Here is a 144,179-nt window from a genome sequence, read left to right on the forward strand (position 1 = left end):
CGTACATAAATAGAAAAAGAGAGAAGAAAAAAAAAGACGAGAAAGTGAGAAAGAAGAGGAGGAAAAACTGTGAAAGTGAAGAATTTTTTTTAAAAAATACAGAGAGTGACACAGAAGAAGTCAGTGAACTTTTTAAAGTATTGTGTTGTGAAATGGATTGTAAAATTGGTACCAGAAAAGACCAGGTATAAAACGTAAGAGTCTCTTGGTTTTGATTTTTAAAATTATGGACCTACACTCACGCACTCACTCACATACATTATGGGTAAAAGAAGGGCTTTTGAGCTTTAATTGATTTTGGTAATTGAAATACTATCTCTTTTCGATAGAAGTGGGTGGCCCTGAAAATGACCGTTGGGTATTTGTTTAAAAAATAAACTCATGCCATGGCCAAGAACCTACTTCTGGACTGGCACCTGTCAATGATTTGGTAGAAATGACATGGGGTGGTACCGTAAGCGTAGTAACAGGGCGGGGTTGTTTGGCTCGAGAAGGTATTTTTCTCTGGAATCGTAATAAAGAAGTCTGATAAATTTGTTTCAGACTCCTTAACTCTGCTAAAATATCTCAGAGTACCATTACCGTTTGGCTTTCAATTTTCTCCTTCTCTCTTAGACCTAGTTTCTTCTCTGCTGCTTCTTCCTGTCGTTTCCTTCTTGTCCCTTCTTCTTCTCGCTGTTGGTGTTGAAGGAGAAAAGCTTGTTTTGCTTCTTTCTGCTGTTGTAAAAATTTCTTTAATTCTTCTTTCTGTCTCTGTTTAAAATCCCCGAATTGTGGTAAAGAAGGAGAAGGTGGCGAAGGTACTGGTATCGGAACAAATTCTTGCGAAGAAAGAAAATCGACTAAATCCCAATTAAAATCGACCTCTTCTGGAAGTAAGACTGTGTTGACTTTGGCAGCCGCTGATATTCCTTCGCTTCCCGTCTCCACTACCGGTGCACCCCAGTTCAGCGTCTTCTTAGTTTGCTTCGTGTTTAAAAACTCTGTCGCATGGATTGAGTGCGCACAGGCGCTAGCGAATCTATATATGGAATATGACGTCACAGACCGCTCTCTTCTGATTAGAAGACAGACTCCGTGCTTGGATTGGTGAACAAACTCAATCCGTTTCGATCCTTTATTCCATTATAAATAACCCCGTTCAGCTCATTCCCTTCACCTGTTCTCATCACAAGATGTGGAATTATCTACGCTCGTATCGTCAATGCTGTTCCATATAGATTTACCCATGTACGTCAGATTATCATGGACAATTATCCGGATCACCGTTACGAGCATTCGGAAAAGAAGAATTTATGTGGAGAGACAAGGCTGTTTGAAGAGAGTTCTCATCTACGGTCTAGAAGTCAGAAGAAGTTTGAGGAAGAGAAGAAGACATATGCGTTGCCCTCTATGTTAACGGAATGATGTTGGCGAAAAAAAATTAAAGGCCCTTTTCAAGGTCACTCATATGCCTCGAAAAGATTTGCTTTCTTGCCTAATTTGTTTTAGTCGGTTGTATAGTTGTTTGTGTTAATGTTGTCTGTTGTACGTGTTATCTATGTCTCTGTCCCGTCAATCGCGTTCCAGCCAAGTTTTCTATGATTTTTTTCTCCGCTGTTTGGTCGATTGAGGTGAGCTCTTTGCAACATTGTTACCCATCTTCAGTACTGTGACGTCACCTTACATGTTCCATTCATATTGTCCGTATATAACCCCAACCTTTTGTCTCTAAGACCTTTTTGACTGGGATTTTCCTTGAGCAGCAGAGAGGGTGAATAGACCAAATTACCCGAGCAAAACCCTTGTGTTAGACCAAAAAAATCCGTGCTCGTTCATATAGGTCATACCACGTCTACGATTATTGTTTGTCCCAAACAAGATTGTAGACGAACCCTCTCTGCTGCTATTCATGTTGCAAAAGAAATTTTTACCACCATATCAAGTTTGATGAATATTTCTCAACGCGTTCTCCTCATCTGTTTCATCTTTATTTGTTCTATGTTTCAAGTAATATTCAAGTTCTCATGGTGGTTTTGGATTTATGTTCTTTCTTTTTCTGTAATAGTTCATCAAACTTCTGTATCGATCTCCACCGCAATTTTTGCAAATCTGATATAATCCTCTAACGCCATTGTTACATCCAACACAACTTCGTGGACCAGCATGAGGATTTTTCTTTAAAATATAATTATGTTTTTTACAATATTCTCCACGACACCTTTTGTTGCATTTATTTGTTGTTCCTTGAATTAACCACGCACAGTTGTTCATTATATGAATGATATCTGTTTAATTAAATTTATTAATTTATCCAAATATTTTATCAAGACCCACACGATATCTTGTTCTAGGATCATGTAAATTTATTGTTATAAATCCATGCGGAGTAGCTTGCGCTCGTGAAAAGAAATTTCTGAATTTAATTATATCCATGTCACCGCTGCACCAAGTTTGATGAATATTTCGCAGCGTGTGTGTGTCTACGCCATTAAACACAACTAAAATATTACAATTGTCCCTGATTACTTTTGGTATTTGTGTATATCATTGAGTAACATAGATAACATCTGTATTTTTATGTCTGCCGCGAGAAAATATCCTGGCTGGATTTGATTGTTTATCCAGCATCACATCATCATACACAACTAAATTATTAATAAATCCGTCTAAAACATCAACGGACGGTGCTTCATCAATATCTGTTATAAACTCTATAACATCATTATCTTCGTCCAGTAATCTTGCATTTTCGTTAAAATCTTTTAATAGCTTCATAACATCGTTGATCATCAACGGATGGTGCTACTAAATATAATTTATCCCATTTCAACCATCTCATTATCAGATTAAGTAATAACTGCGTCTTACCCGATCCAGATGGTCCTATGATAATCATTCTGATGGAATTCGGTAGCGCAGGATGATGCTTAACAGGTTCTCGCTGCCGAGTTGCTGAGAAATCAATTATATCCATATATATTATAACATGAATTTATATTGTTTACGCTGTAGAGTTAAAACTCCGACTACTGATTTAGCTACAGTTATAACAAAAAATAAAAAAATAGCGTATGGTGGAAAATGTTCTGTATGCGGTAGAAAGAAATTTTCGTTTTTACCTAATAAGCGCGGTGGTGATGTTGCTAATTTGATGTCAAAGTTTCCGGGTACTCCATGGGCTAAATACCCAGGAGAAAAACATCTACCAGGATATAGTCATTGCGGTCCTGGTACTCGACTCGATATCAGGCTCGATAATCAGGATCAACCAAAACCAGGCGAGGAACCAGTAAACGCTATTGATCGAGCTTGTCATGGGCATGATGTAGCTTATAAAAGTAAAAATCTACAGGATAGGCATATTGCAGATGTGAAATTAATTCAGGCGTTAAATTCCATAAAAAATAAAAATATCAGTGAATCATTAGCTAGTTGGTTAGTAAGATCTGCGATGAAAAGTAAATTAGCGTTTGGGGCTGGTAATTAATAATGGAATTAATTTATTATTCACCAAAAGGATATTGGAGAGGCAAAGCAGCAATTGGTAAACTCGCTGATGCAGCAGCGGTTAAACATTCTACTGCTAGCGCGTGGTTATCCAAACAGGCAATATGGCAAATTTATCTACCACCACCGAAACAAATTCAGTACGCGTATTTCGATGTTAGTGTTCCTAATGAAGTTCATCAAGCAGATATTCTGTTTTTACCACATGATACTGTGCGTGGAAAAACGTACAAGTACGCGTTAACTTAGTTGATGTTGCAAGTAGATATAAAGAGGCAGAGCCGCTATCAACGAAAACATCATCTGAAGTAGCCGATGCGTTTGAACGAATTTATCAACGAGGTGGTGGACCACAAGGTGGTCTGCGATGGCCACAGCTGCTACAGGTTGATCCTGGTAAGGAATTTCTTGGTCCAGTATCATCGTTGACGAAACGACATAATACCAAAATACGACGAGGTCATACTGCAATTCACCGTGATCAGGCAATTGTTGAGCGATTTAATCGAACACTTGCTGAGCGGTTATTTAGATATCAATATGCTAAGGAATTTATTCAAGATAAAAGATCTCGTGAATGGGTTGCAAGATTACCAAGCGTGATAGCTGCATTAAATAGCGAGATCACACGAACAACCAACATAAAACCCATTAGCGCAGTCACAAAAAAAATATACCAACACAACGAAAAGGTACTGAAAAACAAAAAATATTGGGTGATGTTACAGTTAGATATTTATATGAACCGGGTGAACTTGAATGTGGTAGCGCGAGAGCGACTGATCCTATTTGGAGTGTTACCACACACAAAATATCCACCGTGACAAGATCGCCAGGTAGACCTGCAATCTACAGATTAGATTCGGCTGCTCCTCAACGTGGATTTGTACGTGAGCAACTACAAATAATTCCCACGGATACACAACTACCACCGCGATCACTTAACTAGCACTAGCGCCTCTACGTCGATTACATTCAAGACAGGTCAACATGGTATTTTCTCGTGTATGACCGCGACTATTATCTTTTCTGTCTACGGTAAATTGTCTTGAATCATTACTCGAATACCGCCATAACATTATACAATTGCAACTTGCGCAATGATTATTCTGCTGTTGTTTTAACTCAATAATAAATTCAACATCAAGATCAAAGTCGCGTTTATTTTTTTTATCAGATTGTTTGTATCCGATTAATTTTTTTCTTATTATATCATCATCAATGACGTTGAATTTATTAACGATTTCAGGAATTATAATTCTACGTAATTGAGATACATTTCTGACCCTCGATACCGCTAAATAGACTAAATTTGACCACTCGATGTGATCGTCTACAATCCAGACTCGTGTGTCAGAAATAGTTAATCCCTGAGTCGAGTGGATCGTCATAGCGTATCCCAACACCCATGGAGATTTGTCAGCGTATAATGCATCTTCGACCACACTGATATCAACAGCGACAATATCATTTAATACGAGATTTTGATTCTCAGTCTGTCCTGGAATATCAACATTAATATTCTGTTTTCGTGTATCTGATGGTCTGTAACATAACGGTACGGGTAATTCTGAATATTTTTCTTTATGCAGCTGAAATAACTGCTGTTGTAAATCGTCTCTGACTATTTTTCTGCTTGCTACGATCAAATCGGTGGGTCTCCATAAATTTAAAAAATCACTCATTGAGGTCTCTGAGATTACTCCGCGTATTATTTCACACTGAATTTTGTTTGATTGTAATCTGATTAATTTTTTAAATTCCTTTAAATTTGCATCAAGAGCTCTATGATCATCGTCTATTTCTTCGTAATAATCGACGAAATTTTTTAACCAATCATGTGGAGATGGTCCAACAAAAGGCGGCGGTTGACCATGATCGCCACACACCACCACAGCGGTATTTTTCGTCAGCAACCAATCAAGAAACATTTTTAATGTATCCAATGACACCGTACATATCTCGTCCCAAATAATTATTTTAGGTATATATTTTTCTCCCATTCGTTCAGGAGTCCATGTATCCCCGCGCCACCGAAAGAAACTATGATACGTGCACGATTGTACTTGCCGTTGTTTCATCTCCTGTGCAAGTCTATGTGTGGGTGTCAGTACGATCATATCTGAATTTCTAAAAACATTAATCGCTCGAGTCGTCTTGCCGCATCCACCAGGTCCTTTGAGATATACTGTCTTATATCTAGTTATTGGATCACTCAACGATGGCGCTTTCGACATTTCTGATATTTTATTACACTTACGATAAAAATGTCTCATCGGAACATCTGCTGATTCTGTATAATTGTGTAATATTTCCTTTTTTATTCTCCACGAACTCCATCGTTCATCATTACTTGTAAATTTCATAACAGACTCTAAATATTTACTCGAAATATAAAACGAATCTGTTGCGACTCTGACTGCGGTCTCAGGAAATATATTAATCATCGATAATAAATTTATAGAAACATAAGCCAACATGGAAGATCTTAGATGAGTATACTGTGGGGAGATATCATTTATGTAACTAACGATCGTACCCAATTTTGTTCCGTCGGATAAATAAACACTTTCTCGATTTACAAATATATTTCTCGCTGTTGTATCAGCAATTATAAAATCGTACTCGGCATCATCTAAAATTAATCGTGTGTGATGTCTTTTATGATCATATGCACCACCCTGAGTAAATTTACCTATAATTTTTCTACCGAGATCTTTTGCGGTTTTGAGTTTAATCTCCAGAATTTTAGGAGCTTCTTTGATAATATCATCTTCGGAAACATCAGGACATTTTTCCTTAAACTCGCTAATAACTTCATCAACACTGATATAATCTGGCATGGGCAACCAAACTTCGGTCTGCGCGTGATATGATATAATTGCCTCACTAACCACCAACGATGTCAGTATCGCACAATCTAGCATATATCGTAATAAAACTATAGGCGCCCAACGTTTTTCACAAAAAATGTCTGCCAAACCAAACATAACAAATCTTGTGAAGATTTTCCTTAAGCTCGAATGATTCAACACAAGCGAATCCAGTCAGATCAAAATCAGGTAATGGCCCATTAATTGCCATTCGCGTCATCTCGTTTGTAGGGTGACCGAATCTTTTAAAGTATACAGAACAATCTCCGTATCCTAGAAAACTTCCTGGATAACATGCAACCATATCAACCGAAATAACATCGTTGTAATTATACTTGGTATTCCACAATCCGCCATCTCCTTATTCGACGCAACTTGCGCGTACATCCTCGAGTAAATCAAATCGTGTTGGTTTCCATGAATTTCTTTCTCTAGCGAAATGAGCCGCAACAGATGGAACGGTAAAGCAATTAGTTAGTAATTTGTCAGTATTTTTCGTGGAGTGCAAGCACTCTAAAAACTTATCCGCGAGATTTTTCATCTCGTCATGGAGAGATTCTGTTCGATATATTTCACCGTTTGGTCTAACACACTGATCAAATTCACCTTCCTCATTACTTTTAAATAACCATACCGATACAGGATCGTTTTTACTTATTTCGTTGATAAAATCAAACATACTATCTGGGGGGTAAAATCTAATAGTTCGATCACGTGGAAATATTGTTACTGCGCTGGTCCATGCGTGCGCGTTATGATCAATAATATTTATTGAAGCTCCTTTCGATTTATATTTCGATTCGTACAGTACTTCTCCCGTTATTGTCGCTACGGTTATTGGAAATTTTAATATTTTTCCTAACTCAGCAACATCTTTTATTGTAGCACCGGTATCCTTAACTGAATCAGCCCACGAGTTTATTTTTTTATGTCTTAAATCAGTTAATCCATTTCCACGCATCGCGTTTGTAAAGTGTTCTATTACTCGTTCGGCTACACAATTTGACCTTGAAAATTTCATGGGTGTCAGTTTATCAACGTTGGGTTTTTTATTTATCTCATAGATTCCATAAATAACCGCTGTTACAGGATACGCTCGCTCATAATACGGTTTGTCAATACCCGTCAATAGACCCGGTCTGGAATTTTTACTTAATATGGCAATTTTATTATTGCCAAGGACAGGATCATATTTGTCACGGATAATCCAACTACCTGTTTCTGTTAACACAATAAATTTTACTCTGAAGAAATATTTTTGATTGCCCTCATACTCAGCGATGTAGTTAATGATAGTTGCCGCTCGCTTGTCATTCATTGTGGCGTCCTTGACAGTATTGCGTATAATCTTGAACGTTGACCATGTATGAGATGCACCATCCGTGTAAAATTCTTTCTTGGCGTCGTGAATTTTATTGATCAAACTTTTATTTTTCGGATCAACCAAATCTCGTACTGGTAAATCAGAAGATAGTCTGTCGAGGTTGAATTTATATTTAACAGGCCTAGTTTGGGATAATCTCTCAAACTCATTCATATAATTAAAACAAATATTTAAATAAAGAAAATTATATATATACAATGTCTCAATGCAAATGGATGATGATCGGCTCAGTAAATCGATGTAACAAATCCCGCAGAAAAGAATTTTGTTGGATGCACTTACAAAGTATACGACGAGGAAGTCTAGGACCAATACCGTGTCTGCGATGTGGTATTGGAGTGCGAGGAAAAACAGGATTATGTGGAAAGTGCGGTGGAAAACGGTTCAGAGAATTTAAAAGATATTATGACAAAAAAATTAATAATAGTGAAAACGCTATAAAATCCGTGGAGGATTATATATCAAGATTTCAGACAAACAATGATTTGAACAAATAATATTATTGCATATATGGAGCAAAGTATATTTGTCCCACATCCTGTCATCAAGAATTACGAACCAGATCGTAATGGCATGATCAGACACTGTAGGTTGAGGAGACCAGTTGGTCATGTCATTAATTCTGGTTATCTAGCGTTCACATATGAGGGAGGAAAGAAAAGCTATCTCTGTCATAGATTTGTGTATGAATGTCATAATGGGATGATCAATGACGGTCTTGTTATTGATCATGCTGACGGGGATCCTCAAAACAATAATTTATCCAACCTTCGTGTTGTAACACAAAGCGTGAACTCTGCATGTGGTAATACTGGAAGATGTAAAACAATCGGAAAGAGGGCGGTAAATTCCACAAACACAGAAACTGGCGAAGTAATTATATTTCGTTCGATACATTCTACTGCGAAATACTTTGATATTAATCCGTCTTCAGTACAAAGAGTAGCAGAAAATATAACCAGATCTGCTTTCTCAAAAAAATATAAGCAGAAAATCACCTTTCAGTACTGTTAACTATCATCACCACCTCGAATTATATTTATTTTTTTTGGGGTCAGAAATTGTCATTATTATACTACTTATTTTTTGACTCATGAAAGGGAGGTAATTTATGGTCATAATCATATAAAACATCCAAGGTCTGTGATGCATGGTGGAGCAAGTTGAACAGTATGCATTACAGATTTCTAACTTACAAAAATATACAGTTCGTGTATTTTTCTGCCCTATTAGAACAGCGCAACACATAGTATACATGTATATTTCATCCTAACCTACAGAAAACCGACATGTATATTCCAGCCTACTGAGTGCAGAATCCAGCGTCTAGTCTGTATCGTGTGGCGGGTTAATTTTAGATCCAATGTACAATTTACTGACTCATAGGTCCACTATAGTGTTTGGAATTAAAAATTAGTTGCATTTTCCTTGTTCAGTGCAGAAATATAATGCGAGATTGTGTATGTATTTGTGATTATTTATTTATCGAGTAAACTCCCTTTGACCAGTCTAGCAATTAGATGATCTAGACCGGATGTTCTATCATACATGGCGTGGTATAGTAAATAGGAAATTCCTTAATTTAGCTTTGTTTGGTGAAAATATATCATATAAACGTATTTCTTGAATTCAGAATTGTATTATTCGAAATTAGTTCCTTTTCAATGATTATTAGCTATATATTAACTTCCGAAACATATGTTTGTAACAAGATTTGATAGCTCAATCGGTATCGTATTGGACTGTGACGCTCGCGGTCCAGGATCGAATCCCCATGGCTGACAACATGTCGGTGGTTTGCGCATAATTGCGATTTTTATAATAATTGGGGGCTCCGCCAGATCCCCCCGCTCAGCAAAACTCAACCACGTATCAACCGGTAGTTGATACATATTTTCGTATCACCCACGGGCTTGATTATTGTGGGTGGGTTTTTGCTGAGCGTATATGTTTGTGCCGTCCTTTATTCAATTATTCATTGTATATATTTCATTTCATACTTGATGAACTTGCTAAAAAACTTGTTTCATGATATATGTTTGTAATGTCCTTCATTCATTGTACATACCCATTTCATTGTACATACCCATTTCATTGATACTTAATGAACTTGCTAAAAAAACTCGTTTCATAATATATGTTTGTGCCGTCATTCATTCATTGTATATATCCATTTCATTGTACATTCCTTGTATATATCCATTTCATTGTATATCTTCACCAAACACACCCTCTTGGGCCGTTGTTTAGGGGCCCTCATAGCGTAGTGTTTCGTGTACTTGTACCTTGAACTCGCTAAAGACTCGTTGTTTAGGGGCCCTCATAGCGTAGTGTTTCGTGTACTTGTACCTTGAACTCGCTAAAAACTCGATAGGGGTTCAAGGATAATTATTTTTTAATTTAAAGATTTACATATTATATAATGAACCATGAAAATATCAAAGACATTATTTTTGCTATTAAAAACTAGAAGAAAACGGAATTAATATATCTGATGAACTAAATCCTGAAAAAATAATATCTGATTTTGAAACGTTAAAAGAACTTAAAAATGAAAATAAGTATGTTCTATCATCTCAATATAAGTTCATAAAGCGGATTCAGGCAGCTATGTTTCAGTCACTGGCTATGGTGAACGATGATAAGTAAGTGAATTTATTCCTCTTTCTGTTGCAATAGAAAAGATCAGGTCGGAATTATCCAGCGAATACGAAACAAAAAAACAATCAGTACCCGCATAAGATACTTAAGAAAAATTATGTCAGCGGGTAACGACTGAGTAGTAATATAATTTCCCTCACTGTATATCACATCAGAATTAATTTACATAAAAAAATAAAATATTTCAGAATAATAATAAAATATTTTTTGGAAAACTGATTGATTTGTATACTTTTGAGTAGCAACCACCCCATCAGATTGATTCACAAAAAAATAAAATATTTCAGAATAATAATAAAAATATTTCAGAATAATAATACAATATTTATTTTTTTGGTAGTATTTTTTGGAAAACTGATTAATTGTATAATTTTCAGTACCAATTACCCCATCAGAATTAGCAAACTCATTGATTTGTGTAATTTTCAGTACCAATTACCCCATCAGAATCAGCAAACTGATTGATTTGTGTAATTTTCAGTACCAACCACCCCATCAGATTGTACAAAATTGATTAATTTGTGTAATTTATCCCATCAGTGATTATATTTATTTATTTTTTTAAGTTGATCGAGTTTAATACAGGAGTGTGTATAATTTAGAATCTGATCTCTGCTACAAATGTTCTCGGCGGAGCTCATCTAACTGTTCTCGCTTCCGTATTCATCAATAACTAAATTAACGCTAAATTGCTCTGTGTTTTGAAAACACTGTTCTGATGGCGTTTTTCAAGTGGATAAAAAACAATCACGTGCTGGTATATTATATAACATTTACTGGATTAATTAAGATTTCACATACAGATTTATCACAAGCTCTTCTCCACGCATGTCAATTAAGCGATTAAGGTGGTTTGTGAGATTAAAATTTATTCGTGTTAACATATTATTGTGACACCGCAGATACACAGGATTAGTTGGTTCTTGCACGATTAAACTTCCAGGGGGGACTTGTGGTGTAAATGTATATAGGATGTATCCTTGTTGAGCCTGATTTGATTTTCCGAGGTCTATTTGATAGCTGCCATCGACTACGTCACAAACCAGATTGACCACAATCGTGCTGGTTATATTAACGATTCCCGGAGAAACGTGCCTGCCGCCGCCGTGTGGATCATTATTATGTCTGAGAACAGTTGGAGGTGGTGTTAGTTTTTTCCATGCCTCGAGTATTTTAGGAAAATATTCATCAATGACATCATTGACAGATTTTCTCCGAGCGTCCGGGTCATAATCGGGAAATTTGAACGTCGGTATATCAGATTCCTTGATTTTATATTTATCAATTAAAAACTTTTTTGGAGCAGGAGGTGATTTTAAAATTATGTCTATAATTTTGTTGTGAGTGCGTTCCATAGCTTCTGCGATATAATTCAGAATTTCTATTTGTTTGATAATTTCCCCTCGTGTCTCGTGCGATGTTATATCGAAAAGATACTAAGTGAGACGTTCACGTAGTTTATTTAGTTGATCTTTATGATCAAGATTGGAAACGTCAATAGTTCTTTCAATTTCGTGTTCATGAATATGGCCAGGGGTTTTATTTTCTGGTAAAGCTGAAAATATGTCACCACCATAACCAATTAAATAATCCAAACTATCATCCCAAGTTCGAGGTCCACGCCACCACCACCAAAGATCTCTCATTGTAACTTCGTGACGAGAGCTACTTGTTGACGTAAAATCAGATTTTTTCGGTTCTGGTGGTCCTTCATACACCGGGGGAACATCCGGCCAACCTAGTACGGATCTTATCGTGGACTGATAAATATCAACGGCATAATCAGGAGAATGTATCTCAATCGTCGAGGACAGCGTCGGTTCATGAACGTTAATTGATATTTTTCCTTCTTTTCCGGTTATTGATTTTATTCTACGTTGAAATTCTTCATTGATTTGTTCGATCTCATAACTACCAGTGGGTATTCCGACATCTATCCAGTCAGGAGTACCATCTGGTTTGTTCTTGTTAGCAAATACAAGCAAATTATTTGCTGATGTACTATTAAATGATTTTGATCTGATATTTGGCCAGCTGTAATATACTCGTAATTGAGCTAATGCTATTTCTTTTACTGGAATTGCAGTAGGAAAGTTAATACTAAATTCAGGATTAGTTGAACTTACCGAGATCATCGTTATCTTTGGCGGAGTTGTGTTAGTCACGATCTGCTGGAGTAATTCTGTCATTATTAGTATTTTATGTCTTTAATACCGATACCTTCGTCGTATATTTTAGTCATCATTGAAAACTCGACATCAGATATAATTCCGTCACTGAGACTCGCTGATAACAACGAAGATAACTTCGAGTATGCGACCGTCGCTGTATGCAATCTTATCATGTAATCGGATAATTTTTCATTCATGCAGGTGGATAATTTTTTTTTGTGATGATATTAAGCACACCTGCAATCGTTGTTGCTGCTGAAATACAAATAGTTACAGCTGCTGGTGCCATCATTGTCACCGCTGATATAACACCGGTTCCAGCAACAAAAGCGGATAGTGAATAAACAATCACATCAACGATAACTAATCGTCGTCGATATTTTTGTACTTTTACTGTATATTGTTCGACTTGATCTTTTAGCGCCGCCTGCCATTCACGCGCTTGATTGTATCTGTATTGTGCACCGTCCATATATTTGTATGCAGTAACCAATTGAGGTGTTTCAGCTACAAATTCCAAACGCCACCAGTAAGATGTTGCGGTTAATTTCTTATCATCTGCTTCCAGGATAAATATTTCTTCGGTTCCGCTATTTAATATAACAGGTACAACTCCGGAAAACCTATCTGTTGAATGACGCCATGGATACGTTGTAAATATTTCAAATTTTGCACCACTGAACACAGACAACCTGTACACGCCAGTGACTGTTGCGGTATATTTGATGGTTTTATTTTGCTGAGGCCATGTTGCGAATCCCGATGATACAGTGCATACGATGTTTGTGATATGCCCAGGAGTTATTCCGCCTGGAATTTTAATCAAATTGGTTTTATTAACGATATCAGGAATCCCCGCTACGATGTTTTGCTGTGTTTGTTTGATCGTGTCGATGTTCGTCTTGATATCAGAAAGTTTCATGACAACGGAGTGCGGAATGCCGAAGAATTCTTCTGCGGTTCTTTGATGGTTTCTGCGAAATCTTCCAAAAGCGCCCACGTGAACGTCATAATCGACCCGCAACGTGGATAATTTACTATCTACGTTGTCGACGTATTTTTTTGTTGCTGCATCTTCGTCGGATGTTGGATCTCTTAAAACTACTATTTTATTTTCGTTCATGCTGAGTTCACCCGTCATTGTGTCACCGGTATTTTTCACGCGATTAGCAACGCTTCTTGCAATTTCATCTCTGATGGTTGTAAATGATACACTTGAATCTCTGATTCTACCACCGTCAGTAAACGCAGGAATATTATCTGTAGCTGCACCAAGTACTCGTCGAACTATATCATTCCATCTGATATTGCTCGTTTTTAGTTTACCATATCGATCTTGAAAAATAACGACCTCATCTGGGTCAACTCCAGCCAGGCTCATGATATCAGCGAGTTCATCTTTAGTCGCACACTTCGACAGATCAACATCGCCGGATTTTCTCTTAACGCGGGAAGATCTTCTTCCGTAAATATCAACCATTATATTTTAACATCCAAGATCTATTTAAAACGCTTTACGCGCAACGAATCGGTTGCTTGTATAATCATGCACAACTTTATGTGGCGGTTTGGATGATTTTGATATAGCGTCGAGTACATTAATTACCTCACGGCCGCATATTGGCGGATCTGTCATTGTTTGTGTGGGTAGCGTTGAATACCAAACTTTGGAACCTCTGGTTCTTGCGTGGAGTGGTGCGACATACTTGATAAATTCAGCAGGTGGAGCTAACCCGTATGAATCAAAATAAACGATTCCACGTGGATCAACCGCGTATGATACCCAATGAGTACCGGGTCCGGAACGTTCGTCGAGATTAATAATACCTGTTTCGAGTTTATTCGGTTGTTTTGGTAATTGATCTCGCATAAAAACACCTCTAAAGGCTTTTATTTTTAATCGTTTAGCAGCATCAAGTAAATCAAAATTTGATGCTGGAACATCTAACGTGGGAGCCTCAGACCGCATCCCCAGCGAGATCCCGGTAATCTTAGACCGCGTCCCTTTTTTTTGCTATATCGTCCACCAGTTGCTTTCTTTAGAGCCATTCCAGCAGCTGTTCCAACAGCACCTAACGCGGCTGCTTTTGCTACGGCTGGAGCGGCAGTAGCTATTAACGCTGGAATAGCCGCAAGAAGTGGAAATATACCACCCGTTTTAACCATGTTTTTGATGGCGCTCGGAGAAAGACGTAACTGAACTCCAGTTTTTGATTCTAGGGCTTTATTGAAATGTTTAATCTGATTATTTGTCAACGATAATTTGTTTGGACCACCACCCATCTGATCTCGTTTTAGTATATTTTAGTTCCGCATTTGCTGGTGGTTTTTGATTGAAGCTTTTTGACCTGAAAGGGAGTCAGAGTAACATTAACATGACTATACGACATTTTTATATAAATAACATTTTTCTGAATAATTAGAGATTTTCCACTGGTGCATCAACGACTCTCATTCGACCACTACCACCTTCAAGTAACATGGCTTTATCGCTGAGTATGACCGCGATTGCTCTATAATTAGCACCACCTGTATTCAATGTTGCTTTAAGATGTACATCAACGACAGATTGTTTTGATAGATCAAGATGTTCCAGTGAAAAATAATAAATCGGATACAAAGTTCTGAAATCATATTGTGATATTTGCAAACCGGTATCAACATTTTGATCACGTCCCACGAATGACATTAAACGATGATATGCACGTCCTATACAATTCTGTTCATAATTTAGTTGTATATTTTCTGCTGGTTCTTGTTGTCCGTTTATCCGTAAAGAAATATCTGTGATACCTAGTTTATCAAATATCATATGAGAGTGAGTTTGTGAGCCTAATCGATTAGTTTCCTGAAACGCAACAAAAATATGTCGCGGTGCAGAAACACCCTGTTGTGATGCTATATGCCATGTAAACTGACCGTTAGCGTTAGTTTACATACTATCTGTGCTTGTTGTTAACCATGACAACAAGGATTTACCACCAGTGTCCATGAAAGAAATTAATTTTTGTTCTACTGCGATCGTTGGAGTCATTACCGGCATCCATAGTGAAAGTTTAGACAATATTACTTTACCAGCATCACCAACAGGTCTCCACAGAGCATCGTTATCATCACCTTTTCGCACAAGAACAACCGTGTGTCTAGCTCCAAAAATAACCTTTCTAAAATTTTTACAAAATCCAAAAATATGCGATAGTGGAATTGCACATGAAAGTCTTCTATTGTCTCCTAGTAACATACTTCTACGTGCTGCAAATCCCAAGTTGAAATTTTCGCTAGAACCATGAACCACTGGGGCCACATCAGCATCAGCGTTATTGGCAAAATTTCTTGGTCGTCTTATATTATACGGATCGCTTTCAGGGTTAATGGAGTTATCTTTCACAAACATCATTGTAGGACCTGCTGATCTTGTATAATCATCAGAATATCTTGCTAATCCTATTATTGTTGTAGCAACGTCTACATCTTTCTGAATCGATTCAATATTTGTTCCATCGATCATATAAGTGGCGCTATCAAACAACGCCATAATCCCATTGTTGACAAAACCAACTTTTACTGCACCTCCGTAATTAGTATCATCCGTTTTTATAATTGTACCTTCTACCTCAAGAAAAGCCTCAGCGGGTAAAAAGTATCTACTTGTATCATGAACTTGTAGTTCAATTCTTCCACGTTGATCTGGTATTCGTGCCTCATAAGAATAAAACTGATAATCACGTACCGATTCATCTTTAAGGACAGGTGCCTCCATATCAAATGCTTCATCGGATTCACGTTTAAACATTTTATTATAATTATTTTCGTCTAACACGAAAACCGTGTTTGGACACTCCACTTCCTGATATCATGCTTGAAATATTATTTCCTGATTCACTGAGTCTTTGATCTATCAAATTTGATGTTACATTTCTTTCTGCCTCTTCAGATAATTGTGCTAGTTTTTGATTTGCAGCCCGATTTATTATTTTACTTACGTCTGCGGACATAATTTCAGTACTTGCCAGTTTCACTGGTGGTTGTTGTTTTCGTCGCAATAATCGTGCTAGTCTTTCTTTGATTGCCGAAAACGCCTTACCAGCAACATTGACAATTGCTCCAGGAGCTTTTTCACGAACAATATCGATAACTTTCATCGATATTTGTTTTGCAACGGGTGCTGCTTTTGGAGCTATCCTTGTGAATAATCCCCGCACAACATCACCAAGTCCATCTCCGTAAGTAGCTCTGTAGATTGGTAATCGTGAGTTCACCGCTCTGACCTGTACAGGTTTACGATGATTATTATGTATGATCATCTTTTTTAATTTACCATTTATCTAACAATTAGTCATCAACAAGTTCATCGATAAGTTCTCGGTAAACTCCGATATCCATGATACCACCTTGAAATAATCGCCGACAAATATCAGCTGCTTCATTAATTATTTCTGGTGAATTATTTCCGGCACGTTTTCCTCCTATGAGAACTTCTAACCGTGACACATCATTAATGATATTATCAGGACATAAACCAGATCCTGTTTTAGGTTCATCTTGAGGTGTTTTAGATACTGGTGGTTGCATCACCGGATAAAGTACTTCAGTGGTGACCGGGGATATGCTAGGTGAGTCACTTATTAGAAATCCATGTGGTGAATCTATCGGTGTAAATGTCATTGCCGGCGCAGAAATTTTTTTACGTTGTAAAGGTGGAGGAAGCTGATACTGGGCGAGTTGTTCTTGTTCTTGTTCTAGTCTCTCTCTGCGAAGTATTTCTACTTCTTTATAAAGATCTTTGTATTTCGAATCATCACTTTTAACCTGTCTTTTGTTTGCATGTATGCGATATATCCATTTAATAAGATCATTTTTTACTTTTTCATGACGGGGTTTTAAAATCCCAGATTTGTCAGATATACAATCTAATATTTTTTCGGGTGATTTTTCTATTTCAGTATTCCTAATTTCTTCAACAACCCCTTCCTTAAATTTTGCAATTAATTTTATATTTTCTTTTACTGGCTTGAATTTATGTGCATGTTCTTTTTGCACGTCGGCGACTTCAGTACGAAGTTTTCCAATACTTTCAAGTATTTCCTCACCAACAGGTGGAGGTTGAGCCGCAGCTATTTCCCTGGCTATGCCAGGTGGAAGATCTCGTAAAATCTTCTTTGTCTGTTTAGTTCTTCTTGCTATTTTTTCAGTTTGTTCTGCTGTTTGTTTTGATACCGGAAGAAGATCTTCTTTGATGACAGTTGTAACTTTTTCAGTAGCTGCAGTGACGGGTTTAAACAGTTTTTTAGTTTCTTCTTCGTACTCAACTTGTGCTTCTTGCTGCGCTTGTAGATTTTTTCTAAATGAGTCTCCGACAGGAAGAAATTTTTTAATTGCTTCTAATCATTCTCGTGCTATTCTTGCAGTATGAGATTCTGGATGTAACATTATTTTAAATATAACAATTTTTTAATTGATATCAGCAGAGAGGGTGTAAATTTAATTAAACAAATATCATTAATATAATGAACAACTGTGCGTGGTTAATTCAAGGAACAATAAATAAATGCAACAAAAGGTGTCGTGGAGAATATTGTAAAAAACATAATTATATTTTAAAGAAAAATCCTCATGCTGGTTCACGAAGATGTGTTGGATGTAACAACGGCGTTAGAGGATTATATCAGATTTGCAAAAATTGCGGTGGAGATCGATACAGAAGTTTGATGAACTATTACAGAAAAAGAAAGAACATAAATCCAAAACCACTATCAGAACTTGAATATTACTTGAAAAATAGAACAAATAAAGATGAAACAGATGAGGAGAACGCGTTGAGAAATATTCATCAAACTTGATATGGTGGTAAAAATTTATTTTGCAACATGAATAGCAGCAGAGAGGGTTCGTCTACAATCTTGTTTGGGACAAACAATAATCGTAGACGTGGTATGACCTATATGAACGAGCACGGATTTTTTTGGTCTAACACAAGGGGTTTGCTCGGGTAATTTGGTCTGTTCACCCTCTCTGCTGCTCCTTGTCCATATAAATCCCAGGGGGTTCTGTAATGTATATTTTAGTTGTCCGTATATCGGTGTGTGTGAATTTGATGGAATTTTCCATTACAAATGGCCCACATTGAGGTTATATGTTGCGTCATAGGTCAGGTGACAAGTTGTTTATAAATAAAGGTTGTAAACAAAGTCTTAATAATAATTTACTCTAAAAGACATGAAAATTGGACGCAAGCTCTATATTTTGTTTGCAAGATGCCCGTTATGCAGAAGAATTGGAACTTTATATCGAAAGCGATGGTCGAAAATTTTTTATTTTGTTCTAATTATGGAACAATTACATCTCCTAGACTCCCTGCGGGTTTTAGAAAATAAATGAAGATTTTAAGTTTTGTGAAGTTTGAAAGATTATGATGGAAACAATTTGGAACTGGAATGATAAGTTAAATGTCAACCAATACTGTTATTAATTTAGAAATGAAAATTCCATATACGTTTTCAGCAACATGGAAATTCCTGGAAAGGAGTTTGATAATCCAATAACAGATAATTTTGGTGGTTGTAATTTCCTTTTAAAAAGCAATTTAGAGTTTGCATAACTACTCAGACGTCAGTAATCCCAAAGCAAGAGATATGGATTATAAATGAAGAAATGATTTTATCTTTCTTGTTCATATGAATCTTCCAGCTCAGACTTACAGAGTTTACATGGATTGAAAAAGATACATTTAAAATCACATATTTCCATTTTTCCTTAATAAATGAAGAGTGTTTAGTGTCATAGAATCCAAGGATGCACGTGCATTGTCCATCTGTAGGTCAGAGTATTGTTCAATAATTTTGAGTTCATAATTTACAGATTTCAATAGCAGTCCAGGTTTTGTGAAGTTCGATAATAATGTGTTAATACTTGTTACCTTATAGAGCAAAAGGAACTTTGACATTTTCTTCTAAAAATGTATGTATATATATATATATATATATATATATATATATATATATATATATATATATATATATATATATATATATATATATATATATATTCAAAAGAAGAAAAAACAGAAAGAAAATATTAGATATTAAAAGAAATAGAATAATCGAAACTGCTGATAATATAGTGTGCATGCATTATGAGATATAATTTATTTTAATATATTTTTGAATAGAATCGAGAGAAAAAAACACTTAAAATAAAAGAAGTGAGTGCAAAAATAGGAATGGAAAATTGACACAACTTTCTCCAATAAATGTCCAAATAAAGCATGTCATTTAACAGTTTATTTTGTACTGAGTTAAGAAAATGGTGCTTCATTCACCTTTCAGTGTCCTCCAGAAAGTCATTCCGTAAAAGCGTGTGCAATTTGTAATTAAATCAGTCTTAAACTTTAATGAGACCTCTACAAGAAGCAGTTTAAATATACAATTATTACATACATCCATGCACTCATCTATCCATCCATCAATCCATACACACCCACACACACAAATATATACATACACACACATACATACATACATACATACATACATCCATACATATACATACATACCTACACACATACATACATGCATACATCCATACATACATATATATACATACATTACATACATACATACATCCATACATACATCCATACATACACATACATACATACATACATACATACATACATACATACATACATACATACATACATACATACATATACATACATCATATACATACATTACATGCATGCATACATACATACATACATACATACATACGTACGTACGTACGTACATATATACATACATACATACATCCATTCATACATACATACATATACATACATACATTACATACATACATACATACATACATACATACATACATACATACATAGGTACGTACGTACGTACATACATACATCCATCCATCCATCCATTCATACATACATACATATACATACATACATTACATGCATACATACATACATACATACATACATACATACATACATACATACATACATACATACATACGTACGTATATACATACATACATACATGTGTGTGCTACTGTTTTCGTGTAAAATACTAAGCTTTTAGTTATCTCCGTCAAAAGATCTGAAACATTCTTCTTGAAAATTTGACAGATTTCAAGAACCCTAATATCTAGTATAATTGTTCTAAATGTATAAATAAAATGTATAATGAACATTTATAATTTTGACAATGCGTTTTTATCAGCGATGCCATATAGTGTTGATACCAAAGGTTGCGGATAATTTTTAATGAGAATAGATACGAACAGAAATGAAAGCTAAAGTAAAATGGACGGTAAAATGTTTCCGAATAAAAGCAACATACTCACTTATCTCCCCTGAAAGTGTTCACACAAACCTTGGACCAAATATTATCAATTTGAATGATACAGAATGCATATAAATCCGGAGGAAAAGTAATGATGCATAACTTATGATTTGTCAAGGTCTGAAGTTGCAAATAAACTATTATATGTGCACAACCTAAAGAGTATTCTTGTATGCCATAATAAATTTTAAAAGTATTTTGTTTGAAAAAAAATGCATTTAATGAGTTTTACTGTTTATACTCTTTGATAAGCTCTACTATACACAACTTAACTCCCTTGCTATGCGTATATATAAAGTGTCAGCTAATGGGGGGGGGGGGCATCAAAAGAGAAACAGTTTAAGTTTCAATTTAAGTTTCAATGTGAGCGCGGGGCCCTGATTGGCCCAAATCGGTCCAATCGGCTTAAGGCCGGCCCTGGATATATGTGATCGATTACATATTTCTCATGTTTCGGAACTGCTTTAACGCATACGTTTCTAATATCTTTAAATTACGGTTATTGACTTAAGCTCGTCGCTTCATACAGAAATAAACAACAAGAAAAATTATGTTTTTATCTTTTCCACCTAGCAATAAATCTTTATACACGTATATATTAGCAACTTCTGAAATAGCTTAAACGATTCCTGGTCATTGTTTTATTGTAATCTATTCGCAGTTTGTAGAGAAGTATAATATCGGCAACAACTGAATACCCTGTGACCATTTCTATTATGTCTTCTAGGTTTGGTTTGTTCTTGAGTTTAGAAGTATATTTCGAAAGGATCCTTCTCTTCTAACTTAAACCTTTTGGATGCCCGGAATTGATCAAACTTTAGCACGTCTCTGTAGTGTGGAATCAAACTGGGATCAAGATCAGGTGGAATGTATTCCTCTTCTTCTTCTGGCGGCGGCGGCGGGTTCAATGTCAGGTCAATAGCCCTGACAACATCCAGGCGTTTGATTGCTTTTAGTCCCTGTAGTAAGTCATCTACTCTCGCTCTAGTGTGATGCCGTCGCCAACGGCTTAGAGCCACGGCAACTACATTCTTCTTTGGCCCGCGAGCGCCTTCAATACTAATACACGCGATGTCTTTTTCTATTGTTTCTGCTCCACGTTTAGGAAAGAAAGGCAGACGCCTGTAAAGGTTCATCCAATCAAGGTGAATGTTTTCTATGACAACTTCACATGCTTTGTCCAGCGTGTCTGAAAAACAAAATTACATCTTAGATACGAACAACGAACATATATATATATATATATATATATATATATATATATATATATATATATATATATATATATATATATATATATATATATATATATATATATATATATTCAAAGAACTTTAGAGGACTTGTAGCCACAACAGACTTCTACTACTGACTTCGATTACATGGATACAAATTATAATTTAAAATCGTATACAACTCTCCCTTTATGATTTCATGTACTAGTAAACTATATTCTAGCATTCGCTTTATAACCCTAACGATTCACACAGAATATGAAAATAAGCAAAGCAGTTTTATATTGAATAGTGTGTAAACCATTGTTATTGGTTTAAACGATTCCTGGTCATTGTTTTATTGTAATCCATTCGCAATTTGTAGAGAAGTAAGTTTATGAATAAACGTATAAAATATAACTGGAAAAGGAAGGATAATCAAAGAAATGTTTGAGCATACAGACCATCTTAAAGTCATTAATTTTCACAGAGAGAGAGAGAGAGAGAGAGAAAGGGGTGGGGAGGAGGAGGGTCACCTTCAACCCCGTTTGGAACAATAGTCTGCTTTGCATGCCTGGAAACAAGGGGAAGACCGTAAAATATTCTTTCAAGAATATCAGTACTACATTTGTACAGATAAAGCCTCCGAGCTGTTTCTAACGTTTGCTCAATTGTCTCGTATTCTGCCTCCCTCTTTACTTTATCAGCCTCTGTATCCATCACTTCCGCTCGACATTGTTCTATTTCCTGCAGCATCCTGTCAGCTATAGCCCTCTTTCCCTTGATCCAGTCCAGCTTGTGCTGCACGGCATTCAACTGCCGCGCAATCAAAGGATAACGTTCATTTGTGGACCGTATCTCATCCTCCAAAATATCCAGTGTTATCTGTATTCCATCTTTGTCTTGTTCGTCAAGTTCTTCAGCATCATCTCTCAATTTAGCTTGTAGCATTTCTCGTCTGCCTTCTTTAAACTCCTTGTCGAGCATTAGTTCTTTACTAAGATCTGCTAGGTGGCGCTCTTCAACTTCCATTGCCGCTTTCTTTTCACCTAGATGGTTCATTTCAGATTCCATCCTGCCATGCTCCATATCAACTTGATTTAACTTGTAGATGGCGCTGTGGTATTTCTCCCGTGCTTCTCGCATTAATTTCATTTGTTCGAGACGCTGGCGTTCGTAATCTTTGATATCATTTTCAAGGTAAGATGCATAATTTTCATCAGACTTAATCCAAGACGACATAATAGAAAGTGCAGTTCTAACACTTGTGCAGGCATCTGCGAAAATTAGCAAGAAAGGGACACTCTCGCATTCTTGTCTTTGGCAGTAGGAGGCTACAGGCATGCTAAATATATGGTAATGGATCTCACCTTTTTTAAATTGTTGGCCTAAAGTTTCGATCTTTTCTAGGTTCTCCTTCACATTTTTTGTCCATAACTTTATTTGCTCTTCGTAATGAATGGCCGTTTCTAAGTTTCCATCTCGCTCTGGGTCGTAGAAACTGATACAGTATTTCTCCAGAAACTGTATCATTTTGTAACAGGTTTTCACGATTTCTGTAAATTTGACGGGAACATAATTTTGTACCTTTTGATATACTTCCTTCAGCAAAATAACATCATCTGGATCACCTTTGTATTTCTCTGGATCCATGGCCGATTTCAAGACCCCTTCAATGGATTTTGCAGAAGAAAGCACAGAACACATAACACCTCGCATAGCGCCTTTAATGGGCATCAAATATTTCTCAACCTCGTAGTCTAGATTCTTTCCGACACCGTAGTAGGCTCTTTCTAGGCGTGTTAATTTCTTCTTGACCGTCTTGATTTCTGAGGCCAACAAAAACCTAACCTGACGAAGAGAGGAAGGAGAACGTTTTTCCAATGACTCCAGATGGTTTGTCGTAGGCTTTACGGTCGAAACATCATCCAGGGGCAAAAGAAAGGTAGCCTTGGTGGCTAGAGTCGGCATGCGGTACCCCAGAATCGGACGCATCTGAAAAAATTATGGAGGTTATAGTCATAGGGATTACAGGGATTTTCCACTGAATACAAATTCACAATTATCGTCGATTAGTTTTTAATAAATCTTAAATCAATTCTAGTATGAGGCATTAACAAATGCAGCATCTGACACAGATAACTCAACGCACGAATTCGACAAGATGGCACTTTATACAGCTGCATTATTCAAATCGGGAAATATATAAGTGGTACGCAGAACACGCTTTAGGTCAAAAATCCAAAACATTTTAAGAAAGATATTTATATGTAATAATTATTGTTTCGTTGAAATTGAAATAGATGTTTCCGCTGACCAATAGTTATTATTAATTTGAGGTTTTACACCAAAATCGTTTTAGTCACCCAAAAGTGTCCTTTTGTTTCTGTTGATATGCATTAATTTGGTCACTGGCTATGGAGTGCAGAACCGTAACACAGTTCCCACTTCTAGAACTACGGTAGACTTTTATAACAATGCACTGCTATAGACATCTTATAACCTGCTGGATTAATTTTGTTGATATATCCAAATCTTAAGTAGTTCAAGAGTTTTTTTTTTTATAATCTTTAATTATTAAGAATAAACACCATACACACGCGAGTTGAAATATTAATCTTTAATTATTTTCAACCTTTTGGAGGTAGGTTATCATAATTACATCTATTAATATTACTATGCCCTCTATTGTACATGTTTTTTTTTTCTGTGTCAACAAATGGCCAACCATCATAACAACGTTTGCTTCTGTCTGCCTATTTTTATACAAAGAATAAACCATTTAAAGATTTCAGTGTCTAAATTATAGGGAATTTAGAAAAAGAAGTAAACTGGATTTGTCGAAGTTGGACACCAACATAATAATCACAACACATAAAAGCAATTGAATTCTTAAACATTATGTGTGAACAAAGCATGAAACGAATCTCTCTTGTTCTGTCATTTGGCGATTGTGCTCACATTTGAGACAGAGACAAAGACAGAGAGAGAGAGACATAGAGACAGACAGAGAGACAGAGAGAACCCTATTGAACGACATCGGTGAATAACAGGGTAAATTTATCCACCTTTATCTCAAACTGGCACAATCATTCCCTTTCATCAAAATTCGCAAACTTAAAGTGTGCTACTTCGAGTTGAATACTTCTTAGGGATTTTTGTCACTATTGAACGTTATGCTAGGAGATCAATGTCTTCAAAATGTGTTCGATATCTATTTGTACCTGACTCGAACGTTCACCACATTCTAGTTTGCTAACTCTTCAAGAAGAATAAACAAACCACAAAATATGTAGACATGGAACGGTTGACACGATGTTTCCGCTATTAAACTATAGTTAGTCGGGTTCTTTCATACAAATGGTAAATCTTAAATCAATAAATTAAGTTTCAATCTGAAATAAATGGAGATTACGCAAGTGCGAATTTTTTAAATAACTTTAAACCTTTTTCAGTCATACAGCTGCGATGGCTGCATTGTGACAGATTATAGTGGTGTAGAGCACTGGGGCATCATGCAGCAAAACAAGTAGCCAGGTCCTAACACTAACCTCTGGGCGCCCAGCGCGACAGCTGTTAGTACCATTTTTATAAGTCTTTGGTATGACTCGGCGTAGGTTTGAACCCGCAACCTCCCTCATCAGACGACTTAGGCCAACGGAGCGATCCCCACTATAATTAATAGTGAGTATTATGTAAGTTTACTGTGACACCATAACTAAAAGTGAGTATTATGTAAGTGCACTGTGACACTATAACTATTAGTGAGTATTATGTAAGTGCACTGTGACACTATCACTAATAGTGAGCTATATGTAAGTGCACTGTGACACTATCACTAATAGTGAGCTATATGTAAGTGCACTGTGACACTATCACTAATAGTGAGCTATATGTAAGGCACTGTGACACTATCACTAATAGTGAGCTATATGTAAGTGCACTGTGACACTATCACTAATAGTGCGTTTTATGTAAGTGTACTGTGACACTGTAACTAATTGTGAGTTTTATGTAAGTAAACTGTAACACTATAACTATTAGAGAGTATTATGTAAGTGCACTGAGACACTATAACTAATAAAGAGTAGTATACTGTGACAATATAATAGTGTAGTATGCAAGTACACTGTGATACTATAACGAAGAGTGAGTATTGTGGAAGAGCACTGCAACACTGTAACTAATACTATGTATTTTGTAAGTGCGCTGTTGCACTATATCTAATATGAGAATCAAGAAAGTGTGCTGTGACACTATGATAATGTGTATTTCAGGTGCTCTGTGACGCTATAACTAATACTGAGTATTACATATTGTACAAGTTAAAAATTGTTTTCCGCCTTTGAAATTGAGCAATCGTTAATTTACGATTTAAAACTGAACTTGTACAGACTGGTCTGTCATATGATAGGATATTTTTTATTTAATTTTATGCAATTCTTTTCTAGGTAGATACATTTTACATTACAATCGCGTCATATAACAACATGTAATATTTAATTTGTTGATGCACTTTGAGGTTCGTGAAAATTGTATTTGATAGCGGATAAAGATTGACGCAGGTGCTTTTCGCTTCTTTCCTAAACCAAGAAATTTTATTGTTTAATTTTCATGGGGAAAAAATCTTGTCCAACGCAAGGCTTTAGTTTTAAATAGAAATTGGCTGCTTGCACGTCATTCAGTTCCCCGATCAATCACCCAACCATCTTAGTCATCGTTGTTGACTAATCATGATCATTTTGCTCGTCTTTAATTTGCAAGGAGTATGTGCCCTTTTTGGTTATTAAATCATTCATTTTAGAAACATCGCTTCAAATAAGCATATCTGAGACAATACATCGTAATTAAATCTAATTCATAGAAACATCTAAAGTTTATATTTGTAATTACAAATCTGTAAAAAAAATATTTAATCAATTGCAGCTAGAACCAGCACTTTAACTTTTTTAATGAATGTACAAAACTTCAGCAAAAAAAGAGAAGACAAAATCCAAAATATACTCATTCATTTTTCATTTAGCTTCTTAGACATCATGTGTTTGTAAAAGTGAGGTTTCTGCCCCGTAACATCAGTGACCATTACGGATTGAATTAATGAACAATATGATGTGAACATCTGTGCGTATGCTGCCATGTACATTTTTTATACGGGTTGTTTCAAAATGTCTTTCAAATGTTTTGGACTTTATCATATTTAGCAAATTTTTTTTTTTTTTTAATAGCACACAGATTAAATTTCTTGATCTAGTGGCAGTTGATTAAACGTTTTGGCCAATTTGTAATTATCAGTTGATTAATTTTTGCCAATTTGTAATTACAACATTATAATTCATGATACAACTGTCAGTTTTAATTAATTTCAATGCAAAGCATCTACTGCGCATTTTGAAGCTATATGGTCACCCATATGTCTTAATAACTACAAAGAGCACATAAACCTTACGTGCATTCATGGGAGTATCACAAATTTGACAAATTAGTTCAGTCACGTCAACCAAGAGCTCTAAAGAATTCAAGCGAATCCTTTTTGACACTTTTAATCGAACATGAACGAATATTTTCATATCTTTTACTTATGACAGATTTTCCATACCATCTTTCCATGCCTATTTTTGCAATAATATTGTTGAAGAAATCTGTGTCATCCCTTTGTCTGTTATGAGTGGGGCGCTTCGCTTCAAATCTAGATAGTGTAATTGCATATATGATAAAAAGAGACTGAATTAATTTATCGTATTGTAGAAAACGATCCATAAATAAATAGATTCGACGAAATTGCCAACATTATTATGAAGTTCCATTGACATTAATATTGTTTTTGTGTCTGCATTCTTACTTATATTCTCTCAGAACGCATTAGCAGCATCGCGAATTTTTCCTATCTGTAAATTTTCAGGTCCTCATCATTAAATATACCTCTAAGTACCTAATTCGTTTTAAATAATTTGTGTGAAACGACTAAGATACTTTTAACCACATTTAATGACACTGGCCTGAAAATTTACTGAGTTAGAGATACAATAAAATTCGCGATGACGTGTGGAACGAACTTTATACTGCTGAATTTGGAAGTGGAATCCCTAAATCCATCCATCATATTAACAAACTTCAATCCATGCGCTCTCCAGTTCATGGTAGCTGGAAGATTTGTACGTAACTTAGGATTGTTTATTTCCACGATATTTTTTGGCTTGAAGAATTCCATTAACGCTATAAAAATTAAGATAGGCAAACAAGATTTCATAAAGTGTATAATAGTTTAATCACGATCAAATAACAAAGAGCAAACGTCTGACATAGAGTAAGGTTGTGTGACGCGTGACATTTTGCGGCATTCCTTGGTGACAAATGCTGTATTGATATTCTTCAATCGATGTGCAGAACAAACATTGGATAAAGCTGCCAGACGACCGGCTTGAGAAAAGTCCGCGAATATAGAATCCACATGATAATATTTTTAATTCAAGATATGGTTACTGATTGACGAATTATCAATTGCATGTGTCAATATTTGGTATCGGTTAGACAGATTATTCAGGACGGAAGGGGTGGAGGGGGGGGATAGCATAACAGCTCAGGTATTTGATGCATTATATCCCACACCGCCAATCCCGGTGAATGTCACTATGGGTATCTAATGATTCTGTCAAGTGATGTTGGCCATACTAACATATCTTATATTTCCTTCCGTAGGTTCACTTTTACTTTATTGGAGAACAAAATAACATGAACTTCTTCAGGTAAAGATTTATGAATTGCTCGGGTATATAGTTTATAACCTTTTAACATCTCTACCTCTTTCTAAATTCACTGTATTGTTAACAAAACATATCACAACCTTCCATATAAAAAGGATCTAAATGTTAAGTGTTCAAGATTTAAGTAGGAAGTTTTACGAAACAGAATGAAACTGGGGACAAGTCGATAACTTTTCAGATTTTTTTTTTTTTTTTGCCACAAGCACAGGGATTGGAAATATATAGTGTGAAAGGTATTTCCATTGATCCCGAGCAATTTTCGAAAGAATTGGTAAATATGACTCAGGAAACCTAGGTAAATACGAGTATGCCATGTCTCCTATTCCTAAAGGTGTGCATGTTAATTTGTATAGATTTTCTAATCCTCTGGACTCCATTAAAAATGAGCGCATGTAATTCTTCTATCGCAAACTTTTCACTTCCCACGTTCATTGAAACCAAAGTTTCTTTGAAACGTTTCGTCTTTTTCTACTCTGTGCTATACTTGTATACCATGCTTACACACACACGCACACACACACACACACACACACACACACACACACACATATATATATATATATATATATATATATATATATATATATATATATATATATATATATATATATATATATATATATATATGTGTGTGTGTGTGTGTGTGTGCCATCAGAGATGTTCCTATATTTAAATCAATTTCACGAGGATGTTAGACTTTTATAGGGTTTCTATTCAAATATGCAGTTTTCAGCATACCCCAGAAATTCATTAATTTTTACTGTGAGAAGCTCTCTTGTGATCAAATAGGACGCCAACTGTATCGTATACGGTCTAATAGTATCCTTATTCAAGCTAAGGAACTGAGAAACCGAAAAATCTTCGCACAAGAAATATAGTTTAATTCAAATAATATTGGCAAAAGTTGTATCCTAACTTGCTGGTCACATACAACTGTTCCCATGAAAGTTACCGTAGGCTACTGGAAAAAACAACATACAAAATAGGTACAACTCATAGGTGATGGATAGCAATTTCTCTATCTATACCCATGAAAGGTACCGTAGGCTACTGGACCAAACGACATACAAAATAGGTACAACTCATAGGTGATGGATAGCAATTGCTCTATTCCCATGAAAGGTACCGCAGGCTACTGGACCAAACAACATACAAAATATGTACAACTCATATGTGATGGAGAGCAATTTCTCTATTCCCATGAAAGGTACCGTAGACTACCGGACCAAACAACATACAAAATATGTACAACTCATAGGTGATGGTTAGCAATTTCTCTATTTCCAACCATTTCAAAAAGAAAATAGATGACTGCGGAAGGTAGGCTTACCGTATATACTACCTAAAATAAACTGCAAACAAAAAATATTCTGATATATCGTCTATGGTGTTTGTTCAACTGATTAATCATAACAAACCACATAGATCTAAATTTGGATCATTGCAGTTTGTGGTTGGATCCGACTTATAAGCAAGCATATAAGATATTTTTAAAAAATATTTCAAATATATAGGTAAAGGATAGGAAAATCTCACCCGAGGTACGATCTTTTAGCTTGCTTGTTCCCACCCACCCCCCTTGGTTTTAGCAACATTTTTAAGACATATTATATAAATCAGCTGAAAAAATGGGAGCTAAGTGCCTTTTCTAAGGACACGCCGAGACAAGAGACCGAGGCTGGCCCGGGCAGGAATCGATCCGACTACCCATAGATTATTCTTCAGACTCTCTACCAAATGAGTAGCCGCTACTCAACGAGAAAAGAACGATTCTTTGAGTAGTTCCTCCCAGCTAATTATGACCTTGAGAATGGGATTTCCCGATCCAAATCAAAACAAAGAATTGATTATGTTTTCCACATTACCCCTTCATTTGGTGCCCGGGGTGTCCAAGTGGTCTAAGGCGCTCGACTTTGCAGGTTACTCACACTTCTCACCTCTGTTCGCGTGAGTTCGAGTCTTGTTTCTACCAACGTGAATATGTGAGAAAGCTTGCCAGTGATTCCTTGTAGATCGGTGGTTCTTTCCAGGTCTGCCCGAGATCTTCCTCCACCAAGATATACTAGACGTAAATTAACTATATCATGCTGTATCATAGTATAGTCTATCGTGTACTAATAAATGGAATTAAACCACACAAAACACAAAACCAAACTACCCCACCCCTTCATTTCTTTTAATGTCTCTCATCCTGCAAGCCGACCGTGTGGAGATAACGAAAATCATAGGCGTTAGCCGGGCCGTACTTAGAAATGATCTAAAACACCAACTATAACACGAATCTCCAGAATAAAAAAGAGCACCGGCCAATTATAGTAGCCATCCAAGTTGATCACCATAAATCAACATGTACCACGCAGGCAAAACTAGCTTTCGCCGCTGGACACGTAACCACAGATCGAGCGGACGGGGTCACGACTCGCACCTACGGCCACTACTGGACAACCCAAAAGCAGCGTCGCTGGCTCCAATAGTACCTCAATGGTATCATTCCAAGTTAAAGATGCCAGAGGGGGCAGTCAGTATCCTGCAACCTAACTTGCATATAATAATAATAATGATAATAATAATAATAATAATAATAATGAGGACTTTGTATAGCGCCTAATCTTTAGAAGCTCTAAGCGCTTTACAACATTAGACAACACCTATAAGATAAGAAACATAATAATATTATTACAAAAACAAACAACATGAAATTAGAAAAACATTAAAAAAATTAAAAAAAAACATGCTGAGAATATTTCAGGTAGGAAACATTATTAGGTCTTTAAGTTTGTTCTTGCAGTCGAAATAAGTGAGTTTTTAGAGCCCTTTTGAATGTGATTACTGTGTCTTTGTGTCTAAGTTCAGTGGGCAATTCATTCCACGTTGCTGGGCCCTGGTATGCAAAAGAACGCTGTCCATATGACTTTGTTTTCATAGTGGGAATAATGAGTATACGATTGTCAGAAGAGGAGCTTAAGTATCTTGCTGGTGTGTACACATGCGTGAAGTCAGATAAGCATGTTGGACTAGAGTCCGACAGTAAAATGTAGCACAGAGAACAAATTTTGTGTTTGATTCTGGATCAAATGGATAGCCAGTGCAGGGTACAGAGCAGCGGGGAGGTGTGCTCTGATCGTGGTACTCAAAGTATGATCCGAGAATCTGTGTTTTGAACTTTTTGAAGTTTCTGGAGTAGATATTGAGATGAACCAGACAGAATTGAGTTACAATAGTCCAGTCTTGAAAGTACTAATGAACACACAAGTGTTTTAGTGGCATCAACTGAAAGATATTTGCAAATTGAGCTGATGCGTCTCAGCTCAAGATATGGAGCCTTGCATATGTTCATGACATGTTGGTGCAATGTGAGAGTACTGTCCAGAGTAACACCTAGGTTTCGTACTGATTGTGTGAATTTAATGTTAGCGTTGCTGATATTTATTGTTTGAGGTAAAGGATGTGAATGAGAAAGTCTTTGTGTTGTGATCAGAATGGCCTCAGTTTTATCATCATTCATCTGCAGCTTGTTAAAAGTCATCCATGATTTCACATCAGAAAGGCACCTCTCTACACCTTGGATGGTAGCATCAACTTCAGTTGGGTGGCTAGATTTGTATATTTGGGTGTCATTAGCGTACAATTGGTGAGACACTGGATGATGATCTATGACACTTGAGAGCGAATGAGTGTACAGAATGAAGAGAACAGGTCCAGGAACAGACCCCTATGGAACACCACAACATAGATCAACTGGGCTGGAGTGTATTCCATTTGCAGATACAATTTGTGTCCTGTTGACCAAGTAGGACTTGAACCACAGTAAGGCTGTATCATGAATGCCAAATACATGCTGGAGACGGTGAAGGAATATATCATGGTCTATTGTGTCAAATGCTGCAGACAAATTAAGGAGGGTGAGGACTGTAATCTTTCCGCTACCCAATGCAGAAAGAATGTCATTAACTACTTTTAGAAGAGTAGTTTTAGTACTGTGGCAAGGGCGATATGCAGATTGTACATTGCTAAAAAGACTATTTGAATTAGATGAGATACAAGCTGGGATAGAACAACCTTTTCTAAGATTTTTGAAATGAATGGGAGATTAGAAACTGGGCGGAAGGTCTTTAAATCGTTATGGTCTAGTGTTTGTTTCTTCAGCAGAGGCTTTACAATGGCAGTTTTGAAAAATGATGGGAATTCCTCGGATGAGAGAGAGGTATTAATAACATTAGTTAGTGAAGGCAATACTGGATCTAAGCACTCAAGCAGCAGTGATGTTGGAATTGGATCAAGTTCACATGACTTTGGTGCACTCTTCATCACGATTGTACGTACGAAATCCATAGAGACAGGTTCAAATGCTGATAATGGTTGCCGCTCAAATTCTGTATCTCAACTGTATAGTGAAGACGAGTCAATTGAAATTGTGGTGTCAAGCTTATCTCTAATGGTTTGTACTTTGTCACGGAAGAAATTTGCAAGCATGTCCTGATGGTCGACTGGAGAGAAGGTAGTTTGAAGTGGTGTTGATTTGTTCCTTGACATTTGCTTGTTAGTAATCTCGAAGAGCTCTTTGCAGCTGGAACTTTCTATGATCTTAGTAGTGTAGTGGGCTGATTTCGGTGCATGGACTTTATTTGTGACATTCTTCTTAGCGACTTCATAGATTTGCTTATGAATAGTGAGTCTGGTGGAAAGCCAGAGCCTCTCAGCTTTACGGCGGTCTCTTTTAGCAGTGCGAAGCTGGTCCCTAACACTGTTATACCATGGAGAACACTTTTGAATTGATACTCTGCACTTGGTAGCTGGGGCATGTTTGTCAAGCAATGAACGCAAACAGTTATCGAGTTGTTCTGCGGTAGGAGGTAAGCAAGTTGTTAGGTTAGCTCGGATGTCGTGCATTAGTTTGATTCTATTTATCATACGGAGGTTTCTCTAAGTAGCAGATAAAGGTGGAGGGTTAGGGACTGATACGTCAAGATGGCATATAATGCGGAGGTGATCTGATGCAAGGTCATGGGATACCAGGGAGGACATTAGAATGTTATCATCAGGTCTATGAAGAATCCAGTCTAAAATGTGACCATGTTTATGGGTGGGTTAGTTAACTGACTGTTTCAGGTTGAAAACATTAATGGAATCTATGAGTTTTGACGTATTTGAGTTTCCGGGACAGTCAAAGTGAAAGTTGAAATCTTAAAGAATAATCAGGTTGCCACCTATTGAATTTCCATAGTCCAGGAAACAGCTCCAAAAAGAGATAGTCAGCCAGCTTGTTTTTTTCTACTAGGAGGAGGGCGGTACAGGCAGAAAAAATGGACTGACCTTTGCTCCAGTGTGAGTGTGGTTTGGACTAGTTCAAACGATGTGTGGTCGAAACTGAATGTTGTGGTATAGTTAAGATGTTTTATCATGGAGTTCTTTGTGATGACAGCAATTCCACCTCCGCGAGAATTACGGGGGAACGACTTGATGGAGTAACCAGTGGGTGTTAGATCCGCACACTTGGGCTCATCGCCTGATGTGTTTAGCCATGTTTCTGTCACGAAAAATATGTCAACATTTTGGTCGTTGATAAAATTAACTATTTCTGTGCGCTTTTCGGTGGTCCTACTTACTGGGCATTGAATAATGCAATGAGCAGAGGTATTTCTCGGATAGTTGACACAAAGGTTGACGAATTAATTGGGATTTGAATTAGGTTATCTAAATTAACGGTCGAAAATATTTTAAATGGTGGTGCCAAAATAAGGGAGATAACTGGAATTCTTCTTCCTGTTCTACGCCGGCCAGCTTTGAAACAATGTTTCTTTTTTCGCTTCTATTTACATTTAGGTAATGATGAATGTTGTTCCAGTTCGTTTAGTCTAGAGCACAATGTAGTGTGGAGAGCCAAGGAGTGAACATTTAAAGCAATTAATGAGGGTCCATCGTAGCATAAACGGGTTGACTGGCGAGTATCACGTGATGGCGGTTTGTTCAAAAACAGTGGAGCAAGACATCTGAGAAAAAGTCTAATTATTTTCGTTTCCAAAACAAGGAGATGAAGAAACACATACGAATTTAACAGCCAATACATAATGAACACAATAACGAAGATGAAAACAGACAACAAGCACAAATATCATGAAAACGGCACTAAAAAAACGGAACAACTTCTTCAAGCCGGTTAAGCGATAGCGGCCATCTTGTTTATCCTCACTGGTGAAGCTCTGCAGCCTTAAAGATGGTCGAGGATGTTGAACGGATCAGTCAAGGCGTACATTTTGAACTACGAAATGGGTTCGGTGGCACAGAAATGCTCGCTTTCAATCCCGCCTGGCGCTTACAGATGCTGCAACTGAGCGTCAGACACAGGTGGGACTCTTTTAGGCCAGGGAGCGAAGGATGTCAACAGGCATCTTGTCTTTAAGTTTCGTCATCTCGCCGTCTACAGTCACCACGACCTTCGACATCCGCCAAAACCTACACGATGCTGTACACCGCAGCCCTGGTTTTGGAAAGCAAATCTCTTGGGAGAACTGATGCCCAAACAGCTTCTCGGCTAAAGTGCGGTTGAACCGATCCATTATTATCTAGTGTCGGTGGACGCATATCTTACCGCACTTAGCAAAGAGTTGTGACACGACGAACGACCTGCATCATATTCGGCCACCGTTCGAAGATGTCCTTGGCGACCTCGGACGTTTCGTTGTTGGTCAAATGCTGGGCTGCCTTGTAACCAATGACGGCTCAAACCAGGGCCAAGCGACACCTAAATCCACAAATACGACTGCAGTGTTTTCTTAATGCCCCAGTCTAAACAATGACTCATGTACATTCATATGAAAAATGTAAACAGTCAATTCAAACTCATTCTCTCCACAACTTACAACATTAACCAAACATACCTAAATGGCACAAGTATCAGTATTGACTTCGAGCCACAAGTTTATAATGGACGCTACAAAAGATAGTAATTAAGCTGAAATCGTTATTCATTCCTTTGAAGACACAATTTACTCAATCCTTTGAGCGCCGTGCACGACAAAATGTATACTTCTCCATTTATTCTCACGGTTCCGACTTCCTTGTTGTTCTAATAAATAAGAAACAATTTAGCTTGAACAAGTTTACTTTGACGCGGTTATAAGTATCATAACATATTAAAACCGTATGTTTCTACCTGACGGAGTTCGATCAGTATGTTAATGTTATGTCTACATGTACTGTTTTCTGTTTCTTTTACATTCATTATAGTAATACAAATTTCGAAATGTCATATCAATCTTTCTAAAAGCATTTTCATGATACTGTATACTGTTTTTATATTCATTTTCATTCCTTCCATTTTTCATTGTTATAAATGAATTGTACTAAAATGTATAGTGTCTATTACTGAACAACAGATTAAACAGCACGTCCTGAAAATGTGTTAAATCGCACTCTCTTACACTGGATGCTAATAAAGAAAATAGGTGAAACCCTCGTGAAATTTCTGCTGTGAATGACAGAAGTAATAACTCTTATGATCAGTTTCAACTTGTACCCTATCAACCCGATACGCCCGTGTCAAGCATGGAAATTTACAGGTATACTTTTAGGTCCAAGTGGCACTTGCTTTTATTTAAACAGGAACCAAACAATAAATTTGCATCGCTAAATGTAAAACCTTCCTTTGAGAAAGTCATAATAAATCAAGCGATCATCATAAATTAGCCATGTTTTAATTAAAGTCAACCACAAATGCACTCTGTATCTTCAAAATGTGGCCATAAGTGTCTACTTTTTAATGACACTGAATGTAATCCAAATGGTTGGGTGCAGGAATTTATTTATCTTGTATACCTTTTTTTTTTGTATTCCCTATGCGTCCTGAGTAAAACGAAAATGTGTGTATACCCTATTTAGTTCCAAACTGATGCCATGTCTATCAAGCGTAACCAGATAAAAAATGCTAAATGATTGCCACTCGGATGGCCTAAATTCGCGTTTGACCAAAGCATGTCAAACGATTGCCTCTCGGATTGCCTAAATTCGTGTTTGGCCAAGGTATTCCACATGATTGCCACTCAGATGATCTAAATTCATGTCTTGTCAAACTGTATTGACCACAGCTGTTGTTTTTCGGGGGGTGGGTTGGGGTGGGGTTCAGAAACATAATCAACAGTAGAAAGCACACTGGATTCATCAGTCTCGGTCGGACCAGTTACCTGCGCTGTCAATTTAAGTAGGTGATGGTTTATATTAAGACAAAAAGAACAATTACTCTTAAACGCTAATCAAACGCTTTTGGGTCCCATATTCTCAGCGTTTAGCGATCTCAGTTGAACTAAAATTAACATGTTCGCATTTTGTTCCCTTGATATATATACAAAACACAACTTGTTTCGAATGAGGTTTTTATAATCTATATTATCTCTAAATCAGTGAATGATTTCAATCATCATCATCATCATCATCATCATCATCATCATCATTTTTGGGTCATCACATGTGTTTTTGCCTTTGCCGCTAATGCCTAACTACTACTGCTACTATTTCATCTACTACTGTTACTACTACTACTAATACTAATACTACTACTAATGCTACTATCAAAGTCATGGATACATTGACATGATTTTATCATAGTGAAATTAATAGCAAGCCTATTTTATTTTACTCGTATGGGTTTCTCCAGGCTTTAATAAATATATCCAGACCTGCGAGAAATTCATATTCCATTTCAGTGAATATATTCACTTTTGTAGTGTCCAAAATTTGAGTAGACGATGCATATTGCTTTATTAAAAGTATGGAACTCTTATCATAACCATATGTAATCCCTAAGTCTCGGAAAACAGAAATATGAGTGGTGTAGTGGTTTTTAGTTTGAGTTTAATATTCTTGTATCCCATACGAGACGGTGACACACAAAAATATGAATGGTCTAATAATTTATAGAATAGTGTACACATCATCTTATGCCGCACTTGTGCCGAAGGCACAATCCATTGTAGGATTGGAAATCATAAACATGTATCAACGGTGAGATGAATCTAGAAGTAATCATCGTTTGTTGTCTACATTACATCCTCGTGTTCTGCACGTGTGCCGAACGCACAGTTGTTTTAGAAGCTGAAACCATAAGCCTGTACCAACGGTTTAGTGAGTCCAGAAAAAGTCACATTCAGGCACCTTTATATTTAATGATACATGTTTCACTATTGCTGAGTTTCAAAGCTCAGCCGTTTGGATCCACATTCTTATTATTCCAACACCACGCCATCCTGCCTACTCTGCCACATTTGTTTACCGGTAATATGATAGCAGAAAACATTTGGCCATCTCATTTATTGTAGTAATATTACGTCAAATGTTTAAGAATAATAACTATATCCACTGAACTGGAAGCTTAATTTCACAAAATTTCTGGATGTTTTTATTCGTTTACATGTGGATGAAGCCCACAAGAAAATATCGTTTTCATTTTTCTATCAATGTATTCACTACTGATACTAATAATGTTATCACTACTATTAATACTAATATTATTACTACTACTGCTACCATCACTGCTACTACTACTACTACACAATATTTACTACTGCTTCCACAACTATTAACACTAGAACATGTGCATCCCTCTAGACTGAAAACTACCCTGACCTCTGTTGAGACATACTTCGCTGACTACACTTAAGTATATTGTCAATGGGGTCATGTAGCCACAATACTCACAATAAATTAAATATTAATTATTGTTCGGATTAATACTAGCATAGTTTAAGCAAAGACTATTCAGTTCTGATTGTTGGATGTTCTGCGCCTTAAATATCATCAAAAACCACACAGACGAAAATTATTGGTCGCTAGGCACTTTTAGACTTGTGGTCAGATACTGGCCTGGGTCAAGAAAAAAGATTGGATCTATCATAATAAATAAATGGGAAGTACGAAGTTTTTGTTCGACGCGAGCAGCTTTCCCTATGACATATCGCGCTACATTGAATACGGTTTGTACTAGATCGCATCTTTATGCGGACATCGTCCACAATGACTTAACATTGATTTTGCTGTATTTATTTGTCAGGGAATGTAAATACTGACCATCTGAAGGCTTATGGATGAGTGAGGATAACAAAAGCGAATAAATGCAATTAAAAAGCATGGGTACATCAAATTCTAAAAAATTTCAACTATAACTGTGATAGTCTGTTCAAGAGAACTATATAACTTGTAGCTTATAATATAGAACACGTGATAACCCACTGCACTGAAAACTACCCGGACTTCTGTTTAGACCCACCTCAAACATTGATTTACAGTAATTTGGAGTCTATACCAGGTACACGAAAGGTCGAGATTGTCTGGAGCATGGATCATCGCTTCATTAAAAAGAACTTATACTGAACTTCACAATTGGAAATATAGCTACTTGCAAAGCAAAATGTCCTTTTCGCTTTCTTATTTCATTGTTTTGCTGCTGGGACGAACATATGTCCGATATAAATCTATTTTAAAAACAACGAAAATAAACCCAGACAAATTTGTAGACATATAAGAACAAGAAAACCAGTTTTAAAGGAAGAGTAACAGTTCATTAAACTTTACGATGAAACAGTCTTGTCTGCATACCATTCATAATAATTAACCGAAACTGGGGACCTGTTTTGGGGCCTGTTTTGATGACCTGTGACCAGAAGCACCTTTAGGCATTGTGGATTCGTTCTTGGTTGTCACTGTTCCGTCTAAAGTAGAATCAAAGATTACGCTCAGATTGACGGAAGGAAAATAATAAACAGGAGCATACTTAGTATTAGCTTATTAACTGAATCAAGAACGCACTCACCCGGTCGCTATATATATCGCAAGGAAAAGAAAACAAACATATATTCTGTTTTGTTTTAATCAGAGCTATTTATTGAAAAAGAAAACAATAACATAGCTTTTGTCAACGACATCACGGAAATAAAAGTAGTAAGTAGTTTTGTCAGACCACCAAAATGTATCCTTCGTAACCAATTATTTAGGTAGCAGCTTTGACATAGCAACGGTAGTCTATCAAATGGCGCCTTGTAGTGATGGAATTTCAGACCTGTAAGCGTATTGTCTGTGTCTGAAAATGCCATAAAATCAATTGTAACTACCGACTCAACACAAAAGAATATTGACCGCGTTTTTCGTTTCTCAGTGCTCGAAGCTCATGTATCGTATGAAATATAATCATAACAGAACCGGTTGCATGGTCAACATGCGACGCAGTCTCGGAGTACGTGTCCTCAAAAATGTCCTTAATTAGCACACATGGCTGAGAAATTATTTACTAAATTGCTCGATAAGGCTGAGTAAAACCAATACAAAATCAATAGAATTGTGGATTTTGGTTGGTATCCTTGTAAGGTCAGACACAGGAAAATGCAATTTAGACAATTAGGTATTTGAAACTGAATTACCTAATTAAAATTACTTAGGATAAGCTAAGAGTTTTCAATTGCAAGAACAAGTATGCTTGGTTATTTCGTGGTACATTTAATCTATTACACGTTGCTACGTTCGCTCAAATAAAATTTTTTTACAGATAAATATGTGTTCCTTTCACTTTTTAAATTGATCCAAATGGTATATTTATAGAGTATAATGAATGTGTCAGTTTTTATGGGAAATGGCATTAACAATAAGCTTAGGATTTGGTAAAACAGCATTAGAAAACATTATCTTCTTTCTTTCTTGGGGGAGCCACGGTGACTAAGTGAACGGACGAATGCGGTTCGAATCCTACCATTGGACCAACCTGGGTCAGTACCGTGGTGTGTTCTTAGACAAGACCCTTTACTCAAATTGTTTAAATAAACTTCCTGTATTGTTCTGCCGTAAAGCACCAAACCAAACCAAACCGGATGGTTCCTTCTTTATTTATTCCCGTCTACATAATCTCCTCTCAGTAATGTAGCGTGTTTTTAAATCTATCACGATGTAGATATAACTAATTTCCTCAAAATGCACCGATATCAATAATTTTGAGCAAGGAATTAATAAATAAAGGGAAGATAGAAAGAAAAGAAAAAACTCCAGACAAAACTAAAAAGGTATAATTCTAGCGACGACTGACGAGCATTGCAAACATGGGCGTACTTCGTTTCTGTTCGTTCATTGTTTGGCGACACTTGTACATGGAAAGTAGCCTAATTGTAGAGCCAAATACAGTCAGTTGATCAAGTGAAAACCTACATATATATGTAATATTGTGCTATAGTCTCCTATATGTACATGCAAAACTAGCTACGGGGGTGGGGTGCGGTGATGAAGACCAAGACATAACCTGGTGGTCCCATGGGTGACGGTGTCGGTCACATTTTATATTTAGACTTGACACATGGAAAAATCGGGTTTCACATTTCCATTGTCATGCCTTTTTTCATTACTTGTTAATATTGTTTGAGTTTCATATTATTATGAGTAAACTTAGTGTGCCCTGTCTTATAGCTTGTATCGCAGCTTATAGTAATACAACGTCGATGTATGTACATAAATAGGTCCTGTAATAGTTTTCGAAAAGTTCTGCATTATCCATGAGTTTACAAAGTTTACATATGACATCATCCATAGCATTATGCGTTGTACTCATTTAGAGAGGTGTGTGTGTGTGTGTGTGTGTGTAGGTGTAGAAGCTGTTACTTTTGTGGGGTTTTTTGTGGTTGTTTTCATGAACTGAAAATTATAGAATATTATTTCAATATGTAAAATATTTTAAACAAGCAGACATAGGAAAAAATTATTTGTAATATGTAAAACATATCATGGGGTCCAACTAGACGAACTGTTGTAACAAAATCAATTTTTCAAGAATAACATATGAAAAACGGGGACTAACAAGGAATCAAAAAGACGGTTCGGTTGTTACTTACTTTTAGAACACGGTAGGGGCGGATGTTGTGTCTCGTTGCCATCATCATCCGTCCGTACGTATGTATTCACACGATGTGTACCAACTCGTTAGCAGTCAAAGTGCTTGAACTAGTCAATAGGTAGCGTGTGTTCATTCCGTAATACGCTCTTGACTATCGATCGGGCTAATTTTAACACCAACACTACACTCACTCTTTTTGTGATCGTTAATTCCGTGACGTCGTTCGCTGCGGCTCGAGCAACATATTGGGCGGGATAATTCCTGCGTTCTACGATTGGATATATGTAGCACCCGAGATTACCTTTTGATATTTAATTCTGCTATAGAATAGTCACATAAGTTGCTATTGATTTGCTTTCGGATTGCTTTGGACGTCAGGAGATCTCCTACAGTGACAGACCAATCAGCGAATACTAAAACCCCTCCTGTCGGAACACTATATTAGATACATTTTGATTGACGCTAAACAATCTCACAGTAGGTAAAATTGTCCATTACGCTCTGAAGAACATAATAATTTGTTTGTTTGCCTGAGCTGGCTTGCCCCTCTTTGGCATTGGTTCCTTCTTCACCAAACCTCAGTATTATATCGTGTGAACAGTTTAGTAAAATTATACCTAGTCATGGTCTCTTATACCGCACATCATAAGAAATAATGATTACTTGACATTATCATCCTCCGTCGCTGACTAAAACCACAATCAACATGAGTGTTATCTTTACCATGAAGTAGTAGAAGCAAAAGTTTAACATGAGTGAGAAGAAAAATACGTTAATAAGAAACTGAACACTTGCCAATGCGTGTTTCTTACAGAACATAACTTTTCAACTTACATGTAGAAATTTGTCTCCGCCTATTCTTATGTATGTACGTACTTTTCCTTCTAAACTAAAGCAAACGCTTCCACCAAATACACACACACACACACACACACACACACACACATATATATATATATATATATATATATATATATATATATATATATATATATATATATATATATATATATATATATATATATATATATATATAATGACACCAATATCAATAAAATCAGGTTTGGTGTTTAGTGGGTTTAGCACCATTTTTCAGGACATGACAGTCAGTTCCGGATCAGGTAAAGTGTTGGAGCGAAGGATGACATAGTTTCAAAAGGTTAATGAGTTTCCTCGAAAGGGCACCAAAGCAAACGTATATGTGTATATTTACTCAAAGTGTGCATAATACCCAATGAACTTGCGCAAGAATAAAAGGATGATACAATTTAAAGTGACATGTGACCGTATGCTTGCGCGCGTGTGTGTGTGTGCGTGTGTGTACGTTTTTCTTTCTTTCCTGGAGAGGTCATGAAAACCCCGGATCACACCCCCACCCCATCAGGCCCTGTATGACAGGCTCTTCATGACCGCCAAGAAGAACCCCAGAAGACCCTTAGGAAGAATATTCGATCCACGGAAGCTACTGGCGAGCCTTCTCACATATCCACGTTGGCTGAGCCGAGACTCGAACCCAGACAGATAGAGGTGAGATGTCAGTGATCTGTAAACGCGAGCGACTTAGATCATTCGGCCACGGCGGGGAGCCGGGCGGAGGGGGGAGGGTGTCCAGGTTATAAGAGTTATATATGGTGGCGCTCACCAGATAATATGTACTTTTGAGAGAGTGACGTATGTAAGGCGAAGTAGTTCGCATTTAAAACATGCACAGTGGAGAGAATGTTGGCATATCTCTATGCTACATTAATGTAATGTGGATGATATTTCTTTTGGATATTGTACTTTTGGAAATTTTACATGATTTAAGCACACTGCTAACTAAAATGACTGCTCCCTTGTGTTAAAAAGTCAGTCTGAATTAGTCTAAAGTGCACTATACATAGCAGCTATTAAAATAGGGAAAATTAATTTTGCCAGACTAGACAATACCAGCTTCTGAAAGTGCAATGAATGAATTACCAAATATATAAAATGTAAAAAAAGTTATCGGCTTTTTTTTATACAATTGACCTCTGAAGTTCAGGAAGTGAAAATGACCAAGTAGAGCTAGCACTTTTTTGAAAGGTGCACATTTGAAGTAAGGCCAAGCTGTATACTCTATAACCCATAGTACACCTATCAATCATACACCAAAATAAAGGGAATTAAAGGTTCTTTGCATTATACCTAAGATATACAAGGTCTTTTTTAAATAGCCAATATAACCAGTGAGGAAAGCCGGGGAAATTCTTTTTCTTTAAAATCCTAACCCTTATGCAAAATGCGAAACTGTATAGCGCCACCTATAGTGTTAAGCTAACAGTTGCAGCACGACAAATCACTGTCTTCCAGATCCAGATTTCTTACAAGAAGTTAATACACGCTGCATTTAATAACGTAAATGAAACTACGTCTCTACTGTCGGGCTCGTTTACCGCATCGTTGATGATCGGACAACTTCGTAGTTCTTTGCATTAGGTCAATATCATGCCAATTACCAGTAAAATCATGTTCAACAATGACAACATAATATCCGTGGCAGTTGTCGCGTAATGTTCGACAAGATGTGAGTTGTTCCGTGAAACTGCGAATCCCAAACAGGGCCGGGGGGGGGGGGCGGGGATTTGTGCCAGTGATTCATCTCGACGGTCGCGTGTTCGATTACTTGTTCCGACATTTGCAGGAGTATATGAGTGCTGATCCATGACCGGTAGTAGTATATAGGGGCGCTTTACGGACAATGGGAATTAGCATTAAAAACACCCTTGGGTCACTTTACGGACAATGGAAATTTAACATGGAGAAAAATCGTGGGTCACTTTACGGACAAGGGGAATTTAACATGGGAATAAATCGTGGGTCACTCTACGGACAAGGGGAATTTAACATGGAGAAAAATCGTGGGTCACTTTACGGACAAGGGGAATTTAACATGGCAATAAATCGTGGGTCACTCTACGGACAAGGGGAATTTAACATGGGATTTTTTTTTAAAAAATTAAAAAAAATTTTTTTTTTAAAAAGGGGTAGGCAATGGAAAGGCTATCTCTTTTCGAGAAATATGGCTGGCCCTGAAAAGGGCCTTTGGTTTATGTTAATATGCCCTTAACATAAAGGGCATTTGCGACATCTTCTTTTCCTCAAACTTCGTCTTACAGCAGGGCCATACATCAGAGTCCTCTTGAGGCAACCTTGTCTCTCTATATAGACTCTTCTTATCCACAGGCTGCTGTTGGTCCTGTGGACAACGGTCCACTTGGATCGGACATACATGAGCATGTCCGTCCTGAACATCATCGTTGACACAAGGGTTGAAGATTCAACGTCGGTCCACATGTTGAGGCTCCGAGAATAGGTGAATCAATGCAGTGAACTGCACTTATTTATAGGGACAGAAAGGATTGAAACGGATTGAGTTCATTCACCAATCCGAACACGCGTTACAGAATTCAGTCAGCCCGCATCCAATCCGAAGAGAGCAGTCTGTGACGTCACGTAGTCAATATAGATTCGCTAGCGCTTGTGTGCAGTCAATCTATGCGATAGTGATTCAACATGACGGAAACTCAGAAAACGATCCAGTGGGGTGCACCAGCAGGGGAGACCGCCCAAGGGAACCCGGACTTACTTTCAGAAGAGGTGAATTGGGATTTTGTGGATTTTCTCTCCTCGCAAGAATTTGTTCCGGAACCTTCGTTACCTTCTTCATTACCGCAAGTGGAGAATTTTAGACAGAGACAGAAAGAAGAATTGGAGAAATTTATACAACGACAAAAGGAAGCGGAACAGGCTTTTCTCCTACAGCAACAGCAACAAGAAGAAGAGGTAAGAAAAAAACAACAGCAAGAAGAAGTAGCAGCAAAGAAACAAGAGGGTGAAAATCAAACGGTCACGGTACTGTTGGACATTTTAGCGGAGTTAAGAAGTCTGAAACAAATGTATCAGACTTCTTTATCACGACCGAAGAGAATACGACCTTCCCGAGCCAAACATGTCAACCCTGTGACTAAGCCTACCGTACCACCCTTAGTGATTTCAACCCAATCATCATCAACATTACGCAGTCCAGAAGTAGGCCTTGGCCGTGGCAAAGGCTTAAGGCAGTTAAAATTGATTGCTTAAACTCACCCCTACACCATGAAGAAAAAAGGCCCTTTTCAGGGCCACCCACATTTCTCGAAAAGAAATACAATTTCAATTTGCCAATAACTCAAAAAAAAACTCACCTATGTTACCCTTATAGTACGTGTCTGTGTATGAGTGCGTGAGTGTAGCTTCTTATTTTAAAATCATAACTCAAAGACTCTTACCTTATATCATTCATTTATTCTTTTCTCCATTTTTTACAATCCAATTCACAATTCACAACACAACACTTTAATAAAAAGTTCATTGATTTCTTCTTTTCTCCTTGTTTAGTCTCTCTGTTTTTTGAATTTCTTCACCGTCACACTCTTTTCCTCTTCTTCTTTCTCCTCGCTTTCTTCCCTTCTTCTTTTCTTCTCGTGTTTCTTTGCCTCATTTAAATAGAATTGTCTTTTTTCTTCCTCTTCTTCCTCTGAAGAATCCCTCTCTTCTTCTGAAGAATTCCTCTTTTCTTCTGACTCCTCTTGTTTCTTTTTTGGGCAATCTGGAGACCAATGTCCTTTTTCTTTACAATAATAACAGGTATCTTGACTTTTGTCTTTTTTATCCCCTGTTTTTTTTTCTTTTTTGACGGTCTGGACACTCTGAAGACCAATGCCCTTTCTTCTGACAGATATAGCAAGTATCTTGACTTTTATCTCTAAAGGAAGGAGAGTAGTCCGTAGGCTGGTCTGAAGAGAATTTTCTAATGACCCCTCGCAAAGCTCTGACGAAACGTTCCATCTGGTTAGTCTCTTCCATCGTTGTGCTCGGCTTGAGAGTGAAATGAATAGTGAAAGGACAAGACACACACCCTTTTATATACGCTGGTCTGCTATGACTATAAAGTAGTTTATGGTGTTTGAACTTGAGTCATTTGACTTTTTGCTTTCAAGATGAAACGATCCCATTCATTCGAGAAGAAAGAAGAAGAAAGTAAGAGGCAGAAACGTGATTTATCGCCTCGTACCAGGGCTGAAATCTTGGCACAAATTCATGCCAGTGATTTTGAAGAGGACATGAGTGAACCAGAATCCGAACCCTCTAAACCAAGTTCATCACCCTTAGTCAACCCTGAAAAGTACTATTCCATTCGAGAGACGGAAAAGCGCTCCTCTAGAAAATTTAGAACCACGGCTTACAAATACACGGTGAAGTTTAAAGATTTCAAGGCTGAAGTGCCGTTAGAGAAAGCAGAAGTGTTCATCACTGAGGTGTGGGATTCTTTGCTCACTGCACTCAAGCGACAATGTCAACCCAAAGAAGACGATCGCTTGAGACTTTCCATACAACACGACGGTTTGAAATCCCCTGTTTGGATCGAGTTTAGCACCCCTGCAGAATTGACTGCTTCCAAAGTCATGGACAAGATTCAACACGTACAACAATCCAATGACCAGTTTGACATCACCGATGGAAAAGCCACAATGGACATGACCCACGTCTCTCCTCCTCAAGGGACAGGACGCAAAAAGATGTTATTGGTGGACGACCTTCGCAACACCAAAAAGAGTCTCGTCCGAATTAACAACCCTCATGACCAGATGTGTTTAGCCCGTGCCATCGTGGTGGGACGAACCTATGCCAACAAGAACGACACGGTAGAATGGAAAAGAACCTGGGACACTATTCAACGTTCCGACCGAGCCAAACAACGAAACGAAGCAGAACTCCTGTTACAACAAGCTGGCCTGTCCAAAGACACACCCTGTGGCATTCCTGAGATGCAAAAATTGCAAGATGCCCTAGCTCCACGATACACCTTGAAAGTGCACCCTCAAGAAGTGCGCGGACCTCTATTGTTTCGAGGGCAAGATTTTAAGGACGGAAAATACATTCACCTTTATCATCACGATGAACATTTCGATACCATTACCAGTATCACTGGATTCCTCAGATATGTTTATTATTGTGAGAAATGTGACCATGGTTATAACAATCGAGAGCAACACAAGCATTGCGGATCGAAATGCTCAGGATGTTTGGCCTCTTCACCCTGTCTGAGCGAAGAACCAGTACCTTGTTCCACTTGTCTGCGCACGTTTGTCAGCCCTACCTGTTACCAACAACATCTGAAAACGCAAGGTTCACAGAAGAAATGTGCTTGTCAACTCCTGAGATTGTGCCCTACGTGTGAACAAGTCATATGTACCAATGCTGCCAAGGCACACGTATGTCGAGGAAAAAAAAAATGTCACATTTGTCACCACATCGTGGACTTGGAACACCAATGTTACGTGCAAAAATACCAACCCCCACCAGAGAAAGAGGACGGTCACAAGAATAAAGGCAATTTCATCTTTTTCGATTTCGAATGCATGCAAGAGACCGGCATTCACATTCCTAATTTCTGCGTGGCTCATCGAGCGTGCGAGAAGTGCATTCAAGAACCTATCTTCAGTCATTGCCCTCACTGCAGCAAGATTCCTGGAGGGCGTGAAAAAATCTTTCGGGGACCGAACACGTTAGCCGATTTCGCTCGATGGGTCTTAGACCCCATCGACAAGACGTGGAGCCAAGAGGACATCGAACGTTACGGAGATTGTCATCGTCATGCCACGGTGATGGCTCACAATTTCTCTGGATACGATGGACAGTTTCTTCTCAGATACTATACGGAACAAGGCACCGAGCGTCCTAAAGTCACTTTGAACGGAGCCAAAATCATTTTCATGCAAGTGGGACAAGTACAGTTTAAAGATTCGATGAGCTATTTGGCCATGCCTTTGAGTCGAATGCCTAAAACGTTTGGAATGACAGAAATGGCTAAAGGGTACTTTCCACACTTTTTCAATACGGAAGCCAATCAACACGCCGTTCTACCCCATTTACCTGAGGCTCACTATTACGACCCCGACAACATGCGTACCGAACAACGAGAAGCTTTCTACGCTTGGTACCAGATTCACGCCTCGGACCCTTTCGACTTTCAGGAAGAAATGCTAAAGTATTGTCGTTCCGACGTGGACATTTTACGGCGTTGCTGTGGAAAATTTCGAGAACTGTTCATGGAACACGGAGGGGTCGATCCTTTGAAAGAAGCTTGCACCATTGCCAAAGCGTGTTCCTTAGTGTATCGACAACGATTCATGCCTGAAAACACCGTGGCTGTCATCAGCCCTCAAACGACCCACTTTGTCAAACGTCAATACTCGGTCAAAGCCCTATGTTGGTTACATTACTTGTGCGACAAGGAAGACAAGTGGATTCAGCATGCCCGCAACGGAGGGGGCGAAAAGACCATCGGAACGTATTCGGTCGATGGTTGGGACTTAGAAAACCCCAAGATCGTGTACGAGTTTAACGGTTGCTTATTTCACGGATGTCCCGTCTGCTACCCTGACCGTGACACTAAAAATCAGTTTTTGCAACGAACCATGGAAGACTTGTACCAGGCCACTTGTCAGCGACGCCTAAAGTTAGAACAGCAAGGATACCAAGTGGTGGAAATGTGGGAACACGAGTACGATCACCGTATGAAAACCGATCCCGAGTTTAAACGCCTCGTGGAAAGTTACCAGTTCATGGACCCGCTGAACCCGAGGGATAGTTTGTACGGAGGAAGGACCAATGCCACCTGTTTGCTGTACCAAGCCGACGAAAAGAAAGGAGAAGAAATCAAATACTTGGACGTGTGTTCGCTGTATCCCTACGTGTGCAAATATTGTCGCTTTCCTGTAGGGCACCCACAATTGTTCACGGAACACATCGACCTGAAAAACATTCGACAATACGAAGGCTTGATCAAGTGCAAAGTTTTGCCTCCCACGAACCTATACCATCCCGTCTTACCTCACCATTGTCAAGGCAAACTGATGTTTCCCTTGTGTCGTACTTGTGCCGAAACGTGCAACCAAGACCAACCTTGTCAGCACACCCAGGAAGAACGGGCCTTGACGGGAACCTGGGTCAGCGTAGAATTGTTCAAAGCTCTGGACATGGGATACCAACTGTTAGAAGTGTACGAAATTTGCCACTTTCCCAAGACACAACAATACCACAAGGGTGATCCCAGGCAGAAAGGCATTTTCGCCGACTACGTGGATGCCTTTTTGAAACTGAAACAAGAAGCCAGCGGCTATCCTTCCTGGTGTCACACTCCCGAAGACCAAATACAATTCAAAGAGAAATACTACGAACAAGAAGGCATCACTTTAGACCACATCGAAAAAAACGAAGGCAGGCGATCGTTTGCCAAAGTGATGTTAAATTGCTTGTGGGGTAAAATGGCACAACGACCGTGTTTACCCAAGACGGAATATTTGACAGAACCTTCCCGCTACTTCCAGATGATTCACGACAAAACCAAATACATGAAACACGTGGACGTCGTTCGAGAGAATTTGATCTTGGTCAATTACGAAGAAGATCTGGACTTTGTACAAGACGACCCTTTTGGAAATGTCATCATTGCGGCTTACGTGACAGCCCATGCTCGCTTAAAATTGTACGAAGCTTTAGAACTGTTAGAAGAACGCGTCCTGTACTTTGACACGGACAGTTGCATTTACATCCATCACCCGATTCAACATCACCCTAACATCGAAGGAGACCGTTTAGGAGCCTGGACAGACGAGCATCCCGACGACAAGATTCTAAGTTTCGTCAGTGGCGGTCCCAAAAATTACGGCTACGAATACCGGGACAAACAAGGAGAAGTGCACACGACGTGCAAAGTGAAAGGACTGACTCTGAATTATCGTACCAGTCGTGTGGTCAACTTTGGGGTATTGAAAGAAGCCTTGCAATCGGGAGAGGATGGAAACTTTAAAGTGACCACTCACCAACCTAACAAGATTGTACGTTTACCCACTCACCACATCGTCAGTCGACCCTTGGAAAAAGTCTATCAAATCGTGTACCAGAAGCGAGTGAGACTTCCCAATCATTTCACCTTACCGTACGGTCACGTCGGTATTGGTCTGTATATAAAAAAGGAACCCTAGGCAAGATCGATAGTTCATTGTGACTACCAAGACCGAGCGAACAAGATGAATACTTTGAAAGAGACATCGTTCCAGTTTGGGGATTGTAAAAAAGTTGTATCTTCCTCTAGTGTGACTAATACTGGATGGATAAGACCCATGCATTGCGACGGAAAATGTCCGGAAGGAAACTGCGATTGTCCATGTGGTTACCATTGTAATTGCGTAACGGAGTTTGCAGATGAGTGCGATTGTGAGCCTTGCGATGGATACGATGCTGTACCTTGTGACCTGAGCGATGCCGTAAAGCATCATGGGAACTTTGTTCTCACTGCCCCTGTCATGGAAAGTGATGCTGTGCGTGTCAAACCTGAGGGATGCGAAAGCGATGCCGCTCGTCCTTTTAGACATTTTACCGGGTTTAAAGGGGAATGTTCACCTTCACGTCTACCCCCCTACGGATGTCATCCAGCCCTGAGCAAACTCCTGTTCCTGTCACCCAACCCTCATCGAAACGAACCTGTGAAAAACGAATATTCGTTCCCTGTGCGTTTGTCGGAATACTGCGACTTTGAAAATCGTCTTCAATCGTTCAAAGGAAAATGGCCAAAGTATCTGGGAGGACCGACCCCCGAAGAATTAGCCAGAGCCGGATTTTTCTACTTGGGCGAAGGAGATAAAGTCAAGTGCTTCAGTTGTGGTGTGTCACTTCACCACTGGGAACCGCAAGATTCGGCCTACGTTGAACATGCTCGATGGTCACCGAATTGTCATTACTTACCTTTAGTGGGACCGAGACATTGAAGTAACTTTTTTTACCATAATAATCTGTTCATGGATACTTTACAAGAGAACATTCGTGCTTTGCCTGTGGAGTTGAGAGAACGCATTTATCGAGAGCTGGTCAAAATACAAGTGAAACGTAAAGAACAATTGCATCCGTTACGTCACCGGTGTTTGAACCATTGGTACCTGAAGGCTATACAAGGATTGATTCAATTGAAAGTGTTCCATTGGACAGACATTGATCAACGATCCTCTAGTTTTAAAAAGGATTGGTTTGGTATGGACGATTGTAGTTACATCATTGTAAACGTACTGCATCGAATTCCAGAGGAAGAGTTAACGAATTACCAACATCTTGAACACAATGTCAACTTGGTGAAAGAGGAAACTTCTGAACGAATTGTAATGTGTAGATTAGTGACTCAACGATTTAAATTTGACACTGAAGTGAAACCATGTTTGTGCAAAGAGTACATTTCTTGTGTCAGACCAAAGAGGATTTAGTATGACCTATTCATGGATACTTTGCTAGAGAACATTCGTGCTTTGCCTGTGGAGTTGAGAGAACGCATTTACCGAGAGCTGGTGAAAATACAAGTCAAACGTAAAGAACAATTGCATCCGTTACGTCACCAGATCTTTAACCACTGGTACCTGAATGGTATAAGAGAACTGATTCGTCAGAAATTGTTTCAGTGGTCAGACCTTGTTCAACACTTTGAGTTAGTGAATGATCGAAATGTTCATTATTTTGGTTACTTCGAGATTCACCTACAGCAATACATTGAGGAACACAAGTTAAAGGATTATCAACATATTTTACGTGGAATCTACTTAGAGGAAGAGGAAACTTCTAAACGAACTCTGAAGTTTCGGTTACAGTATGCAAGATTTAGATTCCCTACTGGAGAACGAAGATCTCTGGCTAGAAAGTACGTGTATTGTTTCCGAAACAAAGAGACTATAAAAACAGGCTGCCATGCCACGACTTATGTCACATGTCATCCAACAGATTCCGTGGAAGGAACTCAATGATCATATTCAAACCGTGGATCATTACCATCGATTATTACAAGAACTGTATCCATTCAATTTGGGACGACAAGTGGTGTGTGTCTTAGTGACTTGTTTTTTGGGATTTCGTTTACCAGCCGATTCTTTGTGGACTCTTTACGATCAGTACTTACCACCTCCATGGCCTTAAATGGTCACGAAAAACTCCTTTTGCTCAAAGCCTTGCGTTTTCATTTGGATACTTCTCGACCTCAACAGGAAAAAAAGATTCGTCAACTTTTAGCTACCCAAGACGTGTATGACGATGTGTGTGTAGCTTGTGACTTACATCCCCATTGGACAGATGTTCGTGATTGGAAAAAAGGAGGTTTTGAAGCTTGGACCCAAGAAGTGGCCCAGTATGCACAAGAGTTGTTCAAGGAAAAAAGTTACTTTTCAACCTGTGTTAGTGACGGTGCCAGAAGAACCTGTCACCGAGAACAACCACTCGCTTCAGGACAGGACTGTCATGGACATGCCTGAAAGGTCATTCCGGGAGGACACTTGTGTGACAATACCTCATGTAGAGACTGTAAGAACATTACACACTGTCCCTAGGACATCTTGGTTACCCAAAACATGTTGTACAGACACTTGTTTATATTCCACTTTGATTGTTATGATGTGTTTTTTATTCCTGTACATCACTATTTGGGTTGTATGTATTTTTGTCTTTCGTGTTCATATTTGAAACATTCAATAAACGTGTTCTGAAAAAGTATATAAACTCTTGTCTTGTTTGTTTTTCGTGTCACAAGTGACATTTCTCATACCATGGCTACCTCTGCTGTCTCTGCTCCCTCTTCCTCCACTGTCAAAGTCATCGACGAACACTTAGATCGTGCCAGTTGGGAGGCTTTGTATCTTCGCCATCCTTTTAACATGCTCATTGCTGGACCTAGCGGTTCAGGCAAAACCGAATTCGTCAAACGTTTGATCGAACATAAACATCATTTGATCGATCGGCCCCCTCAACGGATCGTGTGGTGTTACAAAGAGTGGCAATCGGCGTACAGCCTCTTGCGAGAAAGTCAAGGCGATTCCATCGTGTTTGTGGAAGGCATTCCTAAAGAAGACGATGGCATCGTCTCTGACTCCCGTCTAACCCATTTGGTCATTTTCGACGACATGTTAGGAGAAGACGAAGAAGAAATTAAATTGTGGTTTACGCGCAAAGGGCATCACCGTAATGCCAGTGTCGTTTACATCACCCAAAATTTGTTTCAACAAAGTAAAGCCCATCGCACCATCAGTCTCAATGCGCATTACGTGGTCTTGTTTAAAAGCCCTCGAGATAAATCGCAAGTGCAAGTCTTAGCCAAACAGTTAGGAACGCCTTGGCTGACTCAGGCGTACGACGATGCCACTCAAACGCCACACGCCTATTTACTCGTCGATTTGAAACCTACGACCCCCGAGGATTTGCGATTTCGTACCCACTTGTTTCACCACTGGTGCCAAGACGGAGGGCCTGTCCTGTACACGTCTCCGTCCTCGACTTCATTTCACTCCCCATGAAAAAAATCTATAAAAACCTCAGACCCTTTTACGTCTGTCTCACACAGTGTGAACATGACGTCCCTTCAGTCGCATCTTCCCGTCAAATTGATTCGTGCCTTGTATGGCATCAGTCGAGAAAAAGATCCACAAACACGAGCCCGTGTCTTAGAAGCTAGTCTCAAAGAAGTCTTACGATGGTTCACGGTGACAGCACGTCAATTACTCCAAGGAATCATTCAGATTCCTCATCAAACCCAACGCTTTTTCGATCGAAACAAAGTCGCTTTGGTCCAACTGGCCGATCCCCGCATCGACACTCAAACCAAAAAACAAATCATTTTGAAACCTGGAGGGAGCGGTACTCTAGGAGGGGTCATCATTCGCTCACTCTTAAGATGGGATCCTAATGCCCCCAAAGTTATCCCCAAGACAAAAGTTCAACGAAGCCCCAAGAAGAAAAAGAAAAAGACCAGGTCCCCAAGAAGAATAACTTCTCCAGTGGCGGGACCCTCCTCTTACCAGACACCACCACCATCACCCCGGAAAAAGAAAAGAAGCCCCCAGAAAAAGAAACAGAGAAAAAGTCCTCAGAAAAAGAAAAGTCCACAGAAGAAGAAAACTAGTCGCAAGAGAGGCACTTCGGCCAGGACGCAACCTTACACTCGCAAGCCACGACCTGCCACAGCGTCTCCGGCAGCCTCACGTTTGTCCACTTCTCCGTTGATGTCACAAGGAACTGAAGAGTACTTGGAGACGTTGATCACACCAAGAACTTCTCCGTTGATGACCCCCAAAAGAACTTCCCCAGTGGCAGGACCTTCCAATTTAGCGGCAGTGGCTGCTGCTCACAAAGTACCTTCTCCCAAAATCAAAGTCCATGAAAGATCGGGCATGTTACAAAGTTTACTGGATTTGTCCAAGCAAGAACTGGCTCGATTTAGTCCGTTACGTACCCCTGCACGACGTGTCATGCCTGTCCTCAAACTGATAAAACGTAAAGACAATCAGTGGCGACGCGTTCCAGTATAAAAAAGGCCTGTGACCGAGTAGGGTATCAGTGTTTTTAGGTGCTCCTAAAGACTCAAAGATGTCACCCTCCAGAAAACCCCAAGGAAAGAAAAGGAAAGGACTACCACCACGTTTAGCCAAACATGGGGACCTGTTATCTGTCCTGTCCAAAGCTTCTCCACCCCTACGAAAAAAAACTCATTCAAACGGCCTCCAAAGAGGTCATCGATACCGTGTGCGAATGTTGTTTGAACGTTTCGAAAGGCACGATCCCTTTGTCCAAACACCAGAAACAATGCTTAGGCAAACATCGTCACGTTCTTCGGAAAATGGTTCAAAAGAAAATTCCCATTCGTCAGAAAAAGAAGATGTTGGTCCAACGTGGAGGCATTTTACCTCTCTTGTTAGGCCCCATACTGAAAGGAGTCTTGGGAACCATGTTGGGAGGACTGATGGGAGCAAGATAAAAAGGCCTTCGGAAGTCCCAAGATCTCAGAATTCACCACTGACAACCCCATGGAAGGACGAAAACTAGCTTTAGTGCCTTACAAACGATGGATGGAATACCATCGGTGGCAAGAACAACGCACCCCGCATTTACTTCCCAATCCCAATTTGAGCGAAATGTCCCAGTTACAACACGAATTGCAATCCTTGATGGATCGCCAAGATTTGTCCGAAACAGAAAAATCGCAAAAGTACGGTCAACTCTTGCAACGATTGCAACTCTTTCACCAGAAAGCTTTAGACGAAACAGCTTTACCCACTCTAAAAGATTTTAAGACCTTGATGAAAAGTCCAGCACCATCACCAGTACCAGTACCAGTACCACCAGTACCCGTGACCAAGACAGAAAAAGGAGAAGAAGAGGAAGGGTTTCAAACTCCACCAGAAAAAGTACGCAAGTTAACAACACCACCTACCTCCAGAATTGGATGGATTAAAAAGATGATGGCCACCCCTTCTTCCTCACAAGAGAAAAAGAAAGTGAAGACAGAAGTGAAGACAGAAGTGAAACAAGAACCGATATCCCCTGCTCAGACATCCTCCTCCTCTTCGACACCTATTGCTGGCCGCACACGCAAAGCATTGCAATCCAAGAAAATACCCCAAGAGAAAAAGAGTAGCCTCTTCCAAGAGTGGGTGCCTTATTAAGACACCAATCAACACAAAAAATGGAAAAAGTCTTAGCTAGCATTTACTACGATCCCTCCCATCCTGCAGGTTACGCAGGAGTTCAAAAATTGTATCGTGCTGCCAAAACTCGACTGAAAAGTCTCCGTTTACCTCAAGTGCAACGATGGTTACAAGAACAAGCTACCTACACTTTACACAAACCCATTCGACGCAAGTTTGCCAGAAGTCGCACCCGAGTGGAAGGCATCGATCATCAATGGCAAGCCGATCTAGCCGATGTCTCTCATTTGGCCAGCTACAATCGTGGTTACAAATATTTGTTTTGTGTCATCGACGTCTTTTCCAAATTTGCCTGGGTCGTGCCTTTGACTTCCAAATCGAGCAGCGAGTTAGTGCGAGCCCTGCAACGAGTGTTGAAACAAAGCGGTCGTCACCCTCTTCGATGGCAAACGGACAAAGGCACCGAATTTCTGAACCAAGCTTTCCAAAAAGAATTAAAGAAACGTGACATTCATTTTTTTACCACCGAGAATCCCGAAACCAAAGCCAGCATCGTGGAACGTTTTCAACGCACTTTGAAAGAACGCATGTGGAAATATTTTACGCATCACCACACTCTGAAGTACATCGACATCTTACCGCACCTGGTGCAAGCGTACAACCAATCTTACCATCGAAGCATTGGACGTGCCCCGCAAGACGTGACTCCCGACAACGAAGTGCTGGTGTTTGAGCGTCTGTTCGGTACGTCCTCGACGAGGGCTGTCCCCAAGAAAAGTGGAGAGTTGACCGTAGGAGATTGGGTGCGCATTGGCAAAACCAAACGCACTTTCGACAAAGGTTACTTACCTAACTGGACGACCGAATTGTTTCGCGTCACTGGACGAGTGCATGGCCGTCATCCTGCCGTCTATAAATTGGAAGACATGAACGGAGAAGTACTCAAAGGAACGTTTTATTTGCCCGAGTTACAACGTGTCACCAAAAAAGAAGACGACGTGTACGACATCGAAAGCATTCTCGAACGCAGAACCCGTAAAGTGGGCAAACGACGTGTCAAAGAAGTCAAAGTACGTTGGAAAGGATATCCACCCAGTTTCGATTCTTGGATCGACGCTTCGCAAGTCATCGACTATAAAAAGAAGAAGTGACCATCATGCCCTTTCACACATCAGACGCAGCTACGTCGACCACTCCTTCTTCCCCTAGTTCTTCTGTGCAAGATTTACAAAAACAACCCTTGTGGGTGTGGTGTGGAGAACGTGTGCATAAAACGCAAATCGTCTTTTTCTGCCAAATCTTCGTGGTGTATTGTGTCATCGGGGCAGCCATCGCCAATTTGAGTTTGCAACAAGGAGACAAACAATTGTGGACCATTTTATTGAGCAGTTGCATCGGTTACCTGCTTCCCAATCCCTCCCTGAAATTCTCCTCGAACGGGAACGTTGTGTCCAGTGCCAGTGCCAGTCACCACTCCAACAACCACAACCAGAACCCCATTTTGGGCGGAGACACGCCTCTGACATCCACTAACCCCTCGGACAGCCACAGAACTCTGGAATTATGAGTCACCAAAACCAATTTTACTTAACCTTACCCAGTGACAGTTCCATGGAGGTGTTTCCCAATAACACGTTGTGCTGTTACACGGCCAAATTACCTCAAGCCATCCCCTTAGATCACGAAGCCCATTGGGAAGTGGCTTTGGTAGAAATGATTCACCCGACCCAAGTCCACAATGTCATTGCCCAGCAAAATTGGTTTAAGGTGGAAGTTTATGACGAGCAATTGCAACAGGAGTTGGATAAGAGAACCATATCTGACATTAAAACCTATGATCAAATCACTAAAACGACCACCTACCACTTGTCCATTCTCCCAGGCTATTATTTCAGTGGTCATCATTTGGTCAGCGCCATAGCCTCCAGGTTTAATGGCGTGTTTGGGAAAGCTTTTGACATTGTCAAGAACAAAAGTGTCACCCTGGAGTACCACAAAGTAGCTCGTCGCTTCTTGATGAAATTTGAGCGGAGTAAAATCGTGGGCATTGAATTTTGTCCTGAATTGTTTGACATGTTGGGCGGTAACATGGAGCTGAGGAAGAAATTAAAAGAAGAAAAAAACGAATTACCCATCATTTACGACAACTGAACCAAGGACTGAATTTGATCTTTGTGTACTCCGATGTAGTGGAATACAACGTGGTGGGCCACACCTCCGTACCGTTACTGCGTGTCATTCCTTTCAAAGTGGATTCTGCCACGAACGCTGACGAGGAAGGTGGAAACACTTACCACGTCCACCGCGAATTTGTCCATCCTCACTATTTGTCCGTCAGCAAGTCGTATTTGGACACGGTCAACATTACTATAAAAGGAGATTTGGGACAAAATATTCCATTCACCAAAGGAAAAGTCACGGTGAAACTCCATTTTCGAAAACGGTTCTCTCACGATTCGTAAGTAAGTCATGTATCCAGTGTACCAAGGGGTGGCTCGACAGCGAGGACACGGTTTAGGAGACATATTAAAATCGGCCTTTCGTTCAGTGGCCCCGGTGTTGAAACCGATGGTGACACGAGGATTGCACGCCTTGAAAGATGCGGCACTGACACAAGGCAAAGAATTTCTCCAAAATGTCATCATCGACAAACAAAACCCTAAAGAAGCCTTCATGAGGGCAGGCAAAAATGTCTTGTTGCAAACGGGCAAAGACATTTTGGGTCGACGAGACACACCTATAAATGCCCTGCACGCTACCGAGTCAGACATTCAGCAAGGACAAGGCAGAAAGAGACGAGGAAGAAGAAGAAAACACCCTTTCACTAGACTTCAAGCGAGAAAGGCCAAGAAAAGAAGAACCGTTCGAGACTTAGACGTTTTCGATTATTGAAACACAGAAAAAAATGATGCACCGAGAGTCTTGCGCTTGTTCCAAGACGGAACTGGATCTGTTTGCCATGCCCCCCACGATGATGACGATGCAAGAATCCCAATGGGTGGAATTTCACCCCGTCTCCTCATTGACCGATTCCGCTCCCATCGAGTTTGAAATCAAAGGACAGCCCGAAGATTACATCGATCTGAATAGCAGTTACTTGTACTTGAAAGTCAAAGTTCTAGATAAGGATAGTGGTGAAATAACAGACACTGAGAATATAGCTCCCGTCAACAATTTCATGCATTCCTTGTTTAGTGGAGTGGACTTGTACTTGAACAACAAACTGGTCAGCAGCAGCATGGATACTTACCCTTACCGTGCCTACCTGGAAAATCTCTTGACGTACGGAACAGATGCCAAGGATACTCATCTCAATGCTTGTGTGCTATGGGAACCTGACGAAGCGACCAAGTTTGACGAACTAGATAAAGACAATGACGGCTTTGAGGAAAGACAAAAGAAAATCCTAAAAGAAAAGAGTTTAGAACTGATGGATCGTTTGCATTTGGACATGTGGTTGCAAGAGAAATATTTGCTGAACGGGGTCAATATCCGCTTGAGACTGAATCGCAGCAGTGCCGCTTTCCATTTGTTGGCTGATGCTGATGCTACTAAGACTGGCAATCCTAAAAGCAAAATCGAGGAGGCCAGACTCTACGTACGACGCGTGGAAGTGTTACCTAAAGTAGGTAACGACATCAGTCAGACGTTGAGCAGAACGACCGCCAAGTATCCCATACGACGCGTAGAAGTGAAAACGTTCACCATTCCCACTGGACAGCATTCTATGATCGAAGATCATCTGTTTCAAGGACAGTTACCCAAGCGTTTAATCCTTGGTATGGTCCTGAATTCAGCCTTCAACGGAGCCTTCCATCAAAATCCTTTCAACTTTCAACACTTCAACGTGAAGAAAATCGAAGTCAGTCGCGATGGCAAGACCTTGTGTACCCGACCTTTCGAACCTAGCTTTGATCCCGCAAAGATGAATTACTTGAGATCGTACTTGTCCTTGTACGAAGCCACTGGCCAGTTAGGAACCAACACCAGTCACGGCATTACCTACGACGATTACGCAGGAGGCTATGCTTTGTGGGCTTTCGATTTCACTCCAGACCAAGGCAGCGACGAGGGACATTTCCACCCTATAAAATCTGGCCAGATTCGTGTGGAGCTTCAGTTTGCAAATCCTCTGCCAGCGACAGTGAACGTCATCCTGTATGCCGAATTCGATAATACCATAGAAATCAACAGTTTGAGAGAAGTCATTCTAGATTATTAGAAAGCCATGGAAGACTGTTATCCCTCTTTACCTAGTGGAGAAACTTTGGACATGAAATGTGAGGAGACCGTGGAAAAAGAAGAATCTCAAGACAAAGACGAAGAAGATATCATAATGAAGTCGAGATGGCCAGAACAAGAAGCCCATTTAGTCTGCTGTTTTGCCAAACACTTGGTCGATAAAATGACGGAATTGATCAAGAAAAATTGTTATGGATGTCAAAACGATCATCCCAGTCAAATTCAACACGATAAATGCCTGATGTTGAGTCAAGAAGAAAAATTGGACGAGTATCTGGACGAAGCTTGGAGCCTCATCTCGAACAAAGACGTGTTGCACCAGTGGTATAAAGACTTGCGTGAACATTCTTGTCCACCATTAACCACTCAAGAGATCCATCGTATCGAAGCTCTCCTGAATCAGAGCGAGGAAACAGAACGAATAACCGTTTATTCGTCAGACATTTTCAAGCAAAAAGTCAGGATCGAATTGACAACGTATTATTACCTGTGAAGAAGAAAAAACAAACACAAAACAATGGATACCTGGGAACTTTATTACCTTTTGAACCACAGTTCGTACACTGCTTCTTGGAATCCTGTCGTCTGTGCTAAAGATGAACTCCCTCATCGCAAACCTAAAGACCATCAAGCTTACGTGATCAACACGGACGATAGTCATCTCCCAGGAACCCACTGGGTATCCGTTTACTTTCCTCAAGAAGGATGTGTGGAATATTTCGATTCGTACGGATTGCCCCCTTTGGAAGACGATATCATCGACTTTATGAGAAGAAATGCTCAGACCACCCGATTCAATAATGTGAAATTACAAGGCACAGATTCCTTGGTGTGTGGACAATTTTGTGTGTATTTTCTGCATCATCGCAGCCTGGGCTATTCCTTAGAACATTTAGTGACTCATTTTGATCCTCGTTCTTCTGCTAGAAACGATGTGAAAGTAGATCGATGGTTTTGTGACCATTATGCTTATCTTTTGTCTCAAGCTAGGAAACGTAGTGTCCATCAATGGCCTAATGATTTCCAACAGTGGAAATCACAATTTCATTCACAACGTTGTCAGCCCTGTTCAAAAGTAGTTAGTAATTGAAGAAAAAAATGTTTGTTATTTGAAAAAATTGTTTGATGTTATCATGTTGGATTATTGTTAAAAATGTTGTTGTTTAGTGTTAAGTGATTTTTGAATAAAAATGTTGTGTTTAGAAAAAAATGCCTTTGTCTTTTGTTTAGCTATAAGAATGTTGGATTGATGCTCTTTCATTTCTTACTATCCCTCTCATGAACGTTGCGGCTCGAAAACCGTGTGGGGGATGTTTTCCTTCACGTCCGCGCTTTAACTTTAAGAACCGGGTTGTTCCCAGTCTAGCCATCCATTGTCGACTCATCCTCCTAAGAAGATGTGCTCCAAACTAGCTAAGCTCAACGAAGCCTACGTGAATCTGCATAGGGTCAGACACAGTCTGATACCGAAACCAGAAGAAATAGAGAATGTGAGAATGTTAAAAATCACTGAAGACCTGATAGAAGAGCTCTTCCGAGAAGAAATGAACAGGGAAAAAGAAGAATGGACAGAGAAGTACAGACTTCAGAGACAGCAGCAACAGCAGCAACAGCAGCAGCAACCTGAAGCTGACAGAGGCTTTGTCGATTGTCGTATCGACACCAAAGAATTCTTCTTCTCTTTCCGAAGAAGCAGACCTATCGCCAGAAAGTCTATCCTCAGAGGACATCGCATTCTTAGAAACTAAAAAAGAATGCCATAGCAAAACAAAAAAACAGCCCTTTTCAGGGCTACCCAATACTCTAGAAAAGAAATAACTATTAATTTGCCAATGTGTGTAGGTAGAGTAGTGTGAAAATAAACACTAACTCTTTCTTAAAAAATGTGAGGGTATGTGTTTGTGTGATTGTGTTTGTAAGTGATAAAGTAGGTTGGTGTGGATAGTAGATTAAAATGATGTTTGTTTTTTTGGGCTGCTTGAGGTGTATATTTGGGGTTAGATTGGATTGCTTTGCGTATGTGGATAGTCTATTGAAGTGATTTATAAAAATTTTACAATAGTGATGGGTAGAATAAAAAGTGAGTGAGTGTTTCTTTTAGGTCCGCGCGTTGTTGATGTTTTTTTGGTCATGATCTAGGTAAGATGAATTTTATGTTTTTAGGGGGATGTTTTCCTTCACGTCCGCGCTTTCAGTATAAATTGAAACTCGTTCGGCAGTCCAGCTACCCTTGTTGATTGATCAACACAGCCAGAAGAATGACTAGTAGAATAGTGAAACTGTTAGAACTCCAGATGCACCTGGAATATGCCAGGCGGATAGTAAACGAACTATCAGCAGAGGCTATAGTAGAAGAAGCAAGAGTAAAGAAGGAAGAGAAGGAGAGAAGAGAGAGGGAAGAAGAGGAAAAGAAAAGAAAAGAGAGGATGTCGTTCAATATTCCCGAGACAGAGGATTGGGGTGTTGAAGCGAATCATCCTCCCTCTGCGCTCCCCAAAAGAAAGGTGAAAGAAGACTGGGGAAGAAGATGCGTGTGCGGCGCCAGGCCAGGAAGGTGCAGCCATTAGATAGGTGCATCAGGAGTTCAAAAAACAGCCCTTTTCAGGGCTACCCAATAGTCTAGAAAAGAAATAACTATTAATTTGCCAATGTGTGTAGGTAGAGTAGTGTGAAAATAAACACTAACTCTTTATTAATAGTGGAAGTGTATGTGTTTGTGTGTTTGTAAGAGCTCAGGTATGTTTGTGTGAATAGTAGATTATGGGTTTCTTAGCAAAATGTGGAGAGTATAGTTAGGGTTATATTATATGAAATGAGAAAGTAGGGGGATGTTTTCCTTCACGTACGCGCGATGTTTGGTCATGATCTAGGTAAGATCCATTTTATGTTTTAGGGGGATGTTTTCCTTCACGTACGCGCTTTTCGTATAAGAACCCACAGTATTCATCGTTCAAACCATTCTGCAAAGAATAAAAAGAAGATGGCGTCAAACCAAATGGACAAGATGCAAACCTTGCAAGACGTTTTAGACAACTTAGGAATAATGGAACAGATGCTAATAAGACTGGTTGAAGACCATTATTCCTATAGTCCCCATCGTGTAAAGATGGAAATTAACAATTTAAGAAAAGCAAAGGACAAGATTAGTGGTGTAATGAAGGAAATAAAGGAGGAGAAGGAGGATGAAGAGGAAAAGATAAGAATAAGAACATGGAACGAAAAAATTGAAAAAGAAGAGGAAAATGAGAAGAGGAAGAAAGAAGAAGAGGAGGAAGAGAAGAAAGAAGAGAAGGAGAAAAAAAAGAAGAGAAAGAGTGTTGGAGATAAAATAAGAAGTTGGTGGAGGAAAAGAAGAAATTAGAAGAAGAAGAAGAAAACCCAAAGGCCCTTTTCAGGGCCAGCCATATTTCTCGAAAAGAGATAGCCTTTCCATTGCCTACCCCTTTTTAAAAAAAAAATTTTTTTTAATTTTTAAAAAAAAAATCCCATGTTAAATTCCCCTTGTCCGTAGAGTGACCCACGATTTATTGCCATGTTAAATTCCCCTTGTCCGTAAAGTGACCCACGATTTTTCTCCATGTTAAATTCCCCTTGTCCGTAGAGTGACCCACGATTTATTCCCATGTTAAATTCCCCTTGTCCGTAAAGTGACCCACGATTTTTCTCCATGTTAAATTTCCATTGTCCGTAAAGTGACCCAAGGGTGTTTTTAATGCTAATTCCCATTGTCCGTAAAGCGCCCCTATATACTACTACCGGTGATTTATTCTGGGTTCTCCGGTGTCCAGATCATGTAGTCGAGAACGCTTGTTTAAATGATATTATAGCTTGTTGTAAAATCGATTAAAATTAATTAAAGTTTCAACTGCTATACGCTAAATTAACGAGAATTATAAATCGAAGCTTATGGAATGTGTATGTTGCTCAAATCTCTTTACTCTGTTCATTTTCTTTTTCATGCAGTGGCTTGAGTCAGTTCGAAATTAATCTAAAGAGAATAAATGTTGAATAAGATATTAATGCAGTTGTGGTTAAGACATCAACTTCAGACAATTAATTCTTAGCTTTCTTCAAACAGACACAGGATTCAAAGTCTTAACAGACAAGTATCAGTTGCGGCTAAATCATGTTCACACTTGAAATATCTACCAGAACTAATTATACCAATTATCTGACTCATGAAACGTAAACTTCAATGTTTGTTTCACATTATACATCAAAAGCCAGCCTTACTGAATGAATTGAATTGTATTAATGTTAGCTTGAATTTGCATCTAAGAGGATATACATAACTTCACTTCAAAAATAAAACAAGAAAACAAAATAAAACAAAATAAAATAAAACCAACAAAATTATCTGTATGGAAAATAAAATTGTTTAAATTGTTTACCATATATGACGGAGATGAAAAGTTGTTATGTATTTATTTATTTGATAGGAAAACGAAATAGTTTGAGGAAAATACATGATCCTCGAATATTAATAGAATGTTTAGACGAATATTAGAGTGTTTAGACGCATATTAATTAGAGTGCTTCGACGATTTTTTGTTTAGAGTGTTAAGACGAAATTTTAATTAGATTGTTTTCTCGGTTATATAAAACATGGACCTTAAAATACTAATCAGTGTGTTTGTCTATTGGTATCAACACTTGCACGTCATGTGTTTAAGTGTGTTTGTCAATTCATATCAATAGTTCGATGTCATGTTTGTAAGTGTGTTTGTCTATTGGCATCAGTAGCATTACGTCATGTTTGTAAGTGTGTTTGTCTATTGGCATCAAGAGCACTAGGTCATGTTTTTAATAGTGGTACTCAAACTTTAGTAAAAATTTGGATTTTTCTCCTACACAAAAGTAGAATTAAAATTGAAAGCAAAGAACACTCTGATATAGAATTAACTTCAATCAATCGATAATTGTTATTTCTGCAGCATTTACAACGTGCATTTGACTTTAGAATTATGTGGAATTTTCTAATCCCACTGTTCTTCGTGAGGTCCGCATATCAGTCTATCAGTCTCTTATCTCAGTCTCTAACTCCATGTACAATCTTGTAAATATAATAACAGTCACAGTTGCTCTTTGAATGGAGCACCACTGAAAGTTTAGCCTAAGGGAAGCTTGTTTGAATTTAATGAGGGACAACTATGGCTTGTATATTTTGGAGTTATGACCCCTGATTAAATTCGGCACCTCAGTAACTTCTGAACATTACAGAATTCGCTTTTTTAATGCACTTTTTTATTTACAAATTAAACAACAACAAATATTAGAGTGTTTGTGGAGTTTTTTAACGTAGCTTTTAATTTTTTTAGTCATATCGTTACGATGTCTGCAGTTGGGCAGTTTATAGTGATGTTTTAAAAACTATTTGAACCAAATATGCTATAAAGCGCAATCCCAACGAGGTCTCAAAGAGTTTTTAATCTGCAGCCTATGACCATAAATTTACAAATTATGTGTTGACATGGAATCAGGAATCTAAAAGTTTGCGAACACTCTATAATCAATATTCTTTCCATTCCAATTTCTCTCGAAGATTGGTATTTACGAGATCATAGATACGGTCTTTGTTCAGCACATTTTCACCAGACTTTGTATAGTGCTGGTTCTTGATCAGCTTAGAACATGCATGCTAATTACAGGTAAAATACGTATTTGGGTTATAGTACCAACGTGCAACTCTGTAATCGAAGATGTTCAAGAAAATACGCGGTGTTTGTTGGTCTTTACACCAGGGATAAAAATCATTTAAAAATTTGTTTGAAGAGAATCGTGCTCTTTCAAGCAAAACGAACAGACAAACTGTAAATATATCTATCAAAACAAACGAAGAAAAAAAACTTGTATTGCTCTTATAGTTTAGATACCATTATCCTTATGTGTCAGCAATATAGTGTGTTTATATTGACAACCAAGCAAACAAACAAGAAATGCTGGTCGTCATACATAGATAATGCTGCTTTATTCATTTTTATTCTATATACCTTGACATTGTATAAACCGAGCAAATTTATTCCCCGTAATGTCGCTTACTATTGATCAAACAATCTTTGTGGATTTCAAATTACAAATTCGTTTTGATTACACATTTTCTATTCCTTAGCAGAACTTCTTTTCTTCATTGTCAGTTGTGAATGAATAAAATGTTGACCTAAGCCCACAAAACTCTTCAACTGGAACACCATTTAACCGATTCGTAATAATTCCAGAAATTTACTTTTTCATTTATGGGGTACTAAATCGAACTTTATGCTTCCTTCATGTCACTGTTCGAGTTTTGTCTCAAGAAAAATACACAGTAAATTTGTCTCGGTCAATAACAGTTTTAGTCAAAATATTTACTTTTATGTTTCACTTGATGAACTTTTTCAAATATACTTCCGTGCCATTGAAACGTTCATATAAATCTTGACTGCTGAAATAAAATCTGAACTGATTCAGAGATTTACAAAATAAATATGGATGTCTGTTATTGACAATACTGCTTAAATTCTGTATATTCATACTTTTAAATTTGTTATATTTTAAGATGCATTAAAGATGGTTTCAACTGTTTCCTATCTTGTTTTCGTACTGGTGCATCACGTATCGATTTATTTATGATGGTTTTTAAAGTAGAAATGTTTCAAATAAAATGTAGTTATTTTTCATACGTGTTGGATGGACTAAGAGAAAACATAAAGCAAGAGTGTTTGTGTACAATGGTGGCAAGAAGAAGAAAAAGTAATTGTGTAATCAATTTAACTAAAAAAATGTTATGAACACAGTGAATAAAGTAATCTGCCATTCAGATTCAACATGAATGTGTGCTTTCCAAGCATCAGAAAATTTCATTATCATAAAGATTATTTCAAAATTTAGTGAATCATCTTCTATTCATTTCTGAAAAATTAATGGGAATTAAAAGGAACACTATTTGATGTAAACCATGTAGTTTTAAACAACGAATCAATACATTTATATTTTTACAAAGTCCCTTGAAGTTCATAAATAATACTGACTCTTTGACGTATAGTCTAATCAATATTTATTTGATAACTTCGAATAACATGATTTAAAATTAAGCTTTTTGTGTATGTTTCTGCAGCTGATATATTTGCATTTCCAGGATGAATTAATTTTCTTTCCTGTGAAAAGTTTCCATAATTGTTCCTTTCGTTATCATTTGTACGTTTCCTGCTTTCTGTAATGTTTGTTGCTGCCCCTATCCCAGTCTCTAGCTATATCTGATTCTCTACTTTTTCTTAGTCTCTAGTTCTTCCTCAGTCTTGCGTTATTCCTCAGTCTTGCGTTATTCCTGTCTTGCGTTCTTCCTGTCTTGCGTTCTTCCTCAGTCTTGCGTTCTTCCTGTCTTGCGTTATTCCTCAGTCTTGCGTTCTTCATCAGTCTTGCGTTATTCCTCAGTCTTGCATTCTTCCTGTCTTGCGTTATTCCTCAGTCTTGCGTTCTTCTTCAGTCTTGCGTTGTTCCTCAGTCTTGCATTCTTCCTGTCTTGCGTTATTCCTCAGTCTTGCGTTCTTCCTCAGTCTTGCCTTATTCCTCCGTCTTGCGTTCTTCCTGTCTTGCGTTATTCCTCAGTCTTGCGTTCTTCTTCAGTCTTGCGTTGTTCCTCAGTCTTGCATTCTTCCTGTCTTGCGTTATTCCTCAGTCTTGCGTTATTCCTCAGTCTTGTGTTCTTCCTCATTTACAGCTTTTGTAGTTTAATCCTCCTCATCAGCTTCCATTTTTGTTTTGGTATACTGACTTTACTTAGGTTTTACATCAATCTCATTGGAAAGTTTTGGAATTTAGTATTTTATTTCATGTTGATAATTATCTATCAGCCGATAGTGAAATGTTGCTTTCATTGATCATAGCATAGGATCTAAATACTTACATAAATCCATAACCCTTTTCATATTCGTTGATTTGGAGAACTAGCTCACTATTCTGGCTATGGGAGAAATTATTTAATTTTGTAAAGCGAAGAAAACTTTGTAGCGAAAAAATTGTGTACTCTCAACAACATTTTCTTTGATAAATCCTCTGTTTGTGGTATTGTTTTACCTTCTTGCATCAATGACAAAATCAACTATTTTTAGAACAACTGTCCATGTTGTCTTTTTTACTTAATAACCCAACATTCCTGGACAAAAAAGTATTAAAGTATTCGCTCTATGCGAGTTCATATTAACAAATATGTAAATAATTCAACTATGATTGTAATAAATTACAAATGTCATAATAGTCATAAAGGTTATACAATATAGGTTATCGACAGAAGTGCACAGCAAGTTCTTATGGTACAATATCGACTCGGAAATTTTACACATAAATTCTATACTATTCTCACGAGATTTAACTGAGAGATCCAGCTCAAAATATTTTTGCCGGTATGTTTTTACTGTCAGGTCCAAGGAAAAGATATTCACACTATTCTCCTTATAAATCCTCTATTAGTCACACTAATTTTCTATATTTTTTAACACAGTTTTGACCATTTAAGCCACAAATGCACAGATTGTAAATAGCGTTAAAGCCGTAAGCGGACATGTGATAAAGTACGCAGAGCAGACGGATTGCTCTATTGTCTGGCACATTCATTTAATATAAGTAAAACTAATTCAAATTATTATTTTGTGCTCATTAGATTTGTTCCTTTTAGAGTTGTCATATTCCTACTCAGGATGGTGATACAGAAAAATATGAGTGGTCCGCTGACTTCTAACTTTGATTTTGAATGTTCTCTTGTCCCTGTACGAGATGTAAAAACACAAAGATATATCTACTCAAGGTTTCTCCTATTCCATATAACTCAACGTCTCAGCTTAATTCAATCATTAACTTATAAGCCGTTTCAACAGTAGATGTAACATACTTAGGTCTTTGTCATGTAACATACTTGAGTCTTTGTCATGTGACATACTTGAGTCTTTGTCATGTAACATACTTGGGTCTTTGTCATGCCTTAGACAAAGCTTCCTTTAGCTGTTGTTGAAGAAAGTTAAGTGATGTGAACAGATAGGCAGAATTCTGAATTAGATATATAAAATACTTTCTTGTTGGAATTAGTCTGATTTATTCATGGTAACCAATCATCTGGCTGGAGAACCACCTCACGTGGTATTCACAAAGGAAATATACTTTGTTCCACTATTTCTTTATTTTTATCAATGACCTGAGAGATGAAGTCACGTGTTTAATCAAATAGTTTGCTCACATTGTCAAGCTCTACTCCGCCACCATTCCAGGCAACAATAGAAGAATAACACGATAAATATGACATCAGAAATATGATGGTCTCCATTTGGAACCTAATTTCAATTGTTGGAAAAAAGCAAAAAGTGTACTTCAAACAGAATAATTATAAAATAGTGTGTACCACGATCACTAGACAAACAAGCCAGCACCTAGAAAGACTTTGAAGTAACTATGCACACCAAACTGAAATTTCGTGAAGATGTTAGGCAAAGACTTGCTAAAGGAAACAAGATTCTTGGCCTTTCAGTTGAATCATTGGCCTTGTTAGATATTGATGCTTTCGTTGTTTTATATACATGTCTCACGTAACCTCTTTTGTGTACACCACTGTCATATTGTTAGTCCCAATGCTGAAAAAAATGACAAGAATGGCATAGACAATTCTCGCATGAGATCTGCAAGACTGCCGCTAACATTTGGTCAGTGCTAATTCTCTGGTAGATTAAAGGCATCAGAACTTCATCATCAGAATACAAACGTGTTAGTGCATATATGTCGCAGGTATTCAAAATTCCTCATGGTATAGATAGAACACGGAAGGACAAAGTTTTCATAACAGTTACAAATGATACTGAAGTCAACGTTTTTATTACAGTTACAAATGATACTGAAGTCAACGTTTTTATTACAATTACAAGTGATACTGAAGTCAACGTTTTTATTACAGTTACAAGTGATACTGAAGTCAACGTTTTTATTACAGTTACAAATGATACTGAAGTCAACGTTTTTATTACAGTTACAAATGATACTGAAGTCAACGTTTTTATTACAGTTACAAATGATACTGAAGTCAACGTTTTTATTACAGTTACAAATGATACTGAAGTCAACGTTTTTATTACAGTTACAAAAAATACTGAGGTAAAAGTTTTAAAATATTCAAAGTCAGATGTTAAAAATAACGTAAGAGTCAAATTTGTTGGATAACACAATTACTGTAAACTGGAACAATAATCATTTTACACTCAGTTTACGCAATAAATGCAGGATAGATATTAAATGGCCAAACAATACTTCTAAATTCAAATCAACGTGCAGCAAGTAATAAGACATACCAGGGCAGGTAAAACTTTAAAAGAGATATCCAGATAAGCTACCAAACTTATTGATGTATCGGAACTGCAAAAAAATCTAAGATAAGAATTTCACTTATTGTATACCTCACAATCAATTTGAATATATATATATATATATATATATATATATATATATATATATATATATATATATATATATATATATATATATATATATATATATATATATATGTATATATATATATTCATTCTTGCTGGGTTTCAATAGACTTCACCACATATGTTCATCTTAGCAAGGTCTTGGGAAATGTCAATGATAAAAAAAGATAAAGAATTTAATGATATTTTAAAGATTTATTCTCCCCTGCTAATATTAGCACAATCATATAAATCACTGCAATAACATACCAGCCATTGGTGACCGAGAAAAAAAATATAGAAACAATAGCTGTGATTTCTTATTTGAACAAGGAAATTACTTGTCGTTCCTTGCTGTATTATGAAATAAATCGCTTACCGATCGTGCGTCCGCCGCCACATTGTAGCGCCTCCTGCTGAACTTGAGGGCCATTGTGGATCTCAACAATGTAAATCACGTGGGTTAAACGATGGGAAAACGGGAAGACCCGTTCCTACTTAACGTTTTTCACTGAAGAAGGCTTGCCACTGACCCTGGCAACATATTTTACCACCGGTCTCCATCGCAAAGAAAATTCATTATAGTTCCATTTGGACCGAAAACTAATCCAACATAACCCGCTTAATTATGTGTAAAATTAATTCAGAAGACTATTAGATCCGTAAGAAGTCTGATCAGATTTAAAACTGCTCAGACAAACGAGTTCGTATTGAATTACTGATAAGTTGAGCGGTGAATATTCCCTATCAATAACCCACCTAGCGGTATGGCCTTGCATTTGAGACTATTCATGCGCAGCAAACAGGATAATTTAGATTTGAAAGAAACCGACTTTGGAGACGATAAAAAAAGCTTTAAATTATAGCATTCAAAATATGACACCACTACGTCCTACTTAATAAGCAATTTAGAGCATACAACCATGTATAAGTGGCCTAAATATTGCAGTGATAACCACTGCGTCATATTTCTGCAGACTTGAGTTCGATTCCAGGCTATGTGACATGAAAGGTTAAAGTAGACGCCTTCCATTGTTGGTATTATTGACCCGTTTCTGCAGTTTACTTGGGAATAAAGAACTACACCCAGCCAACGTATGAACCGTGAAGAGATGTCAGTATTTATTGTACAACGGCACTAAAATAGCTAGCTTCAGCTAGGACAAGAATGGACGTAATTTATGTTGATATGTTTATGCGTACGATACACGTATATATCCGTACGTAATAGACCTCATCTACGTGTACAAAATCTTCATATGGTAGGTTTGCACTGGCGTAAAATTGCACACTTATTGCTATGCCTTTGCATACAGGGTATATTAATAGAGTATTACATCACACTGCTCTTTATCAATTTCCCAAGTTATCATTGTCATTAATTTCCTTCATTACACGGTATGACAATATATAATAAATCACTTGAATACGAAAATAAAAATTGCATCAAAATTAAATTTAAAAAAAAAATAGACAAATACAAGTAAACTCTATTATATACAAATAATGAAAAGTGTAAGCAAACTTTGCAGCCTGGCGTCGTATAGTGAAAGCCAATACTAAGACGTTGAAGAAATATTAATAATTTCGTGCATGCAAACATGTAACGTGATATATAGTACGAATAAAATAACACATTTCGAATATTCTATAAAATAGAATATTCGATTCAAAATGTTTATATTATATACATATTTAAAATTTACGTGATCCGCAAAAGTTAAAAGTCACAAAAACTCTATCTGTAGAACATAGCTGCACAATGTGTGACAAATCATGTTGCAGTCAGAACAAATAACTTGGAGTTTTCTATGTCAGTTACACCCGCTGGTAACCTTTGACGTAGAAGATGCTACAGTTCCAGCTCGTTAAATGTTCTTGTTGTTATGGGGTTTAACGCTATTTTTCAGCACAAGATCCAGCTCGTTAAATAGCGTAACATGCAAGATTTATGCAAAAGTTATTAGCCAGGACATCTCAGAAAGAGTTCCTGAAACCCGACATAAAAGGTCATGCAACACAGAAATATTATGTCCGCTCCGGTGGGCAAAGTGGTTAGAGCGTCCGCCTTGTATGCGGGAGGTCGTGGGTTCTAATCCAGGTCGAGTCATAGCAAAGACTGATAAAAATGGTATTAGCAGTTGCCTCGTTAAGCGCTCTGCATTAATATGCTATTTTTAGGATTGGTTCGCCTGTTGTCAGGAAAATGTGATTGGTGGGATATCATTATATATATGTGTGTCTAAGTGTTTGACTGAGTGCATAGTTAACTAATATTTGATATGGAGAAAACAACCCCAGGATGCTGTTCTGACAAATATTTTAATTCATTTGATTCCTGTAGACAAACATCGTGTCTCATTAGGGGTATTTAAGAAAATGTAAGGCATATCATTGGTTAATTAAATCATCAGTTAATATTATCGTTCCAATTACAATTGTACAGGTAACCATTTAGCAAAAAAAAAATTAAGGGTGCTTTGAACGAGAGAGTCCTTGACGTTGTTCTCGTGGTTCGTCTATCCTATGGTGATATTCGCGAAAGTTGTTTCTAAGCCGAGAACTCACACTAACACTGAAGCGGTTGTGGAAAAGAAGAAAGACCGTTTTTGTTCGTCCGTGCACACCTTAAAACATCTAAGAAAGTTTCTTTGCGTTAGGACGAAAATGCCAGAACAGGTGGCCCAAAGGCTGGCAAGACGTGCATAGTTTTGTAGTCATTAGTTAGCATACTGATAGTCTTAACACGCCTGTGTAGGCTTTGACCACGATAAATCAATTAATAAATAACTTGATCCACTGACAGATGTAAACACGGCTAGACAACTATTTAATGGCTCGAGAGCATTATCATACACACACATATAGACAAATTCCCCTTGGACAAAATCTCCCCAGCAAAGTGAAAGATAGGACATAATCCCCTTCCCTAAGTTGAGCCCTTTTAAAACTCTCTAAACCATCACAAATATTCATCTTTGTGTGTCGGCTTGGGCCCTTTGAAGTTTACTGGCGGATTCCTTTGAGTAGATAAAAGACGTATGGTGTGCGTGTTAGATGTTACATCTTAACATACATGGGGATTAAGATGACTAATGATCATTTTGATCTTAAGACTAATTGCAGGGTTGCGAACAGGGTAGGACAGCTAAGACAAACTTCCGGGGGTCCCCACAACTGTAAAGGGGCCCATCGCCGCCACAATTTTAATTCATAGGTGTCTACTGGAGCCCACAAATCCTGTCGGCGGTTGAGCGCGCGTGTTCGTTGTCACCTCGTTTTCATAAGCATTGCTCCAGATACCTTTAATCCATCACATTAAATCCTTCAGCGATGTTTTTTTTTTTTTGTTTTTTTTTTTTTTGTTTTTTTTTTTAACACTTGTATCACATCGTATACCGTATTTAGTAAAATATCACAAATATGTTGGGACTAATTTTATTTGTAGGTGGAATACGAACTCTCATGTTAGTCGTCATATAATACATTAAAATATGAGGTCTCTTGATCATATGTCACACCCCTCCTTCCAGCTTCAAAATAGGCAAAAATCTTGACGGAGGGAGTATGTCCTAACTTTCATTTTGTTGTGTGTGTGTGTGTGGGGGGGTGTCCAAGTGAAAAAGTTCCCTGAGGAGATTTTGTCATACACCCTAGCTTCAGAAATATTGATTGACACTAGATTATAATTTCACAAAAATGAAAAGAAGAGCAATCATAAGTGTAAATGTAGATTACTACGATCTACATTTTTATACAATACATGATACACGCATTGCCTATCCCACGTAGCAGCAAGACTGAGATGAACAGCCCAACATAAAATCAAACAATAACTGATACATTACAAAACCACGCTCTTGCTGTATGATCAATCACGTTATCTACGTACACCACATACATTCATGCAACAGCAGATTACTTATTGTTTTGTGAGCCATTTACGTAGCTAGGACCAATAGTGATTTTTGTTTTATTCTGACAGGCTTTGTACACATCCATACAATTTTGACAACCCCAACCCACCCCAGGCAAAAAATATTCACACTGAGGAATAAGTTCCAACACTGTCTTATACACTCTACAAAGCAACACTGCGATCGTGATAGTGGAAGCATAAATGGAGTCCTTGTATTTAAAGTGCCGAGATAATAACATGCAAAAAAAAAAAACAGGCGAAAAAATATATGCAAATTACACCACCAACTATACCTTGTTATTAGGTATTTCAAATCGAGAATTGAGAGGATCAAATTCTGCTCTCGATGGTCGCCCGTATACAGTTAGTTCACTATTTTTAATGGGGTAATTTAAGGATCCAAAGCAAATTTATTCTTATGAACAACCTAGAGGACTCCTTCGTCAATCTATGTATTTAAGTATCCACGAAAATGTGATTTTTCCCGACTTGATGCTATCGAAAATAAACGAATTCGCAGTAATTAAGCACCCCTGTACTCTCCTTGCTCAAGTATGATAATTTATTGGACTGACTGGTGAGAGTCGATGTAATATGGCGTTAAACATGTGCCATTGACTGAGTTGATATTAATTCACATTGCAGGGAATGTGGAACTAGGTACACCTTAAAAATCGATGCAGGCTTTTCACTATGCCCATACATTGTTAAGTATGAAAATTACCTCAGGAGCACCCAGCCTTTCAAACAGGCCTCGGACACCTAATACACTGAATTGTTCCTATCTTTAATTATTAAACAATATCCTCAGGAATTCATGTATTAAGAAATTTGATAGGGGGCCTTTATTCGCACCTATCCCTTGCTACAATAAAGTAATGTGAATTCAGTACAGTTTCACGCATGAACCAAATAATTGGCTAATAACTAGGTTTGATAAATATCTTCCCAACACCGATTCACTATAATGAAACAAGTAATCACTAAAATCAATTTTAACACCTAAAACGGATGCGTAATACCGTGGGTTTGTAGCAATAAATTTGACGAATATCAAACTCACTGCTGGTAGTGGGTTCGATATTCAAACGTCTAATCTCGAACCCACTGCAAATGTTAGAACTCAGATGCATAATTATTGATCAGGTATTTGTTTATTTCTTCTCGCATGAGGTATCTCCAATCACGCTTTGATACATCACGCTTTCATAACTTTTTAAAACCGAGCCGCAGGACAAAAGATGCTGATTTATGTGTTAGATTTTAAATTTGAGTCTATCTATCTGCAATCACGTGGTTGAGTTTGGTTACCCATTATTTAAATTCAAGATATAATTATTTTCAATCGTGCTCAAGATTATTTAGTAATTACAATTGACTTTTTGTTGCAAATACATTAATCATTTTTATTAATTTCTACACATTTGTATTTAATTCTCTGTTGATTTTTCTTTCCAGTCTTTTCATTTCCTCTTGACTGTGACGTTAGCTTATTTTAGTTTCTGGACACAGTATTGGCATCTATTGTATTTTAATTTCCTTTTTCTATTTTCTCCATCGGCTTTTTCTGCTGCGTTTACAACATGTTGCAATTACTGACTGTGCTTCGCACACATATATTTTCTTCATGGTTGTATAATATTTTGCGAAATTTTATTTGAGTTACTACCAACGGCAAATAAAACTCCTGTTAAAACTGAAGGTTCAAACCATTTCCATCAAAATAACTGTGAAAGGTGTACTTTACTTACTCCATCTGATGCAAAAATTCGTCCCATATCAGCTGATTTATGGTTAATTTTGTGAAAATTCTTTGGGTCTTAAGTTTTATGGATCCGAAAAAATTGTACATGATACACATTTTGTCAAGGAAAAATGAACGCTTGATTTAGTGGTTGTGTTACTCCTTGGAATGCTTTTTTTGGAGTTTCAATGTTATAATGATTGCACCAAGCCTGCCTGATTTGAACAATGTATTAATTTGTTTAGCTTTTATGAAATGTAGTGAAAGTCCAAATGATATTGTTCCATGTTATCTTTTTCCTTTCTTCTGTGATGTCATTTCTAAACCGGACATTGTCTAAACGTTTTTCCCGTACATAGGTATCCAACCACTCCGTCACAGTTCATTGCAGGGGACAGTGGTTAACACTAGTACATGGTATTATGTTCTGGTTATAAACTCCTTACAGAATTTAATATTGGCTACTTGAGAGAGAGAGAGAGAGAGAGAGAGAGCAAAAGCACAGCATGTTTATCATATCTATCTTCTAAATACACTCATGTATACACACATACCATTATCTACATGTGACTTAGTTTTTTATATATATAATATTGTTAACTGAAAAATTTATTTATTCATACTGTAAGATCTTGAAGCAGAATCATTTTTTGTGTTCTTTATTTGATTTGGGCTGGAATTTATGTATTATATCACGTTATGAATCACTGTAAATGCAATGTGTTCATATATAATATTCTTGGACAGAAACCTGGAGTTATTGTGAATTCAAACTAGGATTTCTTGGATGATATTATTGTGATTCATTAAAAGACTGTTGGCACATCATCATCATCACATTTCATGTCATTAGTACATTAAAGACCTTCATCTTTGGATTGTATTTGAAGTACCACTAACGTTTATTCAGAACTTTATTCATTAGTACATGTGTTAGAAATTATATGGCTATTTGGGATTTAATTCAAATAACCGTAAGTTCTTTTTACAGTTTCATTTTGTATTCCTGGGAAATAAATAATTTGTTGAATTTTACAAAACTTGTTGGTTTTCGCTCTTTTCTATTACTTATTTTAAGACCATAGAGTCGTAGTTGGAACTTGCGGGCTCGTCCTTTGGATACAAATTCCACTAAAATATTTCAGGAAACTTTGGTTTTGAAACTCAAATTCGCTTTGTTTCGGAATTTGCTTAAGTACCGGGTATTTAAAAAAAATGTATATTTCATAAATCACAAACTTTAACAATATCATCTAAAGTAGAGACTTCTGTTTTGGAATTACAGCTACAAAATGGAATTACAGTAAATACAGGTTCAGTTTCAGATAGAAATAATGCAGATGCAAAGAGAAAGAGAGAGAGAGAGAGAGAGAGAGAGAGAGAGAGAGGAAAGCGGAGAAAAACAATGACAGAAACAAAAGAAGATAGGCGAATGCAAATGGAAAGAGAAAAAGAAGAGAGGGAAATATAGAGAGAAATAGAAAAGGAAGAAAGGAAATTTCAATTTATATAAAAGGAATCAGAGCTGGCAAATGGAAAGCACTCCCCTACTTTACACACAAATTCAGGTTTTGATGTTATCAGACATGTTTATTAATACTCCTTTTTCAAGAAAAAGAAGTAGATCAGTATTTTCTTCATTTAGAGAAATTGATGAAAATTAGAAATGGCCAAGAGAGCATTCGACTCTTTTGTTACAGAGTGTATTTATTGGCAAAGCTCGTGATATTTACATTTCACTGTCACTACAGCAGAATGCCGATTATGATGTGGTTAGGGAATATATCTTGAAGGGTTATGAGTTGGTACACGAGGCATGAAGACAAAGTTTTAAGAATTGTGGGAAATCACCTGACCAAACTTATGTCGAATTTGAATGGTACAAAACACGACAGTTTGATAGGTGGTGTTCTTCTAAAAAGGTTGATAAACAAATATGATAACCTTTTACAATTCGTATTATTTGAAGTGTTCAAGAATTCCATCCATAGTAATATCAAAATTTATCTTGAAGAGAAAAGGGTGGAAACTTTGGAAGAGGCTGCGCGAACAGCTGATGATGATTATTCCTTGACTTACAAAGTTTATTTTGTCACTAAATCTTCTACTCAGCAGCTTATTGGTAAAACAACCATATCAGACTCATAAGAGCAATTCCAAATCTCAAAACTGGCACACATTTTAGAAATAAAATCTTTAATAAGACTGATCAGAAATCCTTATCTCTTCCTACGTGCACTTATGCAAAGAAGAAAGAGCATGTTATTTCTGATTGCTACAGACTGACAAAATAAGCAACATAATCAATACAGTCGTATTATAAATGTTCTTATTTCAAGGAGGTTAAGGTTACGGTCATGTTTTGTCAGCAATACATTTGTTTTCGTCACACAAACCCCAGTCTGATTTTATTAAGGAGAATTATGAACCATTTATATCGAAGGGTTCTGTAGAACTTATTTAATGATTCTGCCAATGCTATCCCTATTAAAATTTTAAGGGGCACAAGAGCGTCTTAGAGTCTTTTATTATCAAGTACTTTGCCTTTTCCTGAGAATTCTTCGTCTAATGAGTGTTCTTATTCATTTGTTCCTAGGAAATTACCTAGCTAGAGATAAGGTTGTAGTTAATCCGCTTGGCAAACCTAGTCTTAATCAGAAAGTAGATCCTATTGAAAAAGTAATCCATGAGTTATACTCAGCCTGTGCAGTTATTAGAGTTATGGTAAAGCTCTTGATAATGATGATGATCATGAAATTATTCCTTTAGCTGACACATTTGCTGGTCAGGCTTTTGCTGAGGTCACTTTTGCTATGGATCAATCAAAAGGTATTCATTCTTTTTATAATGCTCATTCTCTTTATTCTAATCAGGGTCACTAATGACAATCCCTTGTCGTCGAACAGGAACAAGATCCTGCAATCTTCTGTTTGTTTCAGAGAACTATGAGTGAAACTGCAGAGAAGAACAGAGAGGAGATATAGAGAAAAAGGAAGACGGAAGAAAGGGAATTCAATTTAGATTAAAAGCATTCGAAATGGCAAGATGACAGTAGCCACATAAGTACCTGCTGGTTATTTCGGTAAAAATGGGATCCTTATGAAAACAGAGACAACCTGAGGTACCCGCTGGTGACGAGTGTTCAGTGAGCTATTAAATTGTTGTTCCTAAGTCGTATAAACACGAAGTTCTTAGTCCCACGAAACTCCATTGACTTATCATTTAGGAATCAATATGATTTATCACAAGATCCTGAATCGTTTTTATTGGCTAAAAATTAAAAACGATGTTTGTAAATACTGTATATTATGTTGCACTTGTCAAATGGTAGGAAAATCCAATCAGAAGCTACCTAAGGTTCATCTGCAACCTATTCATGCAATTGATGAACGATTTAGCAGAATAATGATAAACTGTGTTGGACCCTTACCTAAGACCAAGTCAGACAACCAGTACTTGTTGACCATGATGTGTGCATATAAATGTTTCCAAAAGAATATTAAAACAAAAATCATTGTAAAAGAGTTGATTAAGTTTTTCTTTCCTTTTCAAATCTCTCCAATCTTATCAGGGGTAAAATGTTATACCTGGAAGTTTTCAGCAAGGTATGTATGTATTTATTGGGCATTCAGCAATTCATGTCTTCTGCCCATCACCACGAAAGTCAAGGGGCTTTTGTAAGATTTCATTAAACTCTGAAAAACAATTATTTAGTCGTGTTGTTTTGATACTGGAAGAGACTGGGACGAAATTGTCCATTTACTGTTGTTTCCTGCTAAGGAATCCGTCAAAGAATCTTTAGAATTTAGTCCCTTTGAACTAGCTTTTGGAGTTGTTAAATAGAAACTTCCTTCAATTGAAGACACATAAATTAATCCTCTTGGCTTTGTTTCTAATTTGAATATATAAGTTGTCAAAAATAAAATAAGGTATGGCAAACATTCAAAGGAGGTGAGTGTTTAGCCTGGAGATAGAGTTCTGTCTCTCTTGCCTTACCTAAAATTCCTCTTCAGGCTAAATATTATGGTCCTTACACAGTTGAAAAGAAAGTAAGTGAAATGATATCATTAATACTCCTGGGAGGCGAAAAGAAAAACAGTTTTGCCATATACATATGTTATAGGAGTATGTTGAGTAAGATACCCATGTCAGTCATGCAGTCAATTTAGTAGTACCTATCAAACATTGTGCGGATTGAAGAAATGGAATGTAATGAGACTCTAATGACTTTGATATAACCAATCTTCGAATTTCAGATATTATGAATAATCTGGACCAGAAACGTTCAATTCTGCAGCTTAATTAATGAATGAACTGAAACAGCTATTATTTGAATATGAGCACTTTTTTCCATATGTCTCAACACGAACAAATAAAATCTATCATTACGATGAAAGTATAGATTCCACAACTGTGAAACGGCATCCCTATAGGATAAATTCTCTCAAACAGGAATGTTTGTAAAAAGAAATTCAGTATTTGTTGGAGAATTATTTCATAGAACCGAGTAAAAGTCACTGGAGTTCAATATGTATTCTTGTATAGAAAAAAAAACCAGAAAGTATTTTCCGCATGCGCGCCGACTACAGAAAGGTGAATAGCGTGACTAAAACATATTCATTTATGTTGCCAAGAATCGAAAACTGCATTCACAAAATTGGAGAGGCAAAATATGTCATCATGTTTGTCTTTCTGAAAGGATTATGGCAATTTTCTACTGACGGAAAGGGCAACGGAAATTTGGGTGCTTGTATCTCCAGATGGACTTTATCAAAACACAGTGATGCTGTTAAATATGTCTAATTTAATTCATATTTATTTTAATTTTATTGTTTAGTTGTCAGCTTTAAAAAATATTTTTTATTTTACATGCTATTATAATATAATTTTGTTTACGTGATTTAGATTTTTTTCCAGAAAATAGTGTGACCGTAACTTATTTAATTGTAAACACATAAAGTTGACCTAGTTCCCGACCTTAATTCCAAATTAGTAACAGCTAAGTGAACAAGTTATTTTTAATTTATTTTTATTGTGGGAATAATAAGGTTGAGATCGAGGCTGTGTTGGATACGTGACCTCGATTTGTAAATAGTTTTAAGTGAAGTAAACAACTTTTATTCTCTGAGCAAAATAACTGGTTCTTATCAAAGACATACAGGAGCTACGTGATTTGTTATATATATATATAAGCATGATCACGTGACCCTTATCCGGGCATCTGTTTTGCATAACATTCCAGTTTTAAACCATCGTTTTAGAGAAATAATCTCAGCTTGGCTTCTAAACACTGAGACGTAAAGGTGTTTCTTTTGTTGTGTCATTTTGGGAATTAAATTTTAATGTTTATTCAAATTATTTGGATTCAGAAGGATTAATTCGTTTCTCTGGAAATATTTTTGAGAGCTCAAACAGAATTCTTGAACAAAGACATTTCTTAAATAATTTATTTGGGTTTCCAAAACCGGAGGATTATTTTTTGTGTTTGTACAATGAGCTGTAGACAACAACATTGGACAGGATACAGCATACGTCATCGCCTTCCATCTTGGAATCTTAATCGGGACTCGAACTTGAAATCATTAGAACATTTCATTATTAGGCCTTCTAAAAGTTTAATCGTGGATTATTCTTGGATTAGTTTTGGATTGTAAGTTCTTAATTTTTCATCTCATTTTTACAGTATTTTTCTAAGGAAACAAACTGTGTGTTAAATTTTTCAAAGCTTGTTGCTTTCACTCTTTCTTGTGGTACTGCTTATTCGAGCCTAAACACGTAACAATATCATTTGGGATGAATGGTTCGTCTTGTACTTTTCAATACTTAATGAACCTGATTACATCTGGTTTCAAACATTGTGATACTTACTTCAATGACTACATCATCTACAATGACACCTGGAAAGATCACTTGCAGACCATTAGGAAGTTTTTGATTGACTCTGTGATGCAAGTTTGACAATCAATCTAAATAAAAGTGAGTTTGGCCATGCTTGTGTTACATTTTGAGGACATGTTGTGAGACACGAACAAATTAAACTTATCGATGCTAAGGTCAAGGACATCTCTGAATTCCCTGTGCCTATCATTAAAAAGCAACTGATGTATTTTTTGTGTGGCTTGATATTATCGGAAATTTTGTTCAACTTTTCCATAATTGCTGAGCCCCTGGCCAATTTGTTGAGTACTTAAACCAATTTTAATTGGTCTGAAAATGTCTGGAGACTTTTGATACGTTAAAAGCCATATTTAAGACTACATTCAAAATTTGAGTCAATCATTAACACGTATGTTGCTGCAAATAACGGTGGTGTAGGTGCAGTATTGATTCTAGAAGACATGGTAAAGGTCATCCAGTGTGCTATTTTCTAAGAAATTGAATTAGAACCAGAGAATTTATTCTACAATCGAGAAGGAAATGTTTTGCTTTGATATTGGCTATGCAACACTTTCGAGTGTAGATTAGTTCAGTTCGTTCTCAGTTTTATATATATATATATATATATATATATATATATATATATATATATATATATATGTGTGTGTGTGTGTGTGTGTGTGTGTGTGTGTGTGTGTGTCCATGCATGTTACTACAAGAGTCACAATTCACTTATTAGAAATTCTAAACAGTAGCTATCTTCTTTACTCATTTGAAAATGTTTACATTCTGTTATCCTTTCAAATCATTTTCTCTTATTATCAAACTCCTAAGAAAAATACATAGATTAGGAGAAAAATGATACTTTAACAACTGACTGCATTAAAACGATATAAATTACTCTACTTTATTGATTTTTGTACATTACATTTTTCATTTCTATTTACACCCAACAACAAAATAAATGTGGTCATACCTGCATCACTACACACATGCTCAATTTCATATATAGACATATCTAAGCTTAATTAATTGTAGTTGTGACTTGAAAATATGGTATGAATCATTCAACGAGATGTTTGTTTAGTTGCCATTTGTGATTGAAATTGTTCCATGTTTTCGGACACGTAATAAAACTTCCATATAATTTGCATTGTTCGTTTGTTTGTTTTTCTATAAAAAAAATTCATGATATGCTATTGATGATGTAAACATTGTATGATGGACTTGACCTTATCCAAAATCAAGTTCATTTTCTAGCTGACCTGAATCATTGATTTTAGTTTTGCAGTAAACATGTTTGTCTGAATCTGATTCTCGAACTTTGGAAACTCCCCATAAATTGCCCGGTCTACCTTTTGTTTACTACACATTTTATATTATAATTTTAGTAATAGACTTCTAATTATAACGAAGATTTAAAAAAAAAAAACCAACAACAAAAAAACAACATTATGAACCTTCCAGTAGGAAACGTTCCATTAGGTAATAGTTTTTCTTTAGAAAATGCTAATTGTGACCTGAAGTCAGGTAGAGGACACTATTATTGTGTTACTGAAAAAATTATTTATTTATGCTGTAAGATCTTAACAGAATCAGTTGTATTATTTTTGTGTCTCTACCTTCTTTTAGGAAAGGAATTTATTTCTTTGACTTATTTAAATCAAGCGATTCTTCTCTGGAAATACAAAGTGCTCTTCAAAATTAACATTCTTGGAAACAGAGAATTGAATTTATAGTGACATTTCAAATAAGGTTCATATTTGATTGTATCATTGTGATATAATAAAAGACTGTTGGAACATCACCACAGCACCGATCATCACATACACATCAACACTTCTAGCATTTGGTTTACTTTGGATTTTCATTAAAATTTATTCAGAACTTTAATCATTAGTACTTGTGTGTGTAATTCTATGATTATTTTGGATTTAATTCGCAAAACCGTACGTTCTTTTCATTTTCACTTTGTATTCTAAGGAAATAAATTATTCGTTGAATTTTACAAAGCTTTTTTATTCTAACTCTTTTCTCTTACATGTATTCTTAAAAAAATAGAATCAAAATACCATAAAGTTATTATGTTGCTATCGTTATATCTTCCTTTATCACATAGTTTGGGTACATTAAATTCTTCCTCCTTTGAATGCTTTTCTGTAGAGCTGGGTACCGCGAAAATTTAGTACCGCGAAGAATTTGTACCGTGGTGTTTCTGAACGTGATATAAGTACTGAATACACACACTCTACTGCCAAGCGAATTTCAAGGCAAATTTCACAGCATAATAGCACTTAAATTACGTTCAATTTTATTCAGAAAGCGCGTTGTTTTACGGTGCTTTCAAACTCTACTTTTATGTTTTCATTACAAGAAATTATTGACGCATTGAATGTATAGGTGATAATATAAGCATACATTTTAACAAAATGAAGATTCAATCTTTTTCTAGCATACGAATTTGATTTTTGAGAATCATTAAAACGAGTTGGATACGGCGTAGGAATGTCGTGAGTGTGAGGCTGAGACAATGTTTCTACGCCTTATCAAACGAGTTTAAGCCTATATTTTTCAGAAATAGAAGACTCGGTCTTTCTTACATGCCGACTAGATTTATAATATTTATTTTATATATTTCAACAAGAAAGTTCTAAACAATATTGCAATATTATTCTGATTTCTTCTCTTTATTTTCTATCTGAACAATCGCAAGTATTTAAAATGCAAACGTACAATTCCCTTCGTGTGCCCCTCTGAGGAAAAGGTCTCAACAGCATTGTAACAACACGTTCTAAATTTGCGTCACAATCAAAACAACTGATGCTCTCTGTGATACATTGACCTTTATGTTGCAAACGTTTGTCAGTTTTATTCTCAAAAAGTTACTAAACAAAATATTGCTCGATAATTTTAGTTACATTATGAAATGTCTCTAGGGAATTCAACACTGGGTAAAGTGTTGTCCAAATGTGAGGCATGTCCAACATTGTCTTGAACCTGATATGAGTCATTCTATCTATCTGGTTTGTTAAAAAAAATTCAATTTATGATTTGAACAGCAATGTACTTGTCTCTCCCCCTCTCCACCCCACCCCACCCCATTTCTGGGCTTAGATACCGTGAAATGCACACAAACTTCTCGTCGCTAATGACAGTACTCTCCCATAATATCCAGCAAAAAAGCGGCCATTTTCACCAAGTATAAACGCATTCTAAAAATTACAAAAGTGTGATGGCATTTTTGAATAATTTGAAATGTATAGCAATAAATCATTCCGTATATTTTATAAGTGGACTGTTATTTAATATTTAAAGCTGTATATAAATAGTTCCAAGCTGGGTGTTTGATACGGAAGTTTTATGTGTGGGAAACGGAATCATAGATTGAAGATCTGTATTGCACGCCACATCAGCCAATTATATTTGTAATACTCACCATAAATGTTTGACAAATAAAGCCATTTTGAAAAGGTTAATTTGTTGAACTATTTTGTCATAAATAATGAAACCACATGTTCAAATAATTTAGTCGTAACATGATTCCTCTGAAATTTCCGTACATCCCTTACTGATGAAAATTACCGACGTAACGGTACAGTGAAAAACTACCGTGGTGCGTGTCACCGGAAAAAAATACCACGTAAACTGGTATACCGATAAGACCGCGTACCTCTAATGTCCAGTCTCTTTCTTGAGGAAATAAAGTTGAATGATCACAGGTCTGTCCGCTGATTCTGAGAAATGGCCTGTGCGGTGTGCGATGATCATGTCCTCGAGAGAGATCTTCATTCCTAGTCTGATTTTGAATAGTCCCACTACTGTCTCCGCGCATGTCATCTGAGTCTACGAACTCTATATATTTGAAAATTTCATTTTACGAATATATATATATATATATATATATATATATATATATATATATATATATATATATATATATATATTATTTTCTCTTTTTTGTAGAGGTGTCTCTTTTTTACATCATCGCTGAAGAGACGCGTACTTTTGGTAGATTGTCTCCGAAAGCGAGGCGTATCTTTTACATATCATTTACTTTAATGGAATAATGTGTTTAGCCGACTCTCAAACGAGTGCATAATTTTTAACGTTCATTCTTTTACTCTTCGAAATCTTTAGAACTTTGTTAATATCATCTCGTTTGCCATATATAGATAGCCCATCTTCGTGAAGAGTACATTCAGTATCTTCTCCCATTATGGCCCCCAATTTTTAAAGTACTCGATGTCATAAAAATATTAATTGCCTTAAATAAAACAATTCCTCTATAAAGTTTGGAAGACAGCTTTTTGAAAATGTTGGTTTGTATTTAGAACGTCTAACCGTTTTATCCATTTTAAATATAAGCTTTCCAAACGTATCAGTGGTCAAATCACTCAACATTTTGATCTGATTTATTTCGTACCCGCTTCAAAGGGAGCCATGTCTATTTATCTGTGCCGAGTAATATTAATTTTGGTAAAACGTCACAGCATATTTTAGTATAATTTCTAATGAATGCTTCCATATGTTAGTATATAGGGCTCTGTTCAAATACAGATGGTTTGTTTGTCTGAATTAGCTGAAACTGCTTTACGTTTTCCCCTCCAGGCAAACGCATACTATTTTTGTTGAAAAACTCTTTTCCTTCCAGAAACTTTCACGCTTTTAAATTTTAAATATTTTTTTCTGACGGCTTGAGATATGCTGTCTCCCTTTTGATGTCTTACCTTTTTAGCTTAAGGTTACTTTGAGAAAGAAAAAACATCTGTCATGTATTTGTATCCATCGTTGTCTTTATTGTATGACTGCATGTGAACAATATCCGACCAGCACTCGTCATCCATGTAACTAAATAATAAACGTTTCTGTATAGAAAACGTATTCTCGCTTGCTTGTGAAGATAGACTGTTCGTTAACTCATTCTTTCAATTCAGCGCATTTCATAGTTTTTTTCCCCCGCTTTAATTTGTTTCCACATTTGATACGATATCTGTGTAAGCAATTGTATTTTCAGGTTCGTAATAATAGATGTCTTAATTACTGTTCTTTTTCTTGTCTGCAAAGTCATTAATATCATCCATTTGCAACGGTATCAAAATATCTAGAAAGTACTTTACGCTAGATAAATTGTCTCTAGGTGTTTTCAAGAAACCAGAAGGACGACGTTTAAAATATTTAATTTTCTTTAGTCAATTTAGTACATTTTCTCACGCCTTTACAGCGTATGAGTGATTTCAGATTTATGTCAATGTGTGACATTCATATCATCGAATATAAAAAGTTATTTGATATATGCCGTTTTATATATAAGTTTCTATAGAAGCTGTTATTGCTGAACCGTTGTAGACTGGACTTCTACACTTTATCAGATTTTGAAATTGTGCTGTATATTTACATGTATAAACGTTTGTATGTTTACCCACATCAAATAAGTAATGTATATCTCCTTCGTAGTGGTATATGTTAACCATCGTGATATCAAGGTTGGTGATACTTATTCCTTGAATGTAATATGTAAATATGAATATTTTTCAATCAGTGCATGATATTTATCTTGATAATAAATCGAAACCAATGTTATCTTGAATGTTATTTTGTAACATGATTAGAATCGATCATACTTTGATCCCATTCAAACTTGTAAACTTTTGATACCGATATTGTTGATTTTCTGTTAAAATAAAAATAAAATAAAATATTTCAGCCACATTTCTAACAACTGTTGAGTTTATGATGATGTAGCCTTATTCCTTTATTTACTTCACGTACAAAATTATCAAACTATTTTATGCTCGTTGTGCTCTATCATCTACTTGGGAAAAAGTTGTACTAATTGAAATGTATAATTTGCATGGTTTGTATTCTTTTAGTTTTGGGGCTTTCTTTTTTTAAGCAATAATGGTTTGAAAAAGGTATACTATTTATAAACGATATCATCCAAAGTAATAGACAACTCCTTTCAGAACAAAAAGCGAATGGAATTTCTACAATATGCATATGTCCTTAATTCCGTAAAATCATATATGAATAGATTAGCTATCGAATGTCAACCTGAAATTTGGGGAAAACCATGGATTCTTAAATAAAAAAGACCTTACTTCTCCTTGAAAATAAGAAAGGTTGCAGGAATATTTATTGCATCTTGGTGAAAGACAGAGAAATATTAGAAACTAAATCACTAATTAGATAGAAAACGCAACTTAATCTACCAAACAAATTGTATTGGACAATGCATTTTGTCTTAAATACAAAATTAGAAAAGATTCTAATCTAATTTGGTTTCAGTATAAATTAATGTATATAGTTCTTGCAAGAAACACTTTTCTAGAAGCTTATGGAATAGCAAATAATAATAAACTTTCTTTTGTAAGGATTCACTTGAAACATTAATTCTCCTTTTTGGGACTGTGCAACTGAAGAAAAAAATAACGTTTCATTTAAGCCAGTGCATTAAAAACAACATTAATTTCTGCACACCTATTAACTTGCAGTAATATTTGTCAGTATGTTAGAAGCAGGCAATGTAATTAATTTTATACCGCTGATACTAAAAGATATTTTATATAACATGCGTCATGAAAAACTCCATCCTGACCTTTGTTTATTTTTTTTTGTTACATAGAATTAGCCAAAAAAAACACTAAACTGAAATGTTTTGAAATTGAACAGCACAGAGTTATTAATTTAGCCATATATTACAGCCAGTTTAAGTTTATTGTTTTAAATGTTTCAGATATAGTTATGAAAATTAGTTGGTCATCTGCAGTTTGGAATTATTTCTTGGTTATATTTTGTTACATATAATCTTAAACTAGTTTAATAAGCTTCATATGTATACCTATTATATAACTATACGCTTACAATATTCATGTTTCTTAATATCTTCTGATCCACACTTCTTTCTCTTTTTTTTTTTCTTATATTTTATTGCATTCTTTCTTCAGGCTATCCCTTTTTCTTCTTGTAACATTTTCCCCGTTTTAATAGCTCAAAATAAAGTTTTTTGAAGCCTTTCTATAGAAGACAAGACATGTGTAGAAAAAAGTAACTGTAAGGTAGTCCATGGAATGGCTCTCTGACCCATAGCTACCTATCTACGGGGACTATTTAAGAAAGAAATGTTTTCGGGAAATAACACCCTGGAGCGTGTCGGGGAGATAACACCCTCGAGTTTTTTTTATACTTCTATCACTTTGCAAGCACTTCTTCAGAATTTGTGTGGAATACTACCCTCAACTTGTTCAATAGATATTTCACAGTTGCAGCAATTGTCTTTCTTTCTTTTACCTTTAAATTGCATAGAATGGCACACTCGAATCATTCATACGTTATTGAACTTTAAAATGCAATTTCATTTCTTTCAGATTTTTGTGAAATAATATTCTAAATTCATTTTAACTGTTCTGTGTCAGCAGAGGCGTACTAATGGTGAATGGCACACGGGACGACGATACTATCCCAAAGGGTTTTGGCCCCAAGACCTTATGGCGACCACGCTTTTGGTGCCCAAAGACCTCTGGCGCTCGGGGGCAACCACTGTGTCAGATATATATATATATATATATATATATATATATATATATATATATATATATATATATATATATATATATATATATATATATATATATATATATATATATATATATATATATAATACCGGTTAATAATTTAATAGTTCTGTAGCTGTTTTAAAGTAGTTAGCATAGTGATACGCACTTTGAATTCGTCCGTCGATAATTGGTTTCTTTTTCTTTCTTTGCTATTGCTGTTTTTTGCTTTTTGTTTTTGCTTTCTTTTGTTCTTTGATTTGCTTTCCTCGTGTGTGGGCAAAACCCAAACAAAAAAGGTTTTTACACATTTACTCATATCAATGTACACATATGTTAGAAATTTTAGAATCCTTTAAATTAGATACTCTTAATGATTTAAACGGAATGCTACAATAAATAGATGACAAAATAGTTGCCATGCATTTTTATAAATAAGAAAATACTGGACATTCTTCAACTCGTTTCATGATTCAATATTAAGTATTAACCATTTGAGATTCTGTTTATCCATAGATTTTAATTTAGTACAAGCAATTAGAATGAAAGAAGAAGGAATATTTTCATTTATTCTGGTGCATGCGTTGCACCTTTCATTTGTTGTGCGTGAAAACAGTCCCAAACGCTAGCTGAATTTTAGAATGTGCAATTCTGTAACCAGTAACATTTAAAAGATGTTTCTTTTACAAATAATAATTCAAAGAGTAACCGTCCTTCCCAATAAAAAGAACATTTTACACATACCATCATTTTCCAACGCTAGATCTCCGTTGAAAACATCGATTCGAACGTTTACTATGTTTAACCTAAAGTGTGTCAGTTCAACCACTAAACATTCTATTTGTCCGGTAAATTTATGATATTCCGACAGATGCAGCCCTTTTCCCAATGTCCATTGGTCAATCGATTAAAAGAAATGACCGCTAAAATGTCGCCCATAATAGTAAAACAACAACAAAGGTCCAAAAGTCGGGATAAGGAAAATTTCCACGGTCTTAGCTAGTCTCATAGATGATGAAAACGTTTTTTTCTTTTTTTCTTTTACCTCGAAAAACGCGTTTTGTTACGTTTTTTATTGTTTTGCGTTTTTTATATTTGGTACTTCCATTTTTTTTATCATGGGCCATACAGGCGGTCCTCTGTCATACTCTAGACAACAAATATCGATCAATAATGAATATATGATGCTAGCCTACGATACTTTACGTAAACATGCTACAACATAGTGCTGATATCTGGTAGTGTAGGCCAGGCGTGGTCAGATCAGTCAGATGGTGATAACGACATTCAGTGAAACAAATTTCAATGTTATCTGGACTACGGTTTAAAACTTTTGACATTTTTTCATATTTGTATCACTGAAACTTTAAAACTGGTATGTAGCGTGTAAATAAGTAAAATATTGATTTCTGTGTTGCCTAAAAACTACTGGAACGTTTTTTTTTTCGTTTTTTATTTATTGAGAAAAAAATGCGTTTTTTACTTTTTTAATTTTAATTATAACTTTTTTAATATCTATGGCCAATCAGTAACAGTATACTATGCACTAATTTCATTGGGTTACTTGGACCAATCAGAATCACATAAAGTAATATATAAACATATTATCGTATCAAAAGCATAGAACTGCAATACTGTATGTAAAATGTACCGACTATGTGACAATAATAATTATTTGTTTAAATAAATGTGGCGACCTGAGTGAGAATAAATATTCTCTATAACAAAAATTTTGATGGCGTGGTTATCTGTTCTATAAAAAATAAAAATGATTTTGCCTGTATTTTGTTTTCTGAAGAGTAGTGTTTGCTTTAATATGTAGTTACTGCTTTCGAAATAAAATTAAGAAAGAAATCAAAACAATTTCCATGCAATAAGTGACGGATGTTAGCACTAAAAACACAAACATAAATAACAGAATATCTGTAGCCCGACATCTCTATTTCATCATGTACATAATGGTAGTGGTATTTTTCTTAAATTTGCCTTAATTAGAGTTTTGTTTGCCAAAAAGCAAAGAATGCAACGAATTCGCACCTCTCGTTTTATTAGTTCTTTCTGGATGAGTCATTAAAAGCTATTTTCATTTTCTAGTGCTAATATTGTTTTAAATTTAAGAGGGCATGTAGAGCACTTGTTTTTAAGTAAGTTAATTTTTATTCTAAAATATGTCTAGTTCATTTTCCTTTCAAGAGGTGTGCAGTATTAACAGTACACCAGTTTACCGCGGTATTGTTTTTTTCCTTTGGTACGTACTACGGTACTTTTTCACTGTATCGGTACACAGTCGTTTCCGTCAGCAAGAGATGTACGAAAATTTCCGAGTAAATAAATTACATTAATATCATGTTTGTATTTCAAAATTTGTTATTAATGTTTATCTAAAACAGTTGTATTTGTCGCAAATTAATTTTGAATTTTACAAATATCCAGGGCAGACAAGGGGTGGGGCAACCGGGGATATATCCCGAGGGCCCGGGCCCTTAAGGAGACCCGGGCCTAACAACACTTTTTAATTTTATAAAAGAAAAAATTTGCTTGAACTAGGAGAGGCTCGGGTGTTTCTTACCCCAGGGCCCGTGATCGCCCTCTCCGGCCCTGCAAATATCATTATGTTTATGATCCTTTAATCACATGTTCGACAATTGTCACTTAGGCCAAGGTGGTGGCCAAATGGGATATTGTGAAAGATGTTTCAGCCAAATCCAATTTTTGGACAAATTTTCGGATTAAAAAAAAATCATACTTTATTAGCTCGTTTCAATGTGCTTAGTACATGTATTCCTTGCTAAGACGATACAACATCCTAATATTTTCAGGAAAGTAGTTGTTTTCTGTTTGAATTTAACTTAATTTCTCAAGTTAACTAAATAGATATTGTTTCTTGAGCAAGTGTGTTTTGTGTTTATCGCCTCCCTCTGATAAATATCTTATCCGGGAGCTGGTGTCCAACATTATATCCATAGTAAGTCGTAATTTGTAGGCTTCAGTGTCAACTCTTCCTATTTTAACCAACAAGGTCTCAAACATAAGCACAGCTTTTAGTGTACGCCTAATCATGCCACTTTATTTAGTTTTTAGATTACAAAGTATACAGCAATTAGCATACTCTTAGCAAATTCGACTACAATAAGGAACTGACCGTAGTAGTTAGGCGGGATACCCTAGGGACTAGGGGACTTTAATGTTAAACTAGGGAGTTGTACCCTGGGGACTATGTAAATTTAACATGGAGAGCACAGAGTTTGTACCCTAGGGACAATGGGAATTTAACATAGTGGGATGGGACTGTCTAGGGACAATGGGAATTTAACATGGGGAATTTTAACATGGCTGGGACTATAGAGGGACAATGGAAATGGTACATGGGAGATGGATATAGAATACAGACAATAGACATTTTTTTAAACAAGAAATGGAGGCATGAAAGGGAATCTCTTTTCGAGGCATTGGAGTGGCCCTGAAAAGGGCCTTTGGTTTTATTTTAACATACCATACTGTTAACATAGAGAGCATCGTTGAGGTCTCCTTCTTGTCCTTAAACTCTGTCTTACTTCTGAACAGTAGATCATCACTCTCTTTAAACAACCTTGTCTTTCTACGTAGATTCTTCTTTTCCACACACAGGTATCCGTCCTCTTGACAATGATCCACGAGGATCGGACGTACATGGGTAAGGCCGTTCTAAACAGCATTGACGAGACGAGAGTTGAGGATTCTACGTCGGTCCACATCTTGGTGACGAGTGCAGGTGAAGGAATACAGCGAACTGCGATTGTTTATAGGGAGAGGGAGGATCGAAACGGATTGAGTTGACTGACCAATCCAAACACGCGTTACAAAATTCAGTCACCATTCGTCCAATCGGAAAAGAGCAGTCCGTCACGTCACATTCCCTATATAGAGGCACTAGCGTTTGTGTGCAGTCAATTCATGCGACACAGTGAGCATAAACATGGCGCAAATTCAGAAGACAATGAATTGGGGTGCACCGACCGTGGAGACTACTCAAGGGAACCCGGACTTACTTCCAGAAGAGGTGAATTGGGATTTTGTGGATTTTCTTTTGTTCCGGAACCAGTACCTTCGCCACCTTCTCCTTCTTTACCACACGTGGAGAATTTTAAACAGGGACAGAAAGAAGAATTGGAGAAATTTATACAAAAGCAAAAGGAAGCGGAACAAGCTTTTCTCCTACAGCAGCAAGAAGAAGAGGTAAGAAAGAAACAAGAAGAAGAAGCAGCCAAGAAACAAGAGGGTGAAAGTCAAACGGTTACGATACTGTTAGACATTTTAGCGGAGTTAAGAAGTCTGAAACAAATGTATCAGACTTCTTTATTACGACCGAAGAGAAAAATGCCTTCCCGAGCTAAACAACCCAACCCTGTGACGACACCTACCATACCACCCTTAGTAATTTCTACCAAATCATCATCATCGACAATACGCAGTCCAGAAGTAGGCCTTGGCCGTGGCAAAGGCTTAAGGCAGTTAAAGTTCATTGCTTCCTATGTTTCGTTGTTTAAAACCCACCAAGACCCAAAGGCCCTTTTCAGGGCCACCCATGTCTCTCGAAAAGAAATAATATTTCAATGGCCAACATCAAATAAAACTCAAAAACCCATTTTTTACCCCTTTAGTACGTGTGAATGTGTGAGTGGGTGAGTGTAGATTCTTATTCTGAAAATCAAAACCAACAGACACTTACGTTTTATAGACTGTTTATTCTGGTACAAATTTTACAATCCAAATCACAACACAACATAACATTTAAAAAAGTTCATAGGCTTCTTCTTTTGTCTTTCTTCACTCTCTCTTTTTCTTAAATGTCTTCACTTTCACAGCTTTTTCCTCCTCTTCATCCTCACTTTCTTCCCTTCTTCTTCTTTTCTCCTGTTTCTGTTTCTTCACCTGTCTTCTTTCTTCCTCTTCTTCCTCTCCATAACTCCCCTCTTCTTCTTCTTGCTCCTGTTGTTTCTTAGGGCAATCTGGAGACCAATGTCCTTTTTTTTTGACAATGATAACAGGTATCTTGACTTTTGTCTCTTTTAGCCCCTGTTTTGCTTTTTTGACAGTCTGGATACTCTGAAGACCAATGCCCTTTCTTCTGACAGATATAGCAAGTATCTTGACTTTTATCTCGAAAGGAGGGTGAGTAGTCCGTCGGCTGGTCTGAAGAAAATTTTCTGATGACCCCTCGCAAAGCTCTGATGAAAAGTTCGATCTGTGTAGTCTCGTCCATCGTTCTGCTCGGTTTGAAATGAATAGTGGAAGGACAAGACACACACCCTTTATATACGCTGGTCTGTCATGGCTATAAAGTGACCCATGGTGTTTAAACTTTAGTCATTTGACTTTTTGCAGTCAAGATGAAACGATCCAATTCAATCGAGAAGAAAGAAGAAAGTAAGAGGCAGAAAAGTGATCTAGCGCTTCTCTAGAAAATTTAGAACCACGGCTTACACTTACAGAGTGAAGTTTAAAGATATCAAGTCCTACGTACCGTTAGAGAAAGCAGAGGGCTTCATCACCGAGATGTGGGATTCTTTGCTCACCACACTCAAACATCAATATCAAAACAAAGAAGACGATCGCTTGAGACTTTCCATACAACACGACGGCTTGAAATCCCCTGTTTGGATCGAATTTAGCAGCCCTGCAGAATTAACCGCTTCCAAAGCCATGGACAAGATTCAACACGTGCAACAATCCAAAGACCAGTTTGACATCACCGATGGAAAAGCCACACTGGACATGACCCACGTCTCTCCACCTCAAGGGAGTGGACGCAAAAAGGTCTTATTGGTGAACGGTCTTCGCAACACCAAAACAAGCCTCGTCCAAATTCACAATTATCAAGACCAGATGTGTTTAGCCAGAGCAATCGTGGTGGGACGAACGTATGCCGACAAAAACGACACAGCAGAATGGAAAAGAGCCTGGGAGAACATACGAAAATCGAACCGAGCCAGACAACGAAATGAAGCAGAACTCCTGTTACAACAAGCCGGTCTGTCCAAAGACACACCCTACGGTATTCCTGAGATGCAAAAATTGCAAGATGTCCTAGCTCCACGATACACCTTGAAAGTGTACCCTCAAGAAGTGCGTGGGTCTCTGTTGTTTCGAGGCCGAGATTTCAAAGATGGAAAATACATTCATCTCTATCATCACGATGAACATTTCGATACCATTACCAGTATCACTGCATTTCTGGGATACGGTTATTACTGTGAGAAATGTGACTATGGGTATAACAATCGAGAGCAACACAAACATTGTGGATCGAAATGCTCAGGATGTTTGGCTTCTCAACCCTGTCCGAACGAAGGACAAGAACGAGTGCATTGTCCTGCTTGTCTGCGCACGTTTGTCAGTCCTACCTGTTACCAACAACATTTGAAGACGCAAGGTTCACAGAAGAAATGTGCTTGTCAACTGCTGAGATTGTGCCCCACGTGTGGAAAAGGCATACTTACCAATAATTCCAAGACACACGTATGTCGAGGAAAGAAAAAATGTCACATTTTCACCGAATCGTGGACTTGGAACATCAATGCTACATGCAAAAATACCAGCCCCAACAAGAGAAAGAGGATGGTCACAAGAAGAAAGGCAATTTTATCTTTTTCGATTTCGAATGCATGCAAAAGACCGACATTCACATTCCTAATTTCTGCGTGGCTCATCGAGCGTGTGAGAAGTGGATTCAAGAACCTATCTTCAGTCATTGCCCTCACTGCAGCAAGATTCCTGGAGGACGTGAAAAAATCTTTCGGGGACCTAACACGCTAGCCATCTGACTGATCTGACCACGCCTGGCCTACACCACCAGATATCAGCACTATGTTGTAGCATGTTTACGTAAAGTATCGTAGGCTAGCATCATAGATTCATTATTGATCAATATTTGTTATCTAGAGTATGACAGAGGACCGCCTGTATGGCCCATGATAAAAAAATATGGAAGTACCAAATATAAAAAACGCAAAAAATAAAAAACGTAAAAAAAACGCGTTTTTCGAGGTAAAATAATAAACGAAAAAAACGTTTTCATCATCTATGGTTTAAACGCACCGTATAAAGTTCATGGACCCCCTGAATCCGACGGATAGTTTGTACGGAGGAAGGACTAATGCCACCTGTTTGCTGTACCAAGTCGATGAAGAGAAAGGAGAAGAAATCAAATACTTGGACGTGTGTTCGCTGTATCCCTATGTGTGCAAATATTGTCGCTTTCCTACAGGGCACCCGCAATTGCTAACAGAACCTGAAAAACATTCGACAATACGAAGGCTTGATCAGGTGTAAAGTTTTGCCTCCCACGGACTTGTACCATCCCATGTTACCTCACCATTGTCAAGGCAAACTGATGTTTCCCTTGTGCGGTACTTGTGCCGAAACGTGCAACCAAGACCAGCCTTGTCAGCACACCCAGGAAGAACGTGCCTTGACGGGGACGTGGATCAGCGTAGATTTGTTCAAAGCTCTGGACATGGGATACCAACTGTTAGAAGTGTACGAAATTTGTCACTTCCCAAGACACAACAATACCACAAGGGTGACCCCAGTCAGAAAGGCATTTTCGCCGACTACGTGGATGCTTTTTTGAAACTGAAACAAGAAGCCAGTGGCTATCCTTCCTGGTGTCACACTCCCGAAGACCAAAATAAATTCAAAAAGAAATATTGGGCATAAGAAGGCATTACTTTAGATCACATTGAGAAAAATCAAGGCAGGCGATCGTTTGCCAAAGTGATGTTAAATTGCTTGTGGGATAAAATGGCACAACGACGGTGTTTACCCAAGACGGAATATTTGACAGAACCTTCCCGCTACTTCCAGATGATTCACGACAAAACCAAATACACGAAACACGTGGACGTCGTTCGTGAGGATTTGATCTTAGTCAATTACGAAGAAGATCTGGACTTTGTACAAGCCGACAAATTTGGAAATGTCATCATTGCCGCTTACGTGACAGCTCATTCACGCTTAAAATTGTACGAAGCTTTAGAACTGTTAGGGGAACGCGTCCTGTACTTTGACTCGGACAGTTGCATCTACATCGATCACCCGAGTCAACAACACCCTGATCGAAGGAGACCGTTTAGGAGCCTGGACAGACGAGCACCCCGACGAGACAATTTTAAGTTTCGCGAGTGGTGGTCCTAAAAATTACGGCTACGAATACCGGGACAAACAAGGAGAAGTGCACACGAAGTGTAAAGTGAAAGGATTGATTCTGAATTATCGTACCAGTCGAGTGGTGCACTTTGGTGTATTGAAAGAAGCCTTGCAGTCTGGAAAAGATGAACACTTTAAAGTGACCACCTATCAGCCAAACAAGACTGTACGTTTACCAACTCACCACATCGTCAGTCGACCTTTGGAAAAAGTCTATCAAATCGTGTACCAGAAGCGAGTGCGACATCCCAATCACTTTCCGTTGCCATATGGACATGTTGGTATTGGTTTGTATATAAAAAAGGACAATGTTCAAGATCGATAGTTCATTGTGACTACCAAGACCAAGCGAACAAGATGAATCCTTTGAAAGAGACATCGTTCCAGCTTGGGGATTGTAAAAAAGTTTTACCTCCCCCTAGTGTGACTAATATTGGATGGATAAGACCCATGCATTGCGACGAAAAATGTCCGGAAGGAAACTGCAAGTGTCCATGCGGTTGCTATTGTAACTGCGTAACGGAGTTTGCAGTCGAGTGCGATTGCGAGTCTTGCGATGGGGGCGATGCTGTACGTTGTGACCTTAGTGATGCCGTAAAGCATCATGGGAACTTTGTTCTCACTACCCCTATCATGGAAAGTGATGCTGTGCGTGTCAAACCTGATGAATGCGAAAGCGATGCCACTCGTCCTCTTGGACACTTTATTGGGTTTCATTTTAAATGTGGATGTCAACCTTCACGTCTACCACCCTACGGATGTCATCCAGCCCTGAGCAAACTCCTATTGATGTCACTCTACCCTCATCGAGATCCTGTGAAACACGAATATTCGTTTCCTGTACGTTTGCCTGAATACTGCGACTTTGAAAATCGTCTTCAATCGTTCAAAGGAAAATGGCCTAAGTATCTGAGAGGACCAAACCCCGAAGAATTAGCCAGAGCCGGATTTTTCTACTTGGGCGAAGGGGATAAAGTCAAGTGCTTCAGTTGCGGTGTGTCACTTCACCACTGGGAACCACAAGATTCGGCCTACCTGGAACATGCTCGATGGTCACCGAATTGTCATTACTTACCCTTGGTGGGACCGAGACATTGAAGTAACTTACCATGTCGTTGAAGAAACCAGATTGGCTAGGAGTCAAATGTTGGACATCACCGAGACCAGTATTTAAACTTCATTTCAAAAATGATATTGAATCATTGCCTAAAGAACTGCAAGAGAAGATTTACAAGGAAGTTTGGCAGGGACTTGCCAGAGTGAAATCTCAATGGGTAACTAGAACTTTTGTGCCGAGAAATTCACAAGAGGAAAGTGAAAAAAGTCAACCAATGTGTTAGATTTCTCTGGATTAAGGGTGCGTTCATCCTATTAAACCGCTTTAGACCGTTTACATCAAAAGATTTCAGTGACATTCTTGGACGTTACCCTGAGTGGCAGTGGTCAGAAATTACTTATTATGTGGATTACTTTTGCTCTAGGAGAAGATTGTAAATTCAATTGTACGGACTGACCTATTCATGGATACTTTACAAGAGAACATTCGTGCTTTGCCTGTGGAGTTGAGAGAACGCATCTACCAAGAACTGGTCAAAATACAAGTCAAACGTAAAGAACAGTTGCATCCGTTACGTCACCGGTTTTTAAATCAGTGGTACCTGAATGCTATAAAAGGATTGATTCGTTTGAAAGTGTTTCATTGGACAGACCTTGATCAACTACCTTTTGGTTCAAAGAACTGGTTTATTCTTGATGATTCTATTTGTTATTAGGTAGACTTACTGCAACAAATTTCAGAGGAAGAAGAGTTAAAGGAATACCAACATCTTTTACAGAATGTCACCTTAGTGAAAGAGGAAACTTCTGAACGAACTGTAAAGTGCAAGTAGTGACTAAACCAATTAGATTTGCTACTGGAGTAAAACCATCTCTGACCAGGCAGTACACTGATTGTCTACGAGAAAAAAGTTTTTTAGTATGACCTGTTTATGGATACTTTACAAGAGAACATTCGTGCTTTGCCTGTGGAGTTGAGAGAACGCATTTACCGAGAACTGGTCAAAATACAAGTCAAACGTAAAGAACAATAGCATCCGTTACGTCAGCGGTGTTTGAACCACTGGTACCTGAATGCAATGCAAGGACTGATTCAGTTAAAAGTGTTCCAATGGACAGACATTCATCAACGACCCCATGGTTTAAAACAGTATTGGATTGGGATTGATGATTCTATGTACTACATTGTAAACTTACTGCATCGAATTCCAGAGGAAGAGTTAAAGACTTACCAACATCTTTTACACAATGTCACCTTAGTAAAAGAGGAAACTTCTGAACAAATTGTGATGTGCAAATTAGTGACTCAACCATTTAAATTCGACACTGAAGTAAAACCATGTCTGTGCAAACAGTACATTTCTTGGGTCGGACAAAAGAGGATTTAGTATGATCTATTCATGGATACTTTACAAGAGAACATTCGTGGTTTGCCTGTGGAGTTGAGAGAACGCATTTACCGAGAACTTGTCAAAATACAAGTCAAACGTAAAGAACAATTGCATCCGTTACGTCAGCGGTCTTTGAACCACTGGTACCTGAATGCTATAAGAGAACTGATTCGTCAGAAAATTGTTCCAGTGGTCAGACCTTGTTCAATACTTCCTGGTCGCCAATGATGGACATGTTCATAATTTTCGTTACTTCGAGATTCACATAGAACAACGAATTGAGGAAGATGAGTTAAAGGATTACCAACATATTTTACGTGAACTCTACTTAGTGGAAGTGGAAACTTCTAATCGAACTCTGAAGTGTAGGTTACAGTTTGGAGCATTTAAATTTCTAACTGGAGAACGAAGATCTCTGGCTAGAAAGTACGTGCATTGCTTCCGAAGAAAATTGAATATAAAAACAGCCTGCCATGGCACGACTTTTATCACATGTGATTGAACAGATTCCGTGGAAGGAACTCAATGACCATATTCAAACCGTGGATCATTACCATCAGTTATTACAAGAACTTTATCCATTCAATTTGGGTCGACAAGTGGTGTGTGTCTTAGTGACTTGTTTTCTGGGATTTCGTTTACCAGCCGATTTCTTGTGGACTCTTTACGAACAGTACTTACCACCCAAATGGCCTTAAATGTTCACGAAAGACTCATTTTGCTCAAAGCCTTGCGTTTTCATCTGGATACTTCTCGACCTCTACGTGAAAAAAAGATTCGTCAACTTTTAGCTACCGAAGATGTGTATGACGATGTGTGTGTAGCTTGTGACTTACACTCCCATTGGACAGATGCACGTGCCTGGAAAAGAGGGGGTTTTGAGGCTTGGACCCAAGAAGTGGCCAAGTATGCTCGAGAGTTGTGATCAACGTCCAAAAAAAAAAGTCATTTTTCAAGCTGTGTTAGTGACAGTACCAGAAGAAGAACTCGTCACCCAGGACAGGACTGTCGTGGACATTCCTGAAAGACCCCTTCGGGAGGACACTTGTGTAACCTTGCCCCCTGTTGAACTGGTCAGAACATTACCCAAAACATGTTGTACAGAAACTTGTTTCTATTCCACGTTGATCCTTTTTATGTGCATTTTATCGTTGTACTTAAGCCTTTGGCTTTTATGTATTTTAGTCTTTCGTGTTCATGTTTAAAACATTCAATAAACGTGTCCTGAAAAAAGTATAAAAACTCTTGTCTTGTCTGTTTTCGTGTCACAAGTGACATTCCTAACACTATGGCTACCTCTGCTGTCTCTGCTCCCTCTTTCTCTACTGTCAAAGTCATCGACGAACACTTAGATCGTGCCAGTTGGGAGGCTTTGTGTCTTCGCCATCCCTTTAACATGCTCATTGCTGGACCTAGCGGTTCAGGCAAAACCGAATTTGTCAAACGTTTGATCGAATATAAACATCATTTGATCGATCGTCCACTTCAACGCATCGTGTGGTGTTACAAAGAGTGGCAATCGGCGTACACCCTCTTGCGAGAAAGTCAAGGCGATTCCATCGTGTTTGTGGAAGGCATTCCTAAAGAAGACGATGGAATCGTGTCTGACTCCCGTCAAACCCATTTGGTCATTTTCGACGACATGTTAGGAGAAGACGAAGAAGAAATTAAACTTTAGTTTCCACGCAAAGGGCATCATCGTAATGCCAGTGTCGTTTACATCACTCAAAATTTGTTTCAACAAAGTAAAGCCCATCGAATCATCAGTCTCAATGCTCATTACGTGGTCTTGTTTAAAAGCCCTCGAGATAAATCGCAAATGCAAGTCTTAGCCAAACAGTTAGGAACGCCTTGACCCACTCAGGCTTACGACGATGCCACTCAAAATCCACACGCCTATTTACTCGTCGATCTGAAACCTACCACCCCTGTTGATTTGCGATTTCGTACCCAATTGTTTCACCACTGGTGCCAAGACGGAGGGCCTGTCCTGTACACGTCTCCGTCCTCGACTTAACCCCACAAAAAATCTATAAAAACCTTAGACACTTTTCGTCTGTCTCGCACAGTCTCAACATGACGTCCCTTCAGTCTCATCTTCCCGTCAAATTGATTCGTGCCTTGTATGTCATCAGTCGCGAAAAAAATCCACAAATACGGGCTCGTGTCTTAGAAGCCAGTCTCAAAGAAGTCTTACGATGGTTCACGGTGACAGCACGTCAATTACTACAAGGGATCATTCAGATTCCTCATCAAACCAAACGCTTTTTTGATCAAAACAAAGTCGCTTTGACCCAACTGGCCGATCCCCGCATCGACACCCAAACCAAAAAACAAATCATTTTGAAACCTGGAGGGAGCGGTACTCTAAGAGGTGTCATCATTCGCTCTCTCTTAAGATGGGATCCTAATGCTCCCAAAGTTCTTCCTAAGAAAAAAGCCAAACGAAGCTCCAAGAATAAAAAGAACCACCGTGTCAAGACCAGTGCCCCAAGGAGACCCGTGTCTCCAAGAACTTCTCCAGTGGTGGAACCCTCCTCTTTCCGGTCACCACCCCGTTAAAAGAAAAGACCCCAGAAAAAGAAACAGAGAAAAAGTCCCCATAAAAAGATAAGTCCACAGAAAACTAGTCGCAAGAGAGGCACTTCGGCCTGGACACAACCTTACACTCGCAAACCACGACCTACAAGGACGGTGACCGCGTCTCCGGCAGCCTCAGGTTCATTCACTTCTCCGTTGATGACACCAAGAACTGAGAAGTACTTGGAGACGTTGATAACACCAAGAACTTCTCCGTTGATGACACCAAGAACTTCTCCAGTGGCAGGACCCTCCTCTTTAGCGGCAGTGGTCGCTGCTCACAAAGTACCTTCTCCCAAAATCAAAGTCCAAGAAAGATCGGGCATGTTACAAAGTTTACTGGATTTGTCCAAGCAAGAACTGGCTCGATTTAGTCCGTTACGTACCCCTGCAAGACGTGTCATGCCTGTCCTCAAGTTAATACGACGTAAAGACAATCAGTGGCGACGCGTCCCAGTATAAAAAAGGTGTGTGACAAAGTAGGGTATCAGTGTTTTGGTGCTCCTGAAGATTCAAAGATGTCACCCTCCAGAAAACATCCCTCTTCTAAGCCCCAAGGAAAGAAAAGGAATGGACTGCCTCCTCGTTTAGTCAAACATGGGGACATGTTATCTGTCCTGTCCAAAGCTTCTCCACCCCTACGAAAAAAACTCATTCAAACAGCCTCCAAAGAGGTCATCGATACCGTGTGCGAATGTTGTTTGAACGTTTTGAAAGGCACGATCCCTTTGTCCAAACACCAGAAACAATGCTTAGGCAAACATCGTCACGTTCTTCGCCAAACGGTTCAAAAGAAAATCCCCATTCGTCAAAAGAAGAAGATGTTGGTCCAACGTGGAGGAATTTTACCCCTCTTGTTAGGCCCGTTGCTGAAAGGAGTCTTGGGAACCATGTTGGGAGGACTGGTGGGAGCAAGATAAAAAGGACCTCTGAAGTCCCAAGATCTCAGAATTGACCCTTGACATCCAGTGGAACGACGAAAACTAGCTTTAGTGCCTTACAAATGATGGATGGAATACCATCGTTGGCAAGAACAACGGACCCCTCCCAATCCCAATCTGAGCGAGATGTCCCAGTTACAACACGAATTGCAGTCCTTGAGGGATCGCCAAGATTTGTCCGAAACAGAAAAATCGCAAAAGTATGGTCAACTCTTGCAACGACTGCAACTCTTTCACCAAAAAGCTTTAGACGAAACAGCTCTTCCCACTCTGAAAGATTTTAAGACCCTGATGAAAAGTCCATCCCCCACACTGCCACCACCACCACTACTATCAGCCCCAGGGGTCACCAGAGACGCTACCCCACAAAGACCTGAGGAAGAAGAGATACGAGAATTTTCTCAAACATAGTCAGCAGCTCCCATTTCTAGTAAGATTGCAGCATCCTTGTTGAAACCTTCCCCCACACCTTAAAGAGAAGAAATGAAAGCTTTGGTTAAAAAGATGATGTCCACTCCTCCTTCGACAGAAGTGAAAAAGAAAGAAGGGAAACCAGAAGTGAAAAAAGAAAAGAAGACCAAAGCCATTCCATTGCCGCCTCCACCACTACCTTCGACTTCTATTCTCGTAGACCATCGGACACGTAAATTCGTTTCCAAACCATCCTATCGCCCCATTCCAAGTAGCATCAGCGAAGAGTGGGTGACTATTAACAAACAAAATGGAAAAAGTATTAGCCAACATTTACTACGACCCATCCCATCCTGCAGGTTACGCAGGAGTTCAAAAATTGCATCGTGCTGCCAAAACGCAACTGAAAAGTCTCCGTTTACCTCAAGTGCAACGATGGTTACAAGAATAAGCTACCTACACTTTACACAAACCCATTTGACGCAAGTTTTCCAGAAGTCGCACCCAAGTGGAAGGCATTGATAATCAATAGCATGCCGATTTAGCTGATGTCTCTCATTTGGCCAGCTACAATCGCGGCTACAAATATTTGTTTTGTGTCATCGACGTCTTTTCCAAATTTGCCTGGGTCGTACCATTGACTTCCAAATCGAGCAGTGAGTTAGTGCGAGCCCTGCAACAGGTGTTGAAAGAAAGCGGTCGTCACCCTCTTCGATGGCAAACGGACAAAGGTACCGAATTTCTCAACCAAGCTTTCCAAAAAGAATTAAAGAAACTTGACATTCAGTTTTTTACCACCGAGAATCCTGAAACCAAGGCCAGCATCGCGGAACGTTTTCAACGCACTTTGAAAGAACGCATGTGGAAATATTTTACGCATCACCACACTCTGAAGTATATCGACATCTTACCGCACCTGGTGCAAGCGTACAACCAATCTTACCATCGAAGCATTGGACGTGCCCCGCAAGAGGTGACTCCCGACAAAGAAGTGCTGGTGTCTGATCGCATGTTTGGTACGTACCCGACGAGGGCTGTCCCGAGAAAAGTGGAATGTTGGCCGTAGGAGATTGGGTGCGCATTGGCAAAACCAAACGCACTTTCGACAAAGGTTACTTACCTAACTGGACGACCGAATTGTTTCGCGTCACTGGACGAGTGCATGGCCGTCATCCTGCCGTCTATAAATTGGAAGACATGAACGGAGAAGTGCTCAAAGGAACGTTTTATTTGCCCGAGTTACAACGTGTCACCAAAAAAGAAGACGACGTGTACGACATCGAAAGCATTCTCGAACGCAGAACCCGTAAAGTGGGCAAACGACGTGTCAAAGAAGTCAAAGTACGTTGGAAAGGATATCCACCCAGTTTTGATTCTTGGATCGACGCTTCGCAAGTCATCGACTATAAAAAGAAGTGACCATCATGCCCTTTCACACAGACTCAGCTACTGCGACCACTCCTTCACCTAGTTCTTCTCTGCAAGATTTACAAAAACAACCCTTGTGGGTGTGGTGTGGAGAACGTGTGCCTAAAACGCGAATCGTCTTTTTCTGCCAAATCTTTGTGGTGTATTGTGTCATCAGTATAGTCATTGCCAATTTGAGTTTGCAACAAGGAGACAAACAATTGTGGACCATTTTATTGAGCAGTTGCATCGGTTACCTGCTTCCCAATCCCTCCCTGAAATTCACCTCGAACGGGAACAACGGGAACCTTGTGTCCAGTGCCAGTGTCAGTCACCACTCCAACAACAACAACAAACCCATTTTGAGCGGAGACACTCCTCTGACTTCCAGTAACCCCTCGGACAGCCACAAAACTCTGGAATTATGAGTCACACTAACAACCAATTTTACTTAACCTTACCCAGTGACAGTTCCATGGAGGTGTTTCCCAACAACATGTTGTGCTGTTACACGGCCAAATTACCTCAGACCATCCAATCAGATCACGAAGTCCATTGGGAAGTGGCTTTGGTAGAAATCATTCACCCGACCCAAGTCCTCAGTGTCCTTCCCAATCAAAATTATTTTTCAATGAAAGTTCATGACGAACGTTTGCAGAAGTACTTGAATACCCATGTCAAATATAATAACAAAATATGTAACTCAGAAACTCAAAAGTGGTCCTATCACTTGTTCGTTCCTCCAGGCTATTATTTTAGTGGTCAACATTTGGTGAGCACCATAGCCTCCAGGTTTAATGTCGTGTTTCTTAAAGGTTTGGCAAGTGTCAGAAAAAGTGTCTCCCTGGAATACCACAAAGCAGCTCGTCGCTTCCTGATGAAATTTGACGGGAGTAAAATTATGTCTATTTTATTTTGCCCTGAATTGTTTGACATATTGGGTGGGGACATGGACATGAGGATGACCATGATGAAGAAAAACGAATTACCAGTCATTTCCGACAACGATTCTTTTAAAAAGTTATTTCATTCCCGGGTAGAAATGAACCAAGGACTGAATTTGATCTTTGTGTACTCCGATGTGGTGGAGTATAACGTGGTGGGACACACCTCCGTACCGTTACTGCGTGTCATTCCTTTCAAAGTGGATTCTGCCACGGTCACTGACGAGGAAGGTGGAAACACCTATCACGTACACCGCGAATTTGTACATCCTCACTATTTGCCTGTCACGGTCAACATTGATATAAAAGGAGATCTGGAACAAAATATTCCATTTACCAAAGGAAAAGTCACGGTGAAACTCCATTTTCGAAAACGGTTCTCTAACGAGTTGTAAGTCATGTATCCAGTGTACCGAGGGGTTGCTCGACAACGAGGACACGGTTTAGGAGATATGTTAAAATCGGCTTTTCGTTCGGTGGCTCCGGTGTTGAAACCGATGGTGACACGCGGATTGCACGCCTTGAAAGATGCGGCATTGACACACGGCAATGAATTTCTCCAAAATGTCATCATCGACAAACAAAACTCAAAAGAAGCTTTCTTGAGAGCAGGCAAAAATGTCTTGTTGCAAATGGGCAAAGACCTTTTGGGTCGACGAGAAACTCCTATAAATGCCCTAAACCTGACGAGACAGCAAGGAGAAGGCAGAAAGAGACGAAGAAGGAAACACCCTTTTACCAGACTTCGCACTTCTAAAGCTAGAAATACAAAGAAAAGAAGAACTGTTCGAGACTTAGACGTTTTCGATTCTTAAAGTATTGAGAAACAGAAAAAAATGATGCACCGAGAGTCTTGTGCCTGTTCCAAGTCGGAACTGGATCTGTTTGCCATGCCACCCACCATGATGACGATGCAAGAATCCCAATGGGTGGAATTTCATCCCGTCTCCTCTTTGACGGATTCAGCTCCCATCGAGTTTGATATCAAAGGTCAGCTCGAAGATTACATCGATCTGAATAGCAGTTACCTGTATGTGAAAGTCAAAGTGATCAAAACGGACAACACCAATCCATGAGGCGATGCTAGAGTAGCTCCTGTCAACAATTTCATGCATTCCTTGTTCAGCGAAGTGGACTTGTACTTGAATAACAAACTGGTCAGCAGCTGCATGGATACTTACTCTTATCGTGCCTACCTGGAAAATCTCTTGACGTACGGAAAAGAAGCCAAGAATACTCATCTGGATGCTTGCGTAGTATGGAAACCTGACAGCGGGGGATAACACGTTTAACGATACAGCCCTCACAGCAGATGACGATCCTCACAATGTGGGGTTTAACACACGTAGAAATAAAATTCTGCAAGGACGTAGTTTAGAACTGATGGATCGTTTGCATTTGGACATGTGGTTACAAGAAAAGTATTTACTGAACGGGATGGATATTCGCCTGAGACTGAATCGTAGCAGTACCTCTTTCCATTTGATGGCCCATGCTAACGAGCACAAAACCATCATCCAAGAAGCCAGGCTCTACGTGCGACGCGTGGAAGTGTTACCCAGAGTGGGAAACGACATCAGTCACACGTTGAGCAGAACGACCGCCAAGTATCCGATACGACGCGTGGAAGTAAAAACCTTCACTATTCCTGCTGGGCAGCGATCCATGATCGAAGATCATCTGTTCCAAGGCCAGTTACCTAAGCGTTTGATTATTGGTATCGTCAAGAATTCAGCCTTCAGCGGAGTCCACAACGAAAATCCTTTCCTGTTTCATCATTACAACGTAGCCAAGATCGAAGTCAATCGCGATGGCAAGACACTATGTACCCGACCCTTTGAGCCTAAGTTTGGTGACAGGAATTACTTGAGGTCGTACTTGTCTCTGTACGAAGCCACTGGACAGTTAGGAACTAACACCAGTCACGGCATATCGTACGAGGATTATACAGGAGGCTACGGTTTGTGGGCGTATGATTTCACTCCAGACCAAGGGAGCGACGAGAGACATTTCCACCCTATAAAATCCGGCCAGATTCGTGTGGAACTTCAGTTTATTAATCCTCTACCTGACAAAGTGAACGTCCTCCTGTATGCAGAATTTGACAATACGATAGAAGTCAACAGTTTGAGAGAAGTCATTCTAGATTATTAGAAGCCACGGAAGACTGTTATCCCTCTTTACCTACTGGAGAAACTTTGGACATGGAATGTGAAAAGACTGTGGAAGAAGAATCCCAAGATAAAGACGAAGAATTCATCATGATGAAGTCGAGATGGCCAGAACAAGAAGCCCATTTAGTCTCCTGTTTTGCTACAGTCCAGGCAGAAAAAATTAAGGAATTGATCAAGGAAGATTGCTATGGATGTCACAACGATCATCCCAGTCAAATTCAACACGATAAATGTCTGATGTTGAGTCAAGAAGAAAAATTGGACGAGTCTCTGTACGAAGCTTGGGGTCTCATCTCGAAAGAAGTCGTGTTGCATCAGTGGTATAAAGGCTTGCGTGAACATTCTTGTCCTCCATTAACGCCTCTGGAGATCCGTCGCATCGAAACTCTCGTGAACCATAGTCCGAACTCGGAGCTAAACGCCTTTTACTTGTCAGACATTTTCCAAGAGAAAGTCAGGATCGAATTGATCACTTATCTTTACCTGTGAGGAAAAAAGCCACACAAAACATGGATACCTGGGAACTTTATTATCTTTTGAACCACAGTTCGTACACTGCTTCTTGGAATCCTGTCGTATGTGCTAAAGATGAACTCCCTCATCGCAAACCTCAAGACCATCTAGCTTATGTCATCAACACGGACAACAGTCATCTCCCAGGAACCCACTGGGTAGCCGTCTACTTTCCTCAAGAAGGATGTGTGGAATATTTCGATTCGTATGGATTGCCTCCTTTGGAAGACAATATCATTGACTTTATGAGAAGAAATACTCAGACCACACGATTCAATAATGTGAAATTACAAGGCACAGATTCCATGGTGTGTGGACAGTACTGTGTGTATTTTCTGCATCATCGCAGTCTGGACTATTCTTTAGAACATTTAGTGACTCATTTTGATCCTAGTTCTTCTTCTAGAAACGATGTGAAAGTAGATCGATGGTTTTGTGACCATTATGCTTATCTTTTGTCTCAAGCTACGAAACGTAGTATCCATCAATGGCCTAATGACTTCCAACAGTGGAAATCACAATTTCATTCACAACGTTGTCAGCATTGTCAAAAATAGCGTTAGTGATTTGAGAAATAATGTTTATTATTTGAAAAAAATGTTTAATGTGAAATTGAATAGTTATTGTTAAAATGTTATAGTTACTTGTTAGTGTTAAGTGATTTTGAATAAAAATGTTGTGTTTGAAAGAAAAAATGTCTTTGTGGTTTGTTTGGCTATAGGTATCCTGATTCATGCTCTTTGACTTCTTATTATTCCTCCCATGACACTCATTGAACTTTCTGACTCGAAAACCGTGTAGGGATGTTTTCCTTCACGTCCGTGCTTTGACTATAAAACCAGGGTAATCTCCAGTCTGACCATCCATTGTCGACTCATCCTCCTACGAAGATGTGCTCCAGACCAGCTAAGCTAAACGAAGCCTACGTGAATTTGCATAGGGTCAGACACAGTCTGATACCGAAGCCTGAAGAGATAGAGAATGTTAGAATGTTAAAAGTCACTGAAGACCTGATAGAAGAGCTCTTCAGAGAAGAAATTAACAGGGAGAAAGAAGAATGGACAGAGAATTACAAACTTCAGAAACAGCAGAGAGAGCAGCAACAGCAACAACAGCAGCAGCAGCAGCAACCTGAACCTGACAGAGGTTTTGTCGACTGTCGTATCGACACCAAAGAGTTCTTCTTCTCTTTCCGAAGAAGCAGACCTTATCCTGGGAGAAAGCCTATCGTCAGAGGAGGTCGCAATCTTAGAACCTAAAAGATTGCCATAGCTTCAAGTTCACACACACAAAAAAACAGCCCTTTTCAGGGCTACCCCATACTCTAGAAAAGAAATAACAATCGATTGCCTATATTAAGTTAAAAAATAGAAGTGCGTGTATAAGCATATGAATTCTTTATCTTACTTGGAAAGTGTGTGTGTGTGTGTGTAAGTATTTTCTTTAAGTGGCTTGTCAAAATTTTTTAGAATAGTGATGGGTAGTATAAAAAGTGAGTGTTTCTTTTAGGTCCGCGCGTTGTTTGGTCATGATCTAGGTAATATAAGTTTTGTGTCTTAGGGGGATGTTTTCCTTCACGTCCGTGCTTTTCGTATAAATTGAAAACCGATCGGCAGTCTGGCTATCCTTGTTGATTGATCAACAGTAAAATTGAGTAGCAGACTTGAAAAGCTTTTAGAATTCCAGACACACCTGGAATATGCCAGGCGCATACTGAATGAACTGGCCGCGGAGGCCATAGTCGAAGAGGGAAGGATAAAGAAGGAAGACGAGGAGAGAAGACAGGGAAGAGGAGGAAAAGAAGAAAGGAATCCTGCCTCACATAATAATGAGGCAAAAAAGTGAGGTGAAATCCTTGGTGAGGACATCGCCCCAGCCAGTAGCTACACCACAGCCACAGGCACAACCTCTTCCACCACAGCCACAGCCACAACACCATCCACGAATTCAGCACAGACAGGGGGAAGTCTTCAGGACCGCAGAGAGTGAAGACTGGGATTCTGAAGCCAATCATCCCTCTTCTGCAATTCCAGTCACAAGGGTGAATTGGCAAGGAGACTGGAGTTGGAGACGCGTGTGCGGTACCAGGCCAGGGAGGTGTCACCACTAACAGATGCTTTACGTGTGTGGATAGTATATTTTGGGTTTGATTTTGCTGCTTTACGTGTGTGGATAGCATATAATATGAGATGACAAAAGAAGGGGATGTTTTCCTTCACGTCCGCGCTTTTATATAAGAACCCATAGCGTTTGTCGTTCGAGCCATTCTACAAAGAATAATAAAGAAGATGGCTTCGAAACACCTTGATAAAATGAAGAAGTTACAAGACGTTTTGGACAATTTGGGCATGATTGAGCAAATGTTAGTAAAACTGGACGAGGATCGCTATTCTTATAGTCAACGTAGAATAAAGACGGAGATCAACAACATAACAAAGCTGAAGGAAATAATCAGTGATCTGCTGAAAGAAATAAAGGAGGAGAAGGAGGATGAAGAGGAAAGGATAAGGATGAGAGCTTGGAATGAAACAATTGAAGAGGAAGAAGAAAATGAGAAGAGGAAGAAAGAGGAGGGGGAGAAGCAGAAAGAGGATAATATAAAAAAGGAGGAAGAAAGATAAGAAGAGAAAAAGTGTAGGAGAGAAAATAAGAAGCTGGTGGAGGAATAGAAGAAATTAGAAGAAGAAGAAGAAGAAAAAAAAAAAAACAAAGGCCCTTTTCAGGGCAACTCCAATGCCTCGAAAAGAGATTCCCTTTCATGCCTCCATTTCTTTTTATTAAAAATGTCTATTGTCTGTGTTCTATATCCATGTTCCATTTCCACTGTTCCTCTATAGTCCCAGCCATGTTAAAATTCCCCATGTTAAATTGCCATTGTCCGTAGACATTCCCATCCCACCATGTTAAATTCCCATTGTCCCTAGGGTACAAACTCTGTGCTTTCCATGTTAAATTTACATAGTCCCCAGGGTACAACCCCCTAGTTTAACATTAAAGTCCCCTTGTCACTAGGGTATCCAGCCTAACTACTGACCGTTTGGGGGGGGGGGGGCCTGCAATTTTCTTTTGAGCTAATATAGATTTTTTTTCTTTTACATCAAGATAATTTTTTCAAATACTTTAATGGATATAATGCTGTGTTCTTTTGGTACAAATCAGATTAAGATATTTTTCAGCTTCTGATACACGGAAATAGAAAAAGTATGTGTTCGGCTCCTACCTTAGAACATTAATTTGTTTGGCCTTAATATAAATGCGGTCTACCGTGATACGTATAGATTTTGTTCAGAAATACCGCGATATACCACGGTTCAAAATTATTTGTGGTACTAGCTCTAACCCTTTATAACCAAGCCTGCTCTGCAGACTGGTCACAGATTTTTGTCCTGATGAGGCCCTTCTAATATTAATAAAACCTCCTTATAATGGGGTAACAGGAAGAAGAAAAAAAACACTATCGTAATGGGGCTCGACCCCATGACCTATCTTCTGATGGGTGCTCTACCACTTGAGCCATCCGACTCGCTGCGCCCACCCCTATCCGTTCCAATTTCTCCCTGCGTTTTGAGACGAGTCCATATGTCTTAAAGACTAACTTCCACTTAACTGTATCATACCTGGCCGGTGGAGGTACAATTGTGGAATCATACTGGAAAAGCCAAACGTAATAGGGCAAAAATGCACGAACGGACCGATGTTTAAAAAAATCCGGGACCTCCCTAACCCTAGACAGGCGCTCTACCATTTGGGCTATCCGAGAGGCGCCCAATCCTGCACATTACTCTTGCAACATACATTAAAAATTTGATTCTTTTGACCCAGCCTTATCCGGTTTAGAAAAGTTTCACTCAAGTCAGTTCTGATTGAAGCCTCACTAACCAAAATTTTGTTCTTATTTTCTAGTGAAAACACCACTAATTGCAACAAACAGGACTTTTTTACATAAAAGGATTGTATAAATCATGTTTTGAGTTGAATTCCGTTTCAACGGAACATTAACCAATGGAGCGTTACATGAACCCAATATAGTAGATTGGATTTATCTAAGTTCTCACTTTGCATAAATATACATCGTCACCTCTTAAATACAAGAAGCAGTACTTGTATGTTAGAAACTTACCTTGTCAAACACTGCTCCAGATGACATGTTTCTCCTTACGTTCCTGCGTTATTTGTACATATATCAATTTGATTATTACAAAAATGTTTTCATTCAATATGGAATATCTACCTCAGGCGAATTGAATAGATCTAGGCCAGTGTCATTCAGCTGTAATACTTACTGGGAGTCGTACCTCCTTCTCGACTCGGTTAACAGTGAGTAGTCTAAGGGAGACGAGAAAACATAAACCCGCCTCAGCTGTTATTCGCCTATATTTAGAGTTTGTAACAGAACATTATAACAGACTTGACATGTACAGATCTTACCCAGCATTACCCAGGAGCTGAGAAGAGTTCTATATTAATAGTGCACAGTCCAAATAAGATTTCCGCAACAATGCCCAGATATATATTTTTATTTTTAATTTGTGTGTGCTTAATGTAAGCAAAGCTAAGCGAAACAAGCTTTTCTGTCAAATATCAACATATATAGGCACAAGAACTATCACTACGTTCTGTAAAATATGTCTCGTATTATTACCTCCCTTAGAAAATCTCCTATAAAGTAGTATGCGTTTAATAATGACCTTCGCAAGGATAGCGCTATGATGCTCGTGCTAAGATGGTCCTAGTAGTGAGAGTTTGACTGTAAAGTTTTGGAACAATAGGCAAATTAACAGAACCCACAGTCCGAAAACTTATAGCAGCCTTAGCCAGTCATTTTTTATTTTAAAAAAAAACAAGAACAACAGAACGAAAACAAGCTACAACAACAAACTTCAGTTAGCTCAGCAGGTCTAAATGTCTTTCTTTGATATGGCACAAAACTTGCTAATTCGACACTGACCCTAACCGTGCAAGAATATTCACACCTCGCAAAACGTTTCTATTTACAGAGGAAATAGAATAATTAATACTAGTACATTAATGATTGTTATGAACTTATCTTTTCTTTACATTCAGGAATATTATTCATGTTACAAAATGAAACATCCAAGATCCTAAGACCCATAAACCCTTAGATACTGACACGTGATCTTGTCTTGCGGATATGCGCAAAGTGTGATCCCATGCGAAATTGTCATACGTATGTTACGGTTAGAAGCATGTTTCTACCACAACGACAATGACTTGTCATGAAATGTTAGCGTACGGAATAGATGAAATAAGCAATGTTTACAACACAATAGAGAGCAAGTTTTGTGATCTCAGAGAACCCTACATTATTTTAGTGTAATGACACTGTTGATAATTTGAGATGAATGAGACTGAAATGGCGGCATCAATTTGCAGTTTTCACAATGACCTTCAGCTGTTTCCAAAACACTTAAAGAATCAAGTGGAAAATTGTCGGCGCTACAGTAAATATATGTATATAGTTAATTTCCAACCTCTGTTATTCTGGGACTCGACAATGAAGCATATCTTTGGTTGTGGTGGTAACTACAGCTCTTCATGTTTTCAAGGCTACTTTGTTTTAACGACCATTATTCCTTTCTAAGGAAAAATACTGAATCATACATTTAAATTACTTCGATTAGAGTTATTGGTAAATACACCTTACAATATTTCGTTAAAATCAAAGCACGTTCTACCGTCTGTTATAGTACATGTACTAAATATTTTGAATTTGCAAATGAGAACCACAACTACCAAAGTCACCGGGTAATTTAAAAAGTTTACACGTGAAATATGTTTAGCCTGTCAAACCTCATTTTACCTTGAAGATATAATCGAGCCATTTTGGGCGTCGTTGAGATATATTAAATATCAATAATTATTCTGTCAAGAATCTTTTTAAAAGCATTTAAGGTAGTATTTCAAAGTACTGCTTCATTGAAGACTATACGTATCGTAAACGGTATTTGGGCAAATATAATTATAAAAAGTTAAACCTATATTTCGCAATTTCTGATTCTGCAGCAGTCTGTGCAGAAAAGTATAACCGAAACCTTTTCCCATTAACATTTTGACTGCATTAAATACATACAGCTTTCCTTTAAATTCTTAAACAGTGATAAATATTGATTTGCTTGTGTTTCGTATTTAAAGCATGAGCGTTGATGCCTGAATCCAACTGGCACGAATCATAAACGTAGGGTATTACCCTGTTTTGAACATACAGAGAGTAACTACAATTGGCAGTATTCGCAAATATCCACTCCTATATTTTCAAACCACACACACACCTCGTGGATGAGGAGAGGTGTATTAAGGAACTTAAATATTCTTTGTCGTCTACTTGATCATCCAAAAAATTATACCAAATATCACAACCTCTCTCAGTCAGCGTAGACAGAGTTCATGTTACAAGGAAGAGTTCACGTTACCAATGAAAAATGTTATATTTAAAGCCATCTAAGCCCTAATTACCAAACTGGCCGCATCAATGATCCGTAATCTTCATTGGCATCTACTGATCCTAGAGAAACATGACACTCAGTATGATCACCTTCCGTCAATCAGTGAAAAAGAAGCCAAGGCTACGAGGACTGGCAGATGGATGGATATATATGGACAATCGAAATACATCCTAAAATGTGAGGATATAATAACTGCGTGTAATAATAATGATAATAATAATAATAATAATAAGGACTTTGTATAGCGCGTAATCTTTAGAAGCTCTAAGCGCTTTACAACATTAGACAACACTTATAAGATAAAAAACATATAATGATATGATTGCAAAAACAAACACCATCAAATTAGAAAACATAAAAATAAGCTGAGAATATTTAAGGTAGGAAACATTATTAGGTCTTTAAGTTTGTTCTTGCTGTCGAAATAAGTGAGTTTTGAGAGCCCTCTTGAATGTGATCACTTTGTCTTTGTGTCTAAGTTCAGTGGGCAATTCATTCCAATTATTATTATTATTATTATTATCAAAAGTGCTTTCTGAATGATTATTTTAAAATATCGAAAGATTTTACTTTTTTAATGCAAGTTCCGTTTAGCTGATAAAAATGTGGTAGGGTAATTCTCAAGAGCAAACATGTATTTGTCTATATTCAATAATCAACTAAGTTTAACACTTTGTATCTTTAATATAAGCTAACCCCAGCACACTGTAATAGTGTGTTGGATCATATTTTTAGTGTTTCGTACATGTATTTCTGAATTCTCTGAAGATAGCACACGAAACCAAAAGTATATGTTTCCACGTAATGGTTGTATATGTCAACCTATTTTTGAATATTGAAGTGCGACGTCACATCTTTTACATGTGTTAATTGTCATTGGATATGTTTAAATTGATAAGAGCTAAGGAAAACCTCTCTCTCTGGTGGTATAGTTAAATACAACAGATTTCAGATAGTTATTTGGTATAATGTCTTCCTTTTGATCAAAATCATTCTTAGAAGCTCCTTGGTAAATACATGACTGCAATGCTTTGACAATTTGTGACTGAGTAAAGCTTTGAATGTTTGATATTCAAATTCTAAACTGCAGTTGTTATTAGCAGGACACTGTACAGTTCAGTCAAATGATTGTAATCGCAAATTTCAATATTTTCTTTATTCTTACAGACATGACAAGTGTCATTTGAACTGTAATGCTTTCCCTCATCCTCTGCGTACACAATAGGCTTTGCAAGTTTGGCTCCTAATTCGTTATACGCTATGTTTGATGTCTTGCCCTTCCACTTGCAAAGTACCTGAATGCATTCAATACCTTTGCAAACAAATAGGTTGCAGCATTTATAAATGACTTGAGTTGTATACAAAACACTAAAGTCACGTGTTTATTTGCGTTTTTTTTTCTTCAGTCCAGGCTATATCAGTTTGATAAGTATCACTGTTACATTTTACTGGTGTGCAGCACAAGACTTTGAGTATGGGACGAAGGTACTTTCAAAATGACAATAATTGCTTGGATAAAGATAATAAAAAGTTGAGTTTTGTTTAACTTGAGAGACTTAAAACTGTGCTGGGTATATAAATGCAAACAATAGAAGGTAGATTATGTCAAGTTGAGAGATATCAACAAGCCATTGAACCGCATAGTAACAGCAGCAATTATAGTAGTATACTTTAAATTTATTTCTTATAATTTTTTCTTTACCTTTTCGCATATACTTTGACTTTCAGCAACTAGCTTTAGAATTTCCAGAAACCTCGCCCCATTATAAATTGTGACCGTAAAGCCGGGAAATGTTCAGACATGCAGCTGGAACGTACGCCTTTATTTCTAAGATCAATAAAACTTAAGCTGTATTCATTTAGTATAAAAAAATTTGGAAAGTGAAGCTCGGTGAAATTTTATTTAAAAACTATATTTATTTGCATGCATCCATCTGAGCAACAAGAATCATCTATTCCATTATTTATGTTTTGGACATATATTTAAATTGCACCGGTATAATTGCTAATACACCAGCATGCGCCCCTGCAAACTGACTTAGTTTAGTGTACCAGTATAACGTATGCATTATTAAATTTTCCATTTAACAACTCATTAGCAATCCACTGATAGCGCATAAAGCGCCAAAAAGATTATGTCAGGTTATGTTCCTGGTCTTTTGTGTGTTTAACCCGTTAAAATATTGTTTATTTTCATTGTATATTCCTCATATTCGCTAATGCATTGGATTAAAGTCCGATAAATCTTTCCTTAAACTGTACAATTCAACAGGCTTCTTAAAATAACCAATTTGCTTCTCAAAATAAACACTGAAAAATAACTAAAAAAATAATTTTTGTAAGCTTCTTTGTAAATACATTATGTGTATATCATTTACAAATACATAAAAGATACAGGAAGAGATGTGCTGCATAATTTAACTCCCGTACACAGAGGACATCGTATCTAATGCCAATCTACAGTTATTTCCCTTACTCTTTCTTGAAGCACAATATGCCGTGCATATATAGTGCTTCGCGAATGTATATTAACCTTACATATTAACTATATATTGCACCTGTAATTAAGCTCCTTTTCGAAATAATACAGTGACTTCTTTGTCACAGATTGGTTAAATCAGCTACAGTGGTTACTCTCAATTTTCTATCGTTCTGCAATTTTGGGTATACCTTTCCATCATACACCCATGTATTTTCTATAGTTTATTTTTCCGACTTTCTCCATGAATTCCAAAGTCGCTTTGGTAATGTCCTGTCTTAACAGGATTCTGGACCCCTTCAAGGGTTTCCTTCTCTGTAGTACCTCCAAGTCTATGAAGTGTAGCGTGGAAGCGTTAGAATGACTAAAACATGAGTACTGTAGTGTCAAAATTTTAGGAGGTGTTGTGTGGAAGCGTTAGAATGACTAAATACATGAGTACTGAAGTGTCAAAATTTTAGGAGGTGTTGTGTGGAAGCGTTAGAATGACTAAAACATGAGTACTGTAGTGTCAAAATTTTAGGAGGTGTTGTGTGGAAGCGTTAGAATGACTAAATACATGGGCAGTGTAGTGTCAAAATTTTAGCAGCTGTTGTGTGGAAGCGTTAGAATGACTAAATACATGAGTACTGTAGTGTCAAAATTTTAGGAGGTGTTGTGTGGAAGCGTTAGAATGACTAAAACATGAGTACTGTAGTGTCAAAATTTTAGGAGGTGTTGTGTGGAAGCGTTAGAATGACTAAAACATGAGTACTGTAGTGTCAAAACTTTAGGAGGTGTTGTGTGGAAGCGTTAGAATGACTAAAACATGAGTACTGTAGTGTCAAAATTTTAGGAGGTGTAGCGTGGAAGCGTTAGAATGACTAAAACATGAGTACTGTAGTGTCAACATTTTAGGAGGTGTAGCGTGGAAGCGTTAGAATGACTAAAACATGAGTACTGTAGTGTCAAAATTTTAGGAGGTGTTGTGTGGAAGCGTTAGAATGACTAAAACATGAGTACTGTAGTGTCAAAATTTTAGGAGGTGTAGCGTGGAAGCGTTAGAATGACTAAAACATGAGTACTGTAGTGTCAAAATTTTAGGAGGTGTTGTGTGGAAGCGTTAGAATGACTAAAACATGAGTACTGTAGTGTCAAAATTTTAGGAGGTGTTGTGTGGAAGCGTTAGAATGACTAAAACATGAGTACTGTAGTGTCAAAATTTTAGCAGGTGTTGTGTGGAAGCGTTAGAATGACTAAATACATGAGCAGTTGTAAAAGTCTAGGAAATGTTGTGGAATCTTTAGAATTCTAAAAACATGGGTAGTGGCAAAAGTCTAGGAAGTGTATGGAAGCTTTAGAATGCCTAAACAAACATGAAAGTTCAGGATGTGTTGGATTCACTGTTGAATTTTATACATTCTTTTTGAAGGATATAATAACATTTGTTTTATAATTTCATTATGTCAAGGTTTCAAAATTGGATTTTATCTGTAACACATATTGAGGGAATTGTTACATTATTGCCAGAGGAAAATAATTCCATAGATTTAAAAAAAAATTGAAACCTTTAGCTTATTGCTAAATATTTCCTATATAATAACCCCATACGTTATAGCCAGCAGAGTTTTTTTAAAAAAATCCTAATTTATACATCAAAGTCAAAAATACATTATGAAAGGTAAATATGGGGAGTGGTAGTCAGACTGATATATGATACTATGTGCTTTAAAGTCACATGATTGGTTTAATTGTACTAGCTGATTTTGAAACAGGATTTGCTCTGTGAGATGTATACAGGAAGTTTTTTCTTCATTTGTTTGGTGAACAAATTATATATATATATATATATATATATATATATATATATATATATATATATATATATATATATATATATATATATATATATATATGTGTGTGTGTGTGTGTGTGTGTGTGTGTGTAATAACGGTCCTGATAAGCTAAGAGGACAATATTTATTAATAAGCTAGAGATGGTGGATTGTTCATGAAATATCTAGCATGTTTATTATATATTGTTTTAAATATATCGGGGAAAACGTTTGCTAATTAGTCATTCTGGATGGCAAAATACACTTGATTACTTCCTCAATAAATATGAGTTGTCGTATTACACGTTTTATTAAATTTTAGAAAATATCGAAATCATCAACAAATATCACAAAATTGTTTTGGAAGGATGCACTTTTTAGTATGGGTGGAATTTATAAGAATAAAAATGTACAAAGTTTGAAATTTCACACGAGGGTTTCTGGAAGGATAAAAATATAACGATTAACAATAGTCCAATTTCGTATCAGCCGTAGTTTTCAAAGGGGATAAATTTATATACCATATCTATGACGAGAAAGGTTTGCATTTATCGCCTGAAAAGTTTTATGAGTTGTATAATTTTTCACCCCATTCATTGGCATCATAAAACCCGAAACCTTAGACCAATAGTTAAGAAAGGGAGCCACGTTCGAGTCAAACAGACAATTCAAAATATGCATAGCCTTCAAAGTTTGCATATATTACGATTTCGTTTAAAAGAAAATATGCATCCTACACATTTGTAATATGGCCCAAGCTTATACACTGTAGGGTTACAGTACCGCTTTAATAAATTCTGAGACAGCGTCCTCTGCGAAATGCAATTATTCTTGGTTTTTCCAAATTTATTTTTAATTTCCACTTTAAGCAATCTTAATGCATTCTGTTGTGAAAATTTTGCACCAAATTAGCAGTGTCAACAATTAATTTAATTATTTTCGTCTGCATAAGACAGTAAAACAGTTCTAATGATTGTGTCAAAACTCACGTTTCCTTCTGCTTAAAAGGGGTTTAGATCGTTCAAAAAACAAACAACAAAAAAAAGATTAAAGGCGTTAAAAAACAACTTTTGCGTACTTGCCCACAGGGCAATTAAATACATCGGTAATAAAATTGTTGGACTTTACACATGGTTTTACATCATTATAAATTTCCTTAATAATTATTCCACTACTACATAGCCACTAACTAGCTTTTCGTATGGCAAATTTCTCTCCACCATATCAAGAGCTTTTGTATAGTCTATAAATACTGTTTAGAATCAACACCTGTGTTTTTTTTATAAATATTTTTACAGATTAATGTATGCAATGTAAACACGTTATCTGCTACAGAATTACCCGCTTTATACGCGCTTGTTGTTCGCTAAGTAATTCATTTTCATCTACGCATTCATGTATCATATTACATGCATTTAAAATCGACGTAAAAACCCGGCTTAGTACAGGTAGTAAGCTAACTGCCTGTGTAATTGGAGAGTTCATTTGCATTCCCATTCTTCAGAATTGATGTGATGATAGCTGTTGATCATTATTATCGTGTCCTTTCCAGCTTTTATAATATCCAATGTCGGATAGTTTATTAAATAATGTTGGTAATAATGGTGTAATGAAGTTTCCCGTACATATAAAAAATTTACTGGTTTGTGCTTTGCGGAACAGCAACACCAGTTGGTTAATTAGTGCTGAGGCAATCGGAGCAAAGTGCCTTGTCCAAGAACACACTATGCTAGCTGACTCAGTCTGGCTCGATGTTAGGATTCGAACCCACACACTATCGGTCGTGAGTTCAGTACGCAAACCACTGACACTCTGCGACTCCCTTACATATAAAGAAATCGCAGAACAAAAATTCTACTCCCCCAGTTTTGCCACGCTTCAATTTACTCAATGCTAGGTGTATCTCCTTGCTTTAGGAAGTATTCTATATATAGAGTATCACGAACTATTTAAATATTTTCATTTGCCTTTAAAAGAGCGGAAAAAATGCAATGATAATGAAACATATTCATACGACGGTGCGAACTTCATACTGTGCATGTTGTGCAAGAGTATTATTGTTTTCAAGGCACCGAAAATGTGTGTACTTTTAGATTATAATGCAGGAATGTATAGTCTTCAATTGATTCTATATTGCCTTGGATTCTGCTTTGCTTTAAGCGACCATACAGTCTCTGTCAAACACAGACGTTGAGAAAGTTTCTTGGAGATATCACAGCTAGATTTTGTTTCTTTATTGACTGTTGTTGGTGACGGTAAATACCAGTAGTGGTTTCGACGCATACACATAATTTGCTATAATTAATATCATTTAAAATCGCATGCACACTCTGAGATAATAGATCCTTAACATTTTGGATAAAATAAAATCATTTTTCTTTGTTCCATGTATAATCAACGACTTTACCTTTACTATCACTTAAATCGCATCCACATTCTGAGATAATAGATCCTTGAAATTTTGGATAGAATAAAGACATTTTTTCTTTGTTCCATATGTATTTATAAACTACTTCACCTCCAAAGCAGACCTGCCAACCCTGACAAGTCCGTCTCAGGAAGCCAGTTGATTTTTCCCCCGTAAGACTGACCAGTTTTCAATAACTGCTATTGTAAAGCTGGAAAAAGTAATTAAAAGTTCGATGCATCGACGATAAACATTATGTTCAACTGAAAAGGTTGTAAAGAACGCGTAGACTTTATTTACCACTAGTACAGTTGCACACACTTTAGTTCCAAATCCTATGCGGCTTAATGGCTTGTTGATATCTCTCAACTTGACGTAATTCTTGGAAATTATTTTCCATTTCACATGACGACGGCAATGATATCTCCCGCCAGATACATACTCAAACTGGCACGTGATGTTCAATAAACGTAACTGTGTCCTTTCCATCTTTTATTCAAAAGAATCTGAATACTCCTTTTTATTCTTCTGTGTTGATTATTAACACTTTTCAATAGCTTATTTTCCCTCTGGTCTCACTGGATAGTTTCGTATTTTGACACCCCCCTAATTTTTAAGGTAGAAGGCATGAACCTAATTATCACAAGCCTAGCATTTATAAATTCACACATAAGCTAAATCTATAATGTGGTTCAGATTTACTTTGAGTTAGGCTTGGAAATAGGTTGGCTTGTTGGTGACTGCCTGTCACAGTTAGATTTGCATTGGAGATCAAATGCGTAACGTGGGCTGCAAATGAGCTGTCGACTTGGCTTACGTATTTATGTGTGTCTGCTACAGAGGTAAATATCTAAAAATCTAGATGGTTGAGGGGTGATGAAAAGTTTGCTAATTTGTTATAGTACTAGTGAACTTTATTCATGCATAAGGCACATACTGATTCTTTTAGCTGCCTTGTCACAGAAAAATATTCAAAATAGCTATTTCTTGTCAAAAATGAATGTAAAATTTAGGGGTTGGTGGCAGTGTTGGTTCAGTATAAAAACCACCAGTTGCATCAGGAATTAACCTGATTACTGCAGTCAAAATCTCACATGTATGCTTTCTACAAAAATCATTAGTTTGTTTTTATTTGTATCTTCAGTGTAAAATTATTCTCATTTTTCTGTAATTGGTCATCGTCGGAAGTAGTGAATGGGGTCACCCTACGTACAATGGGAATTAGCATTACAGGGACCCCTGGGTCACTCTACGTACAATGGAAATTTAACATGGCGAAAAATCGTGGGTCACTCTACGTACAAGGGAAATTTAACATGGCGAAAAATCGTGGGTCACTCTACGTACAAGGGAAATTTAACATGGCGAAAAATCGTGGGTCACTCTACGTACAAGGGGAATTTAACATGGGATTTTTTTTTTTAAATTTTAAAAAAATTTTTTTTTAAAAAAGGGGTAGGCAATTCAAAGACTATCTCTTTTCGAGAAATATGGGGGCCCTGAAAAGGGCCTTTGGGTTTTATGTTAATGTATTCATTAACATAAATGGCACCGCATTGGTCTTCTTCTTGTCCTTAGGCTGCGTCTTACTGTTGGTCCGTACATCAGCACTCTTTTCAGGCATCCTTGTCTTTCGACGTAGATCCTACGTATCCACAGGCTGGTGTTTGTCCTGTGGACAACGGTCCACTTCGATCGGACATACATGAGCAAGTCTGTCCGAAACATCATGGAAGACACAAGGGTGGATGACTCAACTGTAGTCCACATCTTGAAGCGACGAGAACAGGTGAATCAATGCATTGAACGGCGCTTATTTATAGGCAGAGGAAGGATTGAAACGGATTGAGTTCATTTACCAATCCGAACACGCGTTACAGAATTCAGTCAGCTCGCATCCAATCCGAAGAGAGCAGTCTGTGACGTCACGTAGTCAATATAGATTCGCTAGCGCTTGTGTGCAGTCAATCTATGCGACAGTGATTCAACATGACGGAAACTCAGAAAACGATCCAGTGGGGTGCACCAGCAGGGGAGACTGCCCAAGGGAACCCGGACTTACTTTCAGAAGAGGTGAATTGGGATTTTGTGGATTTTCTCTCCTCGCAAGAATTTGTTCCGGAACCTTCGTTACTTTCTTCATTACCGCAAGTGGAGAATTTTAGACAGAGACAGAAAGAAGAATTGGAGAAATTTATACAACGACAAAAGGAAGCGGAACAGACTTTTCTCCTACAGCAACAGCAACAAGAAGAAGAGGTAAGAAAAAAACAACAGCAACAACAGCAAGAAGAAGTAGCAGCAAAGAAACAAGAGGGTGAAAATCAAACGGTCACGGTACTGTTGGACATTTTAGCGGAGTTAAGAAGTCTGAAACAAATGTATCAGACTTCTTTATCACGACCGAAGAGAATACGACCTTCCCGAGCCAAACATGTCAACCCTGTGACTAAGCCTACCGTACCACCCTTAGTGATTTCAACCCAATCATCATCATCAACATTACGCAGTCCAGAAGTAGGCCTTGGCCGTGGCAAAGGCTTAAGGCAGTTAAAATTGATTGCTTAAACTCACCCCTACACCATGAAGAAAAAAGGCCCTTTTCAGGGCCACCCACATTTCTCGAAAAGAAATACAATTTCAATTTGCCAATAACTCAAAAAAAAACTCACCCATGTTACCCTTTTAATACGTGTCTGTGTATGAGTGCGTGAGTGTAGCTTCTTATTTTAAAATCACAACTCAAAGACACTTACCTTATATCATTCATTTATTCTTTTCTCCATTTTTTACAATCCAATTCACAATTTATAACACAACACTTTAATTAAAAGTTCATTAATTTCTTCTTTTCTCCTTGTTTAGTCTCTCCGTTTTTTGAATTTCTTCACCGTCACACTCTTTTCCTCTTCTTCCTCCTCGCTTTCTTCCCTTCTTCTTTTTTTCTCCTGTTTCTTTTTCTTCACCTGTCTTCTTTCTTCCTCAGAAGAATCCCTCTCTTCCTCAGAAGAATCCCTCTCTTCCTCTGAAGAATCCCTCTCTTCTTCTGAAGAATTCCTCTTTTCTTCTGACTCCTCTTGTTTCTTTTTTGGGCAATCTGGAGACCAATGTCCTTTTTCTTTACAATAATAACAGGTATCTTGACTTTTGTCTCTTTTATCCCCTGTTTTTTTTTTCTTTTTTGACGGTCTGCACACTCTGAAGACCAATGCCCTTTCTTCTGACAGATATAGCAAGTATCTTGACTTTTATCTCTAAAGGAAGGAGAGTAGTCCGTAGGCTGGTCTGAAGAGAATTTTCTAATGACCCCTCGCAAAGCTCTGACGAAACGTTCCATCTGGTCAGTCTCTTCCATCGTTGTGCTCGGCTCGAGAGTGAAATGAATAGTGAAAGGACAAGACACACACCCTTTTATATACGCTGGTCTGCTATGACTATAAAGTAGTTTATGGTGTTTGAACTTGAGTCATTTGACTTTTTGCTTTCAAGATGAAACGATCCCATTCATTCGAGAAGAAAGAAGAAGAAAGTAAGAGGCAGAAACGTGATCTATCGCCTCGTACCAGGGCTGAGATCTTGGCACAAATTCATGCCAGTGATTTTGAAGAGGACATGAGTGAACCAGAATTTGAAACCTCTAAACCAAGTTCACCACCCTTAGTCAACCCTGAAAAATACTATTCCATTCGAGAGACGGAAAAGCGCTCCTCTAGAAAATTTAGAACCACGGCTTACAAATACACGGTGAAGTTTAAAGATTTCAAGTCCGAAGTACCGTTAGAGAAAGCAGAAGGGTTCATCACCGGAGTGTGGGATTCTCTGCTCACTGCACTCAAGCGACAATGTCAACCCAAAGAAGACGACCGCTTGAGACTTTCCATACAACACGACGGTTTGAAATCCCCTGTTTGGATCGAGTTTAGCACCCCTGCAGAATTGACCGCTTCCAAAGTCATGGACAAGATTCAACACGTGCAACAATCTAATGACCAGTTTGACATCACCGATGGAAAAGCCACATTGGACATGACCCACGTCTCTCCTCCTCAAGGGACCGGACGCAAAAAGATGTTATTGGTGGACGACCTTCGCAACACCAAAACGAGTCTCGTCCGAATTAACAACCCTCATGACCAGATGTGTTTAGCCCGTGCCATCGTGGTGGGACGAACCTATGCCAACAAGAACGACACGGTAGAATGGAAAAGAACCTGGAACACTATTCAACGTTCCGACCGAGCCAAACAACGAAACGAAGCAGAACTCCTGTTACAACAAGCCGGACTGCCCAAAGACACACCCTGTGGCATTCCCGAGATGCAAAAATTGCAAGATGTCCTAGCTCCACGATACACCTTGAAAGTGCACCCTCAAGAAATGCGCGGGCCTCTATTGTTTCGAGGCCAAGATTTTAAGGACGGAAAATACATTCACCTTTATCATCACGATGACCATTTCGATACCATTACCAGTATCACTGGATTCCTGAGATATGTTTATTATTGTGAGAAATGTGACTATGGTTATAATAATCGAGAGCAACACAAACATTGTGGATGGAAATGCTCAGGATGTTTGGCCTCTCCACCCTGTCTGAGCGAAGAACCAGTGCCTTGTTCCACTTGTCTGCGCACGTTTGTCAGCCCTACCTGTTACCAACAACATTTGAAGACGCAAGGTTCACAGAAGAAATGCGCTTGTCAACTGCTGAGATTGTGCCCCGCGTGTGGACAAGGCATACGTACCAATAGTGTCAAGGCACACGTATGTTCAGGAAAGAAAAAATGTCACATTTGTCACCACATCGTGGACTTGGAACACCAATGTTACGTGCAAAAATACCAACCCCCACCAGAGAAAGAGGACGGTCACAAGAAGAAAGGCAATTTCATCTTTTTCGATTTCGAATGCATGCAAGAGACCGGCATTCACATTCCTAATTTTTGCGTGGCTCATCGAGCGTGCGAGAAGTGCATTCAAGAACCTATCTTCAGTCATTGCCCTCACTGCAGCAAGATTCCTGGAGGACGTGAAAAAATCTTTCGGGGACCGAACACGTTAGCCGATTTTGCACAATGGGTCTTAGACCCCATCGACAAGACGTGGAGCCAAGAGGACATCGAACGTTACGGAGATTGTCATCGTCATGCCACGGTGATGGCTCACAATTTCTCCGGATACGATGGACAGTTTCTTTTGAGGTACTATACGGAACAAGGCACCGAGCGTCCTAAAGTGACTTTGAACGGAGCCAAAATCATTTTCATGCAAGTGGGACAAGTACAGTTTAAAGATTCGATGAGCTATTTGGCCATGCCTTTGAGTCGAATGCCTAAAACGTTTGGAATGACAGAAATGGCTAAAGGGTACTTTCCACACTTTTTCAATACGGAAGCCAATCAACACGCCGTTCTACCCCATTTACCTGAGGCTCACTATTACGACCCCGACAACATGCGTACCGAACAACGAGAAGCTTTCTACGCTTGGTACCAGGCTCACGCTTCGGACCCTTTCGACTTTCAGGAAGAAATGCTAAAGTATTGTCGTTCCGACGTGGACATTTTACGGCGTTGCTGTGGAAAATTTCGAGAACTGTTCATGGAACACGGAGGGGTCGATCCTTTGAAAGAAGCTTGCACCATTGCCAAAGCGTGTTCCTTAGTGTATCGACAACGATTCATGCCTGAAAACACCGTGGCTGTCATCAGTCCTCAAACGACCCACTTTGTCAAACGTCAATACTCGGTCAAAGCCCTACGTTGGTTACATTACTTGTGCGACAAGGAAGACAAGTGGATTCAGCATGCCCGCAACGGAGGGGGCGAAAAGACCATCGGAACATATTCGGTCGATGGCTGGGACTTAGAAAACCCCAAGATCGTGTACGAGTTTAACGGTTGCTTATTTCACGGATGTCCCGTCTGCTACCCTGACCGTGGTACTAAAAATCAGTTTTTCCAACGAACCATGGAAGACTTGTACCAGGACACTTGTCAGCGACGCCTAAAGTTAGAACAGGAAGGATACCAAGTGGTGGAAATGTGGGAACACGAGTACGATCACCGTATGAAAACCGATCCCGAGTTTAAACGTCTCGTGGAAAGTTACCAGTTCATGGACCCGCTGAACCCGAGGGATAGTTTGTACGGAGGAAGGACCAATGCCACCTGTTTGCTGTACCAAGCCGACGAAGAGAAAGGAGAAGAAATCAAATACTTGGACGTGTGTTCGCTGTATCCCTACGTGTGCAAATATTGTCGCTTTCCTGTAGGGCACCCGCAATTGCTGACGGAACACATCGACCTGGTCAACATTCGACAATACGAAGGCTTGATCAAGTGCAAAGTTTTGCCTCCCACGAACCTATACCATCCCGTCTTACCTCACCATTGTCAAGGCAAACTGATGTTTCCCTTGTGCCGTACTTGTGCCGAAACGTGCAACCAAGACCAGCCTTGTCAGCACAGCCAGGAAGAACGGGCCTTGACGGGAACCTGGGTCAGCGTGGAATTGTTCAAAGCTCTGGACATGGGATACCAACTGTTAGAAGTGTACGAAATTTGCCACTTTCCCAAGACACAACAGTACCGCAAGGGTGACCCCACGCAGAAAGGCATTTTCGCAGACTACGTGGATGCCTTTTTGAAACTGAAGCAAGAAGCTAGCGGCTATCCTTCCTGGTGTCACACTCCCGAAGACCAAATACAATTCAAAGAGAAATATTACGCACAAGAAGGTATCACTTTAGACCACATCGAGAAAAACGAAGGCAGGCGATCGTTTGCCAAAGTGATGTTAAATTGCTTGTGGGGTAAAATGGCACAACGACCGTGTTTACCCAAGACGGAATATTTGACAGAACCTTCCCGCTACTTCCAGATGATTCACGACAAAACCAAATACATGAAACACGTGGACGTCGTTCGAGAGAATTTGATCTTGGTCAATTACGAAGAAGATCTGGACTTTGTACAAGACGACCCTTTTGGAAATGTCATCATTGCGGCTTACGTGACAGCTCATGCTCGCTTAAAATTGTACGAAGCTTTAGAACTGTTAGAAGAACGCGTCCTGTACTTTGACACGGACAGTTGCATTTACATCCATCACCCGATTCAACATCACCCTAACATCGAAGGAGACCGTTTAGGAGCCTGGACAGACGAGCATCCCGACGACAAGATTCTAAGTTTCGTCAGTGGCGGTCCCAAAAATTACGGCTACGAATACCGGGACAAACAAGGAGAAGTGCACACGACGTGCAAAGTGAAAGGACTGACTCTGAATTATCGTACCAGTCGAGTGGTCAATTTTGGGGTATTGAAAGAAGCCTTGCAATCGGGAGAGGATGGAAACTTTAAAGTGACCACCTATCAACCGAACAAGATTGTACGTTTACCCACTTACCACATCGTCAGTCGGCCCTTGGAAAAAGTCTATCAAATCGTGTACCAGAAGCGAGTTCGACTTCCCAATCATTTCACCTTACCGTATGGACACGTTGGTATAAAACATTGGTTGTAAGAGGATAGTTACCCCACCAGAAAGATGACTTCGCCACAGCAAGAATCGAGTGAGAAACCCGATGAGAACTCCAAGTTCAAACCCTACCATTTTCCAGTCTTCTTACCTGACTATTGTGATTGTGCCCGTCGATTGGACACGTTTCAGAAATGGCCTACGGATAGGGAAGGATTACCTTTTTCGCATGTTTTAGCTAGAACAGGATTTGTCTACTTGGGACCTGAGTCAGGATTGGGATACGAGGTACAGTGTTTCGCTTGCGGACTGAAGTTACGAATGGATCTATGTATCTATAAAGATTCAGCTATTCTGGAGCATACTCGATGGTCTCCGAATTGCCCTTACCTTTCTATGGCCTTTCCACCCATCACACTACGGTACAATGTTGACGGTACCTTAGAGACGGTACCTTCCAGAACAGGACATAAAAAACGTAAAAAAGGAAAGATGTACAAGTTGGAGACTGCATTGAGACTAGTATAAAAAAGGGGCTATGGTCAAGATCGATAGTTCATTGTGACTACCAAGACCGAGCGAACAAGATGAATACTTTGAAAAAGACATCGTTTCAGTTTGGGGATTGTAAAAAAGTTGTATCTTCCTCTAGTGTGACTAATACTGGATGGATAAGACCCATGCATTGCGACGGAAAATGTCCGGAAGGAAACTGCGATTGTCCATGTGGTTACCATTGTAATTGCGTAACGGAGTTTGCAGACGAGTGCGATTGTGAGCCTTGCGATGGGACCGATGCTGTACCTTGTGACCTGAGCGATGCCGTAAAGCATCATGGGAACTTTAGTACCCCTACCCCTATCATGGAAAGTGATGCTGTGCGTGTCAGACCTGTGGGATGCGAAAGTGATGCTGCTCGTCCTCTTGGACATTTTACTGGGTTTCGTTTTAAAGGGGAATGTCCACCTTCACGTCTACCCCCTTACGGATGTCATCCAGCCCTGAGCAAACTCCTACCCATGTCACTCAACCCTCATCGAAACGAACCTGTGAAAGACGAATATTCGTTTCCTGTGCGTTTGTCGGAATACTGCGACTTTGAAAATCGTCTTCAATCGTTCAAAGGAAAATGGCCAAAGTATCTGGGAGGACCGACCCCCGAAGAATTAGCCAGAGCCGGATTTTTCTACTTGGGCGAAGGAGATAAAGTCAAGTGCTTCAGTTGCGGTGTGTCACTTCACCACTGGGAACCGCAAGATTCGGCCTACGTAGAACATGCTCGATGGTCACCGAATTGTCATTACTTACCCTTAGTGGGACCGAGACATTGAAGTAACTTCTTACCATAATCATCTGTTCATGGATACTTTACAAGAGAACATTCGTGCTTTGCCTGTGGAGTTGAGAGAACGCATTTATCGAGAACTGGTCAAAATACAAGTGAAACGTAAAGAACAATTGCATCCGATACGTCACCGGTGTTTGAACCACTGGTACCTTCAGGCTATACAAGGACTGATTCAATTGAAAGTGTTCCATTGGACAGACATTGATCAACGACCTCCTGGTTATAAAAAGGAATGGTTTGGTATTGACGATTCTATCTACTACATTGTAAACGTACTGCATCGAATTCCAGAGGAAGAGTTAACGAATTACCAACATCTTGAACACAATGTCAACTTGGTGAAAGAGGAAACTTCTGAACGAATTGTCATGTGTAGATTAGTGACTCAACGATTTAAATTCGACACTGAAGTGAAACCATGTTTGTGCAAAGAGTACATTTCTTGTGTCAGACCAAAGAGGATTTAGTATGACCTATTCATGGATACTTTGCTAGAGAACATTCGTGCTTTGCCTGAGGAGTTGAGAGAACGCATTTACCGAGAGCTGGTGAAAATACAAGTGAAACGTAAAGAACAATTGCATCCGTTACGTCACCAGATCTTTAACCACTGGTACCTGAATGGTATAAGAGAACTGATTCGTCAGAAATTCTTTCAATGGTCAGACATTGTTCAACACTTTGAGGTCGCTAATGATCGACATGTTCATAATTATGGTTACTTCGAGATTCACCTAGTGCAACGCATTGAGGAAGACAAGTTAAAGGATTACAAACATATTTTACGTGGAATCTACTTAGAGGAAGAGGAAACACCTAAACGAACTCTGACGTTTCGGTTACAGTATGCAAGATTTAGATTCCCTACTGGAGAACGAAGATCTCTGGCTAGAAAGTACGTCTATTGCATCCGAAAAAAAGAGAATATAAAAACAGGCTGCCATGCCACGGTTTATGTCACATGTCATCCAACAGATTCCGTGGAAGGAACTCAATGACCATATTCAAACCGTGGATCATTACCATCAATTATTACAACAACTATATCCATTCAATTTTGGACGACAAGTGGTGTGTGTCTTAGTGACTTGTTTTCTGGGATTTCGTTTACCAGCCGATTCTTTGTGGACTCTTTACGATCAGTACTTACCACCTCCATGGCCTTAAATGGTCACGAAAAACTCCTTTTGTTCAAAGCCTTGCGTTTTCATCTGGATACTTCTCGACCTCAACAGGAAAAAAAGATTCGTCAACTTTTAGCGACCCAAGACGTGTATGACGATGTGTGTGTAGCTTGTGACTTACACCCTCATTGGACAGATGTTCGTGATTGGAAAAAGGGGGGTTTTGAGGCTTGGACCCAAGAAGTGGCCCAGTATGCACAAGAGTTGTTCAAGGAAAAAAGTTACTTTTCAACCCGTGTTAGTGACGGTGCCAGAAGAACCCGTCACCGAGAACAACCACTCGCTTCAGGACAGGACTGTCATGGACATGCCTGAAAGGTCATTCCGGGAGGACACTTGTGTGACAATACCTCATGTAGAGACTGTAAGAACATTACACACTGTCCCTAGGACATCTTGGTTAACCAAAACATGTTGTACAGACACTTGTTTATATTCCACTTTGATCGCTTTGCTGTGTTTTATATTCCTGTACATCACTATTTGGGTTGTATGTATTTTTGTCTTTCGTGTTCATATTTGAAAAAAAAAAAACATTCAATAAACGTGTTCTGAAAAAGTATATAAACTCTTGTCTTGTTTGTTTTTTCGTGTCACAAGTGACATTTCTCACACCATGGCTACCTCTGCTGTCTCTGCTCCCTCTTCCTCTACTGTCAAAGTCATCGACGAACACTTAGATCGTGCCAGTTGGGAGGCTTTGTATCTTCGCCATCCCTTTAACATGCTCATTGCTGGACCTAGCGGTTCGGGCAAAACCGAATTCGTCAAACGTTTGATCGAACATAAACATCATTTGATCGATCGGCCCCCTCAACGGATCGTGTGGTGTTACAAAGAGTGGCAATCGGCGTACAACCTCTTGCGAGAAAGTCAAGGCGATTCCATCGTGTTTGTGGAAGGCATTCCTAAAGAAGACGATGGCATCGTCTCTGACTCCCGTCTAACCCATTTGGTCATTTTCGACGACATGTTAGGAGAAGACGAAGAAGAAATTAAATTGTGGTTCACGCGCAAAGGGCATCACCGTAATGCCAGTGTCGTTTACATCACCCAAAATTTGTTTCAACAAAGTAAAGCCCATCGCACCATCAGTCTCAATGCGCATTACGTAGTCTTGTTTAAAAGCCCTCGAGATAAATCGCAAGTGCAAGTCTTAGCCAAACAGTTAGGAACGCCTTGGCTGACTCAGGCGTACGACGATGCCACTCAAACGCCACACGCCTATTTACTCGTCGATTTGAAACCTACGACCCCCGAGGATTTGCGATTTCGTACCCACTTGTTTCACCACTGGTGCCAAGACGGAGGACCTGTCCTGTACACGTCTCCGTCCTCGACTTCATTTCACTCCCCATAAAAAAATCTATAAAAACCTCAGACCCTTTTTCGTCTGTCTCACACAGTGTGAACATGACGTCCCTTCAGTCACATCTTCCCGTCAAATTGATTCGTGCCTTGTATGGCATCAGTCGAGAAAAAGATCCACAAACACGAGCTCGTGTCTTAGAAGCTAGTCTCAAAGAAGTCTTACGATGGTTCACGGTGACGGCACGTCAATTACTCCAAGGAATCATTCAGATTCCTCATCAAACCCAACGCTTTTTCGATCGAAACAAAGTCGCTTTGGTCCAACTGGCCGATCCCCGCATCGACACTCAAACCAAAAAACAAATCATTTTGAAACCTGGAGGGAGCGGTACTCTAGGAGGGGTCATCATTCGCTCACTCTTAAGATGGGATCCTAATGCCCCCAAAGTTATCCCCAAGACAAAAGTCCAACGAAGCCCCAAGAAGAAAAAGAAAAAGACCAGGTCCCCAAGAAGAATAACTTCTCCAGTGGCAGGACCCTCCTCTTACCAGACACCACCACCATCACCCCGGAAAAAGAAAAGAAGCCCCCAGAAAAAGAAACAGAGAAAAAGTCCCCAGAAAAAGAAAAGTCCACAGAAGAAGAAGAAAACTAGTCGCAAGAGAGGCACTTCGGCCAGGACGCAACCTTACACTCGCAAGCCACGACCTGCCACAGCGTCTCCGGCAGCCTCACGTTTGTCCACTTCTCCGTTGATGTCACCAGGAACTGAAGAGTACTTGGAGACGTTGATCACACCAAGAACTTCTCCGTTGATGACCCCCAAAAGAACTTCCCCAGTGGCAGGACCTTCCAATTTAGCGGCAGTGGCTGCTGCTCACAAAGTACCTTCTCCCAAAATCAAAGTCCATGAAAGATCGGGCATGTTACAAAGTTTACTGGATTTGTCCAAGCAAGAACTGGCTCGATTTAGTCCGTTACGTACCCCTGCACGACGTGTCATGCCTGTCCTCAAACTGATAAAACGTAAAGACAATCAGTGGCGACGAGTTCCAGTATAAAAAAGACCTGTGACCAAGTCGGGGGTATCAGTGAACTTGTAAAAGATGTCACCTCCAAGAAGCCACAAAAGAAAGAGACAAAGGCAGACGCGTCATCCGACAAAGCGCTTAGCCAAGCATCGACGTTACCCTAAAAAAAGACACAGTCGTTCCAAGAAAAAGAGGCGTCAACAAAGGGGAGGATTCCTTGTCGATTTTCGGAAAAACATTGTCACCTTTATGACAAAGCGATAGTCCCAGAAAAAAAAAGATAAAAGGGTGTGCGTTAAGTCATCGACGTTAGTGTCTGTTCGGTGAATGTCCCGGAACCCACAAGCAAAAATGTCACCCTCCAGAAAACCCCAAGGAAAAAAAAGGAAAGGACTACCACCACGTTTAGCCAAACATGGGGACCTGTTATCTGTCCTGTCCAAAGCTTCTCCACCCCTACGAAAAAAACTCATTCAAACGGCCTCCAAAGAGGTCATCGATACCGTGTGCGAATGTTGTTTGAACGTTTTGAAAGGCACGATCCCTTTGTCCAAACACCAGAAACAATGCTTAGGCAAACATCGTCACGTTCTTCGGAAAATGGTTCAAAAGAAAATTCCCATTCGTCAAAAAAAGAAGATGTTGGTCCAACGTGGAGGCATTTTACCTCTCTTGTTAGGCCCCATACTAAAAGGAGTCTTGGGAACCATGTTGGGAGGACTGATGGGAGCAAGATAAAAAGGCCTTCGGAAGTCCCAAGATCTCAGAATTCATCCCTGACAACCCCATGGAAGGACGAAAACTAGCTTTAGTGCCTTACAAACGATGGATGGAATACCATCGGTGGCAAGAACAACGCACCCCGCATTTACCTCCCAATCCCAATTTGAGCGAAATGTCCCAGTTACAACACGAATTGCAGTCCTTGATGGATCGCCAAGATTTGTCCGAAACAGAAAAATCGCAAAAGTACGGTCAACTCTTGCAACGATTGCAACTCTTTCACCAGAAAGCTTTAGACGAAACAGCTCTACCCACTCTGAAAGATTTTAAGACCTTGATGAAAAGTCCAGCACCATCACCAGTACCAGTACCAGTACCAGTGGTCAAGACAGAAAAAGGAGAAGAAGAAGAGGAAGGGTTTCTAACTCCACCAGAAAAAGTACGCAAGTTAACAACACCACCTACCTCCAGAATTGGATGGATTAAAAAGATGATGGCCACCCCTTCTTCATCACAAGAGAAAAAGAAAGTGAAGACAGAAGTGAAACAAGAACAGATATCCCCTGCACAGACATCCTCCTCCTCTTCGACACCTATTGCTGGTCGCACACGCAAAGCCTTGCAATCCAAGAAAATACCCCAAGAGAAAAAGAGTAGCCTCTTCCAAGAGTGGGTGCCTTATTAACACATCAACCAACACAAAAAATGGAAAAAGTCTTAGCCAGCATTTACTACGATCCCTCCCATCCTGCAGGTTACGCAGGAGTTCAAAAATTGTATCGTGCTGCCAAAACTCGACTGAAAAGTCTCCGTTTACCTCAAGTGCAACGATGGTTACAAGAACAAGCTACCTACACTTTACACAAACCCATTCGACGCAAGTTTGCCAGAAGTCGCACCCGAGTGGAAGGCATCGATCATCAATGGCAAGCCGATTTAGCCGATGTCTCTCATTTGGCCAGCTACAATCGCGGCTACAAATATTTGTTTTGTGTCATCGACGTCTTTTCCAAATTTGCCTGGGTCGTGCCCTTGACATCCAAATCGAGCAGCGAGTTAGTGCGAGCCCTGCAACGGGTGTTGAAACAAAGCGGTCGTCGCCCTCTTCGATGGCAAACGGACAAAGGCACCGAATTTCTGAACCAAGCTTTCCAAAAAGAATTAAAGAAACGTGACATTCATTTTTTTACCACCGAGAATCCCGAAACCAAAGCCAGCATCGTGGAACGTTTTCAACGTACTTTGAAAGAACGCATGTGGAAATATTTTACGCATCACCACACTCTGAAGTACATCGACATCTTACCGCACCTGGTGCAAGCGTACAACCAATCTTACCATCGAAGCATCGGACGTGCCCCGCAAGAAGTGACTCCCGACAACGAAGTGCTGGTGTTTGAGCGTCTGTTTGGTACGTCCCCGACGAGGGCTGTCCCCAAGAAAAGTGGAGAGTTGACCGTAGGAGATTGGGTGCGCATTGGCAAAACCAAACGCACTTTCGACAAAGGTTACTTACCTAACTGGACGACCGAATTGTTTCGCGTCACTGGACGAGTGCATGGCCGTCATCCTGCCGTCTATAAATTGGAAGACATGAACGGAGAAGTACTCAAAGGAACGTTTTATTTGCCCGAGTTACAACGTGTCACCAAAAAAGAAGACGACGTGTACGACATCGAAAGCATTCTCGAACGCAGAACCCGTAAAGTGGGCAAACGACGTGTCAAAGAAGTCAAAGTACGTTGGAAAGGATATCCACCCAGTTTCGATTCTTGGATCGACGCTTCGCAAGTCATCGACTATAAAAAGAAGAAGTGACCATCATGCCCTTTCACACATCAGACGCAGCTACGTCGACCACTCCTTCTTCCCCTAGTTCTTCTGTGCAAGATTTACAAAAACAACCCTTGTGGGTGTGGTGTGGAGAACGTGTGCCTAAAACGCAAATCGTCTTTTTCTGCCAAATCTTCGTGGTGCATTGTGTCATCGGGGCAGCCATCGCCAATTTGAGTTTGCAACAAGGAGACAAACAATTGTGGACCATTTTATTGAGCAGTTGCATCGGTTACCTGCTTCCCAATCCCTCCCTGAAATTCTCCTCGAACGGGAACGTTGTGTCCAGTGCCAGTGCCAGTCACCACTCCAACCACAACCACAACCAGAACCCCATTTTGGACGGAGACACGCCTCTGGCATCCACTAACCCCTCGGACAGCCACAGAACTCTGGAATTATGAGTCACCAAAACCAATTTTACTTAACCTTACCCAGTGACAGTTCCATGGAGGTGTTTCCCCACAACACGTTGTGCTGTTACACGGCCAAATTACCTCAGGCCATCCCCTTAGATCACGAAGCCCACTGGGAAGTGGCTTTAGTGGAAATCATTCACCCAACCCAAGTCCTCAATGTCCTTCCCAATCAAAATTTTTTTCATGTGGAAGTTCATGACGAGCCATTGCAACAGGAGTTGAATAAGAAAGTCATATATGACAATAAAACCTATAATGAGAAAACTCAAAAGTGGACCTACCACTTTTTCATTTCCCCAGGCTATTATTTTAGTGGTCAACATTTGGTCAGCACCATAGCCTCCAGGTTTAATGCCGTGTTTGGGAAAGCTTTGGAGCATGTTAACAAAAGTGTCACCATGGAGTACCACAAAACAGCTCGTCGCTTCTCGATGAAATTTGAGCGGAGTAAAATCATGTCCATTTTATTTTGTCCTGAATTGTTTGACATGTTGGGCGGAGACATGAACCTGAGAATGAGCATACTCAAGAACAACGAATTACCCATCGTTTACGACAACGAGTCTTTTAGCAAGTTATTTCGTACCCCAGTAGAACTGAACCAAGGACTGAATTTGATGTTCGTGTACTCCGATGTGGTGGAATACAACGTGGTGGGACACACCTCCGTGCCGTTACTGCGTGTCATTCCTTTCAAAGTGGATTCTGCCGCAAACGCTGACGAGGAAGGTGGAAACACTTACCACGTTCACCGCGAATTTGTCCATCCTCATTATTTGCCGGTCAGCAAGTCGTATTTGGACACGGTCAACATTACTATAAAAGGAGATTTGGGACAAAATATTCCATTCACCAAAGGAAAAGTCACGGTGAAACTCCATTTTCGAAAACGGTTCTCTCACGATTCGTAAGCAAGTCATGTATCCAGTGTACCAAGGGGTTGCACGACAGCGAGGACACGGTTTAGGAGATATGTTAAAATCGGCCTTTCGTTCGGTGGCCCCGGTGTTGAAACCGATGGTGACACGCGGATTGCACGCCTTGAAAGATGCGGCACTGACGCAAGGCAAAGAATTTCTCCAAAATGTCATCATCGACAAACAAAACCCTAAAGAAGCCTTCATGAGGGCAGGCAAAAATGTCCTGTTGCAAACGGGTAAAGACATTTTAGGCCGACGAGACACACCTATAAATGCCCTGCACGCTACCGAGTCAGGCATTCAGCAAGGACAAGGCAGAAAGAGACGACGAAGAAAACACCCTTTCACCAGACTTCAAGCTAGAAAAGCCAAGAAAAGAAGAACCGTTCGAGACTTAGACGTTTTCGATTATTGAGACACAGAAAAAATGATGCACCGAGAGTCATGTGCTTGTTCCAAGACGGAACTGGATATGTTTGCCATGCCCCCCACCATGATGACGATGCAAGAATCCCAGTGGGTGGAATTTCATCCCGTCTCCTCTTTGACGGATTCCGCTCCCATCGAGTTCGAAATCAAAGGACAACCCGAAGATTACATCGATCTGAATAGCAGTTACCTGTATTTGAAAGTCAAAGTGATCAAAACTGACAACACCAATCCTGGAGCCAATGATAGGGTAGCGCCCGTCAACAATTTCATGCATTCCTTGTTCAGCGAAGTGGACTTGTACTTGAATAACAAACTGGTCAGCAGCAGCATGGATACTTACCCATATCGTGCCTACTTGGAAAATCTCTTGACGTACGGAAAAGAAGCCAAGAATACTCATCTGGATGCTTGCGTGGTATGGAAACCTGACACGGCAGGTGCAGGCACGTTTAGCGACACAGCCCTGACAGAAGATGACAATCCTCACAATGTGGGGTTTAACACACGTAGAACTAAAATTTTGCAAGGACGTAGTTTAGAACTGATGGATCGTTTGCATTTGGACATGTGGTTACAAGAAAAGTATTTACTGAACGGAGTTGATATTCGCCTGAGACTGAATCGTAGCACTGCCGCTTTCCATTTGATGGCCCATGCCAACGAATACAAAACTGTTATCCAAGAAGCCAGACTTTACGTACGCCGTGTGGAAGTGTTACCTAAAGTGGGAAACGACATCAGTCAGACGTTGAGCAGAACGACCGCCAAGTATCCCATACGACGTGTGGAAGTGAAAACGTTCACCATTCCTGTTGGACAGCGATCCATGATCGAAGATCATCTGTTCCAAGGACAGTTACCCAAGCGTTTGATCGTTGGTATCGTCAGGAATTCAGCTTTCAATGGACTTCATAACGAAAATCCTTTTGAGTTTCGACACTCTAGCGTGTCCAAAATCGAAGTCAGTCGTGACGGCAAGACCTTGTGTACACGACCCTTTGAGCCTAACTTTGCCCAGAACAATTACTTGAGATCGTACTTGTCCCTGTACGAAGCCACCGGACAGTTAGGAACCAATACCAGTCACGGTATTACGTACGAAGATTATGCAGGAGGCTACGCTTTGTGGGCTTTCGATTTCACTCCAGACCAAGGCAGCGACGAGGGACATTTCCACCCTATAAAATCTGGCCAGATTCGTGTGGAAATTCAGTTTGCAAATCGAGACCCTGCTGATCCAACGTTGAACGTGATCCTGTATGCAGAATTTGACAATACGATAGAAATCAACAGTTTGAGAGAAGTCATTCTAGATTACTAGAAGCCATGGAAGACTGTTATCCCTCTTTACCTAGTGAAGAAACTTTGGACATGAAATGTGAGGAGACCGTGGAAGGAGAATCCCAAGACAAAGACGAAGAAATTGTCATGATGAAGTCGAGATGGCCAGAACAAGAAGCCCATTTAGTCTCCTGTTTTGCCAAACACTTGGTCGACAAAATGACGGAATTGATCAAGAAAAATTGTTATGGATGTCAAAACGATCATCCCAGTCAAATTCAACACGATAAATGCCTGATGTTGAGTCAAGAAGAAAAATTGGACGAGTATCTGGACGAAGCTTGGAGTCTCATCTCAAACAAAGACGTGTTGCACCAGTGGTATAAAGACTTGCGTGAACATTCTTGTCCACCATTAACCACTCAAGAGATCCATCGTATCGAAGCTCTCCTGAATCAGAGTGAGGAAACAGAACGAATAACCGTTTATTCGTCAGACATTTTCAAGCAAAAAGTCAGGATCGAATTGACGACTTATTATTACCTGTGAAGAAGAAAAAAAACACAAATCAATGGATACCTGGGAACTTTATTACCTTTTGAACCATAGTTCGTATACGGCTTCTTGGAATCCTGTCGTCTGTGCTAAAGATGAACTCCCTCATCGCAAACCTAAAGACCATCAAGCTTACGTGATCAACACGGACGAAAGTCATCTCCCAGGAACCCACTGGGTAGCCGTCTACTTTCCTCAAGAAGGATGTGTGGAATATTTCGATTCGTACGGATTGCCCCCTTTGGAAGACGATATCATCGACTTTATGAGAAGAAATGCTCAAACCACCCGATTCAATAACGTGAAATTACAAGGCACAGATTCCTTGGTGTGTGGACAGTACTGTGTGTATTTTCTGCATCATCGCAGCCTGGGCTATTCCTTAGAACATTTAGTGACTCATTTTGATCCTCGTTCTTCTGCTAGAAACGATGTGAAAGTAGATCGATGGTTTTGTGACCATTATGCTTATCTTTTGTCTCAAGCTAGGAAACGTAGTGTCCATCAATGGCCTAATGATTTCCAACAGTGGAAATCACAGTTTCATTCACAACGTTGTCAGCCCTGTTTAAAGTAGATCGTATTTGAAGAAAAAAATGTTTGTGATTTGAAAAAAATTGTTAGATGTTATAGTGTTGGATTAATGTTAAAAAATGTTAGAGTTGTTGTTGTTTAGTGTTAAGTGATTTTTGAATAAAAATGTGTTTTGAAAAAAATGCCTTTGTGGTTTGTTTAGCTATAAGAATATTGGATTGATGCTCTTTCATTTCTTACTATCCCTCTCATGAACGTTGCAGCTCGAAAACCGTGTGGGGGATGTTTTCCTTCACGTCCGCGCTTTAACTTTAAGAACCGGGTTGTTCCCAGTCTAGCCATCCATTGTCGACTCGTCCTCCTAAGAAGATGTGCTCCAAACTAGCTAAGCTCAACGAAGCCTACGTGAATTTGCATAGGGTCAGACACAGTCTGATACCGAAGCCAGAAGAAATAGAGAATGTGAGAATGTTAAAAATCACTGAAGACCTGATAGAAGAGCTCTTCAGAGAAGAAATGAACAAGGAGAAAGAAGAATGGACAGAGAAGTACAGACTTCAGAGACAGCAGCAACAACAGCAACAGCAGCAGCAACAGCAGCAACCTGAAGCTGACAGAGGCTTTGTCGATTGTCGTATCGACACCAAAGAATTCTTCTTCTCTTTCCGAAGAAGCAGACCTATTGCCAGAAAGTCTATCCTCAGAGGACATCGCATTCTTAGAAACTAAAAAAGAATGCCATAGCAAAACAAAAAAAACAGCCCTTTTCAGGGCTAACCAATACTCTAGAAAAGAAGTAACGATCCATTTGCCAATGTGTGAAGGTAGAGTAGTGTGAAAATAAACACTAACTCTTTCTTAAAAATTTTGAGGGTATGTGTTGGTGTGTTTGTGTTAGTAAGTGATAAAGTAGGTTGGTGTGGATAGTAGATTAAAATGATGTTTGTTTTTTGGGCTGTTTGAGGTGTATATTTAGGGTTATATCGGATTGCTTTGCGTATGTGGATAGTCTATTGAAGTGATGGGTAGCATAAAAAAGTGAGCGAGTGTTTCTTTTAGGTCCGCGCGTTGTTGTTAATTTGGTCATGATTTAGGTAAGATGAATTTTATGTTTTTAGGGGATGTTTTCCTTCACGTACGCGCTTTCAGTATAAATTGAAACTCGTTCGGCAGTCCAGCTACCCTTGTTGATTGATCAACACAGCCAGAAGAATGACTAGCAGAATAGTGAAACTGTTAGAACTCCAGATGCACCTGGAATATGCCAGGCGGATAGTAAACGAACTATCAGCGGAGGCTATAGTAGAAGAAGCAAGAATAAAGAAGGAAGAAGAGGAGAGAAGACAGAGGGAAGAGGAGGAAAAGAAAAGAGAAGAGATGATGTCGTTTAATATTCCTGAAACAGAGGATTGGGGTGCTGCAGCGAATCATCCTCCCTCTGCGCTCCCCAGAAGAAAGGTGAAAGAAGACTGGGGAAGAAGATGCGTGTGCGGCGCCAGGCCAGGAAGGTGCAACCATTAGATAGGTGCATCTGGAGTTTAAAAAAACAGCCCTTTTCAGGGCTACCCAATAGTCTAGAAAAGAAATAACTATTAATTTGCCAATGTGAGTAGGTAGAGTAGTGTGAAAATAAACACTAACTCTTTTTTAAGATAGTGTGAGGGTATGAGTTTGTGTGTTTGTGTGTTTGTGTTTGTAAGAGCTCAGGTAAGTTTGTGTGAATAGTAGATTATGGGTTTCTTAGCGTATGTGAAGAGTAAAGTTAGGGTTTTATTATATGAAATGAGAAAGTAGGGGGATGTTTTCCTTCACGTACGCGCTTTGTTAGGTCATGATCTAGGTAATATCAATTTTATGTTTTTAGGGGGATGTTTTCCTTCACGTTCGCGCTTTAAGTATAAAACTAACAGTGTTTGCCATTGGAGCCCATTCTACGGAATAAGCAAACAAGAAGATGCCAGCAGCTTCAGCTTTGTACAACAACCTTATGGGAAGTTGGTATTGGATGGTGGATGGATTGAATGTAGCAGAAAGGCTTGAACAGGAATGGAGGCATGCAGTGACAAAAGACTTCGTCTCAAGACAAGTAACCAGCCTCCACTTAGCCATCGATATAGTAAAAGAAATGATAGAGGATGAGGAGAAGAGAATCAGAGGTTTAATTAACCCACCGTATGTGAAAGTGGGTAAGTTGAAAGAAGCAATAGTTTATGTGACAAGTGTAAGGTGCTTTTTAGAAGACATTGTGGAATGGACAGATTGGTCTTTTGTGAAGTGGGGCTTAGACAAGCTTAAGAAAGCGGAAGAAGTAATGAGGAAT

At 38.7% G+C, this 144,179-nt stretch overlaps 1 protein-coding gene across 3 annotated transcripts; it reads right to left on the reverse strand.

The window, feature by feature from the left end:
* Positions 1-19,843: 19,843 nt before the first annotated feature.
* On the reverse strand, positions 19,844-113,933 carry LOC149803569 (uncharacterized). Of its 3 annotated transcripts, none has more exons than XM_089953309.1 (3): positions 113,763-113,933; positions 22,686-24,144; positions 19,844-22,124 (listed from the first exon to the last, which is right to left on the reverse strand). In XM_089953309.1, the coding sequence occupies exons 1-3, from the start codon at positions 113,787-113,789 to the stop codon at positions 21,682-21,684; spliced, it is 1,929 nt and encodes a 642-aa protein (XP_089809435.1). In that variant the 5' UTR covers positions 113,790-113,933; the 3' UTR covers positions 19,844-21,681. The 3 variants fall into 3 exon arrangements, with proteins under 3 accessions (XP_089809435.1, XP_089809432.1, XP_089809433.1); XM_089953306.1 differs by lacking the exon at positions 113,763-113,933 and adding an exon at positions 71,328-71,646; XM_089953307.1 differs by lacking the exon at positions 113,763-113,933 and adding an exon at positions 41,768-42,148.
* Between the last annotated feature and the right edge of the window lie 30,246 nt (positions 113,934-144,179).

Source organism: Sinohyriopsis cumingii, chromosome 3 (assembly GCF_028554795.1).
Source record: "Sinohyriopsis cumingii isolate HCF-2022 chromosome 3, ASM2855479v2, whole genome shotgun sequence".
Taxonomy (NCBI): Eukaryota; Metazoa; Mollusca; class Bivalvia; order Unionida; family Unionidae; genus Sinohyriopsis; species Sinohyriopsis cumingii.

Excerpts from the sequence above, each read along its gene's own strand:
- LOC149803569 (XM_089953306.1), bottom strand. The coding sequence starts at position 71,381 with ATGGCCCTCAAGTTCAGCAGGAGGCGCTACAATGTGGCGGCGGACGCA. Across the intron at positions 24,145-71,327 it reads TGGCGGCGGACGCACGATCG|ATGCGTCCGATTCTGGGGTA; the intron begins GTAAGCGATTTA and ends TAATTTTTTCAG. Across the intron at positions 22,125-22,685 it reads TGTTCCAAACGGGGTTGAAG|ACACGCTGGACAAAGCATGT; the intron begins GTGACCCTCCTC and ends TTTGTTTTTCAG.